The 111776-nt window shown below is 57.0% G+C and overlaps 1 protein-coding gene across 1 annotated transcript; it reads left to right on the top strand.

Annotated features, from left to right (window-relative positions):
• The first annotated feature begins 27870 nt into the window (after positions 1-27870).
• Positions 27871-110639, top strand: GRAMD4 (GRAM domain containing 4). Its single transcript, XM_058568132.1, has 19 exons — positions 27871-28035; positions 63621-63831; positions 68668-68788; positions 88585-88705; positions 95153-95214; positions 97467-97599; positions 98090-98115; positions 98692-98783; positions 100240-100331; positions 101435-101483; positions 102688-102759; positions 103198-103241; positions 103320-103429; positions 104601-104758; positions 106380-106524; positions 107425-107518; positions 108311-108395; positions 109399-109467; positions 109853-110639. Exons 1-19 carry the CDS (start codon positions 28007-28009, stop codon positions 109955-109957), a joined length of 1818 nt encoding a protein of 605 aa, XP_058424115.1. The 5' UTR covers positions 27871-28006; the 3' UTR covers positions 109958-110639.
• Positions 110640-111776: the final 1137 nt, after the last annotated feature.

Raw genomic sequence — 111776 nt, 5'->3', positions numbered from 1 at the left:
CACTGTGAGGGGGTGCTGGGAGAGCACAAGACCAGAGAGCACAGGGCCCCCCCAAAAGGACGTCTGCCCACGACGACACGTGGAGCACCAGGCTGGGACAGGTGAAGGTGGTCACCCCGAAGCCCCAGGCAGGAGTCTCCATGGGGACCCAGTCCCGAGAGCTCTGCTCTCTTGTCTTTCTATGGACAGAAGTTCTGGCATTTGAGAGTCACTCCTTTGACTAGAGCCTTGCTCCTTGGCCCACCGTGAGATGTAGCTCCTCGGGGAGGCCGGCTCACAGGCAAGAGGTGGAGAGCTGGATTTGGCAGAAGCAGCCTGTGCGCCCAGGGAAGAGCTGAACCTCTCTGCTTCTTCCTCTGTAGAGGACTGGCAGCTCCATTACCGTGACGATGCTGCCTGGTGGGGAGCCTCGCCCATGTGGAAAAGGGGCTCAGAGAGGCTGGGCGGCTTGCCAAGGGTCACACAGCAGGAACTGGCTCAAAGTCTCTCTCTCCCCACCAACCTCAGACCACCCTGGAGCCCAGGACCCCCTCAGAGGGCTTTGCAAATGGCCCCGTGGTGATTCCCCACCCACTGCTCTCGCGCTCGGGCTCTGCGTAAAGCAGGCTTCTGTGTCTCTGGCCAGGTTTCACTCTGGTTTCCCACAAGGAACGTGGGGATGCTGCCATCTGGTGAACCACAGCCGCTCCAAGTCCCCACTCCCCACCCGGCGAGGTGAAGAAGACTGTGACCTTCGGCAGAGGAGGAGGCTGCGCCCGGTCTGTGACCAACAAGGACCAGCAGCGGTCAGCAGAGGAGCCGGGATGCAAGCCCAGGTCCCTCAGGCCGCCTTCCTCCCACCCCGCACCTCCCCCCTGGGAGGAGGGGCTCTCGTGAGCCACCTGCAGCCCAGTGCCCCCGAGAGGGGGGCATGGAGAGGAAGGAGGGCCTGACCCCATGGTGGGGCACCCAGAGGGCTGGGGCCTGTGCAGAGGGAGTGCACGGCAGTCACCTGCCCCCTCCCATCATGAGCACATCCGCCCAAACACACACACAAAGACACAAATATACACACACATAAATATACACACCTACACACACACATGCACACACACACACACACACACACACACACATGCTACATGAGCCTCTCTCTCTGCCTCCCTCCCCCCCACCCCCCTTGGCCTCTCTCGATCCTGGTCTTCACTCCGTTCTCTCTCTGACCTGTTTTCTCTGCTTCTCCGTGTACCCCATAATCAGCCTCACTCCTGCGCTCAGCTCTCCTTGGTTCAAACCAGCAGCTCATACTGAACGACGAGAATCTCATTTCTAGTTCCCATTTCCTAAGCTGGCCCGGTTCCGGTGAAGCATCCAGTGTGGTGGAGTCATTAGGGTGGGCAGGGCCATGAGGATACACACAAAGGGGGTGAGCGGGGAGCAGGGCCTGAAATCCCCCAGCCGGGCATCCACGCACGAGGACGGGGCCCCCCTCGGTCTCCCAAAGGCACAGTGCAGACCAGCGACACAGGCTCCCCTTCTTCACCCCTCCCCGAGGTGGTGCAGCCTTCAGTGTGACTTTTCAGCGCATCCGGAGGTGGAAACTATCTCCCCGCGGTGAATCTGGCGGATGACCTTATGACCAGTTTTGGCCAATAGAATTCCATGGAAGCGACACTGTGCCAGCCTGAGCCTGGGCCTTAAGGGTCCCGTGCACTTCTGCTTGCCCTCCGAACCTGCACACCGTGGGAACAAGCCCAGACCCGCCTGCTAGAGGATGAGAGAGCATGTGGAGCAGAGAGGAGCTGGCCCAGCTGAAGCCTCGGAGCCCAGCCAAGAGAGCAAAGCCACATAGCTGACCCACAGTGACCACAGACACACGATGAGCCCAGATCAGCAGAACTGCCTAGCTGGCCGCAGACTCAAGAAATAATAGCGGTTGTGTTCTAGGCTCCTAAATTTGGGGGAGTTTTGTTACACAGCGGTAGATAACTGATACAGACATCATATGGACTAGCTGTGAGGGTCACAGTAGAAATACGACGACAGGAGCAGTTCTCAGAGAAGAGGGACCTCACTGTGACTGCAACAGAGACCCCAAATTTGGCCATGGCCCCTCAAGAGGAGAAGGGTCACAGTGGCTATGAAATGGCTTGGGTGTCTGATACATAGAGCTGGGCTTGAATGTAGGGTCCACCACGTGGTAGCCAGTCTCCAAAGATGGCCCCCACTGTACCACGCCTCCTGGTATCCCAGCCTGGTTTACTCCTCTCCCAGCTGAATCCAGACTGGCCCTAACTCTCACATTAACCCATAGAATGCAGCAGAAGTGACGCTGTGCCAGGGCTGGACCTGGCAGCTTTGCCCTTGCATTCTTGGAAGGCTGCTGCCACCTGAGAAGTCTGACCATACCCAGGGCTCTTCCCGCCACCCACACCCTCAAAGTCCCCTCAGAACCCCCCAACACAGAAACACAGGCACACCCGCCACCTTCTCCTGTGCGTCCCTGCTGGCTGTCATCTGGAACGTCCACGAGGTCACCAGGAAGGCAGTGTAGACCTCTAAGGCTTGGAAACAGGCTTTCCTCAGCCAGAGAGCTGAGGAGGACACGGGCGGGGGGCAGACCCCGTTCCATGGGTTAACTACAAAAACATGTACCCCATTCTCTCTAAATACCCCCTCAGAAGCAAGGTCATGGCTACCACGGTGGCCAAGGATACAGCCCCCAGAATGAGTTGACTTGACTTTGGGCAGTGTGGTGATCAGATACCCTAAAATGCTGTGCTCTACCAGTGTGGGATGAATGTCTACAGATGTAACTTTATTGCATTGATGAGCTCATAAGAAAGCCCCCACTTCCCGAAAAAGAAAGAAACAGACAAAAGAAACAGCTGGAACCAGATAGGTGATCATAAGCCTTTTCCCTGGCTGCTCATGAGGGATAAGGACTGAGGCATTGCAGCATGGCGGGCGGTGAGGGGGAGTGACCGTAAGACTCTTACACTGAGCTGAGATCCTCAACGGGGCGACCCTCTTAAGGAGAGAGTGGTCCCAACTAAATCTGCAGCAAAGGGAGCCCACTGGGTATCTGGGTGGGTGCTTCAGGCTCCAGGTAGAAAATATTGAATAACAATAATAATTTCCCTTGAGAATTTGCAACCGCAAGCCTGCTCTGGTGCAGAGCTGGAGTTAAATTTATGCCATCCTCATAGACAAGGGAATCTCAAGTAAGAATTTAAATTAAAATGGTCCCAGATGGGGAGTACCCCCTTATGACTGGCAGAAGCAAACAAAATAGTTCTTCCCGGAGGAAAGCATCCCAATTTAGGCCTCAGGATTCCTACAGATCAAGCTCAACCAGTATGAACTCACAATAAACAAAATGATGAAACACAAGGAAGCAAGTCATCCTGAGGTGAAAGTCAACGGAAACAACAAAGATTTAGATACCCCCAAACTTCAGATGTTTGAATGTCTGAAGTAGATGAAAGATGAAATAGGAAGAAGATCTCAAAGGAACAAGAATCTATTTAGAAAAAAAACTATACAGATTTGAAAAACAACCAAACAGGCCTGTTACAAATGAAGATATAAATGTTGAAACTTTAAACTCTGTGAATTAAACAGCTGAAGAGAGAATCGGTGAATTGGAGCATGGATCTGGAGAAATTTCCCAGGATGCAGCACAGAAAGGTAAGAAGACAGAAAATACGAAAGAGAGGTTAGGAGGCCAGGAGGATAGAGTGAGAGCATCTAATCAGAATTCCAGGACAAGGAGGTGCTAATTGGAGGAGGGAGGGAGGTACGCAGAGTTTCCAGGCAAAGGGAACAGCACGTGACGAGGCCCTGAGGAACCTGCCCAAAGCCACTGTGCTGCAGCCCTTGCTCTGTTCAGGGCAACGCTGGGGCACAGATGCCTTGGACACTATCCTGGCCTGAGCAGCAGGCAGTCTGGTGGGGAGCCGGCCACAAGGCGGACAGCTGTGTTGCTGCCTGGCCAGCTCCATTTTCCCTTCAACTGCTAACTGCACCCCTTCTCCTCCCCCACTCTCAGGCCACGTGGTCCAGGTAGAGCTAACCCTAGTCCTTCATGCTTCAGGGATGGCTATATGACCCCAGCCAGGTCAACCACAACCAGTGAGGCCCAGTTCTGAATCTTTTATTGGGCAGAGGAAATCCCTGGTTCTGCCAGGGTTGCTGACGGGAGAATGTGGGCCTGAAACCACCATGACATGGAGCCAACACAAATAGACTCAGAGCCCTTTGAGCCCTGGATCCAGCTGTGCCTGAAGGACACCCTGAACTTGACAGTTACATGCATTAATACATTTCCTTTTCTGCTTGAGTTGGTCTGAGTTGGTTTTTCTGTCACATGTAACTCCTCACTCCATCCATGCCACAGAGGGAAGTCCTAAGGCTAGAGACCCCAGGGAGACCCCTGACCCAACCTGGGGGTCAGGAATGCTTCCAAGAGGAGGTGACAGCTAGGCTAGACTTTGATGGCTTTATCATTAGCCAGGGGGATGGGGTGTGCCTTGACAGCTGTGTCATAGTTAGTTAGGGGAGGCGAGTGTATCTTGACAGCTGCGTCACAGTTAGCTGGGGAGAGAGGTGTGCCTGGGCAGGCTGGCGCAGGCGTTGGCTGTCTTCCCGGGAGTTGGTGCTGCTCACTGGCTCCTGGGTACAGCCTCTGTCTGGGCAGGCCCCAGGCTTCCAGGCTGGCTCTCAACAGCACCTTATGATGGCCTTGGGCCTTGGCAAGGGCTGGAGGCCTGAAGGGGGTGACACTTCAGAAGCATTACACGGGGGTGGGGCAGGCCAGGCTCCCAGGGGTCTTGCCTCATGGGTCATGTTGGTGTCAGGACCCCCAGCCTCAGGATTCAGCCAAGGTGTGTGAGAGGAGCAGTGTTAGGAGGCCATCAGCCCACACCTGTCCCTCCCCAGCTCTAGCTTGGCCAGTGCTGTGGATGCCCCTCGGGGGCGATGCCAGGCAGGGGCAAGGTGCAGGCCCCCAAACCAAGCGGGTTTAGGGTCTGATCTCAGCTCTGCAACAAAGTCATTTCAGATCCTTGGTCCTAGCAGACTTAGCACTCAGCAGTGTTCAAACTCTTACAGATAAATCAGCCAGTCAGTGGGCTGCTCGTGCCTTGTGCCTGTCACCGCTAGCCCATGCCTCCATGCCCAGCTTAAATGCCCCCTCCTTCAAGAAGCCTCCCCTGACCACTCCAGGAAGAGGTGCTCCATCCTGCCTCTCACCCTGCCTCAACCCTCACAGGTTGCCAATCCCAGGTCATCGTGGAATGCAATTACTTGTACAGATGTTGTATTTCCCTTTGGTTCATCTCTGCCAACCCAGAGCCCAGGCAGGACCTGGCAAGAACGCCTGATGAGTAAATGTTTGCTAAATGAATAATGAATGGTTGGATGAATTTCAAGGTTCCACTTACACTGCAGTTACCATGTGCCAGGCACTGCTTTTTTTTTTTTTTGTTGAGGAAGATTGGCCCTGAGCTAACATCTGTTGCCAATCTTCCTTTTTTTTTTTTTGTGAGGAAGATCAGTCCTGAGCTAACATCCAATGCCAATCCTCCTCCTTTTTCTGAGGAAGACTGGCTCCGAGCCAACATCCATGTCCATCTTCCTCCACCCTATATGGGACACCACCACAGCACGGCTCGACAAGCAGTGCGTCGGTGTGCGCCCGGGATCCAAACCGGCGAACCCCGGGCCGCCGCAGCGGAGCATGCGCACCCAACCACTTGTGCCACCAGCCCGGCCCCCCGATCTTCCTTTTTTTTGCTGAGGAAGATTGTCGCTGAGCTAACATCTTTGCCCATCGTCCTCTGCTTTGTATATGGGACGCCACCACAGCATGGCTTGACAAGAGGTGTGTAGGCCTGCGCCTGGGATCTGAACCCCTGAAGCGGAGCACAGGAACTGAACCACTACGCCCCCAGGCCAGCCTCCAGGCACTGCTTTAAATGCTTTATAAATACTAAGTCACAGATTCCTCATCACGACCCTTGGTGGTATGTTCTGTATGATTCCTCCTTAACAGACAAGGAAACTCAGGCACAGACAGGCTCAGTAACTTGTCCAGAGTCACACAGCCTGTATGTAGCAGAGCCAGGACTCAAGCCAGCATCCCTCTCCGGAGTCTGTGCTCTTAGCCCCAGGCCACCATACGTCATCCCTGTGCGGTGTGCAGTGAGGGCACCGAGGCCCAGGGCGCTGAAGGGACTCCCCGAGGCCTCACAGCCGCTGGCCAAACCCTCCTGCCTCCTTGTGTGGCTCTACATCCCTAAAATAGGGGCCCCGGTGCCTGGGTCAGGAAGGTGGCTCATCTGCTCACCAGGCTTCTTTGAGGCTGCAGGCAAACCCTCTCCCACAGAGGCAGAGCTGGTGGGCCCCTCCTCCCACTCCAGATGACAGTTTTGCCCATGGGCATCCCGTGGGCAAAGGGGCGGCTGAGTCTGTGGTTTGTGGGTATGTTTCCGGGGGTGTGGGTTGATGGGTTCAGGCTTTGTGTGCAGGGAGAAGAGCTGGAGAGAGGCTGGTTGTGCGTGGTCCCCGGGCCTCCAGAGCAGGGGAGCGGGTGCAAGGGACGCGGGGCTGTGCCCTGGCACTGGTACTGCTCAGAGAGACCTCGCCCGAGGAGGGGTGTGTGGGGTGGGGGGTGTGTGGGGTAGGGAGTGTGTGGGGTGGGAGGTGTGTTGAGTGGGGTGGCAGCTGCTGGTTCCCCCACTGAGGGCAGGGCTGGCCACAGGGCGGGGCTCCAGGAGGGCGCCGGGTCCTGTTCAGGGATTCGGACCTGGCTCTGCACCCACTGCTGTGTCCCTCCTTGAGTGAGGCCCACATCCGGGGTGTCCAGGGCGGCCAGCAACTCCCTGACCGCCAGGCCCGCCCCAGGGGCCTGTGGGGGAACTCGCTCTGGCCTCGCTGATGGCGGTGCTGTAGACAGCCATGTCTGGTACCACGTGACCTTGCCTGCGGCCACATGACCCAAAGGCGGCACTCCATAGGCCAGCCCGGACCAATAGCTGATGGCAGGAAGTGAGGAGCTGACCAATTGGATCCACTCCCTGGGGACCCCAGCTGGACATCCCAGGCAGTGCCTGGGGAGTCTCCTGGAGGCTTGAGGGTGCAGAGGGAGGCCCTGGGGCCTTGGGCTCATGGGGAGCCTGGCGGTCTTAGAGGACCTGGGAGGGCCTAGGGTACTCTGAGGGGGCTTGGGGGATCATGGAGGTCCTTGAGGCATCTTGGGGGAATCTTTGGGGTCTTGGGGAGCCTGAGGAGTTTGGGGGGAACTTGAGGGTCTCTGGAGGCCTGGGGAACCTTGGGAGTCTGAGGGGTCTTGGGGAGCCTGGAGGTCTTGGGGGACCTGGGAGGGCCTAGGGTACTCTGGGGGACCTTGGGTGCCTAAGAGACATTAGAGAGTCTGGGGGGCCTTGGGGGGTCAGGGGAGACCTTGAAGCATCTCGGGGGCATCTTTAGGGCCTTGGGGGCCTGAAGAGTTTGGGGGGACCTTGGGGGTCTCTGGAGGCCTGAGGGACCTTGGGGAACCTGGGGCACCTCGGGGGATCTTGAGAGATCTTTGGGACCTTAGGGGGCTTGGGGGATTTCATGGGACCTTGAGGGGCCTGGGAGGCATTGAGGGGCCATGGAGGGTCTTGAGGGGTCTTTGGGGCCTTGGGAGAGTGGAGCAGCCCCCCAAGGGCCTGGTCATGCTGGCAGCTGTGGCCTGGGCACGTCTCTTCACTTGGGAGCCCTGGCTGCCCCTCTGTGTGATGGGAGGATCACAGGCCAGCCCGAGTCCCGTGAGGGTAAAATGACCAAAGAGGACGGCCCGTTCCTTTCAGCGCCCTTGTCTCTGCTCTTACCCCGGACCCCTGAGAGACCAGGCCCACGCTATTCCCCCCACAGACTCACTTCCAAAAGCTCACCAAGGCTGTGGATTGTCCAGAAGGTTTTGTGGGGAGGTGGGGACACAGCCCACCACAGGAGGTGTCCCCTTGTCCCCAAAGTTCCTCTCACACTGACACCAGGTGAGGTGAGGGAGGCCCTGAGTTAGCTTAGACTCTCTCTCCAAGGCCATGGAGGTCTCCCAGCTGGGGAGTGATGTGACCAGGATGGGATGGGTCCTTCAGGAGGATGGCACTGGCTGCTGAGGAGGCTGACGTGGCCTGACCAGGGTCTTGGTGACGGCTGGATGGGGGGGTGGGGGGTCAGGCAGAGTTGAGCAGGAGGTCCAGGCTCCTGGCCATGGACCCCTATGAAAGGCCTCAGGGCCGGCCCCCTTCCTGGTCCTGTGAGCCATGCAGTCGCCTGCACCCCCACCCTCTTCCGGTCCGGCAGCAGGCCTGTGGACTCCACCTGCAGGCCTGCACAGGGGGTCTGTCCAGTTCTCTCCATCCCCACAGCTATGACCTCTGTCCAGGTCACCGTCATCTCCCCCCTGAACAATGCCAGAGCTTTCCAGCTGGTCCCCTTGCCCTCCTCCTGGCCCCTCCAATCCATTCTTCACCGGCAGCCAGAGTGACCTTTTTAAAATGCAACCCACCCTCCTCAACCTGCACCTGACTCTGTGACATCTATATCGATATCTAGCGGGCACCCTTGGCTGCCTCCCACAACCACCTCGCCCTTCCTCCTTCCTCGCAGAACCTCAGATCTATGGGGGAGTCCAGCGTCTGCAGAGCTACTCAGCATCGGGCTGCAGCGAATGAAGGAGCTTGTGCCAGAATACGCATCGACTCGCTGCTTCCTTCTTTTAAAAAGCCCTGGGACTTTTCCCACTCAGCTGGGAAAGTGTCAGCTGAGCCAAGCAGTGTGCATGGGGCCAGGTGCTCCGCAGCCTGACCAAGCTGATTATTTGAGGTGGTCCAGCAACGACCACGTTTTGCCCTACAGGCCACTTGCCTGCCTCATGCATCCTCTGGGCTGTGATTTGTTCGGGTGGGTGTGTGACCCACTTCTGGCCAATAGGGAAGTCTGCTGGGGGCTTCTGAGAAGGTTTCCTCAGCAGACAAGGCCTCTTCTCTCCCCCAGACACTGTCCCTTCAGTCTGTGAAAATCTCCCAGCCCAGGCACGTGCTCGGGGATGATGAGGGCCCTCGAGCATGATGCTGACTGCACGAGGCGCTGTTCTAGGGGTTTACAGAAGCCAGCGCACTCACTGCCCCATGAAGCAGGCACAATTGCTATCCTTATTTTACAGATGAGGAAACTGAGGCACAGAGAGAGAGGTGGGTCTTCTGCCCTGGTAGCTGCTAGAGCCAGAATCAGACCCCAGTCTGCCTCCAAAGCCCCTGCAGGGGCCCTGCTCCCATCACAGGCGCACAGGCCCACCTCAGCCACTTCTCTCCAGCTGCTCTGTTGTTTTTCTACTGCTTGAATCTCTTTCCACCTCAGGGCCTTTGCACAGGCTCTCCATTTTGCCTAAAACACTCTTCTCACACGACTATCTCATTATGGGGCCTCGGTTCAAATGTTCCCTCCCCCAGGGACGTGTATGGCTGGGGCAGGGGGTGAGGGTGGCTGTGCTGGAGGCCTTTTTGTGCCTTTTGAATATTGAACCGTGTGAATATACTACCTACTGTCTCGGTCTGCTCAGACTGCTATAATAAAATACCACAGACTGGGTGGCTAAACAACAGACATTTGTTTCTCACCATTCTGGAGGCTGGAAGTCCCAGATCAAGGTGCTTCTGGTTCAGTTCCTGGAGAGGTCTCTCTCCTGGGGTTGCAGACGGCCGCCTTCTCACTGTGTCTTTTCCTTGGTGCATACACGTGGGGACAGAGATTTCTCTCTTTCTCTCTCTTCTTATAAGGGCACTAATCCCATCATGACAACCCCACCCTCATGACCTCATTTAACCCTAATCACCTCCCAAAGGCCCCACCTCCTAACACCATCACATTGGGGGTGAAGGCTTCAACATGTGGGGCACATGAACTCAGTCCATAACACCTACTCAAAAAATAATTGAAAAATTTTTAATTTAAAAAGACATACCACTTCACACCCATTAGGATTGCTATTACTTTAAAAAAAAATGGAAAATAACATTCCACTGGTGAGGATGTGGAGAAACTGGAACCCCACGCTCTGTCGGTGGGAATGTAAAATGGTGCAGCTGCTGTGGAAAACAGTTTGGTGGCTCCTCAAAAGGTTAAATACAGAATTACCATGTGACCCAGCAATTCCACTCCTAGGCGTATACCCTGAAGAATTGACAGCAGGGACTGTAACAGACACTTGCTCACCCACGTTCACAGCAGCGTTATTCACAATCGTCAAATGGTGGAAGCAACCCTTGTCCATCAATGGAGGAATGGATAAGCAAAATGTGGTCTATGCATACAATGGAATATTATTCAGCCTTAAAAAGGAAGGAAATTCTGACACATGCTGCAACATGGGTGAACCTTGAGGACGTTAGGCTAGGTGAAATAAGCCAGACACAAAAAGACAAATGCTGTATGATCCCGCTATGAAGTCCCTCGGGGAGTCAAATCCATAGACACAGAAAGTAAAATGGTGGGTTCCAGGGCCTGGGAGAGGGGGAATAGGAGTTATTGTTTAACAGGGACAGAGTTTCAGTTTGGGAAGATGAAAATGTTCCAGAGATGGGTGGTGGTGATGGTTGCACAATCGTGTGAAAGTACTTAATGCTGCTGAATTGTACACCTAAAAATGGTTAAGATGGTAAATTTTGTGTTATGTATATTTTACCACAATAAAAAATTATGTAAATAGATTGGGAAACCTAAGTAAATATTGGCTATATAAAGTAATAAAATTAACTTATCATGGTGTTTTATATAAAGAAAAATTTAAATAGACAAATGTCCCTGCCCCAACTTCCTCCAGAGAGGACAGGATGGACGGGGGGACATCACAGTGAGAAGCCTGACAAACACCTCAGCCAGGTGACCCCGGTCCACACCACAGGGATCAGTCATGCTGACAGCACGGGCCCTGATGGGATGTGACGAGAAGGCTCCTCCCCTCTGTGGTCTCCCTCCCTCAAATCCATAACCCCCGTCTAATCATGAGAAAACAGCAGACACATCCCAGCTGAGGGGCGTCCTACAAAACACCTGCCCGTCCTCCTCAGCACCGCCCACGTCGGCAAAGACAAGGGAAGTCTGAGAAACTGTCCCAGCCCAGAGGAGCTGAAGAGACATGACGACTAGACATCATGTGGGATCCTGGATGGGGTCCTGGACAGAGGAAGGACATTAGGTGCAAACTAAGGAAACCTGGATCAAGTGTGGGCTATAGTTACCATATTGATGTTGGTTCATTAGCTGTAACAAATGCCCTATCCCAATGGGGTATCCTAACCCCAATGTTAACTGGGGAAAACTGGGTGTGGGGTATAAGGGAACTCTCAGAACTATCTTCATAATTTTTCTGTGAGTCTAACACTTGCCTAAAATAAAAAGTTTACGTAAAACAAGTCACTGTCGGGACAGGCCTTCCTGCCCAGCAGGGGAAGGTCTTGCCTCATTCTGGGCCCCTGCACTGGCTCATTCCATGCCAGCACTCAGGTAACCTGGGGCTGTGTGATCCGTCACCCCTGCTGGAATGAGCCTCGCAGGGCTGGCGTGAGAGGGTCCCAGGGCCCAGCACAGCTCCCACACCCCACAGGCCCTATTCCAGGACACCCAGGCCCAGTGCAGGAAGCCAGAGGAGGTGAGGTGCCTACCCTTGGGGCCGTGGTTGTGTGTGAGCAGGATGGGGTCAGCCGCCTCTGGGAGAAGCAGGGGACGCTTCGGTGGGGGGGACCACCGACCTGACCCCTACACACCACCATCTTTGAGGGACTTGTGGCCCCTAACCTGAGTGAGCCTTCCCCAGAGGAGGCTGCACCCCCTGGTCTCCCGGGAGACCCTCCACCCGGTCTCTCCTCTGCAGGCAGAGTGGGGAGCGAGGAGCCCAGTAGCCAGTGAGGATGGAGTGATCTTCCCACCTGACCTTCGAGGGCACCACAGGAGTGGGTGATGGGGTGCTACTGAGCTGACAGATGGGGGTGGCCAGACAGGGCCAAAGAGAGAGGCTGCTGGCACCTTGCTGGCCTTCCACGTGGGAGCCCCCGTGTCCTTTTAGTTAAGCTTTTATGGTTAGCGCCATATGGTTAACCTAATATGGAAAGCGCCAAACATACACACAAGTAGAGAGGATAGTAGAGCGAACCCCAGCATACATCCCACCTCAACAGAGGCCGGTCTTGTTTCCGTTGACAAAACGCTGCTGCTGATTTCTGGATTATTATGGAGCAAATCCCAGACTTCACATCCTTCCACCTTAAATATTTCAGTGTGTTGCTCTAAAAGACCAGGGCTCCTCTTTTACAACACAATCCACAATGTGATACTCGCACCCAAAACTCGGCAGTAACCACCTCCTGTCAACAATACCCATCAGTGTTCCCACTCCCCAACCTCCTACAGGGTCTCTTAGGTCTCTTTCAGTCTGTTTCCCCTCCGGCTCCCTGTGTTTCTAGCCTTTGTTTGTTTGCTTTTAAGAAGTTGGGCCACATATCCCGGCCAGTTTCTCGAAGTCTGCTAACCGCGGGCTCGTGGTGCTATTTAACGTGGTCCTCTGTTGCCCAGTGTGCTGTGAACTGGTAGCTTGTCTAAAGCAGTGCTGTCCAGCAGAACTTCCGCAATGATTGGATGCTCTTGATCCACGCTGGCCGATACCATGGGCACTGGCCACACGTGGCTATCAAGTGTTTGGAATGCAGCTCATTCAACGGAGGAACTGAATTCTTCATTTTATTTAATTTCAGTTTAAATGTAAGGTGCTATGTGGGGGTGGTGGCCACCATATTGGGCAGATCTAGAGGCTTGATGAGATTCAGGTTCAATATTTTTTGGAAAGACAACTTCATGGGTGGTGATGAGTTTTCCATTAGGAGTTACTATGATGTCAGGTTGACTCTCTTTTTGTGGATTAGGATCCACTGATGGTCGTGGCTCCGGACCCCTTAATCCACTAGGAGATGAAAAATGGTGATAGTCAATTTCTATCATTGTTCTTCATTCATTGGCTGAAATTCCATGAAAAGAAATTCCCCTCATCAACTATCTGGTTACTCTAGTTACAGATCATACAGGGAAAGAAGGATAATTCCTTCCTTGATTTCTTCCCTTCATTTACACGTTTCAGAATAGTGAGTTGCTTCCCTGGTAAACTGTAAGTGTGCACTTCTTTTTGGCATCCTTATGAACCCATGGACTTAAGCACATTTGATGTGTTTCAATCCACTGCAGTTATAATCCTATTGGTGTTCCAAGTGTCCTGTTCCAGGTCGGTGGGAGACTGTTTTGCAGCATCTGGGTCATTTTGACACAACCCCAGTAATCTTTGGTAGCTTCTTGCTTTTTTGGTGTGACAAGATGTTCCAGGCCCATCTGGTACATTCCCTGTCCCAGACCTGGAATCAGCCCTTTTTCCAAGAAGCTCTGGTTCCTTTTAGGGGAAATTAGAGACCACAGTCTCCTACTAAGGGTGCTCATTGCTATGGGGGTGGCCCTTGTTTCTAAGGCATTTTCATCGGACAGAAGAGGCAAACATTTGTTCTTAAAGAAACACACCATAAGTCTACACTGACACTTCCTGTTCAAATTCAGGACTACAGCATTTTCACTTAAACTCATTGACCTGGATCTCCTTTCTACTGCACTGAAATCCTTGTTCTCAATGGCACATTGAGAAAATAATTTCCCATGTGCTTTATTCCACACTGCATACACAACAATCTCAGGAAAACAATACCAACAATAGCGCCAACATGATTATTGAAAAGAGTTAAATATTTTGTACTTCTTTTTGTCCTTAAGTTACATACCACCAGAGATGTGCGGACAAATCATTATATTTTAAGGTCACTTGGGGGCCGGCCCTGTGGCTTAGCGGCTAAGTGTCCGCGCTCCGCTACTGGCGGCCCGGGTTTGGATCCCAGGCGCGCACCGACGCACCGCTTCTCTGGCCATGCTGAGGCTGCGTCCCACATACAGCAACTGGAAGGATGTGCAGCTATGACATACAACTACCTACTGGGGCTTTGGGGGAAAAAATAAATAAATAAAATTTAAAAAAAAACATTAAAAAAAAATAAGGTCACTTGGAATAACTCTTCTCTGTATGGCTCTGTCACCATTTAAATATGCAATTAGGTTCATTTATTTCATTTCATTTTTTGTTTTTAGGATTTTAAAAAATTAACTTTGAAGAGATGGATAAATTCTTAGACTCATACAACCTCCCAAAAGTGAACCAAGAAGAAAAAGAGAATCTGAATAGACCAATTACAAGTAAAGAGATTGAAACAGTAATAAAACACCTCCCCCCAAAAAAAGTCCAGCACCAGATGGCTTCTCTGGAGAATTCTACCAAACATTCAAAGAAGATTTAGTACCTATCCTTCTCAAACTATTCCAAAAAATTGAAGAAGATGGAACACTTCCCAACACATTCTATGAGGCCAACATCACCCTGATCCCAAAGCCAGACAAGGACAGCACAAAGAAGGAAAATTACAGGCCAATATCACTTATGGACATAGATGCAAAATTCCTCAACAAAATATTGGCAAACCGAATACAGCAATACATCAAAAGGATCATACACCATGATCAAGTGGGATTTATACCAGGAACACAAGGATGGTTCAACATCCGCAAATCAATCAATATGATAAACCACATTAACAAAACGAGGAATAAAAACCACATGATCCTCTCAATAGATGCCGAGAAAGCATTTGACAAGATCCAACATCCATTTATGATAAAAACTCTCAATAAAATGGGTATACAAGGAAAGTACCTCAACATAATAGAGGCCATATATGACAAAGCCACAGCCAACATCATACTCAGAGGTGAAAAACTGAAAGCCATCCCTCTGAGAACAGGAACAAGACAAGGGTGCACACTCTCACCACTCCTATTCAACACAGTACTGGAGGTTTTGGCCAGAGCGATTAGGCAAGAAAAAGGAATAAAAGGAATCCAAATTGGCGAGGAAGAGGTGAAACTCTTGCTGTTTGCAGATGACATGATTTTATATATAGAAAACTCTAAAGAATCCATTGGAAAACTATTAGAAATAATCAACAACTACAGCAAAGTTGCAGGGTACAAAATCAACATACAAAAATCAGTTGCATTTCTATACTCTAATAACCAACTAACAGAGAACTCAAGAATACAATCCCATTTACAATCACAACAAAAAGAATAAAATATCTAGGAATAAATTTAACCAGGACGTGAAAGACCTATACAATGAAAACTATAAGACATTATTGAAAGAAACCGATGGTGACATAAAGAAATGGAAAGATAGCTCATGCACATGGATTGGAAGAATAAATACAATTAAAATGTCTATACTACCTAAAGCGATGTACAGATTCAATGCAATCTCGATCAGAATCCCAATGACATTCTTCATTGGGAATAGAACAAAGAATCCTAAAATTCATATGGGGCAACAAAAGACCCCAAATAGCTAAAGCAATCCTGAGAAAAAAGAACAACGCTGGAGGAATCACAATCCCTGATTTCAAAATATACTACAAAGCTATAGTAATCGAAACAGCCTGGTACTGGTACAAAAACAGACACACAGATCAATGGAACAGAATTGAAAGCCCAGAAATAAAACCACACATCTAGGGACAGCTAATCTTTGACAAAGGAGCCAAGAACATACAATGGAGAAAGGAAATTCTCTTCAATAAATGGTGCTGGGAAAACTGGACAGCCGCATGCAAAAGAATCAAAGTAGACCATTATCTTTCACCATACACAAAAATTAACTCAAAATGAATTAAAGACTTGAAGGTAAGGCATGAAGCCAAAAAACTCCTAGAAGAAAATATAAGCAGTACACTCTTTGACATTGGTCTTAGAAGGACATTTTTGAATACCATGTCTACTCGGGCAAGGGAAACAACAGAAAAAATAAACAAATGGGACTTCATCAGACTAAAGAGCTTCTGCAAGGCAAAGGAAACCATCAACAAAATGAAAACACAACCCACCAACTGGGAGAAAATATTTGCAAATCATATATATGGCAAGGGGTTAATCTCCAAAATATGCAAAGAAGTCATACAATTCAACAATAAAAAAACAAACAACCCGATCAAAAAATGGGCAGAGGAGATGAACAGACATTTTCCCAAAGAAGATACACAGATGGCCAACAGGCACATGAAAAGATATTCCCTAATGTATTAGAGAACACATTAGTGATGTTCCCTAATAACATCACTAATTATTAGGGAAATGCAAATCAAAACTACAATGAGGTGGGCTGGCCCCGTGGCTTAGCAGTTAAGTGCATGTGCTCTGCTGCTGGTGGCCCCGGTTCGGAGCCAGGGCGCGCACAGATGCACCGCTTCTCCAGCCATGCTGAGGCCGTGTCCCACATACAGCAACTAGAAGGATGTGTAGCTATGACATACAACTATCCACTGGGGCTTTGGGGGAAAAAAATAAATAAATAAATAAAAATTATAAAAACCTACAATGAGGTATCACCTTACACCTGTTAGAATGGCTATAATTACCAAGACAAAAAACAATAAATGTTGGAGAGGATGTGGAGGAAAGGGAACCCTAATTCACTGCTGGCAGGAATGCAAACTGGTGCAGCCAGTATGGAAAACAGTATGGAGATTCCTCAAAAAATTAAAAATAGAAATAACATATGATCCAGCTATCCCACTACTGGGTATTTATCCAAAGAACATGAAATCAGCAATTCAGAGACTTATGCATCCCTGTGTTCATTGCAGCATTATTCACAATGGCCAAGAAGTGGAAGCAACCCAAGTGCCCACTGACTGCTGAGTGGATAAAGAAGACGTGGTATATATATACAATGCAATACTACTCAGCCATAAAAAAGACAAAATTGTCCCATTTGCAATAACATGGATGGAACTTGAGGGTATTATGCTAAGCGAAATAAGCCAGACAGATAAAGACAAACACCATATGATTTCACTCACATGTGGAAGATAAACAAATACACGGACAAAGCAAAAAGATTAGTGGTTACCAGAGGGGAAGCGGGTTGGCGGGGTGGGCATAAGGGATAAAGGGGCACATATATATGGTGACTGACAAATAACAATGTACAACTGAAATTTCACAATCTTATAAACTATTATGACCTCTATAAAAAAAATTAACTTTGTTTCACTAATTAATCTACCAAACAAAGAAGTACTTTCTACCCTGTTACTTCTCTCTTCTCTGAGGTAATTATTTAACATTTTTATGAACTATCCTTTAATTTTTAAGCATATGAAAAATCATGTTTGTATCCCTCACTTTTTTAGACAACTGATGGTTTTTCTGTAGGTAGCCTGTTTGATTTACTCTCTCTTTTTAGTATATCTTTACATATGTTGCAGTGATTACTTATATTGATAGCTTTATATAGTATCCTTGGTCCACCGTCTGCCTACCTTCCTGCCTTCTTTCCTTTTTCCTGCCTTTCTCTCTCTGTCTTTCCCTCCCACCTTCTTTTTTTTTCAGTTGTCTGTCGGTTCCCCAGCAGGAGCAATAATGAAATTAGCTGGTGACCTTTTATTCCCCTTCTCCTCTTCCTCTCCCCCAGCATCTGATCTGGAATCACGTTTTTCATGTCCAGTTAACACCTATAAGGTAAATTCTCCCTGTGCTTCCCTCAACATTTCTACATCATCTCGGTTAAGTTTAAGTCTAAGGAGAACATGCACTTACTGTTCGTGGTCAGTCCTTGTCTTGCTGTCTCTCCCTTCATTCCCGTTTTCTGAAGTTCATTCTCTAGCAGATCACTCAGTAACAGCTCAAGGAAGCAGTAATCCTGAACAAGAACAGTTTCTCTGCAGCCCTTAACCCTGAAGGTCGTTTTGACTGGAGGTAATATTCTGGGCTCACATTTTCTTTCCTTGGACACACAGAATGTGTCTTCTATTATAAAGCACAGCTGTCAACAGCCCAGTGTTTATCTGATATTTTTTCCTTGTAAGTAACATGAATTTGTTTACCTAAGTGTAAAGGATTTTCTTTTCTTTTCTTTAAAGTTCAGTAGTTTCACTTAAGCATGTCTCAGAGTCAATCATTCCAGGTCAATTTTCCTAGTATGGGGTATGTTCTTTCAATATGTAATGTCAAGGTTGGTCGGTGTTTTTAAATTTCAGGAACACTTTCTTCTTCTTCTTCTTATTTTTTTGTGTGAGGAAGATTGGCCCTGGGCTAACATCCGTGCCCATCTTCCTCTACTTTATATGTGGGACGCCTGCTACAGCATGGCTTGATAAGTGGTGCGTAGGTCTGCACCCGGGATCTGAACCCACAGAACCCCAGGCCGCCAAAGCAGAGCTCGCGAACTTAACCACTATGCCACCCGGCCGGCCCCAGGAACACTTTCTTGAATTAATAGTTTCAATATTCGCCCTGGTCCATTGATCTGGTTTTCTCCTTCAGGGAATCCTATCACCAGTCATATGTTAACTCTTTTCTGCCTATCATCCACATCTCTCATTCTCTCTCAAACCCTTTTTATGTCTTTCTCATTTTTTTTAATTTAAAAAAAGTTTCCTACTTTCTATTTTCAATTTATCTCAAGGTGTTATCTGCTGTGTTTATTCCTTCTTGTGTCTCTTTTAGTTTTATCTTCCATTCCTGGAATTATTTTTTATTTTAATTTCTAATTATTCCCCCAAGTTCTTCAAGTCTCAAATTTTATTTTCCTCTAATCATCTATTTTCTGCGTTTTCTAATTCTGAATTATGTTGTTCTTTCATGATTTCTGTATTTTCTTAATTTTTGCCTCACTTTGAAGTGCTAGTCTCTGGTTTTCATCTGTTTCAGGCCACGTCTTTCCAATGCACTTTCATATTCTATAGCTGCACGGTCCAGTATCGTGAGGCCACTAGCCACATTTGACTATTTACATTTGAATTCATCAAAATAAAATATAATTTCAGACTCAGTTTTTCATAGCACTAGCCACATTTCAAGTGCTCAATAACCGTGTGTGGTTCCTGTATTGGGCTGCACAGATATGGACTATTTCCATTGTTCTAGAAAGTTCCATTGGACAGGGCTGGTCTATAGGATCAGAACTCTCTGCCTTACTCTCTTTTTCTTATAATAACTTTGGGTAGCGTTAACTGTGTCCCTCCTCCAGCCTACTCTGTTACACCCCCCCCCCCCCCGACCCCGGCTCCCCCCAACCCCTCACTGACCACCTCCGCTCTCAAGCCCTCTGGCTCCCATCCACCCACCACGCCGGCCCCACGGCCCAAGGACACAGAGAGCTGTCATTCCTCCACGATCTCCTCCCTCGGGCCTCTGCCAGGCCTGCTCTCCCTCAGATGCCTACCTCGGCTTGAAAGCCCCTCCTCCCAGAAGCCCCCAGGCCCCTAGGCCGGGCAGCTGCTCCCTCTGCTCCCCCAGCCCCAATGACCACATGGGCTGGTGGTCAGGCACGGGTCTTCCTCCCCCACAAGAAGGTCTACGAAGGCCAGGTCTTACTGGTGCTGGCCTCTGTTTGGCTGCGGAATGAGTGAGGGGCGAGGAGGAAGGAGGCCCGACCATCACTCTGCGAAGTAGGGAAACGGAGGCACAGAGAGGTGGAGGGACTTGTCAGGGTCACAGGGCAGGTAAGACCTAGAACCTAGATCCAGGCTAGCAGACGCAGTGTTCTCCCTAAGGGGACGGAAGGCAGGGCTGCTAAGGAGGGAGACCCTCCCACCGTGGCCCTAAGTGGTGCCTGCACCTGGCGGGCTATGGGGGACGAGCGGGCAGGGGGCGGGGCTGGCCCAGGGGGCGTGGCCTCGCCTCTGCACTGCCGCCCGCAGCCACCAGGTGGCGCACTCCGTCAGGCTCAGAAGCCAGAACCCTAGGTTTGGGCGGCAAGCCCCCATCCCAGGCCGGCAGGCTTCGGGGCCTGCGTTCCGCCGCCTCCCTGGGGCCTGGCTAAGCCCTGCTGAGGAGCCGTGTGTTCCGTCAGGGCCCCCGCTCTGCAGGGAACAGTCTCCCCAGGGCCACAGGTGGAGAAAAGCCTTCACATGTTGCGTTTATCTCCATGCTTCCTCCACTCGAGGATGTTCATTTGTTCCCATCCTGGCATTTCTGAGATGCTGATGCAACTTACAACAGAGGAGCGCATCTGGTACAGTGGTGGGTGGTTCGTTTTTTCTAAAAAGCTGTTGTTAAGTTGATGGTGTAGCTTACCCGATGGCATTTTAAAGTCGAGGAAATATGTGAATTATGTTTCTGGGTGTCATTGGCTGCTCACTAGGTCCACATTTGCTGAGTGCCTACTATGCGCGAGGCACTCCCAGGTCCTGAAGTACAAACGTGCTGATTCACAGAGAATACATAGAACTGGCAGACCCTCGGCCCCCTGGACGGGCAGGCAGGCACCGTGTATCGTGTTCCAGACCCTCCCAGAGGCCTTGCACACCCTTGGCCTCCCCTCAGGCTGCCGCTCGCCTCTTCAGTGGGAACCACACGGGTGTGGTAGAGACCACAGCCCCAGCCCGGTGGTGGGCCTCTCACGTCTTCACTTTACAGACTAGGAAACTGAGGCTCAGAGGGTTAGGTGGTGCGTCCCAGGGCACAGCCACCAAGAGCGGCCCAGTCTTGCCCCTCCAGAGGCAAAGAGCACGTGCAGGTGGTCCCACCCTTCCCTGGGCAGGGCCCTCACGGTCTCACAGGGCCGGGGCCAAAGATCGGGACAGCCTGGACCGGCAGCTGGCAGGGAGAGAGCAGGTCCCCAAGAGAGATGTCCGAGGGCCGTGGCCAGGGCTCAGAATCCAAGGTGAGGCAGCAGCTCAGAGGCTGGTGTCCAAGTCCAAAGGGAAGGGTACCTGGGGGTTGGGGGGGACAGGAGGAGAGGAACAGACAGCAGCTCTGGCCCAGGGCCAGGGTGAATGAGGAAGCCCCCGTGGCAGTGGACTCTGGCTAGGAGGGACCTCTGGGCAGGCTGGCTCTTCTGAAACAGTCCACGGTGGACGGAGTGGCCCTGTGGGAGCTCAGAGAAAAGGGGCAGTTAGGGAAGGCTTCCTGGTAGAGGGGGCACTCAAGCATGGGTGTGCCTGAAAAGAGCACATCTCTGGGAGTGGGAGGGGGGAGATGGCCAGAGGAGAACTGCTGTCCCCAGGCTTACGGAGAGGGACAGTACACCAGCACCCGCCGTGGGCCGGGTCCTGGGCTGGGAAGCTGGAGGGGGTCAGATGTGGCCCCTGCCCTCAGGCAGAGCACGGGTTGGGGGAGAGACAGGCTCAGAGGCAAAGGCCACCCACTGGTCTTGGTGCTGGGATGGAGGGAGGCAGGGGCCAGGCTGGCCGGTCAGAGGAAGGCGCCTGGAGCCGGTGAAGGGTGAGGAGGGCACTTCAGGCAGAGACCGCAGCCTGTGCAAAGGCCCCGAGGTTAGAAACGGTCATTTGACAAATCCGTATGCGACCCAGGGCCAGGCATTGCACTAAGTACTGGGGAGCCAGGAGAGAGAAGACAGGCAGAGCCCTGCCCCCCAGAGCTGACGTTCGAAAGGAGGAGACAGAGAGTGCACAGGATAAATCAGGGCATTAAAGAGAGTATGTGTGAGCTTCCCACTGCTGCCATCACAAATTGCCACAAACTCAGTGGCTTGAAGTCACACATTTATTCTCTTACATTCTGGAGTGCAGAAGTCGTAAAGTCAGGGGTCGGCAGGGCTGGCTCCTTCTGGAGGCTCTAGGGGAGAATCCATCTCCTGTCTTTCTCAGACGCTGGAGGCTGCCTGCCTTCCTTGGCTCGAATCCCCTTCCTCCAGCTGCAAGGCTAGCAGTGTACCAGCTTCAGATCGCCCTTTTCTCTCTCTCACCTCTGGTTCCATCCTCCCAGCTCCTCCAGCTCGCCTGCCTCCCTCTCACGACTACGTTAGGATCTTCGTGATTGCATTGGGCCCACCTGCATAATCTAGAATCCTCTCTCCATCGCCAGATCCTTCATTTAATCACATCTGCAAAGTCCCTTTTGCCGGGGAAGATAACATAGTCACAGGTTCTGGTGATCAGCACGTGGACATCTTGGGGGGCCTTTATTCTGCCACCCACAGTGTATCATAAGGTGCTCGGTGCTAGAAAGAAAAATAAAGCCAGAGAGGGTGGTCAGGGTGGACCTCAGAGAGAAAGTGGCACTTGAGCAAGGACCTGGAGAGGGCGGGGGTGGGGGCGGCTGTGCAGACCTCGGAGGGGAAGCAGGCCGGGCAGGAGGAGCCGCAGGTGCAGTACCCGAGGCAGGAGCGGGCCGGGTGCCTCCCAGGACGGCAGGGAGGCCGCGTGTCTGGAGGTGGCCCAGCAAGGATACGGGCAGTAGGGCTTGTGGTCAGAGATGCTGGGGGCGAGCAGCCACCAGGAGGGGCGGTGGGCGTGGTGAGGACTGTGCAGGGCCCTCCTGCTGCGGTGTGGAGGTGGCCGTGGGTGAGGTGGCTCTGCAATGAGGGTGCCGGCCGCACCTGCAGGCCCAGGGGTGTGAGGGGCCTGGGGGACCGGCCAGCCCCATGGAGAGCACTGCGGGGGCACAGTCAGAGCAGGGGCGTGGAGGGAAGGGTGGGAGACGAGGCTGAGCATGGAGGGCCTCGGGAGGGTGCGCGGGGGGCTCCAGAAGGCCCAGGGGGTGGAGGGGGCAGAATGGGGTAGTGCAGCAGAGGAAGGATGGCCTGGCGTCTGAGGGCTGTCCGGACCTCTGTCTTCACCCCTGGCCACAGCGTAGAATGCCTGGGGAGGGGTCTCCTTGACCCCTGAGGTCACTGACCCCCGTTGGTGGGCCCTGAGCTCACTCCCAAGCTTCTGCCCTCCCACGTGACCTCTGCCAAGCAGACGTGGTTCTCGAAGCTGGGCCACCCCTTCCACTTCTGACACCTCCCCCCCGACCCCCCCGGCTTGTCAGCGTTTCTCTGTGCACTGGGACCTTTCTCGTCAAGAGTCCTTAACCGCGTCCATCACCTCCTCCAGAGCTCGCAGCAAATCCACTGCCATCTGCGCTCACGCACAGACCCTCAGGCGCCCCTGCCTCTGTGTGTATCTCCCGGGCTCTTCAAGCCCCAGGGGATCTTTCTGCCCCTTGGCTGTGTCACTTTGTCACTGCCCCCGGTCTTTCGAGGCTGGTGAAGTGATAGGGACACGGGGGCTGTGGGCTCATAGTTGTGTGATGCTGGTTCAAGTCATGACCCCTTGGGGCTTCATTTCCCCATCTGTGAAATGGGCACAGGAAGCCCCTGCCACCTCCCTAGCCGGGGGTTAGGCTGGTTAGGTGGTGGAGGCCGCACGTGGGAGCCCACGCTTTATCCCCATGGCTGGGAAAGTGGGTTCTGCTAAGTGCAGACTGAGTCCTCCAGCAAAAGGCGGACAAAGGTGAGGGCCCCCCTGACGAAGGGAAACGTGGAGTGGGGCTTCCACCCTGGGGTTGGCCCTCAGGCCTTAGAGCACCCAGTGCAGTTCTTGCAGGGGGGCTCAGGGGAGGCCCAGCCCCCAGGCTTCCCTCCCTGTCCCCATCCTTCCAAACGCGTGATCCAGAGGTCAGCCTGCTGGCTCCTGGGGCGGCTGTCACTGCCCGTTGGAGGCTGTGTGGGTGCCCAGGGCAGACGGCTGCTTGCTGGGGAGCTGGGGGCCTCCTGGCCTGTGGTCCTCCACATCTCCAGAACTCTGAGCCGTCCTCCCACTGCACAGCAGCCCCCTTCCAGACCCTCAGCCGGCTCTGCCACAAGCCTCTGAGTGGTCTTTCTACTTATGGCAGCAGCCACAGTGTGGGGTGGGCTTTATTCTCCACATCTCCCCCATCTGTGATCTAGACAAGGGACAAGTCCAATAGCTGTGGGGAGGGCTCTGCCCCCTCCCGCCTGCTTGTCACCCTGAGACCCTCTGGAAGCATCCTAGAGGCAGGAGGCTTTCTCTGCCAAAAGCACCGATAGGATCCTGCCGTTCCTCCTTAAAATCCTTCCATGGCTGCCTACTGCCCCTGGGACAAGCCTGAACTCTGTGGGCTGTCCTCCCGCCTTTTCAGAGCTAAACAGAACAAGTGGGGCTCTCTCTCCCCCAGGCTTGCTCCCCCAACTCCCCACCCCCGCTACTGCTGCCTCTGGCCTTCCAGCCGCTCCAGACCCAGGCTCCTTCCTCCCCTAGCCCTGGCTACACTCATCGTGACGAAAGTAGACTCGCCACCACTACCCAGGGGCCGCTCGGGGCCAGGTGCTGCCAGATCCGGGGACAGGGGCCTCAGGGAAGAGCAAGGCCCCTGGGCTTGCAGTCCTGTTCCGCCTGTCCTTGCTGCCCTGGAGCGCCTGAGTCCTCCGCGTCAGCGTCCTATGAGACATGGGTTGTGTGCACGTGGAAGGAGGGCTCAGATGTCGAGTGCCAAGGCCAATTCAAGGACCCTGGGGCACCGGCTGGGTGCTGGGTGGGGTGGGCTGCCAGAGGGAGGAGCCAGGATGTGAACTCTGGTCTGCCTGACCCTCTGCTGCCCGCGCCTCTTGCCAGCTTCTTTCTGTGTGCCTTCATCTGGCTGCTGACATCCTCTGCTTGTTGCCCGGGCTTCTCTTGAGTCATCTTGTCCCTGGATGCTCTTCGGGGCTCTGAGGCCGGGAGACAGGGGTTCTGAGGGCCCAGCCGGCCCGGGGTGTGTGCAGCTCCAGGCCACCCTCCTGGAGCTGCCTACCCAGCTCAGAGTGTGACAATGCCCGTTCTGTACAGCTCTGCCCTCTGCCATTCCCCCTGGCCAGCTCAGCTTCCAGCCAGAGGGGTGGCCTTGCTGACCACCAGCGATGTGGCCCTGAGGGCCAAGTGGCCTCTCGGAACCTGTGTCCTTGTAGTAGCCTGCTAGGGCTGGCGTAACAAATACTACAGACTGGGCGGCTGAAACAACAGAGATTTATGTCCGCACAGTTCTGGAGGCTGAAGTCCAAGATCAAAGTGTCTGCAGGGTTGGTTTCTTCTGAAGCTGCTCTCCTTGGCACGTAGATGCCGTCTTCTCTGTGTCTTCATGTCTTCCCTCTGTGTGTGTCTGTGTCCTCATCTCCTCTTATAAGGACCCCAGTTCTGTTGGATCAGGGCCCACCCATATGACCTCATTTTCACTCAGTCACCTCTTTAAAGCCCCTGTCTCCAAATACAGTCACGTTCTGCGGTCCTGCGGGGTAGGACTAAAACGTGGATTTGCAGGGCACAGTTCAGGCCATAAGAGTCCTTCTCTGTAAATGGGGTGATAGGCTGGCTCTGAGGAGCCACTGCCAGGGTGGTGTGGATACCTTGTGACATCAAGTGCCCCACTTTGGGGGGTATCTGGTTGGCGCCTGTCCACCAGGCAGGGACCGTGTCTGGCTTTATTCACCATTGTGGCCCCACTGCAAGCAGCGTCAGGCACAGAGTAGGCGCCCACTGAATGTCTGTAGGGTGTGCTGAAAGTGAGGAGTCCTGGGGAGGCCCCAGCAGTCTGGTTCAACCTCTTCCCTTCTCCCTGGGTCCCCTCTGGCTCTGCCTGCTCCCCCTAATCCTGGCCATTCATTCAAGAACATTCCTTGGGCACCTGCTCTGTGCCACGCTAGGGTGGAGGGCTGTGGTTCACAGCTGTGCGTGAATACTTCAGCCACTGCACTTGCCACTTTCATGAGCAAATAGATCCCTTTTGGGCTTGTTTGAGGTGGATTTTTGTCATTTGTGAACAATAGGGTCCTGACGATTACACATAGCCTGGCCAAGGTCCCGAGGTGGGGGAGGAGGGACACACATGTGAGTAATCTAGGTCTTTCCCCAGCTGGGTTGACGGGGAGAGTGGGGAGAAAAGACCAGAACCCAATGGACAACAATGAAAGCAATCCCAGAGATGGAAGCAGGAGGCGCAGGTGCCGTGTGGGGACACCCGAGCGCCCTGGCTGCATGGGAGGCTCGTCAAGGGGGGCTTTGTGGAGCTGGGGGCTTGGAGCTGGGCCTTGCAGGCTGGGTGGAGTCAGGGTAAGGAAGGTGGTCCTGGGAGGGTGTGGCAGGAACAGTGACCTGGGGGCAGGAAAGTAGAGCTTGTGTTTGGGAAAAACACTAGTCCTGTTTCCCTGGAGCGTGGAGAGATATGGCAGGGAAGCCTGGAGAGTCAGAGTTCTTTCCGGGGCAGGAGGGAGGAGGGACCGGGGAGGTCTGGCAGCTAGCTGGGCCTAGTCCCGGCAGGGCACTGGGTACCGATGTGACTCAGGCCACCCAAAGGAGCTCTCATCCCCGCGGACGGCTTGCCAGGGTACCCCTGCTGCCCCGGGAGGCCATAAAATAGACCCCACATTTGTACGGCACTTGTGGACACGTTAGCTCCTGTAATCTGAAATTATTCGTTCCCCCACCCTGCAGACAGGAAACTGAGGCACAGGGAGGTATGGCCTCCTGCTAGGAGCTCACCTGAATGCTTGCCCTGACCCAGGCCCCTCGGGGCTGCCTTCCCAGGCAGGGAGTGCTGGGGAGGGGGACAAAAGAGGGGCCCCAAATCTTGGCCCACGAAGTGCTCTAGGGGCACTGGAGCTGGGGGCCCTGAGGAATGGATAGGTGTTTCCCAGACACAGGAGAGGTTAGGGGGTGGGTTAGGGCAGTTGGGTGGGGGGAGTTCAGTTCTGGATTCCTTGGGTGGGAGGTAGGACTCCCAGGGTTAGTGGGTTTGTGGCAGAGCAGGGAGGCTGGGCTGGAGACATGCGGCAGGCGGGAGGGGCAGAGCAGAGCCCAGAGGACCCAGCTGGGGAGGTGTGGCCCAAAAGGCTGGGCAAAGACAGGCTCCAGGCCCTCCACATTCTCTAGGTTTCCCTACCCTCCCACCCCAAGCCCCAGCAGCCATCCTCCTGGTCAGACCTGGGTGGGGAGCTGATAGTGGGTCCCTCCAAGCCGGGGTAAGGGCCTGGAGTTCTGAAGGGTGATCCCCTCTACCTATGAGCTAGGCAGCCGCTGGTCCTGGAGCCAAGGTAGGGGCAGGGTTCTCCTGGGGTCTCCCAGACCCAGGGGCAGGTGGACTTAGAGTGGGCCTCCTCTACTGATGCACTGCTGCCCCGCAGTGTGGTACCTGGGGAGACGCAAGAGTGTGGAGAGGTGGTGGAGGGGCTCCCTTGAATGACAAAGGTGAGATTGAGAGAAAGTGGGCGAGCCCAGAGGCCCAGATCCTGAGGATGGGGAGCGCCCCCGGGCATAGGGGTCACCCTGGGCGTGGAAGTCAGCCTCTGCTAGGTACTGGGCGTCTAGAGGGAGTGTGTGGCCCACCACCTCCTCTCCCCGTGCGGGCTCCAGGTCCCCCTGGGTGAGCCAAGCAGTGGTGGTCAGAGGAAAGGCTTTTCTCTAGGGATGCCTTCGCCACAAGCGTTCCCGGTGCGCCCCCCCACCCCCACCCCGGGGTGTCCGGCGGGCGGGCCGCGGGCGAGGTGACAGCAGCGTGCGTGCTTGTGCGTGGCTGTGCCCGAGGCGTCCGCCTTGACAGGCGCGCGTGGCCCCATGGCCGTGGCCGCGACCGTCGGGCGGCCGCGCGGAGGAGCCGCCGCGCGTGCGCGTGGGTGCGGGTGGCGGGGACGCACGTGGGTCACCCAAACGAAGGCGGCGCTGCGTGACCGAGCTCGCGCGCGCGTGCGCACGCGCCAGGGCAGGCGCGCCCCCGCGGGCCCCGGAGCCGGCCGCGCGGGGAGTGGGGCGGGGCGGGGCAGGGGCGACGTGCAGGGGGCGCGGCCCCTTTAAGGCGCGGCGTGGGGCGGGGCGCGGGGCGGGGCGCGTGGGGCGCGGCGTGGGCGGGGCGGGGCGGGGCGGCGGCTGCGCACGCCGGGCCGGGGGCGCGCAGACTCCGCGCAGCGGGACGCGAGCGCGCGACCTGGCGCCGCCGCCGCCGCCTCCGCGCTCGTGGCCGGGACCCGCGGGGCCGCCTCCTCCGGGCTCCCCGGCGCCGCTGGGCTCCCGGGCGGGCGGCAGGTGCAGTGCGGCCGGGCGGCCGGCGAGGAGGGCGCCGCGGCGGCGGGTGGATGAGAGTTGGCTCCGATCTCCGCGCAGGGTAAGCGGCGCGCGCGCGGACGCCCACACGGACCTCGATGGAGACACGGACACGCTCCCGGCACGACCGTGTGGCCCTCGGAGCGGGGCCCCGCGCGGGCGCGCCCCGCACACACGCCCCCGGGTCCCGCGCGCCCCGGGGCGCGCGTCACGGCTACCGGCGTCTCCTGGTCCGCCTTTTGCCTGGCGGTCAGGGAGAGGAGGACACGCCGGAGGCGCGGGGCCTCGGATGGGGTGGTGGTCGCCGGGCTGGGGGTCACCGAGGCCAGCTGGGGGCGTGGGCGTGGCGAATGTTGTCCTCCCGAACCACTCCTTGTGGGCACAGGAGAGGAGGAGGGAGCCCTCGGCCCCTGCGACCCCAGAGACGACCGCGCCAAAAAGTTGTGGGCGTTCGCTCCCCTCCCTGCACCCCTCTTTCTGCCCTGTCTCCTCTCCCTTTGTTTGGGACTTTTAGCTGGTAGGGCTCTGCTGGGGCCCAGGCCCGCGTGTAGGCGGAGGTGGGGTGTAGTGTGGCAGCTCTCAGCCTGGGGCCCCCGCCTGCCTGGAGCAGGCCCTGCACCAGGCCCATGACCAGGGGAGGGGGGAGAGCCAGAGCCTGGTGGGCTGATGCGCTTGCCCCTGCCTGAGGGTTGTGGCAGAAGGAGCAGCAGCCCCTGGGGCTGTGGAAGTGAGGGGGGGACCCCTGGAACCTGGGTCCACCCTTGGGGCTGTTGCCAGTCCTACATTTCCAGAGGCAGGGAAGATTCAGTTTGGGGGACACCTTTTGCAGGATGAGATTCCCTTCTTGCCTTCCTTGTGCTGGTTGGGGAGGAAATGCAGAGTTCTGAGCCTCTCCCACACCCGCAGACCGAGGCTCCTGAGTTCCAGCCCCCCAGCCCAGCCTAGTTCTGGGAGTTGTTTTAGGCCTGGGCCTGGCAGGGTGGCAGGGGCAGGGCTGTGCAGTTAAGAGAGGAATTTGGAGTCTTGCCTCCATCAGGCACCTGCTCTGTGACCTTGGGCAAGAAGGCATTGAGCCTCCCTGTGCCTCAGTTTCCCCACCAGTAAACAGGCAGAGGGGCTGATAAGAGGATCAGATGTGGTGATGCAGGCTACCCACTGGCTGGGCACATCCACGGCAGAGGTCAGAACATCCTGGGGAGGCTGGCAGTGCCCTTTGCCCCCAGGTGGCTGCTGTTTCCCTGGCCCTGCCCCCCAGGACCTAGGCGCATTTAGGGACACAGCCCGGCTGGGTGAGTGGGTTCCAGTTGTTGTCCATGTCCTGTGCTGGGATGAACTGCACCCCACGGTTGTTAGCTGGGACAGCTTGGCTCAAGGACCTCATTAAACCTGCCCCTCCCTGCTGCAGACCCCTTTGCAACCCCCCTGCGTGGTCCAGGTGAGGGGCCTGTCCTGCCTGTCCTTCTCCCTGCCTTGGCTGTGGTGTTGATTCTTCTACAGCAGTTTGTGAATTTGAGGAAGGAGCCTCGAACCCCCACAGTCTGGACAATGCTGGACTTGGAGGGCGTTGCCAGCTTGGTCCTGGGGACTGGGAGGTAGGGGTCCCTGGGGCCTCTGGATAGGTGCCACCCCTCTCCTCTGCCCTTCTTTCCTCTCATCTGCCTTGGCTGGTGGGGTGTGGGGTGTGGCTGTCCCAGCAGTGCAGCCTGGGGACAGGCAGGGCCTGTCCCTGTATGTTTGCTTGCACTTGGGACAGGCATTTCCTGCAGATTGCACGGGAAGGTCTCAGAGGTGTGGTCTGCTCGGACCTGGCCCTGGCAGCCCGTTTATTCTGCGGCTTCTACTGAGGTGGGTGGGGGCCCTTCACGAAGGGAGAACCAGGCTGTCTTTCTCCAAACCTCCAGCCTGCGAGGCCCCCCTCTGTGCCCTCCTTTTATCTGTGGAGTCCAGCCTGGAGTGGGTGTCAGGAGACCGATCGGTCACCAGCTCCATGTGACCTCCCTGGGCCTCACCTTGGCCAACTAGAAACAAGGAGGAGAATCAGGCCCGTTTTTCCTGAATCACCGTTTCTCTGTTTGATAGCATAGAAGAGTGGTTCAGGCACAGTGAAGACAAAGTGATATTAGATTCTAGCGGCCGCTGTTGCCAGGGGAGGCCGCGCGAGCCTGAAGCTCATCTTCTCTGTAACAGAGTATCTGAGCGGTGTTACAGATGTGACAGCCGGCCCCAAACCCAGACCACATCTTGATGGAATCCGCGTAATCGGAGAGCGAGAGGGCCCCCTTGATGTTTCCATGTTGTGACCCATATTAGTGGCTGTGCCACTGGGTACCCCATCCTCTCACTGGCCCCAGTGGACCCCTTCCAGCTCCCCATGCTTCGCGGATTGGGAGTTTCCCTCCGGAAGCTGAATTTACCAGAGCTTTGTGTGGGAATGGGGTTCCCATCCTGGAGTGGCGTGGCTCCAGCCAGGTGCTCATTTCTGGGAGCCACCCCGTCTTGGGGAGCTCAGCCGGTGTCCCTTCGTGTGGCCTCTGGCCCCTCGTCTCTGGTGTTTGCCCTTCTCTGTGTGTCAGGATGGGGGACTCCTGTGTGGTGGCCGTGCTGTGGACTTAATGAGCATTTTCAGAGCACCTGTTAGTGCAGGGTATGTGCTAGCTGGAGGAAGACACTGGTGATGCTGTGTGGCCTGGTTGCCACCCTCCTCTGAGTTTCTGCCCCCTTCCCTGCAAGATAGGCGGGAGGCTGCCGCACCTGTTGTCAGGAATAGAGGAGAGCATTCTTGTCAGAAGCGGAGTGCATGCTTGCTGCCTGCGGGAGCTGGTGACAGTGTTGCGGTCTGTAGCAGGGCATCCCTGCGTTTGAAGAATTTAAAAATGAATTGGGGAAATGAGACGGGGCCGTGAAAAGTGAGTAATAGGAGGACTAGAGATACACTGGCTGGGGAAGCAGCTTCTGCTTGCTTAGCCCAGACCCAGGCGTCTTTGGGAAGCTGCCCACCCACGGCGGATTTGACCACTCAGATGGTGCCTGGAAGGCCTTTGATTTGGGGAAACTGAAAGCTGGCTTGGGGGCTCTTTGGCTCTGCGGTGGGTGTAGATCTGTTTCTCCCTTGGCGGAGCAGTGGGGACTCTCGCTGGATCTTCATCCTGGGCAGACTCTCGAGCACATCCTCGTAGAGGGGTCAGGGGTAAGAGGTCAGGTCCTCAAGAGGCAAGTGCTGGCTGGTGGATGTGGGAGGAGGCCTGGATCCCTGAAGGTGATGGTCAGTTAGTGGACAGAGTGCTTAAGGCACAACCCAGCCCCGGAATGGGGGGCAGCCCGGTCACCTGCTTGCAGCCAGCCGCTGACGGAGAAATATGATCAGTTAACCTGAGAACTTGAAGGCAGCTCGCTCCGACTTCTCTTACAGACAGAGATGGAGCACAAAAATGCGGGTTTCCCTAATTAGAGAAAAGGGCCTTCTTCTCGCCTTTGGTGTCTGCCTGTGGCCTGTACAGAGGGGTTGGGCGGAGCCTTCGGGCCGTAACTCACCACTAATGACAGGCGCCATCTAAGGGCTATTGTGAAGATCGTTTGGCATTTGAGTTATCACAGGGTTGTGATTATGTTTAAAGCCCTGTGATTAAAGTACCCCTCGGTTACACTGGAAGACAGGAAGTGCTGGGCCATCAAAAAAGAGTTAATAATAGTAATAGAAATCATTCAGTATAGTGTCAGACATTCTGCTAAGTGTTTTCACACATTGTCCCACGTGGTTCTCACATCATAGGCTTTCTCCCCGTTCTACAGATGAAGAAACTGAGGCACAGAGGGGCAGGGCGGCTTGCCTATGTCCCCAGTTGGTTAAGTGGCAGGGCTGGGATTGAAACTCAGGTCGTTCGTCTCCAAAGGCTGTGCTCTTAGCCTCATTGCCTCCCTCATAATCCCTTGGTAAAGTTCAGTTAAATTTCTGGGGGTTTGTGAAAGAAACATAAGTAAATTTAAAGTAAGGATGAGAAGTCTCTCTTTGCTGTCAAATATGCACTAACGGTAGGAGCGTCTCTACATTGGGCCTGAGGGCCTTCCCCGTACTTTGTATGGTTGATTTTCATAACAGCTGCAGGTAGGAGCTATTATGGGCTCCATCTCACAGATCGGGAGGCCCCGGCACAGAGCAGTTCAGTAACTTCCCCGAGGCCGCAAGCTGGTTGGTGGCAGAGCCGAGTTTGAACCTGGTGGTCTCTGTTCCTAACCTGGGTACCGTATGCAGGAGGGTTAGGTGGAGAAGACTCTGGGTCTGCTGCTGTGTGTTCTTGGGCAAGACGCGTAACCTCAGCTGAGGCTGGGCCTCCGTTTGGTCACCTGTAAACAAGGGCCCTGGTGTAGAATATAGAAGCCAGAGGCCTGAGAGGTGTACCTCCTCCAGCATGAACGCCCTACGTGGGGAGCCCTGTCTCCTGCAGCTTCCCCCAGGAGGAGGGGGAGGAGGAGGAGAGTCGTGGTGAAGAGCCGGCTAGCGCACCACCCACAGCTGGGCTGGTGTCGTGTGGGGCAGCTGTGGTTGTCTGGGTGTGAGGGCTGCTGTCTCTCCTTGGAGCTCGGACCAGACCTGGGGGAGAAAGATACCTGCCACCCAGTACCACATGGATCCCCTCTGTGAAGTGGGGGCACTCAGGAAGCACTGTGTTCTGTGAGTTGTGACCTGTCCCTCGGGAATGGGGGCAAGGGCAGCTCTGCCCAGAACCCCTCTGTGCCACCACGCCTGAGTTAATCTGTGGGTGGGAGAAATCCAGTGCACCAGGTGCCATCCGGGGCTCCAGTGGGCAGGGGGGGCCCCTGGGGAAACAGCTCACCTTCTCTCTTGGTCGGGTTCCCCGTGGTCAGGGGAAAGGGCTGGTGCTTCTAGCTCGTCCCCTGTGGGCAGGGGCTTGTGGCTGGCTGGGGGTGGGCAGGTGGCACAAGGAGGCAGGAGTCCCTCTCCAGCCCTGCCGCGTGCAGTGCAGGTGTGGGGCACCCCTGACCCCGGCCTGTGCCCCAGGCACCCTCCCAGGACAGAGAGGCCCTTTCTCAGCCCCAGCTGCCCTCCCCCCGCCCCCTTCTGTGGAGGTGCCTGCAGGGCTGTTCCAGGGACGGTAGACCCTTTTGCTGGCACCCCTCTGCTCCATTCTCTTTGCCAGGGAGGCCCCTCTGAGCACCCCGTTCAGAGAAGCAGCCCTCAGTCTAGTTCCCGTCCTGCTTTGTTCTCCCCACTGCACTTCTCTCCTGCTCCTTGGAGAAAGGGGGCCTCTCCCCGGCTTGTCGAGCACCGTTTCCCGTTTCCTCGTGTCCTGAGCAGCCCAGAGCAGGGGCTCCCTACATGTGGGGACGAGTGAGTGGACGCACGCCCTGCAGCGAGTGACCTGGAACTGGGCATGGGCTCCTTGCTGTGCCCTCGGGGCCACTCTGCAACCTGGCATCCGGGCACCAGCAGCTTCAGGTCCTGGGAGCCGGGCTGGGGGAGCCCACGGGCAGCAGAGCTGGGCTGTGGGGTGGGGGTGGGGCCGGGCTCCCTGAGGGAGGGGGAAAGGCAGGGCAGGGAGGGAGGTGTGTGTTTGTTTTCTAAACATCTCTATTGAGGTATAATTCATATACCGTACAGTCCACCCATTGAAAGTGTGCAATTCACTGACTTGTAGTATATTCACAGAATTGTGCATCCATCACTGCAGTCTAATTTTAGAACTTTCGTCATCCCCAGGAAGAAACCCGTACCCTTTAGCAGCCACTCTTTATTCCCTCTTTCCCCTCTAGCCCTTGGCAACTGCTAATCTCCTCTCTGTCTCTGTGGATTTGGCTGTTCGGCCGTTCATGTCAATGCAACTACATAACACGTGGCTCTGGGTCTGCTTTCCTTCGCCTAGCGTGATGTGTTTTCATCCGTGTGCCAGCGTGTAGTGACAGGGTTGTGCTTGGGGCCTCTTCTGAAGTGTGGCCCCTCTTACCTGGTTCCAAGTGGCCCTGGACCACCACCTGTCTTACTCCTCACCGGGCCCTGGGGTCTGAGTTCATAGCCGCCCCTTCTGTGGCTCTGGCTCTCTGAGGCTCTTCATGCTTACCCACCGTGTGCAGGGCCCGCGAGCCGTTTCACGGGTCTCCTCTCATTTCCAGTGGCCTTTGGCACACTTACCATTTATGTGAGTGGCACAAAGTCACCTCCTCCAGGAAGCCTTCCTGGCCTTCCCACTCCCACAGGGTTAGGGCCCCTGTGCTGGTCTCCCTGTGTGTAGTTATCTGTTTACCCGTCTGCCTTCTGAGCTCCTGGAGGGCAGGGGCCTTCTTCTCGTCTGATCCCTGGCGGCATTGGAGACAGTGTCTGGGTTGTGTGTGTGGGGTGAATGGTTGCAGATGGGGGAGGTTGTGAGGGGGTGGATCCCATGGGGCTCTCTCACTGCCTGCCCCGCTATTTCTGTTCCTTGATTATCCTCCTCTTATTATATGATCACTCATGTTGAAAGTTTCCTGTCTGTGCCCTCTGGAGCGCCTCAAGGGCAGCCCTGGTCTGGCTGTGGGTGTCGGGGATGCTCAGGCAGAGCTGTTGAGTGAGCCTGGAGCCCTGCCAGGCCTGCCCTGCCCCGCCTCGCACTGGGTGGCATGCTGATTTTGTTTTTGTTTTTTTAAATAGACTATATTTTTTAGAACAGTTTTAGTTTTGCAGAAAAATTGCAAAGATGATACAAAGAGTTCCCATATACCCGCCTCCCCCCCCCACTTTCTCCTATTATTAACACGTTGTGTTAGTGTGGTACATTTGTTACAATTAATGAACCAGTATTGACACATTAACTGAAGTCTTTAGTTTATTCAGATTTTTAAAGTTTTTACCTAACATCTTTTTTCTATCCCAGGACCCCATCCTGGATACTGTCTTGTCTCCTTAGGCTCCTCTGGGCTGGGACAGTTTCTTAGACTTTTCTTATTTTTGATGACCTTGACAATCTTGAGGAATATCAGGTATATTGTAGGATCCCTTTCCATTGGAATTTGTGTGGACAATTGGAAATCCTCTGTTGGAATTTGGATGTTTTTCTCAGGATTAGACTGGGGTCATGGGTTTTGGGAGGAAGACCAAGAGGTGAAGTCCCCTTCTCATCACATCCCATCAGGGCCTGTGCTGTCAACATGACTGATCCCTGTGGTGTGGACCTGGGTCACCTGGCCCAGGTGTGTCTGTCAGGCTTCTCCACTGCAGAGTTCCTCTTTTTCCCCGTCTACACTGTCCCCTTTGGGGGAAGTCACCATGTGCAGCCTGCTCTTAAGGGGCGGGGAGTCATGCGGCACCTCCTTGAGGACAGAGTGTCTACATAAATTATTTAGAGTTCTTCTGCATGAGAATCTTGTCTCTTCTCCCCCTTTTATTAATTTATCCCATCATTTTTTATATCAGTATGGATTCATGTCCACTTATTTTATACTTTGAGTTATAATGCACTTCCACTCTATTTATGTTGTGGGTCACGTTGTCCAGCTTTGGCCACTGGGAGCTCTTTCAGTTGACGTACCTCCATTATGGTGGAGTGATGTGGGCACGTCCTTATTCTCTGGCGCTACGAGGTGCTCCAGGCTCATCATGTGTGTTTCCTGTCCCAGCCCTAGAATCCGCCAGTTCTGCAAGGAGCGTGGTTCCTTTCATTGGAGAATGGTTTTAGAAACCAAGGTCTGGGCACTGGGTGTGCTTGTTGCTGCTGGGGTTTTGTTGCTCTGGGCCCTCTCGGCTGACAGAATGAGGAAATACACGTGTGTATACTAACCGTGGATACACACACATCCGTAACTGCATCTGTGTGTCACCTTCTGTGCCTGTGTTAACTGAAACGTGAGTGCATCCTGATGACATAGTCTGTGGTCTCATCGTTACCACGTGGATCTTTCTGGCCTCCTCCCCTTGCTGATCAATACACATCCATTTCGGCAGTACGAACTGGGCTCCTCCCGTTTGCCATCCATTTACTTAATCCTGCAATTCCAGGATACCTGCAGAATGGGATCAGCATTGTCACCCTGGGCCCCAGGAAGTGGCTTCGTGGCTCAGAGTGCAGCGTGCATGTGTAGTTTCCTCTTAGTCCTCTGGGCTCCTGGCATGCTGTTGGAACGTGGGCTGACAGGCGTTCTCTGCATGGGCCCCCCAGAGGCCAGAGGGGCCCTTGCCTCCCCGAGATGGTCTGTGACCTGGGGGGAGAGGGACAGAGGAGAAGCGGGGGCCTCCCCGCTGTGCCTGGTCAGCCCGGGCCTGGGGGGATGGGCACAGACGTGGCATCCCTTTGACATTTGAAAGTGGAGCTGATTTTGAACACACCCCAGAGGTCTGGCCTCAGCGGGCGTGAGGAGAAAGACTGCCAGCAGGACCCTCTGGAGCTCTGACGCCTCATTGACTCAGATCCTGGCGGGGCCTGGTTCCTCCCCACCTCCGAACTCACACCGTAGCGGGAGGCTGCCTTTGAAGGAAGAGCACACTTCCCCGTGTGGCTCTGCAGAGCCGCAGCCATGCACAAGACCAGTTTCCTTTCTGGAGAGGAGAGAACTGAACGAATTCTGCATCTTACTGATGCGGGCTCCACATCGGCTCCTCTTTCCCCGCGGGGCTCTATCTGCAGCGTGTGTGGCTCCTCTTGGCAGGGGAGGAGGGCTTCAGGTGGGGGCTTCTGAGCAGACTCTTTGAGCCAGGGGCAAGGGTGAGAGGCAGGAAGTGCATGTGAAGGTTGGGGGCCCGCACGCCCTTTGTAGGGCTGGGGGTGGGCAGGGGCGGGCACCGGAGTCCCAGGGCTGAGGAGGCCTGAGAGCAGCCTCGAGTCGGGGAGTTTGCTGGGTTTGTGTTTCAGGGGCGGCTGCCTGGGCAGGCTCGGAAGATAACCTGGAACGGCAGTTGTCCCTTTCTGCCCCTGTCCCTTTCGAGATAAAATGAGAGGGATGGTGGAAAGGACGCTGGACTGAGACCCCGCGGGCCGGTGCAGTGCTTGGGTTCCTGTGCGTGCATGTCATGGGCCGAGCTCTGGGTTTCTGAGGATGGCACCAGTGATGGCGGTGACTTTGAGTGGCACACAGGTGATGGATTGGCGGATAAGAGCTGCCATGCTGACCGTGGCATCTCTACCTGTGTGGGGAGGTGCTGACTGTGCTGTCTCTACATGCGTGGGGAGGCTCTGTGTAGACTGAGCCGTCTACACGCGTGGGGAGGCGCTGCTCACACCGTACTGACTACGCGCGTCGGTGGTGCTGTTTTCCACACAGGGTTTTCATGATCTGAGAGGATCTCATTGTGTTTTCTTGATCTTGGGTAAATCCTGCCGTGGACCTGGGAGAGCTCCTGGCCACAGCACCCCAGCTGTTGCCTGGAAGACCTCGGCTCTGGCTCACCCACCCACCCATGCATTCTGCAGCCCCTGTGCGCGCACTGTGTGCCCCGTCCCCGTGAGGATCTGCTCTGTGCTGGGCACCGGACAGCAGTGAATGATGAAGGAAGCTGTTGCCCTCAAGAAGGGCATAGTAGGAGGGAGACCAGACCAGATGAGAAGATGGAGAGAGTGGGGGCTGTGTGACAGAGGGGCCTGACCCCACCTGGGGTTCAGGGAAGGCTTCTAGAGGGGTGAGAGAAGGGGGAACAAGAGCCCTTTTGGCAGGACAGGGCGGGTTTAGCCTGAGGAGGAGTGAGGAGGAGCAGCCAGGCCAGGTGAGGCCTCACCCACCATGCTGCCCTCCCTGGGACCAGCTGGGGCTGGCATGGGGGCCTGCGAGTTCAGCTTATCAAGGGTCAGCTCCTGTCCACAGCTCCTGGAGACCCAGCCAGCGTGTGCTTGCACCTCTGCTGGGGCCAGGACGGGTCTCCGGGCCATGTTGGGGGGTGCCCCCAGGCTGGGCGTCCTGAATGCCCTTGTCTCCCTGCTGGGCGGTGGGGCCCCCACTGAGATGGCCCTGCATCTCCCCTGGTCCTGTGGGGTGGGGAGGTAAGGAAGCGGGTGAAGCTGGCCAGGGGCTCGGTGAGTGGGGCTGCACTGGGCTGGGGGTGCCCTCATCCCTGAGTGGCCCTTCCTGGGAGTGAGGCTCACCCGCCCGATGTGGGGCCAGCCTGCTGTGGTCCTGCTAGCCGGGTCTCCTTGCTCGCCCTGGCTCCCTGCACTGGTGCCCCCATCCCAGTTCCTTGCTATGCCACACCCCTGTCCCTCGTGCTTTTTGGGTTGAGATTGTAGGCTGGCTAGGTCCCACGCGACAGCCACGGGCAGCTGCGGGGTGATGCTGGCCTGGAGGTGCATTTCCCTTCTCTGGATGCAGAGCTCTGGGGTGACTGCAATCGTTTGTGGGGTCATAGCTACCCTGGGCAGCTGCCTGGGGACCACTGTTTGGGGCAGCGTCTGCGTGGAGGGGGAGCCCCTGCTGGCCCACTGGGGTGAGCCTGGCCTGACCGTTGAGGGCTGGCGTGGCCTAAGTCCTTCCCACAGCCAAGGAGTCAAGGAGCAGACGGCCCAGCAGCTCAGAGGGCCCTCGGGATGGCAGAGAGAGGAAGATGCGTGTCGGTGTTGGCCTCTGCCTGGGGAGTTTGGCATTTAAAACTCTGAAGCTATTTGAGTAGTTAAAAAAGCACACAAACCTTCAACATCACAAAACCCAGAACCTCACTCCTAGAAGAGCCGCGTTATAACTAATGCTATGGGGCGGCCACAGTGTGCACGCATGGCGGTTGTGTCTTGTGCTCCTAGCTGCTGCTGAGAAGTCGGGGGGTGCGTGCCTCGTCTCACACGCACACCACCCGAGAAGTGAGACTGAGGCTCACGCGTGTGGGGCGGGCAGGAGGAGCGCCCGGCTGTCCCTAGTGACACTGCCCGTCTGCTTGGGCAGGTTGAGGCCGTGCTGTTTGCTCTTCCAAGACCCCTCTGGGCATGTCCTTGGGGTCCTGTGCTGGCTTCAGCGCCCAGGCTTGGTGTCCAGGGGCCGGTCTCTGAAGCCCCTTTCCTGTTCTACCCAGAGAGGAGGGTCAGGGACAAGACAGGTGGGCTGGACGGGAGGCCACTCTGAGGATGTGACCTGTGCTGCCTGCTGTGGCGTGCCACCAGGCCCTATCCTGTCCTGTCATATTGGGTGAGCATATCGCAGGCATGCTGAGCATATCCCAGATCAGGAAAAAAAGCCATATTTTGTTCAACAGCCACTGCTTAAGAATGCAGGGAGCCGTGTGACTCACATCAGAGAATTCCATCAGAAGTTAGATAAGGTGTAAACATCTACAAGTGTGTGTATGTATGGGGGTAGATACGGAGGGGAAGGGCTAGCAGCAGGGACCAAAGGTGCTGACCCCGAGTAGAATTGAAAGGCGTGAACTTGACTGGTGGTCTTCCTGGTCCTTAGAGCCAGTAACTTAGCTGCCGTTAGGTGGAGAGGAAGTGAAAGATGAGTCAGTGCCAGAAAGCCCTGGGCATCAGGGGCGGAGCTGCTGGCCGGGAGGAAGGCAAGGCGGGAGGAAGGCAAGGCGGGAGGGGCCATCCTGCTCCCACTGCTCCCTGCCGGGACAGCCTTTGTCCGAGGGTCACCCCCCTGCCGGGAGGGCCTGGGGGCAAGGGGGTCAGTGCAGTCCTGGAGGGGCACAGGCGGTGGCCTGAGGAGGGCAGGGTTGGGAGGGAGGCAGGGGTGGGCTCCACTGTGGAGTTCTAGGCGGGCCATCTAGAATTGCGACTCTTGAGGTGGGCTGGCCCTGGGAGATCAGCCCCAACATCCCCCATCTGCTGCCAGAACAGGGCGTCTGCCCAGTGCGGAGGGAGGGAGTCGGGGAGGAGCAGGCCCGGGAATCCTCGTGACTGCCCAGCAGCACCACCCCATCTGACAGGTGAGGAACATGAGGGCGGCGGGCAGGCAGCAGGCAGCATGGAAAAGGGAGGTGGCCGGCCTCCTGGAGGTTGAGGTCTGCTCCGTGTTTGTGAGAGGACCCCGGATTCATGCGGATGTCTGTGGGGTGGGCCAGGCCGTATGGAGGCAAGAAAAGGGGAGACATGGCCACTCGCCAGCCACTTTCTAAGCTTGTGGAAAGCCCCACACCTGATCCTTTGCCTTCACATAGCCGCCTGCTGCGTTTGGAGAATTGGCCATCTTAAGATGAGCCCTGGGTTTGGGGGGAGGGGAGGTGAGCCCTGGACGTCACAGACCCCACCTCACGTGGCCCCAGGGTGGACAGCGTGGTGGAGGGCTGGGCTGATTGGGGGACACGGGGAGGGCTGCCCGAGGATGCCCCAGGGAGAGGATGAGCCGGGTGGTTGCCGGTATCTCAACGTCTCTGGGTGCCAGGGGATGTATGTGGGTGGCTGCCCCCCGCAACCACCCCGGAAGGGGCCACATCGTCCCCACGTTGCAGGTGAGAAAGTGGGGGGTCGGAGAAGTCCTGGGTAAGCCGCTGAAGCAGCTCTGCTGCCCACAGGGCCCATGCCCTTGTCCGTGTCCCACCCTGCCCACTCCTTTTGGGTTTATTTAAGTGTTTTATAAAAGATGGAAGCTGTCCTCTCTGTTACCCATTCTTGGGCCTTGTGTGGACCCTTAACGCTTCTCACCTGGCCCACCCCTCAGGTTTCTGGGTGACCCACCCTCTCCGTGTGTGTACCCAAGGGCCCCACCATGCTGTCCGTGGACCGCGGACCTCCCCCCACCTCCCCCGACCCTCTCAGAGAGGCTGTCCTGTCAATACCCATTCTGCAGTTGCAAATTGTCAGATTCCTCCCTGACCCCCTGACCAGCCCCCATGGCCCTCCCCCCCCCCGTCTGGCTCAAGACTTGTGTGGGGATGGGTCTCCCGTACTAGACCGTGAGCTCCTTGAGGGTAGGCCTGTGGCAAAGGCCACTGTCACCCCCCTGCTACTGGCCTGGATGGCCGAGCCAGCGGCAGTCAGCAGGGTCTTGGCACGTCTGCACCACCCTTTGTGGCCTGAATGGGCCTGCAGCCCTCGGTTCCTCCCCGAGGCAGGAAGGGCCGAGCAGGAGTCTGGAGTGTGCAGCTCTGGGGGACACGCAGACTGTCCCCCACGCTGAGTACTGGGGAGGCCTGTCCATGCCCTACCTGCTGTCTCTGGTCCCCCAGGAACTACAGGACGCCTGGTCTTCTGGCAGAGAGCTGAGAAGGTGCTGGGGGTGGGGGGGCACTCCTTAACCCCCAGGCTGGGGCTGGTCAGGAGCGCCTGCCGGAGGAGGAGGTGACCCTCGGGCTGCGTATGTGACCCAGGCCTCGGGTTGCCACTGCGTACGCCTGGTTGGTGGGTGTTTGCTGGTTGCTCAGGACCTGGCTTGGGTGGCTTGGCAGGGGGTGGGGAGGAGAGGAACCCAGAGCTTGGGACCAAGTGCATGCTGACTGCACGGGAGAGAGGCCGTGGCCCCGGGGGATAGGAGGTCAGAGAGGTTGGGAGGGAGAGCCCTCAGCATCTGTCTGAGGACAGCTGAGGATGACGAGGTTTCTAGTTCAGAAAAACAGCTGGAGAAGGCAGGGGCTGGAATGGGAGCCAGGTGCCCAGGGCTGACGGGCCCGGGGCGGGTAACTGCATCCCGGGCCATGTCCTACCTCGTCTCAGTGCCGGGGCCCAGTGGGTGATTGTGGAATCCTCTTTATCTTACGTTCTCTGATCCGGGGCTTAAAAAAATGAACTCTGCTGCCGCATCAGAAAATGGGCTGTGGTTTGGACCCCACATTTACCAAATGTAAGCAAGGCCAGTGCTGCCAGAGTCGTTGCTGATGTCCCAGGTCACACCCACTCAATAGCCTGTGTCCCCTCCTCTGCCCTCTGCAGTCAGCCGTGGCCACGGAGGGATGGGAAGGGTCAGTGGCATCGATGGCCTGTCGGGCCATTCCCCATAAGGGCAGGCTCCTCGAGGTGGGCAGCACCGTCCCACTTGGCCCTGTGTCCCCAGCTCCTGGCCGAGGGCATCAGTGCATGTTTGAGGAGAGCCCATTGATGCCTGTCACCCCGAGTCCAAACCCCGTCCCCCCAGGCTCCCTTGGCCTGAGGCCCACCTCCATTGCCCCCACCCGGCTGCCTTACTCTCTTTTTACGTTAGGCAAATGTATATTCATAATAATTGTCAGCTTAATTGTGTGATTAAAAATAGTGAAATGAGTTGTTTGCACTGAGTCATAGCAAGAAAGCTCCGCCGCGGCCTCGAGCCTGATGCGGTCCTTCGCAATTGGGGCCAGGCCGGGTTTGTTTCTCTCCCGAGTGTCTTCACCGTTCAGGCCGGATCAGACCAGGGAGGAGCCGCATCCTTCTACATGGGCAGGAGACCCAAGTTCAGAGCAGGATTCCCATGCCGAGAGTCTTTGATTTCTGTGGCTTACGTTTATCGGGACCAGCCCTGCGACTGGCTTTTACAAACTCCCCATGTTTGGGGTACCCAAACCCTGAGCTTCCAGGATGCGGCCGGCATCACAGAGGGAACTGCTGCTGGTCCTTCTCCATATAGAGGTGGCCCTGCTGCGTGGAGTTTAAAAATCTCGGCAGTAAGAAGAGCCTATTATGACCTATTTATAAAGTATTTCAGAATCACTTACATGAGTATTTTGTCCTAAATTCTGTATAATTAGAAGATGTAAACCCTACTCTGTGATTATTTCTGTGCACCAACATAACCTAAATTAGAACTCTCTCCATGCAGGTTTTTTAAAAAAGAAAGCATTTTAACAAAACCATAAAAGGAATTGATTTTATCTACACTGTTCTCAAATGCTTGAAAATAATGTTTCTGCGGCAGGAGCATGAAACCTCGTTGACTATTTGATCCAAGACCCTTTCTCTTTACCAATAGCAGAAGTAAAGCTTACAGAAACCTTTAGCAAGTCCTCATGAATTCTGACCTCGAGGCCGGTGAGCTGTGGCTGGATTCCAACCTGCCCAGCGCTTCTCCCCTGGACCTCAGTTTGAGCCAGAAGCTTGCCAGCAGGTGTCCTGGTTGTCGGCGGTCTTAATGGGAGGTGTTAATGGGAGGCAGATTTGTGCAGCTGGATGGAGAGGAGAGATTTGATGCTCCTGTCCATGTAGCAAATGTTCTTCGAGGGACCTTAGCTGCTGGCCCTGCTGCAGGCGGAGGGCGGGTCAGTGGATCCCAGCAGTGCCCTCTTTGAGGAGTGCCCGTAGTGGGGGAGGCAGGTGTGGACCAGCGATGCCGTAAGTGGCCCAGTTTCCGTAGCAGCATATATTGGGTTAGAGGAGACTTTTAAGAGGGGGGAGACTTGTGAGCTGAATCCTTTTCTTTCCCTTGTCTCTTTTTTTTTCCTGAGGAAGATTCACCCTGAGCTAAGAACATCTGTGCCAGTCTTCCTCTATTTTGTATGTAGGTCACTGCTACAGCATGGTACTGACAAGTGGTGTCGGTCCGTGCCCAGGAACTGAACCTGGGCTGCCGAAGCGGAGAGCACCGAACTTAACCACTAGGCCACGGGGCCGGCCTCGGGTCCCCGTGGACCTCGGGTACATAGAATTGGATAAGTTGTCACCCTTGACAACAACCGAAGTTGTCACCTTGGGTCATGGTCTGCTGCTATCATTGGTCATGTGGGACCCTCTTATCTGTTTATTTAGTTATTTTAATATAATAGGCACCCCGGAGCTCACCTCTGAAGCAGAAGCTAGGACCTTGACAATAACCATCGTCAACCCAAATGCTCTCCCAGCCTCCTTGCCCCAGCTCTCTCTGTCACTGTTCTCGGTTCCTTGTCTCCTCGTGTGTACCTTTCTTGGGCCAACACCGTGCTCTCTTGTTACTGCTGCCTCATTCGTCGGGCCTGACATCTTCCCTGGGCGGGTCCCCGCTCCCTGCCCCTCTTTTGTGATTGAATCTTGAAGGACTGGTAGAAGTGGTCTGGGCAGACCAGGTGGGCTGGGGGGTAGAGAGATGATGAAGAACATTCTAGGCCAGGGCAGGTATGGAAGCACACAGGTGTGAGGGGCCAGGTGTGATCAGGGGTGTGTGGGGCATGGGGGAGAGGCCAGCAGTGGCAAGAGGAGAGCTGGGGTGAGGTGGGCTCCTGGACCTCTCTGAGGCCCTTGACAGAGGAAGGGGTGATCCCCGTGGGTGGTGAGGGACCTCAGGGGGGTAAGCCCAGAGGGCAGGAGTTTCCAAAAGTTTCAGGTGTAGAAACAGCCCTAGTTGGGGGATGGGGCCTGGGAGGAGGTCGGCTGGAGATGGACGCTGGGGCCATGCTGGTCCTGGGCAAGGGACGTCTCCCTGGGAATGAAGGGGAAGGTTGGAGCCCCTGCAAACTGAGGGTGTGAGGGGCAGCACAGGGAGTCTGGAGCTGGGAGGGGGCCGCCAGGAGGCAAAGCACCGAGGGAAGTGTGTCCTGTGCCCCTCCTAGTGTGGGGCCCCCAGACCAGGTCCCGAAAAACGTGCCCTTCAGCTCAGAGACTGCGCAGGCGTCCGTGGGCACCTGGGAGCAAGGGAGGCAGGTGCAGAGGGCGTGTCCTCAGGCGTCAGGGCGTCAGGGCAGGGTTGGAAGCTGACCAGAGAGAGGCTGAGCAACACAAGACTTGTGAGAGAACCTGCCTCAGCAGGTCTCATTGCCTGAGGTTTCCAGAACAATCCAAGAGGTGGTTTGGGAGAAATTGGCCATTGGGACAAGCTTTTCATGTGGTTGCCATGGAGGGGGGTGACCTTGGTATCCTGGGCTGTGAATCTGCCTTTAGTGAGGGTTTCTGCACCTTCGGGACCCTCATCTTGTAGCCCGTGGGGCTGGCCAGGGCTACCCGTGCTTCTGGAAAAGCGAGGTGATGCCCCAGACGTTCTGAGCTCGGTAGAGGTGCTGGGGTTCCCGAGTGGAGAACCCTGAGAGGAAGATGGGCTCCCATCAGGCAGCTCAGCCCTCGGCTGGGGTCAGACGGGCATGGCTGTGGAGGCCCCTCTTCCTGCCCCAACACCCCTGACCCCTCCGGGTGCCCACCCCCCAGCCTGAGACGCCCTGGCCATCTCCAGGGGAGCAGGTCTTCTGGCTAAACACCCCCATCATCACGGGTCCTCTGTGCCTACTGGGGGGCCAAGATGCGGATGTGCAGAGAGCCCCTGAGCCCAGGCTCACGGGCAGGTGTCACTCGTCCAGCGGAGGTGAGGGAGGGTGGACAACTTGTCCATGGCTGGCAGCCGAGCCGGGTCCTGCACGTCCACGGCCTCTAGTCCGTTGCTCTTTTCTTCTCCGCCACTGGCTCACCCAGGGAGCTGAGGAGGTGGACGCTGGGGGAAGGAATGGGGGTCAGCTGGGGGCCTCACAGCCCGTAAAAATGAGCCTGCGCCTGGGTAAAGTTGAGCCTGCCATCCTGATGAGAGGGGCCGGACACACAAACACACGCACACACACACACACTCACTCACTCACTCACTCACGCCAAAGTGCTGACCCAGCGTACCAGATGGATTGACTTCATTGAAAGGCACTTAGTGGATACTGCTGGAATCACTTGTGCGCAGGTCCAGTGCCCGGGAGGTCAGGGGGCCGGCTAACGGCAGCTTCCTCTCTGCCACTTCTCCCTGAACTGGCTGGGAGGACACGGAGTGCTGTCTCGGCTCCCCGAGAAGAGACCCGGACTTGGCGTCTTACCTGCTTACATCGCATTGGTGAGGCCAGAGCCATCAGTTTCCGCAGGTGTGAGTGTGGTTGGGATGACCGCTGTCAGGGCAGCCCTCCTGCAGAGTCATGGGCCGCAGGCCACAGCACCTGTGTGATAACTGAAGGATGCGTCACCCATCTCCCATGCGGGTGGAGCCCGAGCCCCCTGGGCACGTGGGGGTGTTGTGACCTTGGCAGGGGCTTCGGGTGGTCTTTCTCTCTTCTCGGTTGAACCAGTTGTTGGCATTTTGTTTCCTTTTGGAATCTGGAGATTAGGCTCCAAAGGCAGCATTCCTTTGTCACCTTGGAGCCTTACCACTATCACTGAGGCCTCCCCGTGGCAGAACTTTGATGGCTGCAGGATTGGGTCAGCTGTCAACTCCAGGTTGCACTGGAAACCACCCTTCCCAGTTTTGCCAACCTGTTAGTCTGGTTAGGCCAGGTTTCCACGCCTGTGTTCGATGAGTCCTGCCCTCCCCTGGGAATCCACTGCCAGACCTTTGGAACCTTTGGCAGAGGACGGAGAGGGCTAACTGGCACTGGCAGGAGAGCAGAGCCGAGAAAGTTCCCTGATGCTGGCGGCTGGACCAGCGCAGCCCTGAGGCCTCGTCAGGTGCGGGTCTTGGAGCCAGCCTCAAAGACCAGCCCTCGCTGGACCCTGGTGCTGATCCTGGCAGAAGGCCTGCTACAAGCAAGGAAATGTTCAAGAGAGTTGTTTCAGTTTGATGTTGGGTTTTCCTAAAGAGAAAATGGTCTGAGGCCCCATGGCGTGTGGGACTGAGATGATGTGGTGAGTGGGGGGTCTTACTTGGATTCGAGGGCCTCCATTGAGTGGCTCCCTCACGTTTCAGGTGATCTTCTGGCAGGGTGCTAATTAGGACAAGTGCAGCTTTGTTTGCGGGTTGCTATTCTGGGGGCAAGTTCGTATGAAATGTAGGTTTTTATCCACCATCTGCTGGCACAACCTGCCCTTAGGATGCAGTAGAAGGTGGTGTGTTCTGATTAGTCGCATTTTACTCCATTAAGGGTTTGGCAGTGGTGGCCTTTTTTTTGGTCAAACTTTGGTGGAAAGTCTGGGGAGACGTTTGGGTCTCCTCTGCTCTGGTGAGTGGAGTCCAGGAGTATGGCTGCTGGAGGAAGGGAGGGAGTCGTCATCTTGCCTGGGGATTCTGACATGGAACGTATGGAACGTTGTCTGCGATACATCCTGACGGGACCCTGTAAGCAGTTCCCTCCCCTGCCTCTTAAGAGTGGAAATGCTGGTTATTGGTCTGATTTGCTGATACTGGATTCTGGCTGCTCAGAGGTCCAGGTTGTTGGGTTCTGGCTAGCTGAGCTCTGGAGGACTTCCTGGGGACAGGGGCCTGTTCAGGAGGCCCCACCCTCAACTGTAGAGTGGGGAGACCCTGTGGTCAGATGAGGGGTGCGGCACAGCTAGGGGGCAGGTATACCTGATGCCGGAAACAGAAGCTGCTGCTGAAAGCGGGGTCCTCTCGCTCCTGCCTGCAAAGGAGGTGAGGACCGAGCAGGCTTGTCCGGGACCGGCGCCTTTATCAGCTGTGCGGCCATTCCCTGCCGGAACTGAAGGAGGAGGAGCGAATGGGGCTGGAGACAGGAGCGCAGGGAGGTGTGTACCGGAGAGGTGGACGCCAGAGGCAGGAGTTTCAGCCTCGCTGGAAGGCCCAGTGGGGAGGGCCGGGGTGCGAGCTCGGCCAGGGGGCGCCTGTGGTGCCCACGCCCAGTGCTTTGCAGCCCCTGGGGGAGGGGGGGTGTTGGGCAGGATGGGGGTCCTGGGGAACTGTCTGTCGCAGGAGCAGACTGAGGTGTGGGGCCAGGTCAGGACGCCCTGAGACTTTGAGAGGATTTCCAAGCACACAGGAGGCAGAGTTTTGGAAGCTGTGTCAGTAGATGGGGCTGAGGGCGCTGGTGGGGCCTGTGTGTGTTAGTAGCTGTGTTGTTAATGACGTGGCACAGAGACAGCCACTGGCTTTTCAAGCCTTGAGCCATTATTTTCGTAGCGTGCTTTTGGAGATTATTTTTTAAAGAATTAACATCGCCTGGTGCCATAACCTGCACCTAACGTATTCGCTCAGTACTCTGGAATGAGATTCTTGATTCTCTGTGGAAGATGGAGATTAAAACATTTCCACAAATCAGCCCCATAAAGCATCACAGCCACACAAGCCGATGGATTCTGCCACATTTGTTCTCCTGAAGCACACACGTTTTGTTTATTTATTTATTTTTGTGTGTGTGAGGAAGATCGGCCCTGAGCTGACATCCATGCTAATCCCCCTTTTTTTGCTGAGGAAGACTGGCTCTGAGCTAACATCTATTGCCAGTCCTCCTCCTTTTTTTTTCCCCAAAGCCCCAGTAGATAGTTGTATGTCATAGTTGCACATCCTTCTAGTTGCTGTATGTGGGACACCGCCTCAGCATGGCCGGAGAAGCGGTGCGTTGGTGCGCGCCCGGGATCCGAACCGGGGCCGCCAGTAGCGGAGCGCGCACACTTAACCGCTAGGCCACGGGGCCGGCCCAAGCACACGTTTTGTTTTTTAATTCCCTTTGTAGGAAAGTGACCATCCGAAGGCTGTCCTGTGTGGGCACCTCCTCTCGAGGGATTTAGGAGAACCCGGGTGCATCTCTCTGCCAGCGGTGCATTCTTTGTGCAGAATTGCCGATAATGTGGATGATTGCAAATCTGATCTCACCTTAAAGGCGCCCGGAAAGCTTGCTGTTTACAGAATTTGTCAGAGGGGCCTGTGGAGAGAGGAGTCCTTTGGTCATAGAATTATTCTCCCCAGAGTGTCTGCTTTGGAAGTGGACTGTTCATGCCTTGATTTCTTGAGGCCGGCGATGTCTGCACTCTGCTGAGAATGTCACCACCACTTATAACCACGTCCCACAGGTGTCACCCGGGTGCTGTCACCCTCCTCCCGTTCCCCGAGCGGCAGGATGTCAGGCCACTGTCGAGGGTCTCCCCAAAGCGCAGGGTCGCCTTGTCTGCCCAGGACAGAGGGGCCCACCGCAGGCTCGCTTAAGCAGAGGGGCCCTTTGGAGACACAGGTCCTGGGGTGTGGGGGTGTGGGGCTGCCGGCCTGGGGCTCTCGGGCAGTGTCTCTGGTTCCCGTTCTTTGTTCTGATATTTCCTGTCTTCTCTCCCTCTGCATTACCTGTATTCCATTCATTCTCAGGCAGGCTGTCTCGGAGGATGGTAGCACCTGTTGGCTCCAGGCTCACGCGGTCCCTTTACCGAAAAGGCCTTGATGTGCCTGCTGAATTGCAATCTCTGCTATGCTGAGCGTGTGATTGACGGCCCCTCACGGGGGCCTGCTGGGTGATGAGAACTACAGACACCGTGCACACCGGGTTGCAGAAGGGCAGGGTGGGCATGGAGAAGGCAGCGGTGCAAGGTGGTGTGCATCCATGCACACGCAGGTGTGTGAGCCCGTGCGCCCCAGGGCTTGGAGTGTTCACTGATGGAGGGATTCCTGTGGACCTGGGAGTCAGGGAGGGCTTCTTGGAGGAGGAGACTTCTGTGGCCCCTGAAAGGTGCATAAGACCCAAAGGCAGGGAGGGTGGAGGGAGGGTGTTTGTAAACAGATAGAGGTTGGGAAATGGTGGTGTGCCTGGGAGATGGTTGTGATGCTGAAGCTGACCGGGACTGCAAGGAGGAGGAAGCGTACACTTTTGGGGACTCCTGCTCTGGCCTGAACCCCAAGGGATAAGGTTAAGGTGGAGGAGAGAGGATGCGGTTCTGTGAGGTGGGGTGTGCAGATTTGGTGTGGCCACGGTGTGAGGCTTATGGCGTCTGGGCCAACACCAGGGACGCCATGTAGCCGCTGGTTAAGAGCGGGGGGTGCTGCCCCTCCCTTGCTGTGTGGCTCTCTTTGTGCCTCAGTTTCCTTACCCGTAAAGCAGGGGCAGTGGTGATCCGCCTTTCCTAGTGGTGTGACGTCACGTTGGCTAGCCTTCAGTGCACATGCCGTGAGCTCTGCCGTCCTCCGCTAAGGTTCCTCTTACCACACGTGGTGGACACGGATCAGGGCAGTGCTCAGGCGCTGGGCTGGCCTGGACCACCCCCATCAGCCACACCCTCTCCAGCCCCATAGCCCACCTCCCTCACCCCGGCCCCTGGGGACCCTTGGGTTCCTCCTCCTCCACTGCTCCCTTCCATCCTGCGCCCGACAGAGGTCATGCCAGGGCGTGCTGCGTGTGTGTGCATGAGAGCCCTGAGCTGCTGCCCACAGAGTGCTGGGTGCTGGGTGAGCGGGTCAGTGAGGTGCAGGGGTGTGGTAGAGACAGGCTGGTCCTGCTGTCCACCTGCTGCACGCCCAAGGCCAGCTCTGTGCCCTCACCTGGCATCTCAGGCGGTGTGTGGACACAGCTCCCCACCGGGCCCCGGCTGCAGCCACCCCAGGCCTGGGCCAGGGTCAGAGAGAGCCATGGGCTGACCGGGGCGCCCTCAGAGCACAGTCTCCAAGCCTGTCCCTGCACCTCTTCCCCGGAATCACTGGGATAGGCTGGCGGTTCTCAGACTCTCTGGCCCTGGAACCCGTTATAGTCGTAAGTTAGTGAGGTCACCAGAGAGCCTGGGTTTATGTGGGTTGTGTCTGTCCGTCTTTACTGTATTAGAAATGAAAACTAAGAAATTAAAAAACATTTATTAATTTATCGAAAACTGCCGACTGTAAACACGTTACATGTTAACATGAATGGCATAGTTTTATCTTAAAATATTATTTTCCCCCCCAAAGAAAGAAATCAGAGAAGGGGCCTCTGGTGGTTTTGCCGGCCTCTGCAGTCTGGTTAAATGGAGACAGCTGGGTTCTCCGGCTTCTGTGTCGTCTGCCGCCAACTCCCGCCGTGGGGCCGCCCAGGAGCAAGCGCGGAAACCATAGCATGTCTCAGGATTGCTGTTAAGTCGTTGTGGCCCCGTGGGTCCCCTGAACGGGTCGTGGGGACCCCAAGGGTTCCTGGACCACACTGAGAACCGCTGGTTTACCGTCAGGAGAGCTTTCTCTTTGCTGGTGAATGAAGGTTCTCGTTCTCATTTTTTCTATTTTTGTTAACTCCTTCTTATTTCTTTTATTTTAAAAATTTAATTTTAAAACTTAGTTTACTATGGAATAGTCTATGCGTTCAGGATTCAGTACTCAAAAGGGGCTGAAGCTTATGATGGCCCCGCTCCACAGAGATATGGAGAACAGACTGGGGGTTACCAGAGGGAAGGGGGTAGGGGAGGGTAAAACGGGTCAAGGGCACATGTGAACGGTGACGGATGGAAACTAGACTTGGTGAACACAATGCAGTCTATGCAGAAGTCGAAATATAATGATGTACCCCTGAAATTTATGTGTTATAAACCAATGTGACCTCAATAAAAAAGGGGGTTGAAACTTATGACGGCCTCCCCCGTTTCTCCAGTACAGAGATGGCAGCTCACACTGGTGAGGCCTTGTCCTGGCCGGTGGCAGTGTGCTGCGACAGCGAGCTCTCCAGCAGGACGTGGGGTCCTCCCTCATTGTTCCAGTCGCAGGGTCTGCCTTGTGTGGCTATCCCCCGTTGGTGGACGTGAGGGTGTATCCAGCCCTTTTTTGTTATGACAAAAACAATTCTGGGGTGAAAGACCCTTGCCCGTCCATGGTTTTGCAATTGTGAGTAAGAGAGATTCCTGGAAAGGAAATTGTCGTTTTACTGGATGTTGCAAGATTGCCCTCTCCTCTGTTCTCCAAGCAGGGGGACCCCGTCTCCCTGTCCTCACACCCACACGCTGTCTGCCGATGTGTTAGGGAAAATGGTTTTTCAGTGTCATTGTAATTTGTATTTCTCTCTTTATAAGTGCGAGTAAATCATCTTTTTGAATGTTTAAGAACTGTTTGTTTTTCCTTTTCTGTGAACTATCTTTTATATCTTGCCCATTTTTCTGCTTGGCTGTTTATCATCATTGGACAAATTAATTCTTTGTAATATGTGTTGCAAATGTTTTTTCCTAGATTATCGTTTATCTTTGACTGCTTACGGAGGTTTTTCAGAAACTTGTTTTTGGTGTAATCTGTCTTCTCTTGTACTGTGTGTCATTTCTTGCTTGGAAAGGCCCTGTCCAGTCCCAAGGCTCTGGAACCCCCACGGCTGCTTTATTGCCTTCCTTATTTCACACTCAAATCTTCGCTCCGTTTTGAATTTATTTTGGGAAGGTGTGAGGTGTGGCTTCAACATTACCTTCTTCCTCATAGCTGCCTGGATATCCCAACGTCGTTTGTTGAATAATGTGCCTCTCCTGCCCCGATTTAAAGTGCCACTTTGATCCCAATTGGGTCTAGGTCTGTTTCTGTACATTCTGGTTTGTTCCACGGCTCTGCCATCTGTTCATACACCGTTGTCACACTTCTAAGATGACTCTAGCTGCATCATGTTTTATTCTGTGGTGGGGCTGGTCTCCCTCCGTCACTCTTGCTTTTCAGAATTTTCCCGGCTATTCAGTTTATTTATTTTTCCTTATAAACCTTAGACTCAGCTTGTCTTATTTTCTCTAAAATTGTTTTTTTTTTTAAAGGGGAATCACGTTAGATTTGTAGATTATTTTAGAGAGGATTGCAGATGGTCTCTCTCCTCTCTCTCTCTGCATATATATATGTATGACAAAATATACATAACAATATGTATAAATAATATACACATAAATATGTGGCAAAATATACATAACATAAAACTTACCATTTTAACCATTTTAGGTGTACAGTTCAGTGGCATTAAGTACACTCACGTTGTTGTGCAACCATCACCATTCATCTCCAGAACTTTTTCATCTTCCCAACTGAATCTCTGTCCCATTAAACACTGACTCCTCATCCCCCTCCCCCAGCCCCTGGCCCCACCATCTACTTTCTGTCTATGAATTGGACTCCTCTAGGGACCTCATGCAAATGGAAACATACAGGATTTGTCCTTTTCTGTCTGGCTTATTTCACTTAGTGTGATGTCCTCAAGGTTCGTCCATGTAGTATTATATTGCAGAATTTCCTTCCTCTTTAAGGCTGAATACTAGTCCGTTTTCTGGCTAGACCACATTGTGCTTAGCCATTCATCTATTGATGGATACTTGGGTTTTTGGATGTATACGCAGAAGTAGGATTGCTGGATGCTATGGTAATCCTCTTTGATATTTTGAGGAACCACCATGCCGTTCTCCGTGGCCTCCATGGCTGTGGTTTACGCTCCCTGGCCGTGGGTGCTGGAAAACAGGCCCAGGCGTTTGCTTGAGAATATGGGGAATCTGCAGCTCTGCTGACCAGGCTGGACCTCTGAGAGCCTGGCTGCCCTGGTCCCCCAGGCTGGCCCGAGAGCCAGTCCCGATGGACAGGCAGGAGCCACCTAGTAATGTCTGTGACTTCCCTCTCTGACTCTCAGTTTCTTCCTTTCTTTAAAAAGGGGACTTCTGTATTATTACATATAATAATAGATAATAATAATAGCAGCTAGTATCTGTCACGTCCTCACTGAATGCCAGGCCCAGAGACAAGGAGTCAACTCGCCTGGGCTGGTGTTAAGAATTCAAGGAGGCTGGGCGTGGAGCATTAGCATGTGCTGCTTCTCAGTGGAGCTTGGCTGTTAGTCGAATGACTGCGGGTGGGGCTGGATTATCCTGGGCCGCTCCCTGCCCTGCTCCTCCCGTCGGGTGATCTGCCTGCCCGGGTCAGGCTGCCATCTCTCCCCAGCCCGGCTATGACCCAGCACCTCGCCACGGCCTCGTCTGCTCCCGCCCGCCCCCACCGTTCCCTTCTGGCTTGTTCTGGGGTCAGGAGTCTGTGGGTGCTGCTCTCTTTTCCTGGAGTGCCTTCCTCTGCAGCCCACGGGCCGGCTTCTTGGTGCCAGCAGCCCTCAGTGTAGCCACCGCCTCCTCAGGGCGGCCTTCCCTGGCCCTTGCTGTCTATCCCCCACTCACCGCGGCGCATTCTCCTCCTCCGTGGTTAGGGGGGCGCCTCCTGCTCCAGGAGGAAGGTCGGCGCTCTGCATCTGGCAGGGGACCGCATCTGATGCTAGTAGGTGCTCATTAAAACCCGTGACCACCTGGTGCCCCAGTGTATGAGGCTTTCACCGCCCCCTCGCTAGTCTCTGTCCGTAATCCCCCTAGATGGTGACCAAGCCCCGCAACAGTCCTGAGCCTGGGGACGTGGGTTATGGAGCGCTGACACACAGCTTGTCTCGCTCCGCCTGCAGAGCCCACTGGTGGTCGGGCCAGCCAGGAGACGCTTGTGTAATGCAGGTCTGTCGACCCACTGGAGCTTGGCGCTTATCTGGACAGCAGGTGTGAAGAGGACTTTGAGGTTTGGGGTTTTTTTAAAATGTTTTTTTCTTTTTCACTGGACATGAGTTTTGCAGCAGAGGCATAAATCAGGGCGGCTGGGCAGCCAGCCAGGCCCCTCTGCTGACCGGCCCTGCCCTGGGCTGCGTCCATTTCTTGGCCAGCAGAGCAGGAAATGTGGGTTCCACCGTCTCCTTGCTGCGTGTTGTTTTAAACACAGAAGGCCTTTCGTGGCATGCCATGCTGGACAGCCCCATGCCAGGCCTGTAATATCTGGGGCTTGGTCTGCTGGTGAGAGTCCTGGTGGGCCAGGGGGAGGGCATTGTGGCCTCAGCTGGGCCAAGTTAAAAAAAAAAAAAAAAAACTTGCCGGCGGGACAGGTGGTTTGTTTGTCAGCGCACAAAGGCCTTTTTCACCTGAGGGGCTGTTTGAGTTTCCTCTGGTCTGGCATTTACCCAGGGACCAGGAAGCTCGTTAAAATGCGCCTCACTCACCCATTCATTCTCTGCCAGGCCACCTGCTGGGCCCGGGGACACTGAGGTGAAGGACTGTGCTGGGTCCCAGGTTGTTGAGCCAGAGCGCTCTGGGGACATGGGGGAAGAGGGCTGTGCACATCTGAAGGATGGATTGGGGTGTTCCAGGCAGGAGATGGGGCCTCAGGCTGGCTCCTGGTTTCGTGAGGTCTTTTGCTCTGTGCTGTTTGTCACTGTGGAGCGAGAGACACTGCCCTGAGACCTACGGGTGGCCCTGCTGCTGTTAGTGTGGACGGTGGCCTCCAGGGGCCTCCGTGCCTTCTGCTAGCCAGCCCTGCTGCCTCAGGTGGAATACAGGGGTTGGGGGAGAAGCCCCTGGCACACAGCCCAGGTGGACAGAGACATGTGGGGTTCCCTCTCCGAAATCCATCTGGCCTCTGGGAACCTGGAGACTGCCCAGGCTGCCCTGGCCTTGCCATGGACAGCACCTTGCCCCTTACTCCTTTCCTTGACAAGACTGGATGGTGGCGAGGCCCACGCATGAGTGTGTGATGCTCGGACAACTGGTTGCGGGACCCGAGTGCTTAGTGAGGGCCCAGGTTCCTTCTGGCCTGGTTCCCTGTTAGTGGGCCAGTAAGGACTGGGACCTGTTTGAGAGGTCTTGTTCTGCTTGTCATTCATCGCCTTAAGACAAGAGATGGTAGACCATGGCCCACGGGCCCAACCTAGCCACCGTGCCTGTTTTTGTAAACACATAATGTTTTATTGGCCCGCAGCCACACTCATCTCTTGCTTCAGCAGAGTTGAGAGATTATTACAGAGGCCATATGGACCGAGCCTAAAGCATTTACAACCCGCTCTTCACAGAACAGGTTTACTGAGCCCTATGTAGGTGGCTGCTCCCAGTGCACTCAGCCTGTTGCAGCGTTTAATGCTGAAATGCATTTGGATAACAGCCTCTTTTCAAACAGCTGTGAGCTGGCGCCCCTTTCTGCTTCCAGGAACTTGGGCCAGGGCGATGGCAGGAAGTCATGAGGAATACCAGGAATCTGGAAGGTGTTTCCTACCAGCTGTCTCATTGGCTGTATCTCCCCAAGTCCTGGTTGCTAAGAGGGATGGAGAAAGTCGAAAAAAGAATACTTTACTAGAAATGAATTCTTGTGTGTGTTTCCTATTGCTTTGAGTATTTACTTACACAACACAGAGGTTTTTGTCTACCTGCTCCTAAGCTTTAGGTTTTCCTGCTAGCTTTGTTTTGTTTAAATAAACACCTGTATGGCTACTCGGCCAGACTCCCCACCCAGTCTCCCAGGTAGAGGGCCTGTGAGCTGTCATACCATGTGATGGATGTATTAATAGAAGCATGTGCTGGGGAGGGCGGGGAGGCTGGGGATCTCTGCGGTTGGGGCAGGTGCAGGCTCTGGAGTCCAGTGAGGTTGGTTTATGTTCCTGAAGTGTCACTTCTCTCTTACCATGCCCCTGTGCCACTGGCCCCGGGTCAGGTTGGGGAGGGGTGGGGCCGCCCCTCCCCAGATGCTTAGGTGTGACATTCCTTATGCCCCCCTCCTCCCTACCTGGCTCCCCATGAGCGTGGTTGTCTCGGTCCTGCTTTCCAGGGCTGTCTGTGGCCCCTTTGGTCCTCTTAGGGACTCTCATTGACCTCTGCCCCCTGACCTGTGCCAGGGAAGGAGGTGTGTGTGTGGGGGGGCACTGATGTTTACTGAGCCCTGCTCCCTTCGTGGCTGCGGCAGCTGGAGACAGAGGGATCAGGACAGCGGTGTACCGGAGCCGGCTCACACCGGCTCGAAAAAGCCGATTAAGTTTTCAAGAATTTTGTAAACTGGCCGTTAATAAAAATGAAGGTATATAAACTTCTAATTAGGTAAATTATATCAAAAACAAAGGTGTTAAATTCTCGAAATTCCTTGTTTCTGAATTATCTCACTGCATTTCATGACTGGGTATGATCCCGAGGTGATTTGCGTCTCTTGTGTCTGGATGGAAATCCTATGTGATGGTGGCCACAGACACCTCCCAGAAGTCACTTGGTGGCTTGAAAATGGCCACGATGGGAGTAGTTACACCACGGAAATGGGCACATGCTGCAGATCACAGCTTTAGTCTCGTTTTGTTGATTGTCCAGAGTCAAGAAAGTGCTGGAGAAAATGCTGATGTGCAGGTCAAAGTTGAAAGTGTATGGCCATTCACTATGAATGGCACAGAAAAATCGAGGAAATACTCTTCTTCTATAGGAAACTATCATCTGCTTCAGCCAGAAACTTTCTCGTGTCGTAGACTAACAAGTAAGGTTCCAACACATGCCTTCCGTGTTCTCCTTTGTTGTGTTTTGTTAATGTGAACAAAAATACCAGCCCACGTTCATGTCGGAACGATACCCATTCCTCGATTGCTGGCTTGGTTGACCCTGGAGAGAGGAGTTCAGCAAACATTAGAGAAAGCATTCTGGGAGGATCAATTGGCTACGTGGAATTTACTTTCAAGGGCGTTGTATGTTTTATTGTTTGTAATGTGTGCTGCACATCCTTATATTAGTAAAGTGTATAATAAGTGTCTGACATATGGCCATGCACACGGGTTCCCCGGGGGTTCGGTCCCTGGACATTCACGAGCTCTCTAGGCTGTGGGCATGATTCCAGTTCACAGAGAAGGGGATGGCGGCTCAAGCAGAACCTCCCAGCTCTCTTGCTGGGCCTGCTTTGCCCCCCCCCGCCCCCGGGCCACCCTGGTCATTGACCAGATCACTGCGCTGGTGTTAGCTCTGCAGGGTCTGCCCTCTGTCCGCCCAGCTCCGCCGGGCAGCTTTCCTGTTACAGTGCAGAGAACCTCAGCTCGTTGACAAGGGGGTTTTGGCCTGAGCTTTGTAGGAATGAAAGGCCCTGAAGATGCTTCCCCAAGGGAAGAAATTCAGGCCTTCTCCTGGGGAGACAGCCCAGGTTGTTGAAGCCTTGGAGTTAAATTTTCTCCCAGTGTTCATGGGTTTAGGGACTGTACACTTCAGCAGGGCTCGAGGGCAAAGTCCATGGACGGCCTTTGCTTTAAGGTCTCTGCCAGAGGAGAGCTTTACACAACTGTGGCTGGGGCACCCAGCAGGCTTGGGGCCCTGGCTTTGCCGGCTCTCAGAGCCCAGTTGGCACGACATGCTTTTGTGCCTCATTCCTTCATTCGCTGACGAGGGTTTGTGACGCCCACCCGTGCCAGCCCTGCTGAGGTAGACCTAGCGCCTGAGCTGGAGCATCACCTGGAAAGCTGGGCCAGCCCCTGCCCTCAGGGGCGTGTATTCTAACGGGGTGAGGCTGGGGCACAAATCCTAAACAAGGGAGTTAGCGGAAGTTTCAGGACTCCAAACCGAATGGGATGATGGAAGTCAAGGGAGGAGGAGGAGGAAGAGGAGCCAGGATCCGAGCCATCTCGGAACCGGAAGTGCTGGGCCCCGCAATAGTAACAGGTGTGGTGGCCAGAAGACCCCCCGAGGGACTCAGCGGGGCTGGAGCCCGGTGTAGGGGGAGGCAGGGGAGGCCCTGGGAGGGGTCTCAGCGGGATGCAACAGGGGCTGGTTTCCTGCCACGTGGAGAAGGGGCTCCGTGAGGCTCGGGCCGCCTGGGCCGACTGGCAGGGCGGTAGGACGGGGTGGGGGTGGGGAAGCACAGATGTGGGGCCTAGTTTGGAGGCGAGTGGGTGGCCATGCTCGCTGTAGGTGGCTGTGGAGTGAGGAATCACGCGATTGAGGGCTCCTTCGAGGCTTGTGGCTCGAGCAGCTGGTGGACACAGATGCCATTGAGCAGGAGGGTGTGCTGAGACTGCAGCTCTGTGCTAAGGGAGCAGAGTTGAGCTACCAGTGACACATCAACCGGCAGTGGACAAGCCAGAGCTGAGCTCTCGAGGGGGCGGGCGGGGCTCTCGGTTGAGTCAGCAGAACATCCGGGTATTGATGCCAGGAGCGTTTGGGGCCCCACTGACGGTGTCCAGCCCTGCAGGACTGAGACGTGAATTCAGGGCGAGGGAGGTGGCTCCTGGACAAGCCTCGAGTTTGGGGAACCTGTGGGTCATCAGGTGTGAGCCAACATCCCGAGCCTGGCATGGAGTCGGGGGGCAGGGTCAGCGGTCACACGTGCCTTCTGGGTCTCAGGCATCCAGACTGCTCCCAGGGTCTCCTCAGGGTCAGGCCGGGAGCTGTGTGCGCGTTGGGTCCTGGGGGTGCGGCTTGCAGGGGTGTAGGCCCTTGGGGTGTTGATTAGGACTGAGCCTTAGTCAACGCCTCCTCCTTGACCCTCCTGTTCCCCCTGCAAAGCTGTGGAATCTGCAGCTGCCATCCCAGGCTGCTCCAACCGTGGGGTTTGGGGCTGTCTTCCCAGAGGACACAGATCTGGCAGAGGGCTGGGCGGCCGGCTGGGGCCGGCTTGGGGTGGGATGGAGGGAGGCACTCAGTTCTCGCTCAACATCTGTGACTCCCCGGGAATATGGTTTAGGATGAGTGTTGCTTCCTGTGGGAAAAGGGACATTGTTTATCCCAGGATCAGTGGGAGACCCACCAGATAACCAGGAGCTAAAGCCAGGCCCCGGCTGAGCGGGCTGTCTGAATGAATGCAGATGGGAGCTCAGCCGGGGAGCAGTGTGGGCCGTGCATCGAGGGAAAGCGGCTGGGACGTGGCGAGCACCAGAGACCAGGAACCACTGCTTTTTTTAAATCTTGGGCTGGGAAGAAAAATAAAGTCCTTTGTGGTTTCCAAGTCCAGTGTTCCCTAAACACTGCTGCCTTTGTGTGTCCAGAAGCCATTCAGCGGGTTTCCAGAGCGGCGTGCTTTGTGTCTCGGGGCCAGCTCTGCTGGACTCAGTCCTGCGCGCAGAGGGCGCGGAGCCCGGTGGGCGCTGCCTTGAGCTCAGGGAGCCCGCTGACTCCGGCCACAGCACCAGGGTGCCCCCACACCCTGCTTATCCCTGTCTTGCCTGCTCTCTGTGGCAGATGGTTACAGGTTCCTTGCAGGACGCCCTGGCTCTGAGCGGGGATCTGGAATAGCCACAGCCAGGGAGTTTCCCAGCACATCCTCTTCCACATGGAGGTACAGGGAGCGTGTCCCCTCCGAGGGCTGCAGGGGCGGGGGCAGCAGGTCCCCCTCTGAGCGGCTGCTCCACCTTGATGGGTGGGTGTGCAGGGAGCTGCCGAGAGCCCTTCACTGCCCAGGGTGGCCTGTGGGTGCGCGCGGAGGCGCAGGTTCCGGGGAGGGTGTCTGAGGAGGATGTAGGCTTCCTCCCCACAGGCTGTGGGGGTGAAGGGTGGGCATGCAGGGAGTGGGGGCTGGCTGGATAAAGGGAGGGCTAGACAGGGGCTGGGGGTGGGGGGACACATGGCAGCATCCACCGGAACGGGAGGTGCAGGTGAGACCTGTCAAGACGGCATCTACTTGACATTGGCTTTGTGGGGAAGCTTCGCTCTGTCACACTTGGCATCTGAGATCCGGCCCTCCTCTCCCTATCCGTGTCGGTCCTCCGTTTTCATCTGAAAAGGGTTGGGGGGTGTACCGAGTCGAACGGTGTCCTCCCCAGATTCGTGTCCACCCATAAGCCTACTTGGAAATAGAGACTTTGCAGATGTAATTGAGATGCGGTTGGCCTGGGGTAGGGTGGGCCACTCCTCAGCCCAGAGTAGGGATGTGATGTGGCGGGCTTCCCTCACAGCCTGGACCCATCCCTGGGTGGGGTGGTTGGGATGCTGTGGCATCGGGTCCTGATCTGACAGCAGCATGAACCGTGCATCCTTTTAAGGAGCCCAAGGAGTCTAGGGGAGCAGAGTAGTGGGGACGGGAACGGGCCCTCTGGGAGTCCTTCGCTCAGTGGGCTGTGTGTTTGGACCCCCTTGCTGTGGGCAGATGTGAGTAGCTGAGCAGGAGGAGCCAGGGTTGGGGTGAGCTGGCGGCGGGAAGATCGGGCCCCATTGGGTAGTAGAGTGTGTGTCGGCCCAGTGCCGGGCACTGTGGCCAGGTGTGAGTTGCATTCTGATGGTGACGGGCTGGACACTCGGCGCTTTGTCCCCTCTCCCCGTGCGGCCACCTCATTTGCTTGCTGGAGCTTAACTGGGAAGAAGGCGGCCTCAGACATGTGAGAATCCCAGACAGCGAGAACCCGTCTAACCGAGCCCTGCAGGGAGCAAAGACCCGGCTGGTGCGAGAGCAGCCCTTGACCGCTTTCCTCTGGGGGAAGTCGGCCAGGTGTCTTCTGCTCCAGGGTTCCGCGCCTCAGTGCTGGCTGGCCTGTCCCCTCCACCTCGCTTTGTCTGATGCTAGGTGACGAGGAATCCCATGGGTCTTTTTAAAAATGAAAGGAAGTAGGTTTTACATTATTGCATTTCACCTACCTGGTTTATCTTTTATTTTTTAATTCAAAAAGTAATAGGAAAGTGTTATAGGACACCTGGAGAGAGAAGTCTTACAAACCACCCATGAGCCTACAACCTGATGAAGGGCCCTGCGTTTCCTTTGGTCTTTTTAGTCACCTGTTTACCATAACATTGACCTCGGGGCAGCCGCGTTTTGTAATTGCCTCTCACTCCAGGAACGGAGTCCCGCATGAGTCCAGCATGGTGTTCCAGGGCTCGCTACCCTGCCCCATATTGGGGGACAGGTGGGGGATTTCGGGTGCTGCTGTCGGGGCGAGACGTTCTCCACGTGGCGGATTTGCTCCCAGGATGTATCCCAGGAGGCAGGATCCCTGGCTCAGAGGGCATGTGTTCACAGGTCCTGCAGCCTTCTGCTGCATAGGTTAGCTTGTTTCCTTTTTAGTGAAGTGGGAGGTTTTTGAACAAGTGCTGGGTGAATTTCCTCTTTCTGAAACTCCTCGCTCAGGGAGTTTGCTCATCTGTACCGAGGTCCTGTAATTTTTATGGATTTATTCAAGCCATCTTATAACAAATATGTTAATCCTTCATATACCACATATATACACATATCCCATTTCTTTCTTTTTCTTTTCTTTTTTTTTTTTGGTGAGGAAGATTAGCCCTGAGCTAACATCTGTGCCCATCTTCCTCTACTTTATATGGGACGCCACCACAGCATGGCCTGATAAGCGGTGCGAAGGTCCACACCCGGGACCCGAACCTGCGAACTCTGGGCCGCCAAAGCGGAGCACGCGCACTTAACCACTACGCCACCGCCCCGTTTCATTTTTTAACAAATGGGAGTTTACTTTGTCCAGTGACTGACAGACTGTTTTTACTTTCTGATTATTTTTTCAGTCTTTTAACATAGACCATTACCCTCTCTCCAGGGACTTGATAAGCACTAAGGTCTCTTGTCTTTTGGTTTGTATTTTTTTTAAGTTTTCTTAACCTTTTCGTCCATCTGAAGTTCACAGTTCCTACACCCAGATACTTTTGCAGATGGCCAGCCGTGTGCCCCTGCCTGCCCAGCCCCACAGCCTGTGCGCTTCTGGGCTCTCCCGGGTTCCAGGGGGCCTTGGGCGCTGGGTTTCCTGTGGTTTTTGCACACGGCCACGTCAGGCCACCTTGCAGTGTTCCAACCGAGCCCGGAGAAGTGCCTGTCCCTAGAGCACCCACAGCCCCTCCCATAACATGCTACACACCTCAACTGTCCTCTAGACCAGGGCGAGTTCTGGTACATTCTGACTGGGGTCTTGGGAGCCCACCTGTTTGCACATTTTGTTGCTGTGTGCAGTGATGCCAGGGGGAGCAGAGGGCCCTTGGAGGGCAGGGGCAGGCGTGTCAGGGCTGCAGACAGGCACACCCCGGGCTGTGACTTGACGGTCCTCTGCGCCTGCACGGTCCGAAACAGGAAGTGCTTCTCCCTCCCTCTGTGGTTCTGCATGAGAGATCCCAACTGGGGCGGTCAGGGCCAAGTTGATGGATTCCATCCTGCTCTTCCCTCTTCCTGCCTGCCTTGCGTGGAAATACTTGTACTGTTTATTGGGTCCGGACCAAGTGTCAGGCGCGCAATATGCGTCATCTGGAATTCTCAGGATGCTTTCGCCTTACTGGTACTATTGCCACTTCAGAGATGGAAGCCAAGGCTCAGAAAGGTGGCAAGCAGCAGACCGGGCCTTGAGCCCAGGTGTATCCAGAGTCCCCACCCTTCTGCAGGGACCCAGGGCCTCTTGCAGGAGTTGGGAGGCTGGGGTTTGTGGGAGGTCCCTGACCCGTAGCCCCGGGCCAAGGAGCTGTGTGACCTGGACTAGGGATGGGCCTGGGGCGGCTTCGGAGTGAGGCAGAAGGGCCGCTCACACCCTGCCCCCTGGCGTCTTGGGGGGTCGCCTTGGCTTTCCTGGCTAAAGATGGGGCAGAGATGTGGGGAGTGGGCACCCTACGGCACATGCGTCGCTGGTGTGGACACGTGTGTGAACTTACCCGTGTCATCCATGCGAGTACACGGCGGCTGCCCTCAGTGAGACCCCACCCCAGGCCTCTGCTGTGATCGCTCCAGGCTGGAGGGGGACAGGCAAGAAGCCCACAGTGCCCACAGTCTGGGGCTGTGCCGGGGAAGCAGGTGGGCGAGCACCAGGGTCCTGACCAGCCCATATGTGCGAAGACCTCTCAGAGCGAGTGAGGCCTGAGCCGCGTCTTGAAGCCGAGCTGGGGCTGCCCAGGCCAGCAGGGAGGTGTTTCAAGCAGACGGGGCAGCCTGGGCCGTGTCCCTGGGAGTGGGTGCCAGGTGGAGCGAGGGGACATGAGGCGAGGGCCCCACCCGGTCCAGAGGGAATCCGCTGAGATGCCCCATTGCCGAGTGTTCTGGCAGTTTCCGGGCATTTGCTGCTGTCCTGGGGAGTGCGCGTAGCTGCAGCTGTGACCACGTTCTCGATGGTTTGTCACGAGAACTTCTGAGGAGTGGTCAGCCCTCCTCCCCTGGGCCTCGCAGCGTCCCTCCCCTGCCTTCCCCTGGGTCTCCAGCTGCCCTGGTGCTACAGACTAGCCCTGTCTTTATGGCCGGGAAGGTCCTGCTGAGAGACTTGGCTTCCTTCTGGCCCGTGGGGGCACGTGGGGCCGGCTTTGGTGGGTGGCAGTGGCAGAAGCTCGGCTGTCCGCCTGGCCGGGAGGGGGTGACAGAGGGGTCTGGCCTGGTGGGTGCAAGATGGGAGCCTCTGGGCCCCAGGTCTTCCTTGGAAAGCGGTACTGGCTGCTCCCTGAGGGTGGGGCTTGGTCACAGCCCAGGGCTCGGGGCCTGGAGCCGTGTGCAGGAGGACCGCGTGCTTGAGGCTGGCGGGAGCACCGTGCGGGGCCAGTGGCCAGTGGGCGAGTGAGCAAGTGACAGTGCTCCTCCTCTCTCCTCTTGCAGGGACCCCGACCGTCATGTTAAGGTAAAGCAGAGGGGCTCAGTGCTGAACATGCTAAGGAGGCTGGACAAAATCAGGTTCAGAGGTCACAAGAGAGATGACTTCCTCGATCTAGCAGAGTCTCCAAATGCCTCGGACACTGAATGTGGAGATGAAATACCCCTGAAAATACCTCGGACCTCGCCCCGGGACAGCGAGGAGCTGCGGGACCCTGTGAGTACACGTGCGGCCTCCTGGGACCAGGGATGCCCTCCTCCCTGGCCTGGTCTTGGACCCTGGGTCCCTTGGGGTGGGGCTGGGGCTGTTCCCCATCCTTAGGTGGCCAAGCTGAGTGTGGACTTGTGTAGACAATGTTCTATCTGGGCTGGTTAGAGACAAACGGGGCTTGCTTCCCCCTCTGTCCTTGTCTTGCTCCCCTCTCTCCTGCCCCCCCAGACCTCACTGGGGGTACTCATCGCCGATCGAGGATAAAACAGCCTTTCCTTTACCGTGGGTTTGTCCAACTGCTAGATTTCTTTTCCTTCCTCCTTGGTTTTCTGGTGGTTGGCGAATTTCTCTTACAGAAGAGATGCTGAGGCCCCAGCCTGACCCCTGGGAGTATTGACATGTTGGGGGGAGGCAGGGTACTGTCTGGAAGCTGCTGGCCCCTGGCCAGCTACCCTCGGGTGCCTGGCTGGTCTTTCTGGCCGTGCTAGAGTACTTGTCACTGACACCCGGCAGCTGGCTGAGCCCAGGTTGGGCCCTCATCAGCCCACATGGGGACAGTGGCCCCTGTGGGCCAGTCAGTGGGGTGCTCTTCATGGGGGAGTAAATATCTGTCGAGCACCTCAGCCAGGCACCGTGGCTCCAGTGGGAACCAGGCACAAGTGGCCCTGCCTTGTGGAAGCTTGTGTTTCATCGTGGGGGAAGCGGCAGGGGTGCAGTGAGGGTGGGGCGGTCTCTCTGGGGCCCCCTTTCTGACCAGGTGTGGTCACTGGGCTCACCATTGTGGGCCCTGCCAGTGAAGAAGCCCAGAGCCATCTCGCGCAAGTTGTGGATGACCCGTGGTGTGGACACTGCATTTGGTGGCCCGTTGTTTCCTGTCCAAACACCCGAGCCAGGTTTTCTTTCCAGACGTGGCGTGTGAGTGCTCGCCTTCCTGGCTCCTTGCATTATTAATGCTTTATAATAGAGCGGGCTGCGCGATTGCTCCTGGCAGGAATGAATCATTTACTGGCACTGCCTCCTAGGAGCCAGGCTGCTCCCCTGGGCTGCCCGGTCAGGTGGGGCTTCTCGGCTTCCAGGGCACTTGCCTCTGTCCCCCGGCAGACCCGCTGGGCCCGAGGGTGGGCCAGGGCCCCGCTTGGTGTGTCCTCTAGGTTATGTTTCAGAGTGACACGGGCTTGTCTTGCAGGGAAAGCGGTGTCTTCCCTGTCGGGGCTGGCACCAGCCTTGGGGCTGTGGGCTAGGACTCTCAGATGGTGGTTTTTGGGCTGCGCATGTGGTGGGCCTCTCAGGAGCAAGATGATGTGTGTGAGTGAGTGTGTGATGGGCGTCCTGCACAGAGGCCACAGCCGACTCTTCCTGGTTTCATGCTCTCTCTGCCTGTCCAGCCAGGGCTCAGTGCAGCCACCTTGCCCCAGGCGTTGTCTCAGTAGAGACTCAGACTTGACCTGGGGCATGGCCTTCCAGAGTGTGTGCGCGCGCGTGCACGCGCGTCTGGCGGGGGGGTGTAGTCACAGTACAGAGGGTCTGCAGGGCCCGCCCACCTGGGTCAGATCCTTATTCGTTCACTTACCAGCTTCGGGGCCATGGGCCAGTCCCACAGTCTGGCAGCACCTGCCTGTAGCAAGCGGAGGTCGCAGGCCCAGTTGTAGGAAGAGCGCAGTGCTCCCTGGGAGGGTGAGACCAGCTGACCCAGCGAGGGCCGCGGGGAGGATCGAGAGTGTGGCGAGCACAGGGGCTGTGTAAATAAATGTTTCATTTGACCTCTCCCCGCTGAGGGACACTCGCGGCCTCCAGGTTCACAACATCCATCAGTCCTATGAGTCGTATGCCCACCTGGCCTGTGTCACCCCCAGGTGGGTGTGCTGGGCCGATGGCATCTATCATCCTGGTGGCTGTCACCAGGTCACCCTCCTGAGGGTGCACTGTTTTTCTTCCACAGCTGCCCTGAGAGGGCCCATGTCCCACGGCCTTGCCACCGGCACGGGGTGTCCTGAAGTTTCTCTGTTTCGCTAACCTGATGGGTCCGGAGTTAGTCTGAGTGGTTTTAATTTACATGGCTTTTGTTATGAGGGAGGTTGGTCATCTTTGCATGTGTTTAGGCTTCATTCTTTTTATTTATTTTTTTATTGTGGTGAAATACATATAAAATTGACCATCTTAACCATTTTTGGGTGTACAGTTCAGTGGCATTAAGTCCACTCACATTGTTGTATAACCATCACCACCATCTATCTAAATATTTCCAAACTGAAACTGTGTCCCACATTAGACGCTGACTCCCCATCGCCCTCCCCCAGCCCCTGGCACCCACCATCCTACTTCCTGTCTGTGGATTTGACTCCTAGGGACCTCACGTTATGAGTGAATCACACAGTATCTTGCCCTGTTGCAACTGGCTGTTTCACTCAGCACAGTGTCCTCAAGGCTCATCCACACTGTAGCGTGTCAGAGTTCATTCTGACTTCCTGTTTTGTGGACTGTCTGTCTGTGTCCTGGGCAAAGGAGGTGAGTGGACTGAGGGTTTGAGGGTAGAATCCAGACCTCATTGGGAGGGGAGGTGAGGGAGGCAGGGTAGGGGGCAAGGGAGGGGTCCTGGGCTGGCAGACGGGCCAGAGGGGGCCCAAGAGGTGGGGAGTGTGGGGGGAGGGTGATGTCCAGGGTCAGGGTGTGGCCGGGGAGGGGGAAGGCCATTGAAGATAAAGACGGGGAGACCAAGGCCAGGATTGACCAGAGTGGTCGGTGACAGGCTAGTAAGCAGAGGTGGTGAGGAGGAGAGGACCAGAGTCGTAGAGTTGGGGGCAGCATCTGGAGTGACCCCACATGAAAGGAGGCAGAAGGACAAAGGCCTTGAGGAGCAGGAGGAGGAAGTGGATGCCCTCCCTTGAGGGGCTGCAGGAGAGCCTGGTAGGCGGGGTTGGAGGACGCGGTTCTAGGGAAGCTAGAAGGAGAAGTGGCTGGGCCCACCTCTCAGTTTTATAGTGATAAGCAAGCCCACCGAGTCCCAAGTCCAGGCTCCTGACCCCCACCTCAGTGTTGCTCTTGGGAGGTCTCAGAAGGGGTCAGCTGGAAGGACCCAGGGGGCTCGACCCCAGAATTTCAGAACACCACCCCTGGGGGCTGCCATCCCCATCAGTGCTCCTTGGTCAGCCGGTCAGCTCCCCGGAGCTGGTCCCCACCGTCCCTGCCATCTGGGGGGCTCCCAGCTGACCTGCTGCACCTTCAGCCCTGAGTCTGACGGAAACCTGAGGGTCCTCTTGGGCCTGGGGGCCTCTGTAGGGGTTCTTAAAGCTCTGGGCAAGGTCCAGATGAGCTTAATTCAGCGACTTAGAAACTGACAGGAATTACAGCCATCCGAGGACGTGGATTAATGTGTTCGTACGTGGCCCCGTAAACCAGGGTACCGCCTGCTAGCTTTTGGTGGGGAGGTTGCTGGACATAACGGAGTCCAGTGTTCTGCCTCTGAATCAGCACAGAGTTACCTTTCCGGGCTGGCCTCTGCCCTCTGCTGTGTGGCCACTGCCTTGGCCATCGAGGTGGGGGATGGGCAGGGGAGGGACAAATTCATTGCAGGGGTGAGTGGGCAAGCTTGCGCTGTTTTCCCCATGGCAGGGCAGGTGGAATTACCCTGCTTTCCACCCCACTCCCCCAGTCTCCCCATGTCCACCCCTGCCAGGCCCGATGGGGCAGCAGGTAAACATGGCCTGGTCCCTGCCCTCTGGGAACTCCTGCCCCAGCAGCTGGAGCAGCTGAAAGTCCCAGAGGTCTAGTACCAGGACAGGGCAACCACAGGCAAGAGAGTCTTACCAGAACCCATCAGGATTCCCCGATGTTGGCTCCTTCCAGGGCTGTGGCCTCAGAGCAGGTGACACGTGTGTATGGAGTGGTCACTGGGGCTGCCCCTGTCCAGGCTGCGTATCCCCTTCCACCCTCGCCCAGCGTGGAGGGGGTCATGGAGACCAGGACTGGGGAGTCAGGTCCCCCTGTTGCAGGGCAGGGCACACGGGTGCGGCTCCTCTCCAGGTCAGCGGCAGGATGCAGTTGTGGGGGTGACCATAGAAGTGTCCGATGTTTGAGCCGAACGACCCTCGGTGCACCCCGGGCAGGCCTGGCTGTGCTGGCATGCACTGTAGTCCTTTCCCTCCAGTCAGCAGGACTCAAAGTGGCCACCTGTGCCAAGCCCGTGGGTCCGGCAGTGGGCAGGGGTTGCCTGTAACCAGAGCCTGCCTTTGTCTGTTGGGATGGTGGGCAGTGGTTTTAATTAGCCCTCTGTGGGACGAGGCCCCCTGTTTGGGCTTTACACAATTTGGGGAGCCCTTGTCCTCTCAGGTTCGTGCAGCCAGGCTGGGGATGTGCCCTCCCCTCATCTCCCTGGAGTTCTATCATTGTGGCTCCTGGGGCGCCAGCCCAGCTCCCAGGAGGTGAGGGTGACAGGTCCTGTGGCCGCCCGCCCCCCCCCCAAGGGTGCTGTGCTGGCCAGCGCAGGTTTCGATGGTTTCCTTCCCCCTGCAGCTTGAGAGTGGCATTGTGACCATCAGGAGTTAGTTTCACGCTTCTGGTTTTAATTTTCTTCATTATTTCTAAAAGTCAGCCTCCCTGGGGCTCCGAGGATATTCACATCGTCTGAGATGTCCCTTCCTTCGGCAGGCGAAGCTGAGGTGACCTGATGCGGGTTTTAAGGCACAACGAGCCCATCCTTGTCCGCTGGGCCTCTGGCCGGCTGGGGGCTCCGTGGCCCAGCCCCTCCAGACGTGGGGTCCTCGGGGTACCCCTTAGAGAACTGGCTAATGCGGACACGGGATGCTTCGAGTTGGATCATCTGAGCCCTTGGTGTTTTTCTTCTAGGCTGGTCCAGGGACCCTCATCATGGCTGCAGGAGTCCAGGACTTTAGCCGGACAGAGTTTGATCGACTAAATGAGATCAAAGGCCACCTGGAAATCGCCCTATTGGAAAAGCACTTCTTACGTGAGTACCAGGCAGGGGGTGGGGGGGGGAGGGGCAGACAGGACACTGTCTTGCAGAAGTGCACCCGGGTGCTTGGGCTGGTGAAGACCCATGATAGCTGTCACTAGACTTGTGGGGACAGGCGTGGCCCCGTGTGGACGTCCCCACATGGCATTTGCCTCCTGAGTCTGAATCTCCCTCTGCTGCTCCACTAAGTCCAGTGCTCTGGTTTGCACGGCTACGATGTCTTCATCCTCTGGGGTAAAGGAGGGTGTCACGGGAGAAGGAATAAAATGTTCCCTGGAAATTCTGATATTTTAGTGAATCTGGTGCATTGCATTTCTGACAGATTTTTTATTTGTTCTCTTTAGTTTACGCATCAAGTTGGGAGGGAGAGCGAGGGTTTCATCGTTTATCTCATGGCTGCACGCGTCCGTATCTGGGAACCATACGTTGCCTGCCACTGGGGGTTTTGGCCTCTGGGGTAGTGATAGTAATAGAGATGGTTCCAGAAGGGCTTGAAGGGTTCCTTACAGACGTTGTCTCATTTGATGTTTTGTCTCTGATCCTCTCACCACCGCTGTGTCCTTCCTGCTGTACAGATGAGGAAACCAAGGCATGGAGGGTTAAGAAAAGTGACCCTCCCGTTAGTTGAAGCCCTCTGACTAGTAAGGGGCTTAAACCAGGCCAACTAGCCCCAAAGACCGCGCATGGGGCCCCACTGCATGACACGGCGTTGTCACAGGTGACACTAGGGTGCAGGAGACGCTATTAGGAAAAATACACGCGGAGGAGGAAGCAGCTTCACCCCTGCATGCCCAGAGCCAGTCACGTCCGAGCCGTGCAGAGCTGCCCTCGGAGGAGGGAGGAAGGGCCCATGGGCAGGTCACCTCCATTCGGGTGTCATGCTCGGCTGGGGTGTCCTCTGATGCTTGGGAGCAAGCAGCCGGCATCTTTGCTTGCCCCCGGGCACCCACCCTCTCCGTGTCCCCATCTGAATCGTCTCCCTGCTTCTGTCCTCTATCTCCCTTTGTACATGCGCTAAGTGTTGCCTGAACTCTAGCCATGGGTACCCCAGCTCTGCAGCCACGCAGAGCCCCTTGCCTGCAAATGAGGGCAGGCTGTCTGAGCCACAGCGGGAGGCCTTGGGGGCTGGCGCTGCCCTCTTCTCCAGAGAAGTGGGCAACGTGGCTCTGGCTGCATTTCTGCACACCGTCCTGCCTCCCAGGTGCTGAGCCCCGTCTTCCCTCAAAACCCTTCTTCCTGGTGAGCACTCCCCTTGGCACATATGTGTGTGTGTACAGGGTAGGTAACTCCGTGTGTGTTCGGGTGTGTGTGTCTCTCTCCCAAAGGCTCTAAGCACCAGTGGTTTTGAGGATAGTGCTGCTGAGTGACTCGGTCTCCCCACGAGTCTGAGGCTGTTGCCAAACTGGCTCAGGCAGGCAGGGTCAGGCTGGGTCTGTCGGGGACTGCCTGCCTGCTTAGGTCCTGGCCCGGTGCCTGACAGGGAGGCTCTATGTGAATGGAGGGCAGGCTGTCCCTCTGCGGGGGCTTGCTCTCACTGGGTTGCTTGGCCAGTACTGATTGGGGGCCTGCGTGTGGAGGCTGTTCTGGGCGGCCCCGAGCAGCAGAGGTGGACAGACCCTGCTCGAGGCATCAGCTGCAAGGATACCACTGCGTCAGCAGGTGGATCCTTGGGAAATTGCCTTTTCTGGGTCAAGTGGCTGAATGTTGATGGTTTCGTGGAGCTCGATCAACCAGCAGAGACGAGTGCTCTCAATGAAAGGGGAAGGGTCAGTGAGAGCATCTAACAGGGGAGCCCCCTGGCTGGGGAGGGGCAGCAGGGAGGCCTCCAGGAGAAGGGGTTACCAGGCAGGGGTGGGCAGGGAGCGAGTGTCCATCAGGGAGACGGGCGGGCAGTACAGCGGAACCCACAGCAACGCCTCTCTGGGGCCAACTGGATCTGTGTTGAAAAGAGAAAGAGAGGCCACCTGGCCACAGACGGCATTGCTGGTGTCCTTGGACCAGTCCTCATGGTCTGTCCTTGGTGTTTTGCCAAAGGAGCGAGCATCTCATTTTATTCCTGGGTAGCTCATGTTGTGAAAGTGTCGAGTTGTACTTTGACAGCCATGGGGTGGCAGTTATGGGCATTCTTTTTTTTTTTTTTTTGTGAGGAAAGATCAGCCCCGAGCTAACATCCATGCTAATCCTCCTGTTTTTGCTGAGGAAGACCGGCTCTGAGCTAACATCCATTGCCAATCCTCCTCTTTTTTTTTTTCCCCCCCAACGCCCCCCAGTAGATAGTTGTATGTCATAGTTGCACATCCTTCTAGTTGCTGTATGTGGGACACAGCCTCAGCATGGCCGGAGAAGCGGTGCGTCAGTGCGCACCCGGGATCCGAACCCCGGGCCACCAGTAATGGAGCGCGCGCACTTAACCGCTAAGTCACGGGGCTGGCCCATGGGCATTCTTTTTTAATTATGGGAAAAGTCAAATAGATGCAGAAATAGAACAAATGGTGTAACGAGCTCTCCTGCACCCACCATCAGTTTCTACGAGAATCCGCTCACGGCCAGGCTGGTTTCTTCTGCACCCCCATCTACAGCCCCTTTTTCCCCAGGTCTTTTGAAGCAAATCCCAGCCAGCATCCTATCTTTTCATCTGTAAATAGTTTGTAGGTAGCTCATTATGTTTTCAAAACGAAAGCCATGGGTCCAATATCACAACTAAAAAAATCAACAGTTTTTCTAGTATTATCAGATAGCCAACTGAAGCTTAAATTTCCCCAGTTGTCTCATAATTTTTTGCAGCTCTCTTTGAATCAACAAACAAGGTCCGTACGTTGTGACTGGCTAGTGTACCTCTTCCGTCTCTTCGTCTGTGGTTCTCTCTACGTCTCTTTTTGCCCTTTGCTGAGGGCTGGGTGGGTCTCCACTGGACCTTGCTCAGGGCATCCCCGTGGACTCAACACATGACCTGACGTGTCCCCTCCCTCTGTGGTGATGGGATCGGGTGATCTTTTTGAGGACTTCTTCCTCGATGGTGGCGTGTACTTGCCTGAGGCGGTTTCTTTCTTCCGTGTCAAGAGCTTGCTCATTATGGCTTCCATCCATCATCTCGTTCAACGTTGCAAAATGGTAATTTTTGACTTCTGCTGTTCTCCCTCCATTTATTAACTGACGGATTTCTGAAAACCTAAGTATTTGGTTGCTTTGAGGGATAGTTCACGTAGGAAAGGCAGGATACATGCTTGACTTTTTCCCCTTTATTTTCCAGTTTTCACAATAATGGGTTGATTCTCTACTTAGAACATCCTCCAGAGGTGACCAGTGAGGGCGTTGGGCTTTTTGTGGATTTTTGTTTTGCTGTCATTGTGAGACCGTGGATGTAAACGTGTTTGACATGGCTTAATCTCTGTGGTTATTGTCTCATTGGTGCTCAAATAGACCCCCTCTGGGCTGTGGGAGCCTCCTAAAGTTTGCTTCTGAGTCCTTTTGATGTGAGCCGGTCACCCATGAGCAATTCCTTGCTTTTTCGTGGGACAAGATTTTCCAGGCTCCTCTTAAACATTTCCTGCCCCTGTCCTGGAGTTAACCATTTCTCCTGGTTCCTTTTGTTGGAAAGTGGTATTAGAGACTAAACAAGGATTCCAGATTACTCATTACTGGTCGTTGTTTCTAGACCTTCTCAGTGGGCAGAGCAAGGACATCATGAGTGCATTCAGATAATTCAGATTCACTTCCGGGACCACGGGGGTTTTGTTTTCTTCCTAAATTTACAGTCTTACCAACATAAAATTTACCATCTTAACCATTTTTAGGTATACATTTCAGCTGTATTAAATGCATTCATAATGTTGTACAGCCATCACCATCATCGATCTCCATAACTCTTTTCATCTTGTAAATCTGGAACTCTGTATCCATTGTGTAACAACTCCCCATTCCTCTCTCCCTCAGCTGCCAGTAACCAGAATGCCGCTTTCTGTCTCTAGGATTTTGACTACTGTAAGAACCTCATATGAGTGAAATCACACAGTATTTGTCCTTTTGTGTCTGGCTTATTTCACTAGCAGCATGTCCACAAGGTTCATCCATGTTGTAGCATGTGACAGCATTTCCTTCCTTTTTTTTTTTTTTTTGTTGAGGAAGATTCACCCAGTGTTAATGTCTATGCCAATCTTGCTCTATTTTGTAAGTGAGTCGCCGGCACAGCATGGCCACTGCCAAGTGGTGTAGGTCCGTGCCCAAAACCCAACCCAGGCTGCCAAGGCAGAGCACTCCAAACTTAACCACTAGGCCATCGGGCCGGCCCCCAGGGTTTCCTTCCTTTTTAAGGCTGAATAATATTCCATTGTGTGTATAGACCACATTTTGCTTATCCATTCATGTGTTGATAGACACACGGGTTGCTTCCACCTTTTGGCTATTGTGAACAATGCTGTTGTGAATGTGGGTATACAAATATCTCTCCAAGTCCCTGCTCTCAAACCATGAGGTTTTGAGTTAACCTCATCAGACTTTTCTCTGAATCTTTCTCTCGTGCTGAAAATACTGGTTCTCAGTGAACAACACCAGCAGTTACTCATTTGTTTTATCCCACACTAACACATGCAACAGTCTCAGAATAAAATACCAGCACTACCACAATTTATGTTTGTTTCTAGTTCTCTGTCCTCAGAGTCTGTCCCTCTCAGGATGTAGTTAAATTGCTGTATTTTAAAGTCACCTGGAAGAGTCTTTTCCGTCTTTGTGTCTGCATCATCAACTCAATACACAGTTGAGTTCATTTGTTTCTTTTCACTTTAAATTTTTAGAGACTGCTTTTTTTTCTTTTAACTTTTTATTTTGACACAGTTTTAGACTTACAGGAAAGTTACGAGAATAGTACAAAGTCTCTGTATCCTTTCCAGCCAGGTTCTTCCCCAAAGATTGACATTTTACCACGTTTGTCTGTCTGTCTCTTGCTCTCCCATCCACCCATCTCTCCATCCAGCTGCCGTCCTTCCCTCCATCTATGTGTTTACTTTCTGACCTGTTTGATGGTCATCTGCGGACATGATGTCCCTTGAGCTCCCAATACTTCAGTGTATACTTCCTAAAAGCAAGGACGTTCTCTTATCTGACCGCAGGACAGTTATCAAGATGAGGAAATTAACGCTGATATGACACTGTTATCTAATCTAAGACCTTGTTCCTCTGTTTATCCCAGTAATGACCTTTTGTAGCAAAAGAAAGTCCCAGTCAAGTGTTATGCTGAGTTGTCATCCTCCTTAGTCTCCTGTAACCTGGAGCAGAAACTCCGACTTTCTCTGTGTTTCCCAACATTGATGCTCCTGAGAGGTGCAGGTCAGTTATTTGGTAGAATGCCCCTCCATCTGGGTTTGTCTGATGTTCCCTCATGATGAGAATGATGTTCCCTCATGATGAGAACCGTGTCGCAGGTGTGGAGCTGTGTCCTCAGTGCATCTATCAGGAGATCCCTGATGTCGTGTTGTCCCATTACATGTGTTGTAGAGAGTTCTTTTTAAAATTAAATTAAATCTACCTTTGTAGTTACCTAAAATTGTTTACATGGTTCCACAGTCAAGTATATTCAGAGAAATTGAATTTCTCTTCCTGTATCCCCCATTCCCTCTTCTCCTACAGATAACCATTGTCATTTAATTTTACAGTTTATCCTTCCATTGAAGTTTTTATAGAAGCAAATATATGTATTTATTCTTACCTTTCCCTTGAATAAATGCTAACACATTCTCACTTTCTCCACACTTACATTGTATCCTGGAGGTCCCTCCAGTGGTACTTAGAGATAGTCCCTGTTCCGTGGACCTTTGCTTCTGCTGTGTGGGTGTGATGTGGTTTAACCCACCTGTTCCCTGGTGAGGGGATTGCATTGCCTCCAGCCTGTCATGTAGGTACAGGTGGTTCTTATCAGGCTGTTTGCTCCTTGGGTGCGTGGGCTGTACTTATTTCTATACTGTGAGCATCTAGCGTGATGTCCTGGATCTTGTAGGAGCTCGGTGAATGGAGGAGTGAATTGCAGAAAAACCTGGTCAGAGTTCGAATTTGCACAGGAGAGCCTGTGCCTTCCTCCCCTGTCTCCTCCATCTCAGTACCCAGGGGAGTATAGTGTGTAAGAAAGGATATAATACTCTGGGGACCCACAGAGATGTTTTGGTTGCCGCTAAACCTGCATCCGTGTGCTGGTGTGGCCACCTTGCCTCTCTGGTCTGAGGGTGGCAGTGCTGACGTGGAGCGAGGAAGAACTTGGTCTGGACCTAGTGCTTGACTCAGACCAGTCAGTGGCTAGCTGTGGGCATTTAACCATCGGGGCTGAGCTCCCCCGTCTGTAGGACACGGAAGTGGTAAGTGTTAAAATTCCATTCAGTTATCTGTGGTGCTTTCTCTCAGAAAGCAGACAATTCTTCTTCGTGGAGAGGAGGAAATAGCGTGGTGTCCAGCGGCTTTCTTCAGTTATTAAATATTGAAGAGTACAAATGTTCCTGTGAGAAAGCGGCATAGGGTGAAGATGTGAAATTGAAATGCGTTCTGGCTCATGACTGGAGGCAGGATCCTAAATTTGTTAAAGAAGCACATAAATAAATTAAAAGCATCATACATTTTCATTTAGCCCGAAACGCATTTCCATTGTCACTGCTTTTTGAGCACAAGCGCACAATATTCCAGGGTGTCTGTGTGGCACTGTGCCTTTATGGATCTGTTGGGTGCAGGCTCTGGGAAGGGAGATTCTTCAGCATTGTGAGCTGCATGCACAGGCTCGACCCGAAAGCGACTTGGCATGGAGTTTGGATCCCGGAGGCAGATGCTTATGGGGCCTCAGGGGTCTGGGGCTCCCTGGTTGCTAGGCTGAGCCTGAGGCCCCCCACCCGTGTGTGGGTTCCATGTTGCCAAGCTGTTTCTTCTTCCCATGTTGGTGTGAAGGCCTGTGGACTCCTCTCTGGACGTGCTGGAGGGTGTTCCCCTCAGGTGGCACGCCCTGGGGTCTTGAGCCCTCAAGGAGGGGACTCCATCATCTCTGGGCCACCGACACCTGCACGGACATATGGGTTCCCCATGGACGTGGATGGACAGACAGTGGTGGTGGTTCCCGGAGAGCGTGACTCAGGGAGAGGGTGCCCTTTGCTCCTGAGCCCCTGGTGGTCCCAGAGACTCCCCTTCCTGCTTGGATGCCCAGTGTGTCAGCGTGGCCAACGTTACCCCACGGGAGGGCTTCTAGGAGAAAATGGTCAGGGAGGCGAACAGGAGTGCGGCCGTCTGCCTCCTGCGGACTGAAGGGCCTCCCTCTGGATGCTGAGACTTAACAGAGGGGCCCTGGAGGAAGGGAAGGTTCTGGGTGGCCAGTCTGGGTGATTCAGGGTAAGGGAGAACTTTCTCACCAGTGGAATCTTCTGAAAACAGAAAGGCTTGGGAGCTGCCTGTTGCCAGAGGTGTCCAGAAGAGGCCAGGCAGCTGTTTGAAGCCTGCTGGCAGCAGGGTTAGGTGCGGAGTTGATTGGATAGACCGCCCCTTTGGACGTGGGTCTGCAGATGTCCCTCTGGGGCTCGAGCTTTTTCTTTTTTTTTTTTAAACTCTGCTCCTCCTGCCTATTCGGCGATGTTCAGCTGAGAGGATAAATTCCCAGTGCCAGAGACTGGGTCGGACAGTTCTGCCCCCATAGTGATGTGCTTACTCAGTGGTTTTGCCCTCTCGTGAGGACGGCACGTGGCTGACCCAGGCAGTCAGGAAGGGAACAAGCAGATCAGATGAGCAGAGATGAAGAGAGAGATGAGACTGGATGTGCGGATCATATAGAGTTTATCTAGAAAAAAATGAAATTGGCCCCTAAGAAAATTACGTGTCTGACCCACCAGGCTGGCTCTGAATTCATATTCCATTGCCTGATGAGAGCCTGCTCTTTAATTATTCATCATGGATGTTCAGCCCTGCCTGCTCGCTGCCCAGGACAGACGAGCACAGAGGCGAGCTGACCCCACCAGGCAGTCAGCTCAGCGCCCAGCCGAGCGCCTGCCCCGTCCCTAAGTGCTTGGATGCAAGGAGAAGAGGGAGCAGGGCTGGGGGCTGGGCGCACATGCATTTCCTGGTTCAGTCCTGGGCCCAGGGCCCTGGAGCCCAGGCCTCGTGGTCAGATGCAGCACGCCATCTCTGCTGCAGTGGTCATCGGTTCCTGAAAATCGGCTGTTCTGAGCAAAAACACTGGCTGGGATCCTATCTCTTATGATTTTACATGCGGAAAACTTTAGTGTGCTGCGTGTTCACCCCAAACTCCCAATCAGTTTCCTAAAATGTACCTGAAACACAGTGATACGCCAGCATCTAAGCCACAGCCTATCTTGTTAGAAAGTAAAATGCCCCAAACAGTGCTGCTTCCTGATTACCCGTCAGTACAGTGGTTGGTCTTTTCCATCGTTCCATAAACATCACCTCTGCGTATATCAGCAGATAACACCGCAGTGAGGAAATGTGAGGGAAGAGATGCAGAGTTGACCATAGAAGGAGGCATTTCCTGTAATGAACTGTTTTCCCCAAGTGGAGGAGGTGGAGGGAGGGAGGGGGTCACAGCAGGCCGTCCTTCACTGGTTGCTGAAAGGGAAGCTGTGCCCTTGGCTCAGGACCTGATATCTGGTCCCTTTGGGGAGGGCGTGGCTCTGCCTTCTAGAAAGATCTGAGGTGATGGCGGGAGGGGTGATTTGGGCTGGGAGGCTGGAGGCCGGGAGAGTCCTGTCAGAGAGAGGTGAAGGGTTAGAGCCTGGGACTGGGCGGGGCCTCCAGGTGTGCCGTCCTCCCACCTGGCCAGGTGGTGGAAACAGCTTTTCAGTGGTCCCTGTGTTTGTGCGCCTGGCCGGTGGGAAGGAGTTTTATTTAAGGATTATCACTTGCTTTTTATTTTTGGCTGCGGCTGGGTCTGTTGAATTGTGTGCCAAGAGGACTCCTGCTCTCGACTTCTACTTTTACAGGTTTAAAAATAGCCTCGGAGCCTGTTCCTTCCTCCCCGTGCCTCCCCTGGGGGTGGGGCTGTGGCCCTTGCCGCCTGGGTGTGCAGTGGTCATGAGCCGAGGCCACCCCTCTGTCTCTGCCATGTCAGGGTGGCCCTGGGCCGATGGGGGTGCGCCTGGTGTCACCGAGCGACTTGCTGTCCCTGCCCTTCTCCTCACAGACTCGAGGAGGACGGCCAGCCCCTCGTGGGCGCGTGCTGTACCGGAGTGCTTTGCCACACGATACTGCTTTCCGTTTTCGGGGCTCCAGGGTGTAGCTCGTGTCACCTCGTCCCTCTGAGAATGGTGGCCAGCGTTCTCTGTAGAGCACGAGCGTCTTTCCTCATCTGGGTCCTGAAAGCTCCTACTAGAGCTGACCTGGCTTGTTGGGACCCCAGGCTGCGAGCTGGGGGAGCTTTGGATGAGAAAACCAAGCTCTAGAGAGTCAAGGCGCCACCTCTGTGGGTCAGAGGGTCCCTCTGGGCTCACAGTGCCTCCGGGCCACCCCTCGCCTGGTCACATTCTGTTGCCTGATGGCTCTTGTGGGAGGTGGGTGGGGGCAGGCGCGTCCCCCAGGGAGCCAGCCCTGCTTTCCCTCCAGTGCCGCCCACCCGGCAGCCTCGCTTGGCTCACGTGGGCGTCCTGTTGAGTGGAGCCCAGTGAGGGAATTCATGGATTTTGGTACAGACTTCTTTCTCCCGGTGCACCCTCGGATCTTAAGAGGTTTTGGGGGTTCTCACTCATTCCTTGGGCAGGCGTTGTGGCCCCCGGGCCTCCCACAGGCTTCCCTGCCACCCCCCGGCGGGCCCCAGCTGTCTGTGCCAGGTCAGCAGACGCCACGGAGCCCTCGGAGCCAGGCATGGGCGGCACCAGACCTTGAAAAGGAGCGAGTCATGGGGCTGGGAGCTGAGCCGTGTGACCCGGGCAAGCCCTCGACCTCTGATGCAGTGGCTCTCCCGCCCTGCATGTGACTTCATGGTCTGATGCGCCTGGGTGTGGCTCCTGCGCCTGGGGACCCCCACCTGTGACTGAGCCGCCAGCAGGTATGAAATAATGTGCGTCCTGGCCTAGCCTCCCTGCGAGGGGGCTGCCTGGGCCCATGAGGCAGGCTGGGCGCAGCCACCCCAAGACAGGCGCAGGGGGCTCAGGAGAGCAGCCCGAGAGCGTGCTATGATCGGGCCGTGCTTGTGGGAGGTCACCGGCTCCTGGCAAATGTGGGTGACTCCGGGATGTCCCCTCCAGTGGTACTTTTCGCCATGAGAGCGTAGAGAAGCTGGTGAGAGCTCTCGTGGTCAGGACTGCCACGTTCTGCCGTGCATGGGAGCATCGGTGGGGTCATGTGGCGAATCCTGCTTGAGTACATTTGGGGCATAGCAGAGGAGGGGGCCTGCCAGGCTCCCTGCACCCCCCCGAGGACCACTGGACCCACTAAAGGAGGCCCCTTCTTTGTTCTGTGACCTGCAGATTCCAGGGGCATTCCCAGGGACCGGGAGGCCGCCCTAGGCCAGGTGGAAGGAGGGGATCTTCCCTCCCTCCCGGGGCCATTGGATCCTCCGTGGACCCAGAGTATTGTCTCCAGGGGGAGCGTGGTGGGCAGAATCCTGGTCCCCAAAAGTATCCATGTCCAAATCGCCAAAACCTGTGAATCTGTCACCTTGATGGCAAGAGGGACTTTGCAGGTGTGACTGAGTTAAGGCTCTGAGATGGGGAACTATCCTGGATTATCCCAGGGGCCTAGTGTCATCACAAGGGTCTTCATGAAAGGGAGGTGGAGCCTCTGAGTCAAGGAAGAGGTGTGAGGACAGGGTCAGAGGTCGGAGTGATGTCATCGCTGGGGGGTAGGGTCACCAGCCAAGGAATGTGGTGCCTCTAGAAGCTGGAAAAGACCAGGAAATGGATTTGCTCCTAGAATCTCCAGAAGGAGCCAGCCCTGCTGACACCTTGATTTTAGCCCCGTGAGACCCATTTTGGACTTCTGACCGCTAGAACTGTTAAGGTAATAAATGTGAGTTGATTTAAGCCACTGTATCTGTGGTAATTTTTTTCAGCAGCAACAGGAAATTAATACAGGGCTATTTGAGGGGCTCCATTACCTGGCCCTGTGTGTGGCCTCGCCCCCCACCCCCACCCTGCAGGAGACTCGCAGCCCCCTAACCAATGGAGCAGGGAGTGCCTGTGGTCCAGGGCAGGCCGCCCTGGTGGGTGGGCATGGGCGCAGGCGCTGCTCTGCCTGGGCCGCCGTCGTGGTGTCTGTGGCAGCTCAGGACACGAGGTGGTCCCGTGCTGAGACCGAGGGCGCCCAGTGCTGCAGGAGCAGCTGATGTCCGGGGCCCAGGGCTCTGCAGAAAGGAGGCTGGGCAACTGCCGAAAAGGCCGTGATCTGGGCTCTGAGGTCGGAGGGCATCCCGGGGGCCGGGCAGCCTGAGCAGAGACCCAGCGGTCAGAGGCCAGCTGCCACAGGCCCCGGCAGCGCCCGGAGGACACGGGTCTTGCTGATTGGAGGCTACCTTTTGAATGGCCAGCTCAGCACTTTCCACTTAGCAGGAAGGCGGCCTTCCTTTTTCTTTTCTTACTCTGAGAGGAGAAGGAAATCGATGACAGGGGTTTGTATCCCCTTTGTCCTGCGGAAAGCAGCGGCTGTGCCGCGCCGCTGCCATTGACCTAAATATGTCGCCATTGGGAGGGAGCAGGCCCATAACATCCGCCCTTGTTGGGTCTAATCATCATTTCAGGCTTAGGGAGAGAGTCGCGGGGCCTTGTGGGGAGCCATTTGCTCAGAAAGGACTTATGGGAGAGAAATGGTCAGGAATGCTGCTTGGTTTTGTTTATTCAGCTCTCTTTGAGCCTCCAGGGAAGGAGGCACCAGAAGAGGCGGGAAGTCGCCTTGTGGCTTGGCGGGAACTGGTACGCGCGGGTTTGCCAGCCTGCATCCGGGCGTCCTTGTCTGTTTCTGCACAGCCTGCCCCGGGCGTGGCAGCTGTCCCCGCACTGGCCAGGAGAGGGCCCTGCCCTGCAGCCACTGGGGAGTGGGGGGCTTCGGGGGCTCCGGGAGGAGGAAGGAGTGTGCTGGTGTCGGTTCTGCAGACACCTGACCACAGGGAAGGCCCCGTAAAGTAAGGGGCTGGTGGAGGGGTTCAGGTACTGGGCTTCCTGCCCCTGGGAAGGTCAAGGCAGGGCCCAGGCGCCTTGTCAGGGAGGCCCAGGTTAAGAGGCGGCCCGAGGCCCCTTTGTCTCTGACACCCCTTGAGACTGTGAGCGTGTCTTGGCACTTCTCTGAGTAGGCACAGCGCATCCTGCAGGTCTTGGGAAGGGGTCTGTGTGTCCATGTGTGCTCACGTCCGGCCCCGGGGCCGGGTCGCCACGTGATGGAATGTGGCTGCACATTGACCTTTCACAGGTTAGTGATGTGGGGAAGGGAGTCGGGGGTGGCCGCACTAAGGAAAATGTGGTTTCCTGCTGGTGATGCCAGAGGAGCTGACGTGCCCAGTGTCTGTGAGCGGAAGAGGCGTCTGGGGCTTCCTTGACCTTCAGATGGAGCCGAGATCCAGGGAGGCGACTGGGGTGTGTGTGAGTGTGGGGGTTCAGACGAGCAGATGGGAAAGCACTAGAACACCCCAGCCTTGGCTCCCGGGAGCAAGGCTGTGGTAATGTGAAATCCCTCACCTCTGTGTCCCCACAAGAGCAGCCACTGTCCCCACGTGAAGCAGACGTGTGAGACGAAGAGCTCCCTGGCTCTGCGGATCCATCCGAGCCCGGTCCTTGTGAGGTGGGCTCGCAGAGCGGACACTGAAGGCCCCTGACCGAGGCAGTGGCCTCTTCCCCCGGCAGAGGGCTGTGCACCAGGAGTGTTGGGTTGACAGGTCTCTGCAGAGGCTCACTTGGAGGTTTATCTGCTTGCTCATCTAGTGAGCCTCTATTGAGCACCTGCTGTATGCCAGGCCCATTGTGGGAGGGGCCAGGCGGCTCAGAAGTGGGTCCTGTGGGAGGAGGTCAAGTGGCGCTCTGCAGGCCACTCCCACCAAGCCTCTCCACGTCCCACCAGGGCCCGGGCTCTCCCACTGCCAGTGGGTGCGAGTCCTCTTGGAGGAGGGGCCCCAGGGCCCCGCCTGCATCAGGACAGGAAACCCACCTCCTAAGGGGCCCAGGGTCCAGGAGGGAGCTTCCTCCGGGCTGGCCTCATGGGGCTGGTTCACACACGCAGTGTGCTCATGAGGATACCTGGATGCCCGCTCTGGGCAGGGTGTGGCTGCTTTGTCACGGCAGTGTGCCCACTTTCTCAGAGCCTGGTGCATAATACTTGCACGGTGAGTATTTCCTGATGAAGGTGTGTGCATGAAGGCGGCCTCTCGGCACATCTGGGCTTAGTGCGGGGCTGCGTGGAGGTTCCCATGGAGGCTGGGGCTCCTGGGCTGATGGCACATTGGGGCTGTGGACCCCCGATCGCCTGAGTCCCCCCTGTACCTCCCACAGGTGCCGTGTGGGCAAGGCCATCACAGGCGGGGACTCTCCCCAGGAACTCCAGTATGAGGCTGGGGGAGGCTGAGGCCTGAAACACAGGGCTGGCCTGCCCGCTGTGCAGGGTGCAGACGTCCTTCAGATGCTGGTGGCCTCGCACTGGGGCGCCGGCCAGCTGCTCACACTTGGCACTGTTGTTGAATTCCCACCAGGCCCGCCCCCCACTGGTGTCCTCTGTCCAGTTCACAGCCTGCCTCGGTGCGAGTGCCCTGCAGTTAGTACCTCTGCGCTGGTGGCTGGGTGTGCTGTGTGAGAACTTGCTGTGCGGTGCCCCTGTGCGTCCATTCGTCCCGTCTTTACTGGCTTCTCTTTGAGCCAGGCTGGGTCCTGGGGCTGTCACGGACAGTGAGGCAGAGGGTGTCCTCCCTCTGGGGCTGCTGGGGGCCGTGGGCCTGCATCAGGGGACGCTGCAGATGAATGTAGACTTAGGGACGTAGCGTGTTTACCAGGGGCCATATTTGCTGAGCCCTTCTCTGTGACTTTGCATCACCTCTAGGAGTCTCTCCCAGCACCCTGAGGAGGACCCATGTTGTCCCCAACAGGAAAGAACAAGACCCATGAGAGAAAATGACAAAAGGCCACTTTAGACGGTGGGGGAGTGTTGGAGAGGTCACTGAGGGGAAATGGCATCTGAATCAGGACTGAGAGGTTGAGGGGCACCAACACATGCAAAGGTCCTGGGGCAGAATCAGACTGTGGGTGTTGGAAAACCTAAGAGAAAGTCCCTGTGGCTTGAACCCAAAGAGCAAAGACAAGGGGAGAAGCAGAGGGAGATAAAGCTGGTGAGGTGGGGTGGGGGCCTTGGGTTGGAAGGACTCGCCAAGTGGTTGGATTGGGGAAGCCCCTGCCAAGTTTTAAGCAGGACAGCGTCAAGTTCTGACTTACGCTCTCAGGGGAGCCTCTGACTGCTGTTTGGAGCCACGTTGGAGGATGTGGGAGGAGTTGGGGGCCAGTTAGGAACCCGGGTGGGAGCCGAGATGAGCAGAATGGTGGATTTGGGGTGCTTGGAGAAAGAATCCTGAGGGGTGTGGTGAGGGCGAGGAGGGTGTCGGGCGCAGCTCCCTTGGTGGGACTGGGGCTGAGCCCTGGCTTCCCGCAGGCCTGGAGCAGGCTCTCTGCGCACCTGTTACCCGCCTCCCTGGGCGCTCGTCACTTGTTGCCTGGCTGAGCTGGACTCTGCTTCTAACTCAGAAGTGTCCCTCAGGCCCTACGCAGAGGCCACCCCCTCCTCTCTGACCTCCCTTTACAGAGCCTGTTCTGTGCCCTGCGGGAGGCACTGAGTTCACTGGGCCAGGAGGCCATGGTCCCCGGAGAAACGTAGCCGTGTGAGGGCCACACAGCTTCCCTGGGACTGAGGGTGTCTCTGGAGGGAACTGTGGTTAACAGAAGCCAGGCGAGGTGGCTGCCTGTGGTGTTGGCCTGTGTCCTCCCGGCCCCCTTGTCTTCTCCCGGGGGGTCTTGGCAGGCGGGGCGTGGAGGGAGTTAGCAGGGCACTGAAGGATGCTGAGACGCAGGTGCCTGGAGCGTGGGGGTCCCAGCAGGCGAGGACGCACTGGAGGGCTCCGAGCAGTCCGGGTGTTCGCTCAGAGAAGGGATCCGGCACTCAGCAAACCCAGTGTTTTTCCCTGGTTAGTGACAAAATCCAGCAAGTCACTAACCCCCCAAGTGAAAAGTGGAGCCAGGGACCTGTGGTCACCTCTCCTTTCCCCTCAGCACCCGCTGAGTCAGGAGGGTCCTCTGACCTTCGGCCTCCCCCAGTCCACCCCTGTGCTCTGTCTGGACGAGGCGCCCTGCCGTTCACGACACCTGTTTCTGCAGCCGGTCTGTGCCTGGGGCTGTTGTACTGACCTTGGCCTGAATTTCGGGGTCTTGCGCTCGGCCCTGTGTCCCAAGATCTGGCGAGGTGGCCAGGGCAGGAAAGGAAGCTGCTGGGTTGCCCTGAGCACCTCCTCCCCAGAAAGAAGGTTCTAGGCCAGCGAGGGTCTCACCATGACGGGCAGCGAGGGGCAGTAGAGGCCTGCCTCCAGCCCTGGCTGCTGGTCAGACCTCAAGGGAGCCCTGGCTCTCACCGGGCTCCACTCTTCACCCCTGACTTGGGTGAATTTTGGGGTCACATGCCTAGGTCTCTGGGATGCCTCTCGGGACTCGTGGCTTTTCCTGTGGAACTTCCATTTTGCAAGATCTCAGGCTGTCACCCTGTGATCGGGGTGGTCTGTGATCCATCACCTGCACGGCGGCCACCATAGACCACCCACAGAGCCAGCTTCTGAGTCGAGACAGTACAGTGATGACCCTCGGCCGGGTCCTGGAACCCGCTGCTGCCCCGTAAACCAGCCTTGGTCCCACCTGGGCAGGCCAGTGACCCTGCCTGGGGCCATCTGCCAACTTCCTGGGCCTGGCGGGTGTTGTCCTTCCATCACAGTCGTCAGAGTTCACGGCACTCTGTCTGGGGGGCTGCTCCATCTGCTGCCCCGTGTTTTCTCTGTGGCTGTGGAAAAGGCCCTCTTGGAAATAGCTGCTGGGGGCCGTGGGCTGGGCATCCTGAGCGCCGGCCCGACACTTGCTGAGGCCCCCTGCACTGTGAACGCCTTGGGGCACGGAGCTGGATCTGCCGTAGCTCTCGGAGCCCAGGAGCCTGCAGGGTGAGGTGGCCCCCGTGCTCGCAGGTGCTGTTGAGAACTCCATAAGTCACGCCCTGCCAAGTGCTCAGGAGCCAGCGCTCAGGAGCCAGCGCTCACTAGCGTTAGCTGTTGTCATTGTCACTGAGTGGCTCCGGGTCTTGGAGGAGAAGCACAATGTCTGAAGGCGGCAGCTGGACCCCAGGTGGGGGTCATGAAGCACAGGCACTAGGTGGGAGGGTGCAGCCCTGCCCCATAGTGGTCCGTGTTGTCCCTTGCCCACGGCCATCTCGGGGCCCCTGACAGGCTCCCCCTCCTGCCTGGACACTCCTCCCCTGATGTCCAGGGGGCTCAATTCTTCTCCTCACGTTCCCCAGAGCGCCCCAGGCCCTTACTCTCTAATTGGCGGGTTATAATCCTGCTGCCTGGGGGTGGTCTGGCTCTGCAGCAGGACCACCACTCCGCTGCCTCGTGGTGTTTCAGATCATGACCTTGGGCCTCCTGCACGGCTGCCAATGCTGTCCAGGTGTGTGTATGCACGGTGGGTGGTGCACACTCCTTCTTCCACGGAGGGGAGAGGACAGTTCTTTCCTGTGCGCTCTTCTCCCCGTCGTCCCTGCAGGCCACAGCCTGGCTGGGCCTCCCTACCCCACATTCAGGGCCCAGGGAGGAGGAGAGCTGGAGTCTCCGCCCTGGATCAGGGCGGAGCTCTGAAGTGTCCGTGTCTACAGTGAAACTGTAAGATGTGCATCAGGCTGGATTGAGGGCATATCCAGAGCCTGCCCCTTCATTGCTTCAAAGCTCGCTTCTTCTAAAAATACCTGGGGTCTGCTTTGGGGGAGACCCAAGAAGTGCAGAATTAGAGGCTGGCCCGTGGCGTAGTGGTTAAGTTCGGCACGCTTTACTTCGTCAGCCCAGGTTTGGATCTCGGGCCTGGACCTATGCCAATCGTCAGCCATGCTGTGGTGGCAACCCTTACAAAGTAGAGGAAGATTGGCACAGATGTTAGCTCAGAGCTAATCTTCCTTAGCAAAAAAAGAAAGAAAGAAATGCAGAATTAAACTGTGTACTAAGTGGGTTCTGGAACCTTCTTGCATGCCCTTCTCCTTCCTTCTGCTCTCTGTGCCCAGCCATCAGAGTCATGGCCCTCTGCAGTCCTGACACCTCCCCGTGCACAGCTCTCACCCAGGCCCCAGGCCTCACTAAGCTCAGGCTAGGCCTGGGAGGCCAGAGCCCAGGCTTAACCCAGGCGGTCTGTATTTTCACCGCAGTTCTCAGCCTGGGTGAGGCGAGATCCACCCTCAGGAGTGGGGGCTGGTTGCCCCCCATTCTCACCCTGGCTGCTGCATGTCTCTCTTGTGATGTGCGGCTGGTTTAGGTTATCTGGAACCTTCCTGCCAAAAGCCAGGTTGCTGGCCTGGGTTTGTCTCCCTGAGTGCAGTGAGGCCCTCTGGGGAGGGGGGAGCCAGGACCACCCCTCCAGGGCGTCAGGCCCTGCAGAGGTCGCATTGGACTCTGGTGCAGATTTCAGCCCAAGGGACGTGGCCGGGTCTGCTTCTTGGGAACAGAGTCAGAGGGGCAGGGCCACTTGCGGTGATTGCTGGTTCCTCTAATTCAGTTTGCTTATTAGTTCGAAGCCTTTAAGCTGTGCTTGTGGCACATAAAAACCACATGGAATAGCGGGTGTGTGCATGGATTCTGGAATGTGAGTCGCAGTGCAGGTGTCCTGCGAGGGGAGGCAACTGGCCAGGGCAACGTGGGGACACCCAGGAAAGCCTGAAGCTGGGCAGCTGGTTTGTCTGCACAGTGTCCTGGCCAAGAGCCTGGGCTTGGAGCCAGACCGTCTGAGTTCATGCTCTGTCATGGACTGAAGGTTTCGTCCCAGCAAAGTTCCTGTGTTGAAGCCCTCACTCCCATTGTGGTGGGGTTAGGAAGTGGGGCCTTTGGGAGGTGATTAGGGTCAGGTGGGGCTCCACGATGGAATTAGTGTCCTTATAAGAGGAAGAGAGGCCAGAGCACTGTCTGCAAGCCAAGAAGAGGGTCTTCATAAGGAACCCCTCAGCTGGCATCTTGATCTCAAACTTGCAGCCTCCGGAACCATGAGAAATAAATGTCTCTTGTGTAGGCCACCCAGTCTATGGTATTTTGTTATGGCAGCCTGAGCAGACGAAGACACACCCCATCTTCATTATACACAGTCTCAAAAAAGGGAGGCCTCATCTGTGCATAGAAGTCCAGCTGATGAAGTCCAGGTGGTGGGGGCGGGACACAGAATGGCAGGTGGAAGGGAGCAGTGGGGGGCTTCTGTGGGGCCTGAAATGTGCTGTCTCCAGGTCTGGGTGTCGATCGCACAGGTGTCCAGTTTGTGCAGATGCAGTGCGATATACACGTAGGATCTGTGCACCCGTGTGTGCTCCACTCTGTGAGTTTCCTGTTGCTGCCATAACAAATTTCCATACACTGCATGGCTTCAAATAGCACGTTCATTCTCTTACAGTTCTGGAGGCCAGAAGTCCAAAATGAGCCACAGGGCCCAAGTCACGGGTCAGCAGGGCTGTGTTCTTTCTGGGGGCTCTAGGGGAGAATCTGTGTCCTTGACTTTTCCAGCTTCTGGATGCTGCCTGCGTTCCTTGGCTCCTGCTCCCTTCCTCCATCTTCAAAGTCAGCAGCGTGGCGTCTCCCAGTCTCTCTCCTCTCTCTGACCTCTGACCCTCCTGCCTGCTCTTACAAGTGTGCATAATTGAGATTAGGTTGGGCCCACCTGGATAATCCGGATAATCCAGGATACTCTCCCGTCTCAAGAGCCTTAACTTAATGACTTCTGCAGAGTCCCTTTGTCCGTGAAGGTGACATAGTCACTGGTTCCAGGGATTAGGATGTGGACGTCTTTGGGGGCCATTACTCAGTTTACCACACACTCCAGTTAAAACAACAACTGCTCGGCATTGGCTTTCATCACTCCTGGAATAAATGTGAGGTCCTCATTCTGGCTTCCAGGGCTCTGCACGCCCCTTCTCCCAGTCCCCCATCTCATCTGTGACTCCTCCCCCAGCTCCACAGGCCCCTTCCAGCCTCAGGGCCTTTGCAAGGCTCTGCCTGCCCCCTGCTCTTCCCTCAGGGGTCCGTGGCCTCTCTCTCCATCTCATCCGGGTCCTGACTCAGATCGCACCTTCTTGGTGAGGCTTCTCACGAGCACCCCGCTCATCCTCCCGCTGTGCTGTTCTCCGGCCATCAGCTCCCCAGGTGGCAGGAGCTGTCTGTCTGCCCTGGCAGCGCAGGGGCTTTGCTCTGTGGCTCGGGCCGCCCAGAACCGCGTCTGGTACGTGTGTGTCGGCGATGTTGGTGGGGTGACCGAGTGCTGCCAGTGTTCCTTCTCTGGGGCATCCCGTCGGTGCGGCGGTTTGGTGAGGTGCCTTTCGCGTGTCTGTTTTGCACCCGTTTTATTTAGTAAAGGAATCCTCAGCCTTGCTTCACCCCAGATCTTGCCCCACCATGTAAGAAGAGCCCCAGTTAGTAGTCCCACCTGCGAGTGTTCCCCCAAGAGGGGAGCAAGAGAGCTGCCATTGCCTGACATGCGCAGACGGGGCCCCTCGGTGCTCCGAAAATCAAGCCTTCCCTTGGCACCTCTGCAGTCGGAGGCGGCACAGTGGACCCAAGTGGTGGTCACCTGGCGTTCTCTCCCTCACAGAGGAGGAGCTCCGGAAGCTGCGGGAAGAAACCAACTCGGAGATGCTGCGGCAGGAGCTGGACCGGGAGCGGCAGCGGCGGATTGAGCTGGAGCAGAAGATCCAGGAAGTGCTGAAGGCCAGGTGAGGAGGTGCCCAGGGCAGGTGAGGAGGTGCCCAGGGCAGGTGAGGAGGTGCCCCAGGCTGGGTGAGGAGGTGCCCAGGCTGGGTGAGGAGGTGCCCAGGGCAGGTGAGGAGGTGCCCAGGGCAGGTGAGGAGGTGCCCCAGGCTGGGTGAGGAGGTGCCCAGGCTGGGTGAGGAGGTGCCCAGGGCAGGTGAGGAGGTGCCCCAGGCTGGGTGAGGAGGTGCCCAGGGCAGGTGAGGAGGTACCCAGGCTGGGTGAGGAGGTGCCCAGGGCAGGTGAGGAGGTGCCCAGGCTGGGTGAGGAGGTGCCCAGGCTGGGTGAGGAGGTGCCCAGGGCGGGTGAGGAGGTGCCCAGGCTGGGTGAGGAGGTGCCCAGGGCAGGTGAGGAGGTGCCCAGGGCAGGTGAGGAGGTGCCCAGGCTGGGTGAGGAGGTGCCCAGGGCGGGTGAGGAGGTGCCCAGACTGGGTGAGGAGGTGCCCAGGGCAGGTGAGGAGGTGCCCAGGCTGGGTGAGGAGGTGCCCAGGCTGGGTGAGGAGGTGCCCAGGGCAGGTGAGGAGGTGCCCAGGCTGGGTGAGGAGGTGCCCAGGCTGGGTGAGGAGGTGCCCAGGGCAGGTGAGGAGGTGCCCAGGCTGGGTGAGGAGGTGCCCAGGCTGGGTGAGGAGGTGCCCAGGGCAGGTGAGGAGGTGCCCAGGGCAGGTGAGGAGGTGCCCCAGGCTGGGTGAGGAGGTGCCCCAGGCTGGGTGAGGAGGTGCCCAGGGCAGGTGAGGAGGTGCCCCAGGCTGGGTGAGGAGGTGCCCAGGGCAGGTGAGGAGGTACCCAGGCTGGGTGAGGAGGTGCCCAGGGCAGGTGAGGAGGTGCCCAGGCTGGGTGAGGAGGTGCCCAGGCTGGGTGAGGAGGTGCCCAGGGCGGGTGAGGAGGTGCCCAGGCTGGGTGAGGAGGTGCCCAGGGCAGGTGAGGAGGTGCCCAGGGCAGGTGAGGAGGTGCCCAGGCTGGGTGAGGAGGTGCCCAGGGCGGGTGAGGAGGTGCCCAGACTGGGTGAGGAGGTGCCCAGGGCAGGTGAGGAGGTGCCCAGGCTGGGTGAGGAGGTGCCCAGGCTGGGTGAGGAGGTGCCCAGGCTGGGTGAGGAGGTGCCCAGGGCGGGTGAGGAGGTGCCCAGACTGGGTGAGGAGGTGCCCAGGGCAGGTGAGGAGGTGCCCAGGCTGGGTGAGGAGGTGCCCAGGCTGGGTGAGGAGGTGCCCAGGGCAGGTGAGGAGGAGCTGAAGACCAAGTCACACCGTCACCCAGCCAGCATTCCCCTCTTGGTGGGCAGGGGTCCCCAGAGCTGAGCCCTGCTCAGAATCCCGAGTGGCCCAGCCCTGTGAGCCAGCAGGCCTAGCCCCCAGTGCTGTGGCTCCTGCTGGCCTCCACGTCTGCTCTCCTCCAGGTGGACGGGGCTGTCTCAGTCCTTCCCGGGAGGGCTGCTGTCCTTCACCTGCCCTTCCCCCGCCCCCTCTTCTTCCTCTGGTCTCGGGGGCAATCTCACATCTAGTCACCCTCTGGACTCCTGGGCTGAAGGACCCAGTGATTGTGTTGACAGCAAGTGCCTTGGGCAGGGGGTCCTGGGAGCTGGGCCTCTGCTGGGTGGGGAGTGCCTCTCCCATCTCGAGGGTCTGAGGGTGAGCGGTGATTAGTCCTGCCTGTGCCCCTTGTGAGCTGGGGTCTTGGGAAATGGCCGCCTCCTGTGCCTGGGCCCCTCGTCTGGGAGATGGGGAGCACAAGTGCTCCTGTTACCCGGGAGTGACGGAGGAGGAAGTGTGGCCCAGCCCTGGGTGCAGAGCCCTGACCAGGAGGGGCCTGGCTGGGTTGGGGGCACTGAAGGGGAGTCAGAAGGGCCCCCAGGACCACTTCACGTCCCCCTAGTCTTGGCTAGTAGACGCCCCTGGCTCCTCACAGGACCTTCCTGGGACCCTGAGGCCCCGTCTACCCTATCTCTGTGCTTTTCTATACTCACTGGCCCTCTCCTCTGCCCTCCCCTGCCCCGCCGCCCACCCAGACACTTCCCGCCCCTGAGCCCCTGACAGGACTCTGATCACTCCTTCCTCCACCACCCCACTGCACACCTCAGGGTTTGACTGCCACAGACAGTCCCCTCGTCCCAGCAGGGTCTCTCCATCCTGGGGTGACAGGTGTCACCCCAGCTCCTGGAGGGGAGGACGTGGGCCCTGCTGGGGGTGGAGCCCCTGCACACTCCACTCCTCTGTCCCTGTGAGCTCGGGCCCTGCCTCACGGTGCCACCAGCAAGACGCGGGTCATTCCAGAGGGACATTTGAAGTTCTAAGAGCTGTGCTTTCCCTGTCCTGATAAAACCCCTACGAGGTTCCCTGACCCTCTCTCAGCACAGCGTCCAAGCCGGCAGCCTGGCAGACGAGGCCCGGGAGCTGAGGCTGCCAGCGTCTCCCTCCCCTCAGGCTCCTTTCCACCTCAACCCCTGCCCCCTCCCCTCTGGCCCTGCACCTCCCTGGCCTGAATGATCGACTCCGTCCGGCTTGGGAAGCTCGCTACCACCACTGGGACACCCCAGCCAGAATCGGCTTCTCGGTGGGGTAGATGAGTGTCATTGTTAGTGTCATCACCCCAGCTGGGGCTCTGAGGAAACCCACACCCCGGGTGACGTGCTGCATGGGGTTTAGTTGGAGGAAAGGAAATGCCTCCTGTGCTTCTCAGCCAGACACTGGCCTCCTCCAGGGTCCTGTCGGCCGGTCCTCAGCCCCGAGGAGCTGGTGGTGTTTGGTTCTCTTTGGAGGAAGGTCCTTTTATTCCCTGCTCTGCTGTGCATTTAGGACAACTCCTGTGTGCTCTGCGGCAGCCTTGAATTAAGGCCTCCCTGCCTGTCCCCGCAGGTCAGGGTGGCCTGTTCTGGAGTTCTCCAGGGCTCCTCATGGGGGCCTCGAGCTGGGTGGGGGAGGGAGTGACCCCGCTTTGCCATTCAGTCCTGGCTACAAAGCCGGCACCCTCCCAGACCAGAAATTGGTACACAGGCCTCAACCAGTACTTTACCTGGTGTCTACCCCTTCTGCATGAAAATCTGTAGACGTTCAAAGATTCAGTTATGTTTAATTATGCAGAGAGGCGCAGCCAGCTGCCTGACCTGGCATGGACACTGGGAGATCCAGGGACTGGCGCCATCCCCAGGCGCTTGGCCAGGTGTGAGGTGCCTCTTGTGTGTCGTAGTGCCCCCCCGCCTCCCCTACAGAACACGCTTCTGTCTGGTGCAGGTGTGCGTCTACGTCCAGCTGTGCCTGGAGGCCGTGCTTCCCCTGGTGGCGTCGGGCGGCGCTCGGCCTGAGCTGACCCCGTGTGCCTGCTCTCTTTGCAGGGTTCACGTCTTCTGTTTCCCACCCTCCTGCCCACCCCCAGCCCCACCCTAGGGGTTGTCCCTTCACCAAAACCCCTTGGGTGCCCAGCCCTCGGTCAGTTCTGAGGATGCAGAGGGACCGGTCTCCCATGGGTCTGCTTGGGGACCAGTGGGGGGGGAGGGTTACAGTAAAGGAACATCCAGGCCAGGACCAAGGAAGCTGAGGGGCCTGTGGAGCACCGAGGGGCCACTCGCCTGCTTTACCTGGGCATGGGGTGAGGAACCTGCTGGAAGCTGAGACCAGGGGGAGAGGTGCAGGGAGAAGCAGACTCCAGGCAGTGACCTCCTTTTTCCTGGTCATCCTGGTGCCCGTCTGGGGCAGGTGTGGGCTGTCCAGGGTGTAAGCACGTGGAGGGACCCCCTTCACACACCCTTGCACACACACACGCACATCACATGTGCACACACACACACCCTCCAAGCTGCAGATGAGCTACAGTCTTAAAACATGGTAATTATGTTTATACACACCTCGGATTTGGTTTTTAAGAAAGTTCCCAGAAAGTCGCCTTGGTTTAAGCTTGTTAAAGTGAAGGCCTTCTCCAGTTATAGGTCCAAAAGCAGTGTAGAAACACTGCCCTTTTTGACTTCTGTCAGTCAGTCTGTGGTCAGGAGCTGCCAGGGCCCCACCCTGAGTTTGCCTCTTAGGGGCACTCCTCCCACGTCAGGGGGTCCAGACGTGTGCATCCCGGTCGTATGCTGCACCCGCATGGGGTGTTGGGGCCTTGGCCAGGGGTGCCGTGTGTGGGAACAAAATGGACCCTGCTGAGTGTCTGCTGCCGCCAGCCCAGGTCGGGTTTGGCAGCAGAGTGGGCCTGACACCTGGCCCTGGCATCGCACTCCTTGATGGGCATCAGTGTCTCCCTGCGTCCTCAGGTCGTTGAGGATCTGGGAAAATCAGACTTCAAAAAAGCAGTTCAGGGCCGACCTGGTGGCACAAGTGGTTAAGTGCGCGCGCTCCGCTGCGGTGGCCTGGGGTTCGCCGGTTCGGATCCCGGGCGCACACCAACACACCACTTGTCAAGCCATGCTGTGGTGGCGTCCCGTGTAAAATAGAGGAAGATGGGCGTGGATGTTAGCCCAGAGCCAGTCATCCTCAGCAAAAAGAGGAGGATTGGCAGATGTTAGCTCAGGGCTGATCTTCCTCACACACACAAAAAAAAGTTCAGGCACTTTCCAGTCCGGACCTGTTTGATCGATCATTGAACGTCAACGTGGGTTGTTCAGAGAGATCTGAAGAGAGCCCAGTTGTTAGGATTACTAGCAGTGTCAGGGGCCCTTTCTCCTGAGTAAGTGAGGTCACGTGGCGTTTATGTTGCTCTGAGGCCACTCTGCTCACTTCCCACTTATCCGGATCCGTGAGTGGGGCAGCCTGTGGGAAGATTTAGGCTGGAATGTCCTGATACTCTGTGCCCTCTGTCTTCCTTTTAATTTTTAAAGTATTCATTGCAGTAGCACTGTGCTGTCAGTCTGTTTCCTGGGTCCCATGCATGGAACAGGCGGTTTCCATACTCCGTATTTGGTGTGACGTGGGGGTAAAAGTCCCTGCCACCTGGATCACCTGTGCCCGTGTCTCCAGCCTTCTTTCCCTGAAGGCAGCTTGTAGCCCATTAATATCTCAATACCCGTTTGTTTCTAGCAGGTAATTGTTAGACAGATCACACAGCCAATGACTGTGCAACATTATTAGATACAAACCAGACAGTAACAATCACAGCTCCTGGGAAGCCCTCTGGCCATCTGGACCCCGGGCCAACCCATGGCTTCGGCCAGGGCGTGTCCTTCAGGGCGGAGAGTCCTCGAGGTGCATGTCTGGGCCCGGGCTTCGGCGGTTTGTTAGTGCTTCCCGGGTGAGCTGCCTCTTCTGGAACCTCAGGCCCGTTCAGGGAACATCATGGTCCAGAGGCCTCGACTCCTGCCCAGGAACAGAGAGAACCTGGCCGGGGTCCTGCAGTCTTCTGTGTGCCCTGGGCTCCCCTCCTGTTCCCTGTAAATCCCCATTTTGGCATGGATGGTCATTCGGGCAGCCTGGCCGCAGGGAGGGGTGGCATGGAGGCCTGGCCTCCTCCTCCTCCTTGACGGTGGCTCCCTTCTCTGGGACTGCACCGCTCTCATGTCTTCCCCAGCCACTGCTTTGTGAGGTTGCAGTCCTCGCCCACCGCTAGCCCTGCTCGTCCCCTGTCCTGCTTGTTCTCCGTGTTTTCTGCCCCAGCACGACATAGCAGTGATGGGTTATAAGCCCCCACAACGCTGCCCCCCGCCAACCATCCAAGCTTTGCCTGGGGCACCACTTATCCCACATCCTGTGGTCCCTGCCTGATTGGGAACCCCAGAAACATTGTGGGGCGTCTGTAGCCCAGGCCAGTGCAGGGCAAGGCAGGTAGGTAGGCTGGCCAGGGCATGGGGACAGGGATATCACCCTGGGGGTGGGAGCCAGGCCAGCAGCTGGGGGCCAGCTCTGTCGGAGCCGGTGGCTGAAAGTCAGATCTATAATTAGGATCTGGCAGGTGGACATAAACTTCAGGAGGGGGCCCTGAGGCCAGGTGACTGCTGTGGTCAGGTGTGGCTGGGCTTCGTGGGCAGGAACCCAGGCAGGTGGCTGGCGCTGGCCGAGCGGGGACCTGGGCACAGCTGGCTGGGGTCAGGGGTCACCCAGCCTGTGGCTTTGCATGGTGCTTGCTAAATATGTATGTTGATCAGTATCATTTCATTAGCAGGTCACTTAATTAGTAGTATAAGAGCAATTTATTCTGAGCTTAACAATAAAATAAGCAAACGTGTTAAACTTAATAGGGAAGAAAAGAGTGGTATGTGTATGAGACACTATTTATTGGGTCATTAGGAAACAAAAAGCGTGCCCGTGACGTGTGCAGCACTGTGCTGCCCCCTCCCGTCATAAGAAGCGTTTGAGCGGTAAGGGTCCAGGGAGAGCCCGCTGGTTGGATCACTGTTGTGTACAGTACGGTTCCCTGTGAGCACTGGAACTTCGTGTAGCCCAGACTCACATCGAGTTTTGAAATAACAGAAGTCTTGCTTCTTCTCCCCTCTTTAAGAACCGAGGAGCAGTCAGCTCAGCAGCCTCCAAAAGGGCAGGCCCAGGTCAACAACGGAGCAGGTAGGCCCCGGCGGGTGGCCAGGGTGGGTAGTGGTGGTGGGTGTTGGTTCTGTTCCCGGGCACGTCTGCTCACATCTTGGGGTCCCCTCCCATCGGACATGGGTCAGTGTCTCTCATTGTGAATTGGTGCATCATCATAGAAGACACAAGCCATTCAACCAAAACGGGATTTTATTTTCTTGTAAAAATATGACATGGTATCTATGTCAGCCCTTCCCCACATAGAAGTAATGTTGTCACAGTGGCTACGTGGCCACTCACGTGGCGGCCTGTTTCCAGTGGTCGTCCCAACCAGGGGCTGAGTGGGCAGTGGCTGCGGCCGTGGTCGGGATGTGCCCCAGCCTTCCCCAGACCAGGACACAGAGCCCTTCTCTCTGTGCCTTTTCTTCCCGCCCTGAGCTCCTGTTCTTTATTTTACTCCATGCTTTGCACTCCCTAAAACTGTCGTTCAGAGGATGGCGGAGGAAACGGGATTTTCCACCCGATTCTCCAGGGGCTGATCCATGGTGGGCGCTGGCACACGTGTCTTCAGACCTGGGACCCATTCCCACAGGCTGACCAGTCCTGGGAAGCCCCCTGCCTGTACGGGTGGAGCTCAGAGAGTTACACTGGAAGAGCCTTAGGTTTAAGCCCTGCCTGGTATAAAGATGAGGAAACTGAGGCCCAGGAGGGAAGGCCTCTCTTGGGGGCACCTGCCAGATGGAGGCCCAGCTTGGACCAGAGTGGGGTCCTGACCCCCTCCCTCACCCAATTCAGGGCCTCGCCTGCCTTCCAGCGGGGAAGACAGCATATGTCCATTCCTGGGGCCCCCAGTGCTGGACTTGCAGGCAGGGCCACCAGGGAGAGGATTGGCTGCTGCATCCTGCGGGTCGTAGTCTCCTTGGGCCCTTGGGCTCCACGCTGGCAGCCCAGGTTCCAAGCCAGGAACTGCACAAGAGACCCCCAAGAACCCCGTGTGGCAATTGATGAGCCCCCTGCATGCATGGGAAGTGTCAGAGACGTGTGGGGTGGAAAGACCCCAACTCCGTGGGTCCCCATGGCCCCGTCCCCCACTTGAGGGCCTGTCCTCAAACCAAGGGCCATTCTGATAGCCGTGGTTCCTGGTGTGGTGGGCTGTGTGTGGGGGCTGGGGAGTGGGTGGAAGGAGGGAGGAGCCCCACCGAGTGCGGCCCTGGGGATGCGGGGGCTGGGGACAGGTGCTCTGCGTGGTGCTCTCCGGGGGTGGCATGGTGTTGGGCGGCAGGGGCTCAGGAGCACCCTGAAACCTGTCTGTCCAGGCAGCAGGCCTAACCTGGACCTGGGGGTCAGCAAACTACAGCCCCTGTTCCTTCTACGTTATTTTTTTAACTGTTTTTACATTTTTAAGTGGTTGGAGAAAACCAAAAGAATACGAATTTCACATTTTAGTGTCCATAAGTACGGTTTCGTGGGAAAACAGGCGTGCCCATGAGATTACGTTCTGTCCACGCTGCTTTCGAGCAATCAAGGGGGTTACAGCATTGACTAGTCTGCTGACCCCCGCCTAGACCCTCCCTAAAAACCCTGTCATACTCCAGTGAGGGTGCAAGAAGCCCCCAGGCCCTCCCCACCCTCCTCTGTGCTGGGTGGCCTCTGTGTGCACGAGCCTCGGCCCCCCTTGTCCTCTGACCAACCACCTCCACGCCATCCTCTCTCCTTAATTGTGGCGGGATAGCGCCCCCTGCAGGCAACTCCATGACCTGCCTTCTGAAGGGACAGACTGGTCTGCACAGATGTGCTCGCGTTCTGAGTCTGTGAAGTGGGTCCCTTTCTAAAGGTCTCGACCATGGGTGAGCAGAGGCCGCTTCACTTACTGGGCCCCCACCAGGCCACAGTCCCCGGCACACGCCCACTGGCCGCTCCGCAGGGTCCCGGGGAGTGAGTTCACCCACCCACTTCCCAGACAAACCAGTGTGCCCAGTAAGAGAGGGAGGGATGTGGACGCAGACCCTACGGCGGGCTGAGAGCCTTCCTGGATGGCACCTGCTGCTCGGGGGTTGATGTGACACGTGGAGACCCCATGTGGTCTGCATTGATGGTTCGCCTCATGGTGGCAGCGGGTCAGGCCCGGTGTCGGGGGGGCCGTGCCCTTCAGCGTTGGTTCCCGAGCTCTTAGGAAGCCCCAGCGTGTTGCAGCTGGGCCCACCCCTCGTGTCCCCCGCCCTGCTCCTGCGAGGCCCCCTGCGGGCCCACGTGTCTCACCGCCCCCTGGGGCGCCCGCCTTGTCCCCGCAGACCGCCGGAGCCAGGGGCTATGCCCCCGCGTCCAGAAGTGGTTCTACGAGAGGTTCGGGGAGTACGTGGAGGACTTCCGCTTCCAACCCGAGGAGAGCGCCGTGGAGACGGAGGAGCCGCTCAGCGCCCGCAGGTGGGCCCTCCCCGGGCTTCAGAGCCGGCCCGGCTCAGCGGGGCCTCGAGGGGGCGCTGTCCCCTCTCCCAGGCAGCTGGCCGGCCTCCCAGGGGGTCTCCTGGGGCAGGTTTCCACCATGGGCATTAGCACCACAGCCCCCACTCTCTGGTCTCATGCTTTGTGACAAACGTCGCGTGGAGACCAGGGCTTGGGGCCAGGTGCCCACAGCCTGTGCCTTCCTTGTGGGTCCCCGCCCTGGGGATTCTGAGGGCGCCCGATGGGCCAGGCCCCCCCCACTCTACAGGACTCGGGTTCTTGGGGCTGTGGGCTGATGAGGGATGGTCCATAGATGAGACCCTCTCGCCAGCTTAGGGAGCAGCAGTGAGGTCCCCACTGGCTGCTCCTGCCTCCCAGAGCCACTCCGTGATCCATGTGCAGCAGGTGCGGGCATCGGGGGCGGTGGCAGAGGTGCTTTGCAGCACTAACCTCTCTGTCCCCTCTCTCCTAGGTTGACGGAGAACATGAGGCGCCTGAGTGAGTATTTGCAGGCCGGCGACTGGGTGGGGCTGCCGAGCTGGGAGCGGGAGGGGCGGCCAGCTCAGGGGCTCTGCCATCTCCTGCTGAGCTGGGCTTCTTTCCAGAAAGGTGTTTTTCAAGAATTCCTCAGGAGGAAGGCTCCTGTTGGAAGTGTGTCCACGGCCCCCTAGTCAGTCTGGGTGAAAGACGATGCAGCCGCCTCTAGCCACCCTTCCCCGCAGCCACGCACAGATTCCCTCCAGGCCGGGAGCCTCAGCATTTGAGAGCAGAGGGGGGCTTTCCCTAGATACACGCAGGGGGTGGGAACCCCCCCGCTCCCCCTTCTCCTGTCTGCAGGACAGACGTGGGGGCTGCAGACGGCCGGCATCTCCCTGGGGGACAGGGGACAGTGAACAGCACCGGGAGTGCCAGGGAGCGCTGGCCGAGGGGTCAGGCGTGCCAGGAGCCTGCATCATTTGGGGTTGCTTGGCTCGTTTTGGTTCCCCATCAAGCTGGTGCGGCCAGCCTGACCTCCCAGGTGTGCCCGAGGACTGGGGAGCGCTGGCCTGACCCCTCGGCCTGTTCTGTCCCCAGAGCGCGGTGCCAAGCCTGTCACCAGCTTTGTGAAGAACCTCTCTGCCTTATCCGACTGGTACTCCGTCTACACATCCGCCATCGCCTTCACCGTGAGTGCTGCCTGCGGGGCGGGCGCCCTCCCTGAGGTTTCCCAAGGGACCCACCCCCTGCTGTGGGGGACAGCCCCAGGGACCTGCTCAGCCTCAGTTTCTCCATCTGTAAAGTGGGTGTAATGACGCGGGGTGTTGTTTCGAGAAACAGATGAGGGCATGGGTGTGGCCCAGGGCCGCCCGCAGGCTCCCTGTCTGCCCAGAGGCGTCCCCCACAGCAGCATTCACAGGAAGGGGCCTCTGGATGGGTCAGGAGAGGGCGGCGGGGAGTCTTATCTGCCTGTGTAGAACCCAGGGTCCCTCCCACCAGGTGTCGGAGGCTGGGCATGGCTCCTGGCCGGCGCACAGTGACCTGTGGCCAAGCCAGGCCTCTGTGAGCCGCCAGGCCTGGGCAGGACGGGAGGTGTCGGGCCAGCATCGTGGTATGCTTTGGGGAAAACAGGCCCGGCTGCCCTGTCTGAATCGTCCTGCGGTGGCTGCCCCCAGCCCTGCGCAGGGAGACCCTCCCGTCCAGTGGGAGGAGGACACAGGCCACCCACCTGCCTGTGGGGCCCCGAGGCCAGAGGGGGGCAGCCACAGCTCCCAAATGCCCCATCTCTGCAGAGGCCCCCGAGATGGCCTCAGCCTGAGAGGGTCCTGAGGACCGCCCTGAAGCCCGTGGCCTGGTGCCTGCCCTGGGGCCCACCAACCCCCGGGAGATGGGCATTTAGCACATTCACAGAGGACAGGCCAAGGTGGCAGGGCACAGCCCCACCTTCACCCAGGGGTCCTCTCTGTCCACCCATCACAGGCTATTTGCTCTGTGAGGCCTTCTGTGCTCTGGGTCAACACATACCTTAGTCTGTCCGTGTCTGTTATTGCTAAGAGATGAGCCCTGCTGTCCCCACCCCGCTCCTGGCCTCCGCCTGAACCCCATTGCATTCCATTCCCTGCCCCTTTCTGAGCACCTGTTCTGCTTGCAGCCCTGTGCCAAGCACGGGTGGGATCAGGGTGAGGGCCCCACGGCACTGTGCCTGGCACGTGCTGCGTACCTGGGTTCCCAGCCAGTCCTGAGTCCTGGTGATGCCTCCAGCGCCAGCATGAGGGAGCTGTGCCTGGGGTGGGCAAGACCTCTGCGTGGGGTCAGCTCTCTCTCCCGATCCTGGGCCATGTCCAGAGCTGCTTCCCTGGGACATGCTCCCTCCCTGCCCACTCACAGCAGCTTCTCCGTCCCACCCCCTCCCGAAGCGGGTGTCTGCCTTCCCCTGGCAGCTCTTACCAAGAAGGCAGCCTTCTCGGGGCTTCCCTGCAGCGCATGCCCTCATCCCGGGGCGTTTGGAGAGCCGCTGGGGGCTGGTCTCCTGCCAAGCGCGGCCTGCCTAGCTGAGGTGCAGGGGGGGATGTGGCCTGTCCCGAACCACACTGTCAGGTTGCCTAACCGTCTCCCTCCCCACCCGCTTTCTCTCCAAACCCGCAGGTGTACATGAATGCCGTGTGGCATGGCTGGGCCATCCCCATGTTCTTATTTCTAGCAATTTTGAGGTTATCCCTCAATTACCTCATAGCCAGGTAGGTGAGCTGGTTTGTCCTATGTGTGTGGCTGTGCTGTCTTTCTGCGTCACACGCACAGCTGTGGCACGTGCTGAGCCGGCTCTGCCTCATGCACTGGCATTTTGGGGGGTTGTCCTCTCACTGGCTCCTGAACCCTCTGGATGCCCACCCCCACCGGGTTTGTTGGAGCTGGCAGTGTGTAATTCCCAAACTCCCCAGTGGCCAGCGGGTGCCAGCTGCATGGTCACCCCAGCCCCTCTGCTGATCGTGCTGCATCTTGGCAGGAAAGTGCCCCTCGAAACCCCAGCGATGACATCCCAGTGGGGGTTGATGGAGCTTCGGAGGCTCTGCCCTGGGGGGTCCCTGCTAGTCTAGATGCACATGCTGAAGAGGAACTGGGATGCAGAGTGAGCTGGTTAACGGTCACCAAGCCCTGGTGCTACAGGATGTCTCCCCTTTGTGCTCTCCGAGCGCCCCCGCTCGAGGCTGGGGTGGGGTGCTCTTTTGGGAGCCAGCACGCTTAGGCAAAGACCCCTCGTCCCTGGGCCTGCCTGGGTCTGTCCAAACCTGTGGTTGCCCCAGCAGAGTAAACCTCAGCATCCCCCGGGCCTGAGGAGAGACCTCCGTTAGTGTTTTTACTCAGCCCTTCAAAAGTTCACACTTGTGCACACTGATTTTTCTAGGCGCTTCTCTATGTCTCGGTACGTTGGTTCCTTTGCAAGTGCTTTTTGTAGCAAAGAAACCCTTTAAACACCCATGACGGGGCCGTCTGGGCAGACGGGCCGTGATTAATGAAAGCACTTACTGTTGATGCTACACTGACTTATTTGAAAGGCCTCTCGCCCCATCACCTCTAAGGGCTTTTAAATGTGTCCCTGCCCCAGGAGGGCCCCCAAGGGAGGGCCGGGGAGGGTGGCCTGAATCATCCATTCTCAAGAGCCCAGGAGTGGCCCTGGTGGTATCCACAGCCCCCCGTCCCCACGGCTGGCATCTCAGGGTGCCCTCCCTACCCCCAGCTCATGGGAGCTCAGGGCTGGTGATGGGCCCTCATCCCTCTAACTCTGCCCACCACCTGCAGGCGACGGGCTTTTACAGGTGTGTGGTTGTCTCCTGTTTGCCAGGGGCTGGAGGATACAGTGGAGCATCGTGCCAGAAGTGTCCGAAGCTGTGGTAAGTCCTGGGAGGGCGAAGGTCTCCGTCTCCACCAGGTCAGGCCTCGGCCTGCTGCCCTGTGCGGGAGGCCACAGGTACCCCAAGGCCTCCAGATGCAGCTGTGTGGACGCCTGCTTGGAGCCCTGCCTGGCGAGGAGAGGGCAGGGATGAGAAGGCCAGCCGCCCCCCAGCCCGGAGCCCTTGGCAGCTGCACTCTGGCCTCTTTCTGGCTGATGACCCCCCAGTACCCCCTACTGGCTCAGCCTTGGCTGCTCCTGAAACAGGTTGTCCTGAGCCGGTCTGTCCTACTGCCCCTTCCCAGCCAAAGTGTGATGTGGTGGAGGGGGAGGTAGTGAGGGGGCCGCTATAGCCTCTCACTGCCTCCTGTGGAGGGAGGTGAACAGTGGGCTGGACCAGGGTGCTTGTGGAGCGGGGATCAGCAAGCTACGACCGTAGTCCACCTCTGGCCCACCCCCTGATTTTATAAAAGTTTTATTGACACACAGACATGCCCATTTATTGAGGCATGCTGTGGCTGCTTTGGGGCTGCAACGGCTGAAGTAAGTAGCTATGACTGAGACTGCATGGCCCATAGAGCCACATGTGTTTTACTGTCTGGGCCTTTATAGAAAAACGTTTGCTGACCCTGCTGTAGCGGGGAACTCTGGCCCATGGGGTGGAACCGCCAGTCGTGGGCAGGAGGGACACCTTGGTGCCTCCATGGGCCTCGTCAGAGGTTTGAGCACCTACTGTGTGCATGGAGCGCGCAGTAGGAGTGCTGGGCGCAGTGGTGCCTGTAGGACCTCCTTAGACAGGGGTCAGGGAGGGCGTCTGAGGGGAGGCAGGCCTGTGCCCACCCGGCCCTTGTACCCAGGCCAGGAACTCAGGAGGTTCTTGCTGAATGAACTCAGACAAGCAGGGTGAGGTCAGATGCACCTTTGAAGGTGAGCCGTTGAGGTGTGAGTTGGAGCCTCAGCCCTGCCCACTGAGTGCGCTGCCTGCTGCCCACCACCCTCTCAGGTTCCAAAGGGGTGTCTGCCAGAACAGCCGCCCTGTGCCGGCCCCCTTGTGCTGGGTCCCCAGGTTCGTCCGTCCCTCTGGCTGTGTGGGGGCAGCAGCGTGACCCCGGTCCTGGGGCTGGGAGGCTTCTGTGCTGTTTATGTCAGTAATTTTTCTGAACTGTTAAATTTCAGTGGAAATTCTCTTTCCCCTTTGACTGAAGGAGCCTCCAAAGGAAGACCTGACCGTGTCTGAGAAGTTCCAGCTCGTGCTGGACGTTGCCCAGAAAGCTCAGGTACTGTCGTTGGGCTCCGACCTTATCCACTGGGGGCCCCAGCACCCCGAAACTCCAGGTCTGGCTTGTCTGACGTCAGCTGACCTGCAGTCGGCTTGCCTGTTGATCCCTCACCCACACCTGAGATGGCCCTGAGTGGTGGGGAGGGTCCTCCTGGTTTAGTCTGACAGCCAGCATCCTGGCGGTTGGAGCCCCTCCTGGGCAGAGCTAAGACAGCTCCTGGGAGGGACGCAGCCCTGGGGCCATTGTCACTCTCAGTGCGTTAACCTGGGCCTCAGGCGGGACCCGTCACCCCATCCCTAGGTTCAGTGGTGCCCCGCTGTGGTCTCATGGGAGCTGCACGTCTCCGGCCAGCCCATGAACCTGGGCCCTCCCAGCGTTGCCGTGTGGACCAACGGCCTTGGGGTCTGTTGTAACCACAGTTTCTTCTTCACACAGAACCTCTTTGGCAAGATGGCCGACATCCTGGAAAAGATCAAGAAGTAAGTCACCAGCCCCGGGCCTGCTGTGTTTGGGGTGCGGCCCCCCCCACCCAGCTGAACCTCCCGTCTCCCTTGCAGCCTGTTCATGTGGGTGCAGCCCGAGATCACGCAGAAGCTGTACGTCGCACTGTGGGCCGCCTTCCTTGCCTCCTGCTTCCTCCCCTACCGCCTGGTGGGGCTAGCCGTGGGTAAGGGGACACGGCTCTCGCACCGGGTCAGAGCTGATGTGCATGGTTAAGTGTTGCACAGGGAGCGCCTGGGCATCGTCTTCCCGCCAGAACACCTGCCCGACACCGCATGCCTCCAGGGAGGAGGCCAGCTGTTAACTCACACTGGCATTCCTTCCCCTGCACCTTGTCCAGTGGCTTGTTATCAGAACATTTAAATTTGGGAGAAGTGAAGCCCATCTGAAACCCAGAGACCTCAGCAGGTTTGGGAGGAAAGGGGCTGCGTCAGACCTGGGGCACGGCCCTGCTCAGGTGTTGGCAGGTGGAGAGGCTGTGCCAAGGCCAAGGCCGTGGTCTTGAGGCCGCCCCACCCCCCTCAGCTCTGCTCCCCCAGGAATCTGCACCCTCCTCCCCAGGCCAGACCCTGAGCCCTGACCCACTGTGGGCAGCAGGGTCTTCCCGGCCTCAGCGTCTCCGCCTGTAGCTGGCAGGGCCTGTCCACAGTGATGGGCGGGTGCTGTGGTGGGGGCCAGATCTAAGCTGGGGCGTTGAGAGCAGTGGCCACGCTGTTACGGGGTCTCATGGTCTGAGCGCTGCTCTGACCCACCCTTGGCCCCGCGATGTGCAGAGGGTCCTCGGTCTTTCATTGGCACCTTCCCTGCACCCGTCGCCTGGGAATGCAGGGCTGGCAGATGATGTGGCTGTGGGGAAAATGACAGAAGCCAACGAACATAAAATGTCCTCCTGGCCGTGTGAACTGGGCTGACACTGGCACTCAGACCCGGGGGCAACCCACGGCCATAACTGGCAGTCCACCTGGTCAGAGACGGGCGCGCTGGGGACGGGTTCCCGTTTCCTCTGTGTGAGTCGCCCTGGGGGCGGTAGTGCATGGTTGTGCATTTGGTTGGCTTTGGAGACAGTTTCGTTGTTTGGCCTCAGCCACCTCCTGGTGGAGGTAACGAAACACAGAAGTGGATCCCCCCCTTTGCTGGGGTCACTTCCCCTGCCCTGCGTCACCCCACCAGGGCCACCTTCCCACACCTGGGTTCCAGGAGGCCCTCTGCGTGGCCTGGACACTCTTTCCCCAAAGAGCGCCGAGGGGCCCCGGCGCGGGAGGTGCGGGGCCGCCATCCTGAGCGGACGGCACAGCCGCACGGTCCTGGATGAAATGGGCTGTGTCCTCCCCCTCCAGGACTCTATGCCGGAATCAAGTTTTTCCTCATCGATTTTATCTTCAAACGCTGCCCGAGACTGCGCGCCAAGTACGACACTCCCTATATCATCTGGAAGAGCCTGCCCACGGACCCCCAGCTCAAAGAGCGCTCCAGCGCTGCCGCCGTGTCACGCAGGGTGAGCGGCCTGAGGCTGGGCTGGGAGAGGCCCTGGCCCTCTCGCTTCAGTCACCCTCTCCTGGCCTGAGGGGAAGCTGACGTCCCATTTTATGGCGCCCTTGAAACAAACAGCTTAAAACCCAGTGGAGGTTTTCCCTGTGAGCCAGCTCTGCTGTTTCGAAGGTCCATCCATCCCTCTGTTCGTCTCTGAGGGCCAGCCCTGGGCAGGGGATGGCTGCTGGGGACGCCCCCACCTGCCTGAAGGCCCCCAGGGGACCCTCCCACACACTCACATGGGAGCGGGCCCCACTGAGCCCAACTGGCCCCCAGGCCGAGGGCAGGCAGGGTGTGGGGTGTTGGTCATGACTGCCAGGAGCCTGGGGGCCTTGCAAGGGGGGACCCCTGGGAGTGACCACTCTGTGAGTGGGCTCTGGGTCCCCACTGTCCCCAGCTCTGAGTCTCGGGCAGCAAGGCCAAGCAGCAACTGAGATGCACCCACGTGGTGCTCCCGGGCTGGCCCCGGGCCCGTATTTCATTCACAGCGGAAGGCCAGATGGGCATCAGGCACCGTGCCCTGAGCCAGGCCTAGGTGCTCTCTTGGGGTCTCAGACAAGTGGGGAGGTTCTGGGCCCAGTAGCACTCCCAGGGAGGTCTAAGAGGGCTTCCTAGAGGAGGTGACGTTGGGTTGCAGTCTTGCACGTTAGCGTCTGCTGAGGAGACGGTGTGCGGTGACCCATCGAGGGGAGGGAAGCTCTGGGTCACGTGTGGATCGGGCTCCCTGGATTCTGGGGTAGCAGAGCTTGTCGGGAGCCTGAGCTCATTCAGCTGGGTGTACAGCTGGGCGCTCGTGGCAGCCTCCACCTCGGTGAGCCGGGGATGGGCTCCGGCACACAGATGGAGGTGGTTTCGAGGAAGAGGCACAGAGGCAGGCAGCCTGGCTCCCTAACGGCATGGCAGGAGACAGGCCCGTCCTAGTCCTGGGGTGGCTGGGGTGGGGGCTGCCTGGGGGTCAGGACCGCTGAGTGTTGGCCACTCTCGAGAGAGAGCGAAGGGGGTGAGGATGTGGGCTTCCCAGGATGGAGGGCTCCCCTGTTGAAGTGTCGTGTGGGCCCGTGTGTCTGCGCTTACAGCTCTGCTCACCGTGTGTTTGTGACCTCGCATCACATGGACCCACTTTTTCTTTTGTCTCGGTCACACGTGTGTCCGTGGTCTCCTTTCCGGCCAGCTGTCAGGGCATGACAAGGTACAGAGTCCGTGTGGAAGCCACTCCTCCTGTTGTGACCCGATGCTTGCATTGCCGTGTTGTGACTGACTTTTTAACGCTGCTCTCTGTGGCCTGTCCGGGGCCAGATCTGATTTCTGACGTGTCCATCTGACTGACTGCCTCGCCAGTACCTGGACTGCGTGGGCTGGGGCGCAGGCTCAGCTGCGGCGATCTGGGTGGGGATGGTGCCAGGGGCCAGAGAGAGTCTCCCCACTGCAGTGGGCTTCTCTGCCCAGAAGGAGGGGGCTCGTGGGCTGAGGACTGGGCATATGTGCCTGATCACTCGTCTGAGTTTGCAGCTGGGGTGGTGGTGTGCCTGGCCCCTCTGTCCCCCCACCGCCGGCACGGCTGACGGGACGTGGTGTGCTCTTGGCAGCTGCAGACAGCCTCCTCACGGAGCTACGTGTCCAGTGCGCCAGCCGGCCTGAGTAAGGACGAGGACGCCGGTCGTTTCCACGGCACCAAGAAGGGCAATTTCCATGAAATCTTTAACTTGACAGAAAACGAGCGTCCGCTGGCAGGTATGTGTGCGATGAGTCTGTGACCTGGCCTGGCCAGGTGGGGTTGCCCCACCCCATGCCAGGGGCCCCGATGGCGGGGACAGGCCATCAGGGCCACAGGAGGGCTCCCCGCCTCCTGCTTCCTGGACCTTCTGGGCAGGCGGGTTGGAGGAGCAGGGCGTGCTCCCGGCCCACGTGGGGAGCTGACCTTCTCAGCAATGAACAGTCTAATAGCAGTTCAGACGGGCCCGCCCCCGGCAGAGAGGCCCACAGCGGCTCCGTGCTGCTTGCTGGCTTCAGCGGCCCAGGCAGGGGCTTCCCTGAGGTCCTTCCTTCTCCCGCCCCACCCCACCCCACCACCGTGACCCCGGGCACGGCCGGGCTGTGGCCTCTGGATCACTGTGCAGTGAAAGGCAACCCAGGAACCCGGGTCCCGGGTCAGCCTCCTGGAAAGGACCCCCCAAACTCCTGAAGTGCTCGGCTCTCGGGGAGTTGGGCCCTTGCAAATATTTTGGCTGTCCACTGTGGGTGATACCAACCTCGAAAAGAAAACTGGAGAATTCGAGTTCGGACCTTCTCCTGAACCCTGTCCTGCTGACCCAGCCCCTGAGAACGTGCACTCAGGGTCGTGGCTGCAGTTTGATTTGTTTTACTGCCCTATTTAAATTGTGTGCTTTTCCTTTACAAAAACAAAACCTCTGCATATTCCTGTGGAAAAGGAAGCATCTGTCTTCTGGATGCTCTTAGATGCCACTTCATTCTTGACGGCCACTTCCCCTCCCTGGGTTTTATCTGCTGGTGGAGAATGTGTGTCGGTGCATCTTTGTAAAACCCATGCTGATGGGTCCCAACGTCAAACCTGGGGCGGGGAAGGGGTGCTTCCAGTGGGACAAAATGACGAGTCCGTCTTGTCCCCGTCAGTGTGTGAGAACGGCTGGCGCTGCTGCCTGATAAACCGAGACCGGAAGATGCCGACAGACTACATCAGGAACGGCGTGCTGTACGTGACGGAGAAGTGAGTGAGGCCGATGCGCTCCCGAGACCCGGCTGCAGGGCCCGGGGTGACCTCCGGGCGTGACCTCTGGGTGTGACCGAGGGCAGAGGAGCCTCCTCCCCAGGCCTCGTCTCCCTGTGCCGCCCCCGCTGGCTCTCCTGCCTCCCAGGGGCAGCCAGTACTGCCTCTGAGTGGGACGTGGCCGGGCCAGCCGCACCGTCACCTCTCCAGACCCGCGGGGACACTCTGGTCTGGGGTGCTTGTAGTGGGGCAACACGGAACTGCCACGGAGTCGTGTGGACGTGCTTCCACCTGCCGGAGCCCCGAGGCGCAGGAGGTCCCTGCTACTCTCCTGCTGGGGCCTTTTCCCCCCAGGACGAGACTCAGTGAGCTCGTCCCTGACGCTGCCCCCCAGCTGGGGGAAGTGGGGAGCAGGTCCAGGGGCGGGGTCTGTCCATAGCCCTGGGGGCCCTCAGCCAACCGTCCCCCACTCACAGCGGCCAAGGGCCCATGTGTCCCTCTGTCCCCCTCGCTGAAGGAACTGGACCGACCCCCCGCCAGGCCTCAGGGACGCTCCCATCTCTCGTTGGGCGTCCCAAGGACTCTAACGAGATGGGCATGTGTGTCAGGGTCAGTGTAGGGCGGTGGATTTTAATCTTTAAAAGCTATGAAACTCTTTCTAAAAGTGGACTCTTTTGCAAAGGCCAGGGCATGGTGGCAGGTGTGGGGGTGGCCTTCTCCCCAAGGGGGCTGTGGTGGCGGCACCGGTCAGGACCCCTGGCTCAGTTGCTGGCTGTGCCTGTTTCTCACTAGTTACTTGTGCTTCGAGAGCTCCAAATCGGGCTCTTCCAAGAGGAACAAAGTCATCAAGCTGGTGGACATCACAGACATCCAGAAGGTGGGTGTGGCCCCCGCCCCTGCCATCCCGCCGTCCTGTCACCCCCTCTGGTTTCAGGAAGAGGGAGGCCACAGGGCTGCACAGCTGGTGGGTTTGGTTGGACACATTTACAGTGAGGCAGGCGTCATCTGGGGACTCCACAGGCGCTGCTGTTGCCCGTGTGAGGGCTCCCCTTCTAGAAGGCTCCATGCAAACCCCCTCAGCTCCCGTCAGAGAGCGTCCACGCACCGAGGGCTGTTTCCTTTGCCTCCCCCCTCCTGTGGCGCCCTCACACAGATGGGAAGGGAGAGCACAGCAAGGTGGGCCCGGTGGTCAGGCACCTGAGCCGGCTCTGTCCACTGTGCGATCCCCCTCGTCCCTGAGACCGCGAGGCCCCAGGGCACGGTTAGGTGAGGGCACAGACACTGTCGCCACTCGGCGTTGTCCAGCTAGTTTCCCTCATACCGTCACGTGGAATGGGCGCAGGTGTGCCCAGTGCCCCGAGGACACTTGGTGGAGGTGGCCCCCACCTGCTCCCCCTCCCCTGGCTCTGAGTGTCCTGGGCACAGGCAGGCCAGGCCATGCCGTGGGCCCCAGCAGTCAGCTTGGCAGCTCTCCCTCCCTCTGTTGGCGTGTCAGGAGCACCCCCACAGCTGTTATGGGTCCCTCTGCTCTGGAGAGAGGATGTGTGGTTGGTGGGGTCAGAAGGAGTGCGATGGGGCAGGGTCCTCCCGGCCTGCCCCGCTGAGGCCCATCCCCCACACGTGGTGCTCCTTAGAGAGACCCCAAGCCTCTCGGGGGCCGGCCTGCTGGCTGGCTGGGACAGGGTGGGACGGAGTGTTTGCAGGTCTGGTTTTTCAGTCACAAAGTCAGTCCTCTCTCTTGTGGCTGGGAAATCCCGGGCCCCCCGTGGGTCTTGCTGTCTGTGGGCTCCACGGAGGAGAATGGCCTGAGGTGTGGGGAGGGTGGCATGGCCCTATCCCCAAGGGAGGCCCGTGGTGACAGGCGTGCTGTTGTCTTTCAGTACAAGGTCCTCTCCGTCCTCCCGGGGTCGGGCATGGGCATTGCCGTGTCGACACCATCCACCCAGAAAGTAAGTCCCAGGCAGGCGGGTGGCCAGGGAGATGGTGGGTGGGCCCAGAACTGTGGCTCTGGGCATCCTGGGACGAGCTCAGAGCCACAGACCGGCTGGGGCTTCCACTGGGTGGAAGGCACCCCCACTCGCCTCGTGGCAGCAGGAACCTGCTGCTGCGTCCAGTTTGGTCCGGGAGGCTGAGGCCCACGGGGTCCGCCCAGCAGCGTTACTCAGGGCGGGTGGAGCTGGGAGCCCGGCCCCTGCCTCTTGCCTCGGCTTCTCTGAAGCCCAGCCTCCTGGTCTGCCCTTGTGTGCCCAGACCCCATGTGGCTCTGCGTTGGCTTGGCCGGGGGCCCCTCAAACCTGGTGTGGTCTTGTCCTCAAGCCGCATTTCCTCCTCCAGCCGCTGGTGTTTGGTGCCATGGTGCACAGAGACGAGGCCTTCGAGACCATTTTCAACCAGTACATGAAAATCACAGCAGCTGCAGCGTCGGGCAGCGACAGCTAGTGTCGACTCTCTGGGACATTGCTGGAAGTTTCTTTCTTTTTTAACAATTTGGTAGTGGGAAAAAAATTGGACATCCTCGTGATCTTTTGCAATAATTCCCCTCGATCTGTGGTTTCTATTATGTTGATCCTGCGTTTCACAGACCCCTCACGCAGGGGTCAGGGCTCTCGAGGGACGGTGCCGGCCTGCCCGGTGGCAGAGGCACGTCTCACAGACATCTGTGGACACGGAGGGCAGAGGATCCTCGGAGGCCACTGGAAAGGATGATACACAGGAGACACGGCACCCCAGCCGCCACCCCAGCACAGCTGCTCCTCTGTGTCCCCACCTGGACAGAGAGACCAGCACCAGCCGCGCAGCCCGGCTCTCTGGAGGCCAGAAGCTCTTCCACACCAAAGCCATAGTGGAGGAGGGTGTCCTTCACACACTCCTCCTGGATGTGAAGGACGTCGGTGACAAGTGACATGGAGGCCCCTTCACCAACCACCATAAACGAGTCAGTCGGTCTTGCTCCTTCCTTCAGCGAGACACCCTGCAGCGTGTCTTCAGAGTGCGATCTGGCCTGCGCTCTGTGCTCGGCCTTTGTGGGGGCATCAAGGGCTGGCGGGGAGGGGCCCCACCACCCGTCCGGGCCACCTGCCATCTCGGCCTGATGGGCTGGCCAGGAAGCCTGTGTTGGTGACTAATGGCGTGTAGGTAGAAGCACATTTTTTTAATACTTTGCTCTTTGGAAAGGCCCAGAACACCTACTGAGGCTTTTGGGGGCACTCAGATTCCACTGCTTTCAGATGAAAATCCACCGTAGTGAGACCGGCACTGACATCCAGGCTGCAGCCACCCGGTGTTGGGGGAGGGCACGGGCAGGAGCGTCCCAGGCCCACGGTGGCCCAGGTCTGTGGATGCCCTGCCCGTGTGGGCTGTGCAAGGACGCTTGGGAGGTCACGGGCTTTGGGGTGTGACTGCGAGCAGAGCACAGAAGTTTGGGGCCGGCAGTCGGCACTTGTGACGTCTGACGGTGTTCCCTGCCGGCACGAACCCGCACCACTGCCCCTCCCAGTACCGGGCTCGCGTCTGGGCCCCACCCGCCCAGGAAACCGGGATTGCGGTGGGTCAGTGTGGCCCCTCCTGGTCAGCACACTCTCCCACGCAGGTTACTCCAGTTCTCGGCTTGTCCTGAGTCCTTTGGATGTCACTGAGATTGTTGTTTTTTGAAGAAACAGAAGATTATATTTTTTACAGAGAGCAAGCTGTTTTTCTTATTTTTGTATCGTTTTTCAGACGTAATTTTTACCTTTGCTCCGATCCTAATTTCTGGCTTGGGTGAGAGATCGGTGACGTTGCTCTTGTCACCCTACATAGGCGCCGCAGGGCCACAAGCTGGGGCCTGGGGAGCGCTGTGGGGGCCACGCCCACCAGCCCAATTAAGCACACAGCCCCCCTGGTCGGTGACATCTGCGGGACCACGGCGCCTGCCCAGCTCTCGGTCACACTGGCCTTGGTGGCACATGACTCTGCAGGTCGACCTTTCATAAATGAAGGCAGAACCCACGCTAACCCTTGGTTGGCCCCCATGGTCAGTGCAGGTGGACCGGCTCTCCTCGGCCGCATAGAGGCCTCAGGTACACCCTGGGGACACACCCCAGCAAGACCCCCCTTGATGCCCGAGGCAAGGCAGGGTGGGCTCTGAACTGCCCTGGGGCCGGGCTGTGGGGTGGTGCCCGTGGGTGCTGCTCAGACCCCTTTCCCGGGGCCACCTGGGGATCAGTGTCCGCCTCTTCCTGAGCAGGGTGGGATTCTGTCCCGAGCACAGCGGGGTGGT

Source organism: Diceros bicornis, chromosome 25 (assembly GCF_020826845.1).
Source record: "Diceros bicornis minor isolate mBicDic1 chromosome 25, mDicBic1.mat.cur, whole genome shotgun sequence".
Lineage (NCBI taxonomy): Eukaryota > Metazoa > Chordata > Mammalia > Perissodactyla > Rhinocerotidae > Diceros > Diceros bicornis.
The sequence above is the reverse complement of the archived record's forward strand: the minus strand, read 5'-3'. Positions and strand labels throughout refer to the sequence as shown.

What these genes read in the sequence shown, in the direction of transcription:
- GRAMD4 (XM_058568132.1), top strand. Translation starts at nt 28,007, where the DNA reads ATGAGAGTTGGCTCCGATCTCCGCGCAGG. An exon ending in GGCTCCGATCTCCGCGCAGG is followed by an intron (nt 28,036 to 63,620) that starts GTAAGCGGCGCG and finishes CTCCTCTTGCAG; the next exon opens with GGACCCCGACCGTCATGTTA. An exon ending in ACGTTGCCCAGAAAGCTCAG is followed by an intron (nt 102,760 to 103,197) that starts GTACTGTCGTTG and finishes TTCTTCACACAG; the next exon opens with AACCTCTTTGGCAAGATGGC.